Below are 144,179 nucleotides of genomic sequence, written 5' to 3'. Positions count from 1 at the left end.
TTGCCAGCTGAACCCGATGTCCTCATATCATACTTCACAAACACACAATGAAGCGCTGCATTCAAGTAGACTTGAGGGGTCTGAATCCGGCATTTCATGACTCACATCCACCTCTAATTTTATCGACGGCATCTTGGATTGGAGACTTTCTTTTCTCTGAAGGTTCTGTAGGAAAGGTCAGAGCATGCTATCAATTAACTTACGGAAAGCAACACAACCAGGCTGTAAAATTGAATTTGCTGGCCTAGTGAAAAGAAGCAAAAACAGGAAGATTGGCTCTTTGAAAGGGAGCAGGAAAGGGATAAGGGAGGGTTTCGGGTCCCCAAACCGTCACTTGAAAAATTAGTGGTTAGACAGGAACGACAAAGACAACTAAAGGCAGAATCTTTTGAGCTGGTGTATTCAATCATTGGTTCATTTAATTTGTATGTCGCTCTCTCACTCACTCACACACTCACTCACACACACACACACACACACACACAAACACACACACGCAATCCTGCTCAAAGCAGCTTACAACAAAGAAACGAGAATGCATTTCAAACAAACATTCCCAAAACTGTTAAGTTGTGGGTGAACATATCAGACGACACAGCGATTCTCCAAATAACTCTTTTTTATTCACAGGTCAGGTCAGAACTGAGCTGAAGGGTTCAGCCAGCCTGCTTATATAGAGCTCCATTAGAGCACAACAGTAACCACTTTCTGTAACTATCCAATCACTGAACGTCACTTTCGATCCCTTATTTGCATATGTGGACCTGAACTATCTACAGTATCCCCCTGCTGGCCCAGGGTGAGAACTTCAGTACATAACAAAAACTATGTCACAATAATATAGCAAAACTATAACACAGCGGCAATAACACAGCAAAATGAAAATATAGCAACGTTCAATAAACCACATTTCAATACTATAAATAGAGCAAGATTACTTGAACCGCATACAGCAACCAACAGCAAAAATAACAAGGGAGATTCAGTGTTTCACCTTAGTCCTGGAAATACCCCTCCCTGGAAATACCCCTCCCATGAGGTAAGTGGGAGTGTCCAATTCAAACTCAAAAGAATCCCTTGCCTGTCACTGCCTTCTTCACCTCTCTGCTCCAATAATAATAATAATCTAAACAATAATAATTTATTATTTATAGCCCGCCCATCTGCCTGGGCTTCCCCAGCCACTCTGGGCGGCTTCCAACAAAATATTAAAATACAATAGTCTATTAAACATTAAAAGCTTCCCTGAACAGGGCTGCCTTCAGATGTCTTCTAAAAGTCTGGTAGTTGTTGTTCGCTTTGACACCTGGTGCGAGGGCGTTCCACAGGGCAAACGCCACTACTGAGAAGGCCCTCTCAGTAGTGCTCCAAGACTTACCTTGGCAGCTTCAGCATGTAAAATGGCAGGCTGCCGTGGACCCAGAGGTCACCAGCAATTGATACTCGCAGGCAGCTCAAAACTGGACTTATATGTACCAGATCTGCAATCTGTCCATAGATTAGGTTGGCTGAAGAAGATGTGATAGCATTCCTCTTTAAGATTCATCCCATTCATGACAGTAATGGGTTTTTGTTTTTATTTTCTGCATTCAAAAGTATTCACAGCTTTTAATTTTTATTGTATCAGCCAGCCTGGTGTGTTGTTGTTGTTAGCCCAATAAATGAATAAAAAAACATGGTGAGCCACAGGTTTCCCATCCCTGGCCGAAGCCTATGGTTTGAAACTGGAGCTAAGGTACCGCTGCTGCCTTTGCCTTGCCCATTAGCAGAGCAGTAAAAATGTGAGAGAGATATTAAATCCTCAGCAATCATAGCTCTTGAGGGATTAGGAATTAATTTAAAATAAATTGGACACTCGATATTTTTCACTAGGGAAAGACATCCGTGAAAAGCAAATGACTTCAAAATATTTGCTTTTGTAGCTTCTAATTGCAGCACTAACCTCAAAAATTTTCTAACAATGGATGCTCCCAAATGAGTATAAGGTATGATACAGCGCTCAAAAGATACAAAATTGATTTCCTTTAACGTAAGAAACCTACACACAACTTCTGAACCTGATTGGATGAGGCATGGATCTTGTTATACAAGAGAAACGAAAGCTGCATTCTCTGATGAAAGAGCAGGAATTGAACTTCTGAGGAATCTGTGTGGTTGTTTTTAAAAGCACCCGATAATTCCTAGTTCTGTCACAAATATGTCAGCAAATCAGGATTCAGCTGATAAGTCAGAACAATTTATCTAATTCCATAACTCACGTAATAACCGCAATTATCCCTTGAACATCTGAATGGATAGGACTGCAGTAATCAGTAATATTCCAGTATGTCACCACAGATCTTCACTACTTGATCACTGGTTACTTACTGAATTTTCTTATGCAACTGACCAACATAGCAGACCCAGTCCAATTTCTCCTTCTCCACCATGCCTACAAAAGGAAAAACAAAATAATAATGAAAATAGATAGAAACTTTATTATATATAGAAAAGGGGGAGAAATGTATGTATGTATAGCAAAGCAGACTACACCAGACATTTAATCACAAGAGCAGGCGCCAGCAAAAATCACGATACAGGAAAAATCTCAAAACTAGCAAAGCTCCATCCTTATTTCAGATATTGCAATATACTGTATAGTAAGGTTCCCAGATTTTTTTCAATGAATCCAGGGACACTTTTCAACTTCAATGGATTTTGTATGGTGACTAATTTGTAAATCCAGGGACTGTCCCCGACAAACGGGGACATCTGGTAACCTTACTGTATAGATATATCGAGATGTTTATCACAGTGTTGAAGACCAGATATTGGCCTGCCCTACAATACACCCGGTATACTTAATTCCCACTTTTGAGGTGGGGAGAGATTGGTGTATAATTGCTGCTTTTTGATTCATGTTGAATTCACTGCAGTTGTGGGTTTCAAACTATCTGGAGTTTGGCTCCGTGTGCTCTCCCACAACCCTTCCTCCCAAACCAAGTTTCCTGAAGGTAGGAAATTTAACAACCACCCCCCTATCAAACAAATAAATATTTAGATGTGGCCTCTCAAAGGGGAGCATTCATAAATAAGCAAACGTTCCTTGGATTATTGACATTCCTTCATGCAAAAACCGCCTGATCTCAAAATTTTCTGTCTTTTTGGTCCGCAAGGTTGGAAAACAAAACAATTGGAAAAGGATCAGAAGGCTGAATCGATGTTCTGAAATCTTAGCATGTCAAAGCCGGGGAACAGCAGGAGAAGAGTCAAAAACCAGGAACCCTGGGACAAGGCAGAAATCAGGCCTAAAGGGCATGTCAGATCTGAAAGGGAAGGCAGGGGAGGAGGCAGAGGCAAGGAGATAGTCGGAAAACAGGGCCAAAGGATAAAAGCAATAACTGGAACATTGGATAATTTAATAGCTAGCCTAGGTGGGTAGAGTCCAGGACCTAAATGTACTTCACTGCAATTCACTGTGCCTCAGCTCATCACAAGGCAAACTGTTCCCAGAGTTGCCCCATGAGTGAAATTGCTCATGACAACGTAATGTGAAGCTTAGTTACTCTTGGGATCCCGGAAGCCAAAACCCAAGTTTGGGGCATGCATTCTTTGGTGAGAGAATCCCAGCAGAGATTTAACATCGCAAAACATGCAACAAGGGAAAGCGTGGACGTTTAGGCTGTAAAAGAATCTTTAAAATGTGCCCTTCCAGGGAACCCCAACATTGCCACCTTTTAAAAGTTCTTTCCAAACTGTCACACTTCCCTTGCACAGAGATGGACCACGCATTTTGTAAGCTGCAAAATGGTTTCAAAGCTATTGGTATACAGTGGTACCTCAGGTTAAGAACTTAATTTGTTCTGGATGTCCATTCTTAACTTGAGGTACCACTTTAGCTAATAGGGCCTCCCGCCGCGGCCACGGCGCAAATTCTGTTCTCATCCTGAAGCAAAGTTCTTAACCTGAGGTACTATTTCTGTAACCTGAAGCGTCTGTAACCTGAAGTGTCTGTAACCCGAGGTACTACTGTAGATAGAAGAATGCTCATTTCAGATACCATTCTGGTCTGAAACAAAAGAGGCTGGTCAAAGCCATGCGGCTGGCTGGAGCGAGTGGCTCAGAGCTCCTTACATACCAATATTCACATGGCGACTGCATTAACAAAAAGGCTTGGTTACCTATTTTCTCCCAAGGTGTGGAGAAGTGACATAGGCTAAGCCTGGCAGGACAGCTTACTCTATGGTTTTAACCCCTTCATGCATTCTGAGACTCAAGCATGCTGGTTATATATAACAGTGGCATGTTTCTTGCCTCTGTTTTGCATAGACAGTCAGCTCTTTACGATTCACACAAGCTGTTTCACAGGCTATAAGGTTAATAAATCATTGCCAACCACAACAGTACAAGCCATTTCTTCCCATCATTAAACTGCTTCAGCCTGTGATGCTACCCTATTTAATAGTCATTAGCGCTGTCTTTTGATAATTGTTACACCATGGAGCTGTAGCAGAATCTTTATTAATTCGCCCATTACAGGATCAACAAAAACGACTCCAGTGTTATTCTGAGTGGCCGAATCCTCCCCCCTTCTCGCTATTGAAATCCAGGCGTTGTTACTTCATGTTAGAATAGTAAGCTACAACAAGAAAGTACAGCATTATTTAATTCTAGATGATGAGGCTGACAAATATCAAAGCCCACGAAGGGGTTGTGTGCCACAACTTGTATCAAAATCCTCCCAGGCTCTGTTGTTAAATACTTAGAGAAAGTTGGGATGCAGGTGGTATTCCTACCATCTAGTTTGTTGAAGACTCTGCTCATTTTCCCAGATGATGCTGTTCTCCGTCTATTCTCTTTCCATCTCCTGCAGTGGCAGCAAATATCCATCACATGCATACGATTTATAAGGGAGCGGGTGGCGCTGTGGTCTAAACCACTGAGCCTCTTGGGCTTGCTGATTAGAAGGTTGGCGCTTCGAATCCCCATGACGGAGTGAGCTCCCGTTACTCAGCCCCAGCTCCTGCCAACCTAGCAGTTTGAAAGCATGCCAGTGCAAGTAGATAAATAGGTATCACTGCAGCAGGAAGGTAAATGGCATTTCCATGCGCTGTGGTTTTCTGTTGCACCAGTAGCGGTTTGGTCATACTGGCCACATGACGTGGAAAGCTGCCTGTGGACAAATTCCGGCTCCCTTGGCCTGAAGCGAGATGAGTACCGTAACCCCCATAGTCTGGATTTAACTGTCCAGGGGTCCTTTACCTTTTTACCTTTTTTAACGATTTATAAATAACATCTCGGATTTACAGACTTTTGTCCCCAAATGAGATTTATGGAGACCCCCACACAGACATTGCATTCATCTGAAAATCTATGGCTCGAAGAAGAACACAGGCGTCTGCTTGGAGCTGTTGCCAGACCTTCTGCTTTGAGCCAAGATGGACAAAACAAAAACAAAAAACCCTTTTTTTATTTGAAGCTAGATTTCCATAGGTTTGATTCTTTCAACTTACATTCCTAACTTACAAGTCTGTCTTCAACTGTAAGCAAGTTGGGCTTGTATTGATTCTACTTTCTGCTTTGTTTTCTTTTTTTTAAAAAAACCCAACAACTTTCAAGTACTTATCTGTTATCTTTCATCAGTATTGGTTCAACAATCAATGTCACAGGGATGACACAAACTATCTCAGGCTAATCATTCTGTACCCCTGCTGGGGCCTTCAGCCTCCCTTAATTCAGTTATCTCTGGGATGGCATGGTATTTTTCACTTTTAGGTAACAAATTGATTGGGCTGTCAAGTTCTGTAAAATAATTTGTGAAGCCTTCTCTGGGCTTCCCATCACTGTTTTGCTGAATTAAAAAAATATATGGAGAAATGCTCTAAGACTCTTTAAAGCTCTTATGATTGTCAGGGAACAGTTTCACTCCAGATATCTTATCCATGAGTCACCCATCAGATCATAATCTCCAGATTAGATCAGTAATACCTCTGCTGTGTGGTATTCCCTCTAGTCTTTAAAATATGGTAGGAAGATGAATGATGCAAAAAAAGGAGTTTCATTAAAAAGGAAACATACATTAACATGACCTCTTGGTAAACTACATAAATGACTGCAGCATTCTTCAATGTTGGGTCTCCAGGTGTTCCTGGACTACAACTCCCATCATCCCCCAATGGTCAGGGATGGTGGGAGTTGTAGTCCAGGAACATGTGGGGGCAGAAGGTTGAAGAACACGGGGTTATTGTATAAAATAATAGCCAGTGGTCCTGGCTAAGCACATCCCAATTCAATTCACAAGTAGCTCCATATCGATCAGCTTGCTTGGAGAACTTTGCTGGGGCACAATGATAGCATGTGTGTGGTGCTGATTCACAGGTACGCCTTATTGCATTGCCCACCTGAGAATTGCAATATTCATCCGCTTTGTCAAGAGGAAAGAGCTTGCAATTCAGAACTTTTGCCCACAAAGTGGCTGAATGTAGGGCATGAGACTCTTGATCTCAGGGTCATGAATTCAAGCCCCCCACGACAGACAAAAAGATTCCTGCATTGCAGGGGGTTGGACTAGATGACCCCGAGGACCCTTCTGTCTCTACAGTTCTATGGTTCTAAGAGGCCCCAGGCCCATCTGATCCAGCACCCTCTACTCAAAGTGGACAACCGTGATGTGCTAGTTTTGCACATACAATGATTGTGCACATTCATTTGTGCTCACTGTCAGGAGCTCAGCCTACTCTCAAGTAGGACCCTGGCAGAGACACATGCCCGACTGGCATGTTCTCTCCCTCCTGGTCATTTGTTCAGGAGCTTCAAAAGCTTTCTTCTGCCCGAACGTCACAGCGAGTGATGCCAACAGACATCGGCACACTTAGGGATCCGCAGAGTCTTCGCAGCTTGCATGACAGACCTCAGCAACTCAGCATTTTGGCTAATCTACTTTATTTACATATAAACACACATGGAGCACTGCAACATGGCTCCCTCTCTCTCTCTAGCATGAGACAGCAAAGAGAAAAGGACAATAGTCCCACTTCAGGGAACACAGTAACACAAACATCCTTCTCCGTCACTTCCCACTCTGTGGAGTCACAACATACACCGTCGTGTGAAAGACAACAATCCCATAACTGCAGACATGGAGCAGGAAAGCGATTTGAGCATACACACCCAAGCATGCAATGCCTCGCCTTTCTATTGAAAGCGATGCCATCCAGAAATATTTGTACAGAGGGATGTGCTCTTTCTGCAGTCTGGAAACGTCAGGCGATGTGAGCTCCCTGCTGCAACCCCATTTTTATACTGCCGCCGCCAGTCAATGGACAGGATTTTAAAAAGCGAAAAACTATTTCCTCGAGCTCAGGTGAGCTTTAACTTCCAAACAGCTCAAGTGGGCTTCGGCCACTGCTGCTGCAAGGCAAAGGGCTTTTGAAACAGAGGTAACTTGTAAAAAACGTTTGCAATGAGGCACAAAGAACAGTTCTTCAAAGAAAGGAAGTCAGAAACCTCAGTGGGCAGGAGCAAGCCTTTTGCACAAGCTGAAATAGCTCTCTGGATCGGAGTCAGTGCTGTAAATACTGAGTTGGGTCCTTGGAAAAATTAACCAACAGTGTTTGCATGAGACTCTTAATCTCAGGCTTGTGGGTTCAAGTCCCACGTTAGGCATAAAGATTCCTGCATTGCAGGGGGGTTGGACTAAATGACCCTCATGCTCCCTTCCAACTCTATAGTTTTTTGACTCTATGAATAGTTTCCTGTCCTTTCCATCAGCCTGCAGCCCCTGTGATTCCAAAGAGCCTTTCCCAAAGGCTGGGAGCCCTGCTGAACAATGCCTCTGTGGTTCAGCTGGTCTTTAACAGAGACAGACCTTTAGCTTGGGAAGCCCTCCCCTGTGGAACTCCTTGCCACTAGAGATTGGGCAGGAGCCACCCATGCTCATTTTGAAACACCTTCTAAAAACTGTGCCTTTCAGACTTGATATTCGTTGCCAACCAGCTCTTAAAGATACGTTTGGCATTTGTATTGTTTTCATTGTAATGCTGTGTTTTTAGTCTGCATACTGCATTTTCATATATTATACGTGTGTGTGTGTGTGTGTGTGTGAGAGAGAGAGAGAGAGAGAGAGAGAGAGAGAGAGAGAGAGAGATATTATGATGATGTGGGATGGGGTGCAAGGGGATCGCCAAAGGGAGGAAGAGATGGGTAACTTTCCTTATTTCCCAAAGTTAACTTTTCTTAGGGTCCAAGCCACTGTCTGTATCCTCCAACAACAGCCAGCCAGTTCTTAAAGATTGCTCTGGTCCTTTCAAAGAAAACTGTGAGAATTTTAGGATAACAGAGATCCGTCAGTCAATTCAAATCCTATTACTGGTAACAGGAACAGAAGACAAACAAGCTCAGAACGTAGCCAGTTTGGTATTCAGGTGGCACCAGATAGGAATGGGCAAATCTGTCAATTTTGGTCTTCCAATGTTTCTCATTTCTGCCATTTTAATTTCAATTCTCCATATTTCCACATCAGTCTGCAATTTTTTTTTAAGTCCTCATGCAAGCCCATCAGCATTTTAGTAAGATTTCTCCTAATTTACACGTTTGCGTGCAATTTTGCCCAATATTTTTGCAAAGCAACTCTCCCAAATGTAATGCATTTAATATTATTTTCACTAACGTATGCACACTTTTGACGCATGCTTTCTTGCAGCACGTGCATTTTTGACTACACTGCTTGACCGAAGAGCTGCATTGCACCGCACTGCAAATTTTAGAAAAAGTGCAAAATTCTGAAGGGCGGCTGGGTTTCAAGTTCATGCATTGCTTCGGAAGATGTGGACCAGTTAGGTTCACATTTAAATGCAAACGGAATCAAATTCCTCTCCCTTCCCTAGCGCCAATATTATTTCGAAGACAATGTAGGTCAGGGAGAGTATGTAGGAGGGCGAATTGTCATGGATGTGGGGGCACCAAAATGTAGGCGGGAAAGGGTTTTGAGAGCACACTGTGCTGCCAGCGAAAACTGATTCCTTTTATATATATATATATCAATTATTTATCATTAACCTCAGCTTATGCTGAATGGAATAATCACTTGTTAATCAGGACAAGAGGCCAATGGCTGAGTCCATCTGTCTCTTTAGGTTAGCATAGAATACAGGAGTGCCAATTCAACCCAAAGAAAGTCACTTGCCCCAAACAAGCAGCCAGCAAGACTGGTTGGCATCCCTGGACACTTGCCAAGGCTGCTGCTATTCCTCCCTCCCTCCCTCCCTCCCTCCCTCCCTCCCTTCCTTCCTTCCTCTTCTTCGGCAATCACTCATAGCTGAGTAAGATTGTCTTCCATAAACACAGTTTTAACAATGAGTCCCTAAGTGACTGTGGAGGCCAATCTGGATCCACACATCCTTCCACAGTGGGGACATTGGTTTCCAGGCAGGAGTTGATCATGGTGTGGATTTGCCAGGCGTGCCTTCCTCTTAGCACGTTTCTCCCTTGCGTCCTGAGTTCGAGTGTCTTCAAAGCCCATGACACCTTTGGCAAAGGCTGTTCTCCAATTGGAGCACTCGCAGGCAAGTGTTTCCCAATTGATGATGTTTATACTACATTTTTTTAAAAAAATTGCGGCAAGACAAGTCTTTAAACCTCTTTTGTTGACCACCAGCATTACACTTTCCATTTTTAAGTTCAGAACAGAGCAGTTGCTTCGGATGACGATCATCAGGCATCTGAACAACATGACCAGTCCAACAAAGTTGATGTTGGCTAAGACAAAGACTAAGAGGTGATATGATAGTCACCTTCAAATATCTGAAGGGCTGTCACACGGATAATGGAGAAAGCTTGTTTCCTGCTTCTTTTGTGTTGTGCAAAACAGCACAAAAAAGATGGAAATGATCAGGTAAGGAAACATCAGGGAGATGGGATGAAGCGCTGTCTGAATGCGGCCAAAGACCCTCCTTGCCTGAAGCATAAGTCTCTCGCCAGCCTGCTTCCTGCCCATCTGCCCCTCAGCTCATTAACCTGCCTTCACAGCCCAGCTGCCTTCTTTGGCATGAGGGCCTGACTCTTCAGCAAAGTATAAAAGCACTGGGAAACAAAGAGCCACTGGAAGGGCTCTCTCTGAGGATGATGCTGAATTTTCCTCTTGTAAAAAGATAACAGGAGAGTCAAAGTTGATTTCTTAAAAAAATCAGGGACGGTTCTCCTGCTGTGAGGGCCTGCAGTTTCACAACGCTTTTCTTGATGTCATAAATGGGCTGCCGCTGCCGCTGCTCGACAGAGTGGACTCCTTTTATAATATTGTTTTTCTTTTTTATCTATGTCATTTTAAATTGTTATTGATATTAATGTTGTATTTTTAGTTTTAGATTGTACAATTTATGTGGAAATTGTTTTCCCTTTGGAAGTGTACCTTTTGATGTGCTTTATTTATTGTTTGGGACTTCTGTTATGTTGGTAATTATGTAAATCTTGTCATGTTGTAGACCTTCTTGAGTATTAACTGTGGAAAGGAGACATACGAATAAAAGGATGATGATAATGATGCCGCCTTTGGTTTCTCCTCATCCCCATAAGCTTAGTTTATCCTTTCCAAAGCCTTTGCAAAGGAGGAGCCAAGAAGACCATGACAGAATAACCTCTTAGAGGCCAGGAGCTGCCTCACAAAGCACACCCTGTTCTGCTCCATAATGAAACACAGGAGCCTAGGAAGCTGCCTTCTTTGCCAAAGACTATTGATCCATTGAGTTTGGTATTTCCCACACCAGCTGTGGCTATCCAGGATTTCAGACGGGGTCTCTGCCCATCCCAGCCCTACCTAGGGATGGCAAGGATTGAACCAGGGGCAATCTTCATGCAGAACAGATGCCCAAGAACTGAACTATGGGGAGCTAGCAGCAAGCTGTCTTTGGAAGGAATTTTAGAGGGGGAATTTTAGAGGGGAAGGAATTTTAGAGGGGAAAAGAGCACACGTCATCCCCCCCTCAAAGATTTCTGGGTACTGTAGGCTTGCTGGAAGTTGTAACTCTATACAGCCTAGGACCCTCGTACCTACGGGACCGCCTCTCCTGGTATGTCCCATGGAGGACCTTACGGTCTTCAAACAAAAACATCTTGGAGGTCCCGGGCCACAGGGAGGTTAGGCTGGCCTCAGCCAGAGCCAGGGCTTTTTCGGCTGTGGCCCCGATCTGGTGGAACACTCTGCCACAAGAGACTACGGCCCTGTGGAACTTGACATCTTTCCTCAGGGCCTGCAAGACAGAGCTGTTCCACCAGGCCTTTGGCCAGGGCACAGCCTGACACCCTCCTTTGGTAATCCTCACAGAACTCTAGCCCAATGGTTGCCATTAATTTGGTTTTGAATTGATTTTAGAATTAATTGATTTTAGAATGCTGTGTTACTTTTGTTGTTGTTAGCCACTCGGAGCCCGGCTTCGGCTGGGGAGGGCAGGATATAAATACAAATTATTATTGTTATTATTATTAGTGAACTACAGGGCCTAGAATTCTTCTAGGGAATGAATATGTTTTGAATGTGTTTTTTAGCAATGGGTACACAGTCAGGATCCAGGTTAAGCGCTGAAACGGTTCCACGCTGTCTGCCTAAGGGCATCAATGGTTTTGTTAGTTTAAATCCCTTGGAAATCAAGAGTTGCTCCTCTAACCTTACCCACACACACATATATACACACCACTTCATATAGAGTCATGGTGTTGACTTTTGGGAATAAAACTCTACCATAAAGGCTGCTGTGAATTGCCCTCTGCTTACAGAAGGGAGACTGTAACGGCATATTAAGCATGCAGTGTGGTGCCCTGAATTTTGTTTCGGCAGGCATAGCTGCAAGAGCCAAAGAAGGGAGTCTCCAGAGACGGTTCTACTTCATCATCTTTAAAGCCCTAATGTTCTAATTACTGTACTGGAGAGAAAGAAAGGCAGCCTGTTTGCCAATTCAGGGAGAGGCACAAGACTGGAGGAAGGGCAGGGAGGAAAGCTATGATGGATCACTATCGTTAAGAGAAAGAGTATTGCTTTGCCATAAATCCCTGGCAAATCCGCCTTTGTGTTGCAAATAACGAGCCACCATATATCTGCTGAAGCAAAGTAACACCTGTATACCGCATAACTGAGAACGTGGCCATGGTTATTTGAGAACAGACAGGGCCAGCCCAGGAAAATTTGCTGCCTGGGGCAAAGGACAATATTCTCTCTCTCTCACACACACACACCCAACGCACAATAACCAGCTGCACAAATATAAGATGGGGGACACCTGGCTTGCCAGTAATGCATGTGAAAAGGATCTCAGGGGTCCTAGTAGACCACAAGCTTAACGTGAGTCAACAGAGTGATGCAGCAGCAAAAGAAGAAGAAAAAGCTAATGCAATTCTAAGCTGCATCAACAGAAGTCTAGTGTCTAGATCATGGGAAGCAATAAAGGTAAAGGTAAAGGGACCCCTGACCATTAGGTCCAGTCGTGGCCGACTCTGGGGTTGCGGCACTCATCTCACTCTATTGGCCAAAGGAGCCGGCGTATAGCTTCCGGGTCATGTGGCGACCATGACTAAGCCACTTCTAGCAAACCAGAGCAGCACACGGAAACACCGTTTACCTTCCCGCTGGAGCGGTACCTATTGATCTACTTGCACTTTGACGTGCTTTTGAACTGCTAGGTTGGCAGGAGCAGGGACCGAGCAACGGGAGCTCACCCTTTTGCGGGGATTCGAACCTCCGACCTTCTGATCGGCAAGTCCTAGGCTCTGTGGTTTAACCCACAGCGCCACCCGTGTCCCATGGGAAGTAATAGTACCACTCTATTCTGCCTCGGTCAGACCACACCAGGAATACTATGTCCAGTTCTGGGGGCCACAGTTTAAGAAGGATGTTGACAAGCTGGAACATGTGCAGAGGAGGGCGACCAAGGTGATCAAGAGTCTGGAAACCAAGCCTTATAAGGAATGGTTCAGGGTGTTGGGTATGTTTCCCCTGGAAAAGAGGAGACTGAGAGGAGATATGAAAGCCATCTTCAAATATCTAAAGGGCTGTGCCGAGGAGGCTGGAGCAAGCTTGTTTTTCTCTTGCTCCAGAGGGTAGGACCCAGACCAATGGATTCACGTTACAAGAAAGGAAAGGACAACAAAACATCTAGAAAAACTTTCTGACCGTGAGAGCTGTTGACTGTGGAATGGTCTCCCTTGGGAGCTTGTGGACTCTCCTTCCTTGGAGGTTTTTAAGCAGAGATTGGATGGCCATCTGTCATGGATGCTTTGGCTGAGATTCCTGCATTGCAGGGGGGTTGGACATTATATCCCACAATGTCCTTAGTGCATGTAAAAAGGATCTAGGAGTCCTTTGTGGCTTAGGGCCCTCATATTTACGGGACCGCATCTCCTGGTATGCTCCACAGAGGACCTTAAGGTCCATGAATAACCATAGTTTAGAGGTCCCAGGCCCTAAGGAAGTCAGACGATCCTCCACCGGGGCCAGGGCCCTTTCAGTGATGGCTCCGACCTGGTGGAATGCTCTGTCCCATGAGACTAGGGCCCTGCAGGATTTAACCTCCTTCCATCGGGCCTGTAAGACAGAGCTATTCTGCCTGGCCTTTAATTTGAACTCAGCCTGATCATTTATTTCCCTTCTCTTCCCTCCCCTTTTATGAAGATCACCCGCTCTGAGACCCCACAGCTAATTCTCCCCTGGCCTCCTCACTGGCCCAAGTAGGACCAATTCAGCCAGCTAGCCCTGGGGGTTATCTAATGCTTATTTCCCCTAAATTGATTTTTGAATTTTATTGTTATTCATGTTTTTATACTGTATTTTATGCTGCTTTTACAATTGTTTTAAATTTGTTGTTAGCCGCCCTGAGCCCGGTTTTTGAACCAGGAAGGGCGGGCTATAAATAAAAATTTATCATTATTATTAATAGTACACCCCAAGCTGAACAGCGTGATGCAACAGCAAAAACAGCTAACGCTCTTGCAGGCGACATCAACAGAAGTATAGCATCCAGGCAAGGGAACTAATAATACCACCCTGTTCTATTTTATACTGAGTCAGGACATTGGTCCTGCACAATATAATCCACAGTGGCTGGCAGTAGCTCTCTGGGGTTTCTTGCATCTTGCATCTCTCAGCCCCACCTGGCGATATTTGGGATTGAACCTGGGACCCTCCACTTGAAAAACAGGTTCTCTGTCTTTGGGCTGCAGCCCTACCCCTCTCAAGAGGAGTGCCAGGGGGGAAATTGCACGTTAAACTGCTCCAAATGGATCCAAGACCCAGTTAATACGCTACAGCTGTGGGTTCTTATCAGTTGATCACAATTCGTTTATCTAGTCCAGAAAAGGCTCAGTTTGTGTGCTCTTGGAGGTCAGTTCATCATTACATGGATGGGGAAGGGGATATGTAGCCAGATGCACAGCTGCGTCGGCTACACAAACAGAAAACTGGTCCAGGACACAGATATCCCTTGCTGGCTTGGAACAAATATTAGCTATTTTATTTTGCCCGTTTAGTTTCAAGTGCTGGAAAAGGGCAAGTAGCTCGATAAAGCTGCCTGAAACCTCACAACAAGAATGGGGGGAAAACAACACCCTCTTTTGGTACACAGGTATCAACAAGGGCTTGAAAATGCCTAATGCTGGGTCCATTCTGTTGTAAACAAAAATCTGCCCTTTTTTTCCCTTATGGGGTATTCAAGAGCCCATATAGAGTCCTTATGCAGGTTCCCTATTCGTAGGAGAAGATAACAGAGGCCAACCAGAGAATATTGAGAAGCAAAGCAGCTAGTAAGCCTGATCTTTATTGATCTGTTGCAACAGGGTGCTCCCCTCACACGCAGGAAAGGAGGAGGAGGAGGAGGAACCCAGAACTAAGGTGTGCCTGCTCTTATATAGACATTTTAAATTCCCTTCCCTGGAGCTCAAGAGCATCCCTCCATACATCATACATACATCACAGAAGGGGTGTAACCTAAGACCACCCCCTAGATACATCATACCTACATCACAGAAAAGGCGGTCTATAGCAGAAATCTGAGTGCGTTGTTCATCTCGTCTGACAAGTTACCTGTTAATGCTCACTTGACTGGATATCCTGGGGAGCCTGGCCAGTCTTTTGTAATGATAAATACTTAGTTCCTGAGCCAGGTCACAGGCTCACCCTGTTCAAACACAGACATGCCCTTAAGACAGGATTTGTGAAGGAAAAGACGACGGGGAAGCTTTTCCATTTTCCTTTGACCTTGCAGAGAAAACATTTGGTCAGTTTGGGAATCAAAAATGGTTTCAGGTCGGTCTTCCTGTGCTGATCTATGTACGTGCTTGGTTGGTACATTTATGAACATTTAATATATATCCAGGGCAGCTGTCTACCAATTCCACCTGGTACGCAGGCTGAGACCCTACCTGCCCGCGGACTGTCTCACCAGAGTGGTGCATGCTCTAGTTATCTCCCACTTGGACTACTGCAATGCGCTTTATGTGGGGCTACCTTTGAAGGTGACCCGGAAACTACAACTAATTCAGAATGCGGCAGCTAGACTGGTGAATGGGAGTGGCCGCCGGGACCATATAACACTGGTCTTGAAAGACCTACATTGGTTCCCAGTATGTTTCCAAGCACAATTCAAAGTGTTGGTGTTGACCTTTAAAGCCCTAAACGGCCTCGGTCCCCTATACCTGAAGGAGAGTCTCCACCCCCATTGTTCTGCCCGGACGCTGAGGTCCTGCGCCGAGGGCCTTCTGGTGGTTCCCTCATTGCAAGAAGCAAAGCTACAGGGAACCAAGCAGAGAGCCTTCTTGGTAGTGGTGCCCGCCCTGTGGAACGCCCTCCCATCAGATGTCAAAGAGATACACAACTACCTGACATTCAGAAGACATCCTAAGGCAGCCCTGTCCAGGGAACCTTTTAATGTGTGAAACCCAGCCAGATGGGCGGGGTACAAATAATAAATTATTATTATTATTATTATTATTATTATTATTATTATTATTATTATTAATGTAAGACCTTAAAATTCCACAAACCCGGCAGACAGCCTCACTGAACTCAGTGGGACTTACTGCCAAGTAGGCATACACAGGGTTGCCCTGTAAACCACTTGACCTTAACTCCCATTGAAATTAATGGGATAACCCAATCATGCCTTGGTTTCAATGGGCACTCAATTCAAGCAACTTATTCTGAAGCCCAAGCTGAAGGCTGTGCCATGGAGGATGGAGCAAGCTTGTTTTCTCCTGCTCTGGAGGGTAGGACTCGAACCAATGGATTCAAGTTACAAGAAGGAGATTCTGAATGAATATCAGGAAGATCTTTCTGACAGCGAGAGCTGTTTGACAGTGGTACGGTCTCCCTCTGGAGCCCTGTACTCTCCTTCCTTGGAGGTTTTTAAGCAGAGGTTGGATGGCCATCTGTCATGGATGCTTTCGCTGAGATTCTTGCATTGCAATGACCTTTGGGGTGTCCTTCCAACTCTACAATTCTAAGCCAACAAATCATATAGTAGAACCTACTGTAGGCATTCTCAGTGCAGACTTCTTTTTTTGCCGATGGAGTATACACAGCACTACAGGAATGTTATTTAACTGTCTATTACCTCCTTGTGGAAAAGTAGCATAAAGTGGTACCTCAGCTTACGAATATATATATATATATATATATATATGCAGGTTTTGGTGTCCTCGGGTGTCTTCCCGTGTAAAAGTTGGGGTGTCTAGGCGACGTTTCGACGAGGTCTCACTCGTCATCTTCAGGCTGGTGCTTTCGGCTTCTTGTTACTGGAACAGAGCAGGATCTCAGTGTTTGAGTTCCTATAAATACTGTTGAGGGGGTGTGGTGTATAGCCTCCAATGTTCTGGGCAGAGAGGAAGTTCCCAGGCTAGTGTGCCTTTTCTTCTTTTGTTCCTTAATTACTTGAGGGATATCTTGAGTGATTTCTTGAGTGATATCCTGAGTACCACTTAGGTGGGTCATTAGGTGTGGATTAGTTGCTAAAGTCTTTGTGTCTTGACCTCTTGAACTTTGTGAAGAGTTTTTCTGAGAAGATGGCTCAGAACCATGGTGGCACCTCCGGATGCTGCACCCCCCTGCAATCCCTACACAGATCTGGCTGACACAGGCCACAAAACCACAGCTCGCCCCTATACACGAAGCCAAGCCAGAGCACAACTAAGTGCAGTACAGCCATCTTCTCAGAAAAACTCTTCACAAAGTTCAAGAGGTCAAGACACAAAGACTTTAGCAACTAATCCACACCTAATGACCCACCTAAGTGGTACTCAGGATATCACTCAAGAAATCACTCAAGATATCCCTCAAGTAATTAAGGAACAAAAGAAGAAAAGGCACACTAGCCTGGGAACTTCCTCTCTGCCCAGAACATTGGAGGCTATACACCACACCCCCTCAACAGTATTTATAGGAACTCAAACACTGAGATCCTGCTCTGTTCCAGTAACAAGAAGCCGAAAGCACCAGCCTGAAGATGACGAGTGAGACCTCGTCGAAACGTCGCCTAGACACCCCAACTTTTACACGGGAAGACACCCGAGGACACCAAAACCTGCATTCCTGTACCCGTGAAAATCTACGAAAGCAAATATATATATATATATGTGTGTGTGTGTGTGTGTGTGTGTGTGTGTGTGTTTTTTAACATATCATTTTCAACAGTAATTAAACATACCTTTCCATCTTATTCAATTTTTTTGACTTCCATCAGTCCTGCCTGAAAATTTTCCAATCTAATCTCTTAGTATGCATTTCTTATATTTTCCCTATTACATTTCAAACTCATAACCAATATCTCTATCTTTTTCTACTTTGTAACACTTTGTATATTTCTCCTTACAAAATTTCTTGTAGTCCTACTAGCGTAATTTGTTGATTACAGCCGCTTTTCAAATAATTCATATACTTCTTCCAATCTTCTGTAAATCTCTGGTTTACGAACTTAATCTGTTCTGGATGTCCATTCTTAAACCAAAACCGTTCCTAAACCAAGGTGTGCTTTCCCTAATGAGGACTCCCGCCGTCGGTGCCCTTCCACTGTTCGACTTCCATTCTTAGAGGGACGTAAAGTTCGCAAACTGGGACACTATTTCCAGTTTTGCGGAATTCATAAACCGAATAGTTCATAAACAGGGCTGTTCTTAAACCGAGGTACCACTGTATAAGTAAACACAACCAATCAATCAATCAATCAATCATCAGGCTGAGGTGGGGGTTTTTCTCCCGTGACTTTTATATTAGGGATGGAGAAACTACGGCCCTTCAAATGTTGCTGAGCATGGCCATTCCTAACTACTGGTCATGCTGACTGGGGATGATGGGAGCTGGGAGTCCGACAACAACTGGAGGTTGTTGTTTAGTCGTTTAGTCATGTCCAACTCTTCGTGACCCCATGGACCAGAGCACGCCAGGCACTCCTGTCTTCCACTGCCTCCCGCAGTTTGGCCAAACTCATGCTGGTAGCTTCGCAAACACTATCCAACCATCTCGTCCTCTGTCGTCCCCTTCTCCTTGTGCCCTCCATCTTGCCCAACATCAGGGTCTTTTCCAGGGAGTCTTCTCTTCTCATGAGGTGGCCAAAGTATTGGAGCCTCAGCTTCAGGATCTGTCCTTCCAGTGAGCAACTGGAGGTTATTGGTCCTTCAATCTTGTTTCGAGCTGTGTGCCGATTAGTTGGGTGCCCTGCCGCAAGTTCCTTATTCAGCTTCTTCTTGCAGCTCACTTCTCTTCCCCCACAGCTCCTTGAGGATGAAAACCATCTTGAAAAAACACAGGCGATTTAAAATGCCTTGAAGCAACCCAGAGGAGAAACTTCAAGAAAAACAGACACCCTCTGGATATGTGGGTTTCTAAATGCCTTTTCTCATTTGCAGCAAATATCAATTCCTCCAGGAAGGCCCTTCAGATAAGTATTTGCATAAGTAGCTTGATAAAACATTTTCAGTCAATACTAATTTGCCTGGAGGGGAGGGGAAGGGGGGGAGGGGAGAACCAGCTACTCAGTCCCTTCAATCCTTCTCGAAGAACTTTTCAGAGCTGCTAGTAAGAGAAACACTAAAAGCAACAACGGCAAAACCTACCCACCCCCAATGCTTTTGTGAATCACATCACTCCAAGAACAATGATAATGTATCGCTACATCTGGCTTGCGTTTGTATAAAAATTTAATAATAGTGTCATTAGCTTCACTTACAGGGAAAACCAATCTCATTTAGCATCAAACCACAGCACTGCAAAAATATTTTGCGTTTCCAATAGTTCATAGCGCCTTTGAGGAGTAACCTGGGCCTCGAAAATTAAATCAATCATGGGCTGCTCTCAGAACACACTGTCTGGAACCTTCCCAACACCACATCCCAAAAAGAGACTTTCTTTTTTGTGACAAACAAGCCAATGCGGGGGGGGGGGGGGCAGACATTCCACTTTCTGGATTGCTGTAATTTGTTTCCCCCCCTTTTTTTGCCTCGTCTCACTAAAAGAATATTGAAAGTCGATCATCACCAACAACATCGGTGAAATTGAGCAGAAGAGGACAGAAGTCTTTGCACTGCAATCTGAAACACTCCCATCTCAGAAACTGGTTTGGATTTATAGATAGTTTTTGTACTCAAGGTCTGTTTTGAAAGCAAGATCGAAAGGACAAAAGCAGGGCATGGTGTCCAGTTAGTATCCTTACCGCCCCTCAAGGTATTTCCAAACACAGATCCCTTTGGGAAAGCCTGGGAGCGCTCCAACTGGAGAACAGCCTTTACCAAAGGTGTCATGGACTGTGAAGCATAGGCGCCGACTCCATGGGGCTTGAGGGGGCCCGAGCCCCCTCAAAAATTCGTTTGGGGGGCTCTGCCCCCCCAATAATCTCCGGCGCCCCTCCAGCAGAGCGCCATCGCCGCCCCTCCCCCAGCCCAAAATGCACAGGGAGGGGCGGGCTGCATGCCTCCTGCCCTCCCTCCCGAGCAAAAGCTCCACCCAATTTCCTTTGGAGCTGATTAATAGCCGCAGCACGCTCTCCCCTATTCGCTCACGAGGAGGCGGCGCCACTTTATTTGCATATTCATGAGCTTATTTATTATTCATGAGCTTTCCCGGGCCCCCCCAATATTTTTTATAAGTCCGCGTCCCTGCTGTGAAGACGCTCAAAGTCAGGATGCAAGGGAGAAACGTGCTAAGAGGAAGGTACGTTTGGCAAACCCTCACCATGATCAACTCCCGCTCGGAAACCTATGCCCCCACTGTGGAAGGACGTGTGGATCCAGAATTGGCCTCCATAGTCACTTACGGACTCCCTGTTAAGAACACGGAAGACAATTTTACTCAGCTACGAGTGATTGCCAAAGAAGAAGCAGCAGCAGCGCTGGAGTCAAAGGCATCTCTCCCAGCCAGCCTTCAGCCAGCCAGCCCAAGATGGATCTGTCCTTGTTCTCCTATTCCAAGCCTCCCGCAAAAAAGGCCCTAAACTCTTCCTGTGATGACACACCTTTTACCCTGGCAACCTTTCACATGTCCACCTCAGAACAGCAAGAAAGGACAGTCCTCTTGCATTGCCAATGGCCCTCACTGGCCCTGTATTGTTTCTTAAGGTCCCTAGCTTATCCAGGTCCTTTAGCATAGGCTAGCTCAGGAATTCCTCTGCAGCTTGGATTTTCCCTTCCTATCCCAAAATAATCAAAATCCCACCCATTTATTAATTTATAGGGTTTAGCAGGGTTCCACCCCGCAAAACCTATAGCAATGACTCCTGCCTCCCCACCAGTTTACCCCATAATCTGATATACAGTGTTACATACGCTCAGGTTACATACGCTTCAGGTTACAGGCTCTGCTAACCCAGAAATAGTGCTTCAGGATGAGAACAGAAATTGTGCTCCGGCGGCGCAACAGCAGCAGGAGACCCCATTAGCTAAAGTGGTGCTTCAGGTTAAGAACAGTTTCAGGTTAAGAATGGACCTCTGGAACGAATTAAGTATGTAACCAGAGGTACCACTGTAGTTTCCTGATCAAGGCTAGCTGTCATGAAACTCTGGTCCTCCTCTTCACCTTAAAATATATATATATCTGTAGCCATGGCCCCCAGGCGGGAGGGTAATAAGCAATAACAAGGCAACTCTGATCAATGTTGTAGGTAACTTTTCCAATTCAGATAACGCAAAGAGGAATGGGATTATATTCCCATAGTACAATGTCACTGTGGGGTTCTGACATGGGCTGTTCCTTTCTTTCCCCTGTTCAGTCATGTCGCGTATCTTTTACCGATCTAAAATTTCATTTGAAACTTTTGGATTAATTCAGCCCAGAATTAATCATTACAGACTGCTGGGAGAAAACACACACAAAAAATATTCAGTAACCAAGACTGCAGCTTTCCTTGCCAGCATGGTGTCATCTAAGAAGCTTCGCGACAAGAGAAAATTGTGGGATGTTGGAGAGAATACCTGCTTTGGAATAGATTTAGGACAATGCCGTGTAATTCAGAATATATTCCGAGGCTTAGCTGTTTGCAGATCACCCCTCCGGGAGCTCAAAAAAGCACCAGAAGGAAATGCTGAGCTGAAGCAGGATTAAGAATCCCTTTTTAAAATTATTTATCACGAGGCACTATTGCAACTCTTTGGGCAGAAATGGATTTTTAAAAAAATAAATAAAACATGGAATGCTCGCAGGTGAACAAAAGCCAGGTGGGAACTTTCCATTTCTTCAAAACTTGGTGAGGGAACAAAACAGATCTAGCAGCAGTTTTAATGTGTGTATAGGGGAGGGAGGCAGCTTAAAGTGTTTACAGGCCAATATTTTTTGCGGCTGCAAAAGATTTATTCACGGTTCCTTTCCCAACCATGACTTGGATGCTGCCATAGTCAAAACAAAAAAAATTCCTTCCAGTAGCACCTTAAAGACCAACTAAGTTAGTTCTTGGTATGAGCTTTCGTGTGCATGCACACTTCTTCAGATACACTGAAACAGAAGTTTCCAGACCCTTCTATATAGTATATAGTATATTACTATATAGAAGGGTCTGGAAACTTCTAAAGAAGTGTATCAGAAGAAGAAGAAGAAGAAGAAGAAGAAGAAGAAGAAGAAGAAGAAGAAGAAGAAGAAGAGTAGTAGTAGTAGTAGTAGTAGTAGTAGTTTGGATTTGATATCCCGCCTTTCACTCCCTTTAAGGAGTCTCAAAGCGGCTAACATTCTCCTTTCCCTTTCTCCCCCACAACAAACACTCTGTGAGGTGAGTGGGGCTGAGAGACTTCATAGAAGTGTGACTGGCCCAAGGTCACCCAGCAGCTGCATGTGGAGGAGCGGAGACTCGAACCCGGTTCCCCAGATTACGAGACTACCGCTCTTAACCACTACACCACACTGGCTCTCCTAAGAAGTGTGCATGCACACGAAAGCTCATACCAAGAACTAACTTAGTTGGTCTTTAAGGTGCTACTGGAAGGAATTTTTTTTGTTTTGACTATGGCAGACCAACACGGCTACCTATCTGTAATTGGATGCTGCCAGACATGGCTGAGATTGTGTCATTTGCCAGCAGAGAAAATTGCCCCTCCTGCTTCCCCTTCTCCTTTGGTTTCATGGGCCAAATCACGCCTTCTGAGATAGGAGCAATAATACAAACAATGATGGGGAAGGGATGTAGCTTGGAGGGCAGAGCATGTGGTTCAGGTGCAGAAGGTCACAGGTTCAGTCCCCAACATCTCCAGGTGGGGCTGGAAAAGACTCCTAGCCCCATAGCCTGGAAAGCTGCTACAGGTGGGCAGGAAGCTGATGCACCTCAGGTCCAGCTGGCAGGCCCTCCGCAGGCATCTGATGGGCCACTGTGAGAACAGGGTGTTGGGCTAGATCGGCCAGTGGCTTAATCCCAGCAGGATGTAACAGTGCCACTTATTCTCCATATTAAGCCAAGACCTATTCGGTTGCAGGAGATAAGGCTATTGATCAGAAACTGCTAGTCACAATGGTGATTAAGTGCTTCGAGGATAAGAGGCAGCATGGTTCTGAATGCCAGTTCCTTGGGAACAGCAGCAAGGCAAGGCTATTCCCTTCGTGCCCCGCTTGCTGTGGTCTAAACCACTGAGCCTCTTGAGTTTGCCAATCAGAAGGCTCGCGGTTCAAATCCCCACGGCGGGGTGAGCTCCCGTTGCTCTGTCCCAGCCAACCCAGCAGTTTGAAAGCACACCAGCACAAGTAGATAAATAGGTACTGCTATGGCGGGAAGATAAATGGCGTTTCCGTGCAGCTCTGGCTTCCGTCACTGTGTTCTGTTGGACCGGAAGTGGTTTAGTCATGGCCACGTGACCCAGAAAGCTGTCTGTGGACAAACACGGGCTCCCTTGGTCTGAAAGCGAGACCCCAGTCACCTTTGACTGGACTTAACCATCCAGGGGTCCTTACCATACCACTCTCAGCACTGTTCCCCTATGAGCTGTGAGGCTGGGACTGGTGAAGCCACAACTCTGATTGCAGTGTAATTGGAGTGGGGAGGAGTTAGACTGGGCCCGGTGGAAGATACCTGGAATGGACAGATAAGGGTGATCTCAAGGTCTGTGCTTGCCGCCATCATCACCATCACCTCCCTGACCATGAAGGGCAAAGCAGATAGAATCTGTGTTGGGAAATAACTGGGGTTGATCCCGAAGTCTCATGTGTTTGAGGCATAGCTGTCAACCTTCCCTTTTTTTGCAGGAAATTCCCTTATTCCAGTGCCGTTTCCTGCTGGTATCCCAGATTGTTAGATATCCCATAGACTGTCCGTGGGACAGGTGAGGCTGCTGATCCCTTATTTTCGAGGCTGCTGATCCCTTATTTTCAAATCTGAAAGTTGACAACTATGGTTTGACGAACTACAGAAGAAAAAAATGGCTGACTGCCTGAATTCAAAAAGCATACCGGGCTTGGCTCACTCTTTAGCCAAAACAGCCCTCAGCAGAATTTAAACACAAATCTATGCAGCATTTGCAAAGCGTGGGAAATATAGGTTGCTAGACCTTTAAATGTCCCAGTATTAAGCGCTTACAGTTCTCTACCCCTCTCAGAGTGAACAGACCACAAACCTAAGTGAGTTTAAATGCTTTGCTTACAGTAATCACAGGTCTCACTCATGCATCGTTCAACACTTCAGCAGAAACAGCACAGGTAAAAGCTTCTTTAGTATAAAGTACAAAAGTATCTTCAAGCATGGAGTATGGACATAGGAGCTCCAGCCACATGAGTGGTCAGTTGCATGGTTCAAAACAGGGAGGGAGAGGAACGGTAAACAAACAATACTTCCTCCCCAGCTGTGCCTTCTCTAGGAATTTACAGCTCTGTAGTCCTTAACCCTTTCATTTGCTAACTAGCATAGATATGCATTGTTAGGTTTGACTGCAAAAGCTCCCACGGTCTGGAAGACTGTTGCCCCACTAACACAGCCTCCTGCAGGCAGGGCCTGTTGCTGACTTCTGCTGGGTTTTTGCTGCTTCTGCTGGAGCAGGGCAAGTTCCCGGCCACTGGCCAGTATCCAACAGTTGGGGGAAAGGATAAGTGAGTGGTAAAACACAACCAGGTTCTTCCTTGCCAGTGTGGTGTAGTGGTTAAGAGCGGTAGTCTCATAATCTGGGGAACCGGGTTCTTGTCCCTGCTCCTCCACATGCAGCTGCTGGGTGACCTTGGGCTAGTCACACTTCTCTGAAGTCTCTCAGCCCCACTCACCTCACAGAGTGTTTGTTGTGGGGGAGGAAGGGAAAGGAGATTGTTAGCCACTTTGAGACTCCTTAAAAGGGAGTGAAAGGCGGGATATCAAATCCAAACTCTTCTTCTCTTCTTCTTCTTCTCTTGCTGAGGTTCACAGGGGGAATGGGAGAGATGGGAAGCGGGGCTCCCTCCATCAGCTCTGCTGTAACAGACCAGCTCTATCAGGCTTCCTCTTCCTCAGCTGTCACCCGGGGCAGCTGTTCCCTAAGGCTGCCTTAGTAGGAGAGATGGGAAGCAGAGCTCGCATTGTACTTCATTATGAAGCTCCCTCCCAATGGGAGCCCATCTGACACCAACATTGTGAACAAGCAAGAGACCACCACTTGTGTCCTGAGAGCCAAAGGTCAGATTCAGGAAGGCCTTTCCTTACATCTAGCAAAAAAAAAATCCCTGACTATGTGCCAGAAGTCTCCTGCTGAGCTCATACAAAACAAAAAACAAATGCCGCCCTCAGGAACATAATGAATGCATTTCCACAGCTTAAAACTGCAAAATAAATCAAAATTTGAAAAATCCCATCTCCAGGTAATAAGTGTACCCTTTGCAAAACGATTAGTTTAAGCTCCTAATAATTTAAATATTTATGCCTGCAAGGGGAGGTGGAAGATGAAGATAGGGTAATTTATGGCACAATGTTTATTCTTCACTAATATAAAAACCAGGAAGGAAAAAGCCAAACCACTTACAACTAACAGGCAATAGACTTACTTGTTTTTATCCACTAATTCCTTGTTGCCCTGAAGCTCTTGAGATCCATTTTGCATTTAGCCGATAATGCACTGTGATGGTTCAGAATTTATCTGGTTAAATTCCCCTGGTGTGTGTCACCTGCTAACGTCAGCTTACAGAAGCTGGGCGGAGACAGAAGCTTTTAGAAGCTAAGAAGGAGGAGTTTTTCCCTGTACTTTCACTTCTTCCCTCTGTGTATCTGTGAGGGAGACATGGCTGAAAGAAGCCCTGGACTTTGTTTGCTGTAATGTTTTAATAAAGAGCTGTAAATAGACGGAGCTGTCTATGTGTGCTTACAAGAAGCAAGACTGCTTTACACGCTGTGTTCAACTCTGCTAAAAAGCCGTGACTGAAAGGAGAGACAGCAGGAGTTATTGCGCAGCCAGAGAGGAAGCCTGCCGGACCGCTGTAGGTGATTGATGCGGATCGTAAAGCTGTCTGACGTCGCGGCTCTATCGATAAGGCAAGATCGATAGATATCTCCAGAGGTTATGGAGTGTCAGAAAACGCTCGTAAAGCAGTCGGTGTGAGCTCCAGGAACGCTTTGAAGTCAGCGTGGGTGCCGGAGAGCAGATGATTCATTGCCTGCTTCCGTGAGACAGTGAGAGCTTCTGATACACAAAGAGCTGAAAAAGCAGCTAAAAGCTGGGAGCTGAGACGCAGCTGAAATATCGTTTCTCCACGGAAGGGAAGGCCGGAGGAAGCTGGTACGGAGTAAGTACAGCTTGGGGCACCTTGGGAGAACGGGAGAAGATGGCTGAAAGCCAGGATATACCGCTGGAGACTCTAACTCTAAAGAGTTGGGCAACGTGGTCCAGACAAATAAGGGGATGGTTCTTGGTTGAAGGCGTCTGGGAAGCAAACCAGTGGGAGCCTAAGACACCACCCCTTAGCCGGCCAGCAGCTGGAGCAGGTGAAGCAAGCTGTGGGGCTGTGTTGGCTGAAGATAGCCAGAGGCTGCAAGAGCTAGAGATGCTCAGAGCATGCGTTGATGCGTCACTGAGGCCTCATTTGGAGGGCGTAACGACAGCGTGGGCTGCCTGGAATTTGCTGAAGGGCTTGTGTGAGGCATCAGCGAAAGGCCAGAGCCCAGGAGAGGCTGAAGGGTGCCCAGAAAGCCCAATGGGGGCTGAGACAGTGTTGGGGAGCTGTTGTAATGCTTCTACACGTCTGTGTGATGGACTGAGTCCTGGAGAGGCTGGACTGGCAGGCCCTGTTCCCGATGTCTTAGCCTCTAGGAGTGCTAGTGAGCAGATCGGGGGGGCGAAGAGTTCCAAAGGCGAGTTTAAAGAGCTTTCGCTTTGTGCTGAAGCAGAGAGGAGCTTCAGGGGGGGCCAAGCTGGTGGAAGGCACCGTTCCAGAAGGAGGAAGGCCAGGCCAGCTGGGAGGAGCCCCGGGCAGTGTTTTTCCACTGGAGTTCAACGTCGGCGTGGCAGTTGCCCCCACCGGAGCAGAGAGCCGAGGCAGGATGTTTGCAAAGATTTTTCCCATGGGAATCAGGGAGGTTTCCATGGCAACAGGCCTGGGAAGACAGGCAGGCGTGGAGCTGAGCCAGGTGGTCGTGGTAAACAACAGGAAGAGTCTTATCAGGTTTCTGCGAATATGGCAGTGTTTGAAGACGGCCGAGTGGAAAATTTCCAGCTCAGCCTTGTAATTGACTCTGCAGCTAACCACAACATGGTTCCAGAGATCCCTGCAGTCGAGAGGTGGAATTGCACAGCAGTTCCGAAGGGACAAAATATTAAGTTCGCGAATGGACAGAAAACTAGAGTTCGCAAATGCACTAATGTCTATCTTTCTGTTTTACAGGAGACGGTGGATTTTTGTATTGTTCCAGAGATTCATCACTGTTTGCTATCTGTGCCTTATTTGTTAAATAAGGGGTTCAAAGTTTGTTTTGAAAATGATGTCTGCACAATCTCCAGAGAGGGGAGGTTACTAGCCAAAGTGCGGAAGGGACAGAATGACCTTTTCATTCTTAAAACGTCTCTTGGGGGTGAGGGGAAGGTTGAGAAAGCACAAGCGTTGCGTGCTACAGTTCCCAACCAACGTGCTACAATTCCCGCTCATAATGTTACATGTGCATGCGTATGGCATCAGAGAACAATTCATGGGTCGGTAGAGGACTTGCAGACTCTGCCCGAGGTTGCCACGGGGTGTAGGATTCAAAATTGTGGAAGTGCCATTGATTGTGACACTTGCAAGCAAGCAAAGGTGAGAAGGTGCAGTTACCCAAAGGTGGAACGTGTGGCCACTAAACCTTTTGAGTTGGTACACATAGATTTGGCTGGTCCTGTCAAGGAACCAAGTCTAGGGGGGGCCAGGTTTCTCCTAACTTTTTTGGATAATTTTTCGCAGAGTTCCTGGGCTCACGGTCTCAAATCCAGGGAGGATGCAGCACAGCTGATCAAGAGCTGGATTGAGGGGGTGGAACAGAGGTTCTCCACCAGGGTTCAAGAGATCATCAGTGACAGAAATGCTAAGTACACTGGTTCTGCGTTGCAGAAGTTCTTGCAGAAGAGAGGGATACGTCACACAGTTACTTCACCCCAGCTAGGGGGGGTGGCAGAGCTGAGGAGTGAGGCTCTGGTTAAGGCTGCACAGGTGATGCTGAAAGAAGCCAGGTTGCCTCCTGAGTTTTGGGTGGAGGCTACTAGGGCTGTGTCATTCACCTGGAATCGGGTCTACAACTCACTGGTAGGTGACACACCGTTCTCTTTGTTAAATGGCCGCAAACCCCAGGTTCACTTTCTGCGGACTTTTGGGACTCCTGCGCTTGTCGCTTTGCCTAAGGCTTTGCAAGGGCCAGATGGAGCCAAAGTCCAGAAAATGATCTTCTGTGGGTATGAGCCAGATGCCCGTGCATGGCGATTTGCTTACCCGTCAGGTGATCAGAGTAAGGTGCTGATCAGTAAACACGCTGAGTTCTTAGAGGAGGAGGTAAAGTCAAAGACTCCTGTCAGGCGTGATGTTCTCTCAGATTGTCTCTCTGACCCAGAAGACAGTTCTGATGAGGCAGAGAAAGAAGGGGCTGAGGCTGCTGATGACGACCAGGTCACTGACCAGGGTCAAGAGCAGGATGTGGCATCTCCACAAGCTGTTATGAGACTGCCCAAAAGTGAACCTAGTTCTCCTGTGAGTGTAATGGAGAGGATTCGAAGACGCTTTAAGTCAGAGGGTGAGTTCCATGATGCAGAGGATACACCTGCTGATCAAAGTGAGTCAGAGGAAACACCTGAGTTTGTGCCTAGGAGGTCCAGTCGCACAACGAAAGGTATCCCACCAGAGAGGTATCAGGCCACAGGTGCGTGGGTAAGTTTCGCACAGTGCGATTCTGAGAGTTGTGAGGTGGTTCCACAAATGCCAAACAGGTTTGCCAAGGGAGGGCACAAGGCATTGGGGAAGGGATCGATCTCACAAGGTGTTACTGAAGATGTTACACAGGTATCACGCAGGGACACAAGGGGGGGGTGTGATGGTTCAGAATTTATCTGGTTAAATTCCCCTGGTGTGTGTCACCTGCTAACGTCAGCTTACAGAAGCTGGGCGGAGACAGAAGCTTTTAGAAGCTAAGAAGGAGGAGTTTTTCCCTGTACTTTCACTTCTTCCCTCTGTGTATCTGTGAGGGAGACATGGCTGAAAGAAGCCCTGGACTTTGTTTGCTGTAATGTTTTAATAAAGAGCTGTAAATAGACGGAGCTGTCTATGTGTGCTTACAAGAAGCAAGACTGCTTTACACGCTGTGTTCAACTCTGCTAAAAAGCCGTGACTGAAAGGAGAGACAGCAGGAGTTATTGCGCAGCCAGAGAGGAAGCCTGCCGGACCGCTGTAGGTGATTGATGCGGATCGTAAAGCTGTCTGACGTCGCGGCTCTATCGATAAGGCAAGATCGATAGATATCTCCAGATGAACGCCTTACATAAATGGGCAACAAGCAACATGAGCTAATCTTGTGTGGAAACCTGCCCCCCCCCCCCCCGTTTCTCAAATGTTTTCTTCCCCATGAAAGAGGCTCCTGTTTTTCTGCCTCCTTAGCAAGGTGCCTTATAATGTCTTTATAACATGGATGGGAAGCTTCAGGTCCAGGGGCCAATTGCATCTCTGTCTGGCCCTTGGGACGCTTGAGAGGCTACATCTCCTTCCTCTCTCCTCAGTGTTATTTACTGAGTTGAATAGGATCCAAAATGCAGCAGTCTGATTGGTCCTAGAGCAATGCAGCAGTATGATTGGTCTGCAGGAGCCACCCAATCCAGCTCCAGATGGAAGTGAATCCACAACCTGATTGGCTTACAGGAGAATTCCAGAATTAGCCAATCATGTGCAGCCCATTGTGTAAATAATGTATATAAAGCGGATACTGTGGGGAAACATTCATTCCTCCTCACCACTATGAGCTGAATAAAGAGCATGAAATCCACTCTAGACTCTGAGTATATTTCACTCAGGCTCCACTCCTCACCAGTCGTCCTGCTTCTCTCTGTGTCCTGTTGCCTGGCTGGAGTGAGTCTCAAACTCACATGATGACTCCTTCTCGCCTGGATGGAGGGTGGAGAGGGGTGTGTGAGCGTGGGTGGAAACTTCTCTTCTGTGCTGCAGAGAACGACAGCAGAATGTTCCGGAAACAATCCATTTGCAACCCAGTTAACTCAGGAGCAAAGAGACAAAAATTGGGGGAGGCATACCAGCATTCAGTTCTTTCCTGCTCTTTTCACAGGGGAATTGTGAGGTAATAGAAAGTTTGGAAAGGTTTGGGGAGCAGCAGTGTTGTTTGGCGACGTCCGATGTTGTGCCACACCGCACAACACTGGTGTGGACAAAATGTGGCACGGCATGGCAGCGCATTGGTCAAAAAGCCAGTGTTTTCTAATACGACAAGTTATTGCAGTGGAAAAGAAATGTTAGGAAATGGGACAGAAGCTAACAAAATACTCCGCATGTCTGAAGTAAATCTCTTCTACAGGAAGCGAGGAGAGGGTTGCCATGGACCGAGTGAGGGAAAGGGGCTATGTACCAGTCGCCCCGTTTATAGTTTGATAACCTAAAACAAGTTTGTTTCTCTCCCCACTCCAACACAAAATATGAAAAAAAAAAAGAGGAACATAATAGTGTGGTTTGAGGAGGCTGGCATCAAAACATCTCTCTTGCAAAAAGGGAACAAAGAACCTTTGGAAGGGAAAAGACAAGACCATGTCGCTGGGGAAACCAAGAGGCTCCAGAGGCTTTAGCGATAGCAGCAGCTTGTTCTATCTGCATGTTTCTGCTGTGTTCACACAGTGTTACTTCCCCAGAGCAGCAAATAACCACCGGGGAGTATCAGCAGCCAGCCAGCACTATGTCCTGAGGATTCCTTCCCTCCTGTGTGCACAATTTCCAGAGCAAGGCAGCTTCTTGGCAGTTGTTATTTGCCATGTTGTTTCAGTGTCAGAAGCTGCTCGTCTCTACCTCAGAACAGTGAGGAGTGTTGCCTTAAGGTGAAAAAACAGGGATGCTATTTGTGTAGCTGTAGCACCTTTAGTGGGCCTGAGCCACCTCCCTCTGACAGTTTCCTCCACCCAGGTGACCTCCTTTAGCTCAAGACAACAAGCAGATACACACCACACATTGAAAGCGCACTAAACAGGCATTTAAAGGACATGGCCTCAAAGAATTCTGGGAGTTGTAGTCCCCCTCCTCACAGAGCTGCAATTTCCAGCTTCTTTCACAAACCACAGTTCCACAGTTGGGGAAGGCTGGTCTGACATAAGCTGCACCTGTTGCATTTAATTCTTCTAGAGCCCCTCAGGTATTATCTTAAGAGCAAAGGAACGGCCATTGTGTGTATTTTAAAGGCATTTTATAATAGAGTTTTGACATCGCACTGGATGTGGTTGAGATTACAGAACGTTTGCTGCTCGCTTTCCAGCAATATTTACCATCTGGCAAGGCGATTATGGACAGGATGGAAGAGAAATTGCGCAAGGGCTATAGACAGAACACACCACTATTTGAAGGCTCTGAATGGATTCAAGTTACCAGAAAGGACATTCCGACTAAACATCAGGAAGAACTTTCTGGTGGCAAAAGCTGTTCTGACAGTGGAGCAGATTCTCTCGGAAGGTGAGAGGCTTTTAAGCAGAAGCTGGGTGTCCATCTGTCGTGGATGCTTTAGTTGAGATTCCTGCATTGCAGGGGGTTGGACAAGATGACCCAACTCTACTATTCTATGGTTCTAAGGCAAATGACAAGTTTTTTTGCCTCAAAATATCGATCGTCAAATGACGGGCCAGTCCTACGGCTGAAAAGCTACCCTAAAATATACTTGTTGCTTACTTTGAAGGTCTATCCTGTCTTCCAATCAAATGACTCCAAAGGCAGCTTACAACCAACAGGTAATCTCACTCACTCACAAATAGTCCTTAGTCCTCTGGATGACAGAGGAGCCCAGAACATGTCACCCTTTGGGTCTGGAGCTGAGTGTCCTTTCAGGCAGGGAAGAGGGAAGCCAACTCCCGTGGGCTGCTTCTCTTCTTCGGCCAATGGATGTCGCCAGGCTGATCTCTTCCCTTACCACAATATTCTTCCTGGGGGGACAGGGGTGCAACCTTACAGGAAGCTAACTTCACACAGTGAGTCAGACCACTGGCCGTTCTACATCAAAATGATGTCCACTCTTGATGGCCAACAGTTCTCCCAAGATTTCAGAAAAGGGATTTCCCAGTCCTGTAGTTGGGAGATGGTGGGGATTGAGCCTACGCCCATCAACCCAAGCCTCTGCCATCAGCCAGACTGCCTCTCCCAGTAGACCTTTGGTGGAGGCCAGAGCATGCATCCCTTCCCCATTGCACCCTGAAGGTCCATCATGAAAGCAAAGGAAAGCAGGGAGTTGTGTTTCCATTTTTATTTGATACAGGCAAAGTAGGGCTACCGAACACATAAACTCACAGCCCTCTGGCCCAGCATCTATGAATAAGCTACATTAAAACTGATCAGAATACAGCCCACTTAAATATAAATTCCCATACAGCATATAAACATAATTCAATTGTATTCAATGCTTTGCGAACATAAAAAAACAACACACACCATTTATCTTACTTGCGGGTGATTATTTCTGTTCCCATCTTTAAATACATGTCAGAGTCAAGTTCTACAGTCATTCATTAGTGCCATCTGCCTTCATCAAAGCATCTCATCTCATTTGTAACATCTTTTTTTAAAAAATTACTACGTCACTATCTTATTTTAAAAAGAAGATTTTTGCTACATTTAAAGATCTTTGGCAAGTATTCCCCGGAACTTTTATTTTGTACATGCCAGCTGCTCTGGTTTCAATGTCTTTAGACCAGCTGAAGCCCAACACACAACGCTAGAATACAAGAGTAGTGCCATTGACACAAGAGGCAATACACCTGTGCAAAATCTGCTGTGAATCAGCAAACCCAGAAGTAGCCAGGTCCTACACAGTAGGAAATACACTGAAAAATACACAGTGCGAACGCTTTAAATATTCACACCTACAGAACGAATTCCCAGGCGCCACACAGTTTCCAGTTAAGCCACATCTGTCGGCATTTTCAAATATGCTAGGCGGAAATTAAGGAGTCCTTCACACTCAGGTGGTGCCCAGGAAAGCAAGCCTGACTAGCTGGTCAAGTGAGGGGAACAACCAGAGGAGAAAGCATTTAAGCTTTGCTGGTAGGGCGGAGAGTCTGCCACATGCTTTTGCCAAGGTTGTCTGCATGGAATCCTTGCAAGATACAGGAACTAAACGCTCCCGATGCCCTGTATTTTGGAAGAGGGGGTCTATTTTACAGCGGCAGGTGCTGGGGATGCTCAGAGCTTGAGAATTCTGCCCCCAGCCTTGTTTACAAAAGGCACTTGTGGACTTACCAAACATGACTTTGGACGGCACGGCCTCTCAGCCTCGCAATCCAGGTTGTGTGGGCCAAAGACTTCTGCCAGCCAAGCATTAAGGGCTCAGTTCTTTCAGTGCGTTTGGAGCAGGCTTTGCACAGTCGTCTCCAAGTGGGATTTATGGGGCAGGGAACAGATAAGCCAAGTGGATCTGGCAGCTTTATATCCCCTGAAGGCACACAGAGGATTGCCAGAACCATGAGGGCAGGGGGGGAGAGAGAGAAATTAAACTCACACTGCCTTTGCTAGAGTTCTCGGTCTGTTTTAAAGTCTTTGCACAGCAGGGGTAGCCAGCAGGGTGCGCTTCAGATGTTACATCCCACCCCACATCTCCCCTGGCCATTGGCCACTCAGGCTGGGCCTGATGGGAGTTATAGTCCGACAATATCAAGAATGCACCATGTGAACAGATACAGAGTAGTCAAGCCGAGGGCTGAAGTGAAGGAAATAGCAGCCAACTTGAGGTTCTGAACATTACTCTGCTGTGTTCGGGGTGGAAAAGAGAAAAGGTCGGATTTCGGGATCAAAGCAGGGGGAGCGTGGATCTCTCCCCATATGCCGCTTAGCTGCCAGCAGCAGCCCAAGATGCAGAGCATCTGGGGCGCAAAGTGTCGCTTTTGCTCATGGCGGGCGTTCTACCAGCTCTGTAGGCTTTTTTCCGGGACTGCAGGGTTAAAGAAGCACACAGATCTAGTGGGGAAAGAGCCATCGCAGCAACATGCGTTTTCACCAACTCAGTACAAAGCGGCTGCTTTGCAAAGCAGGGTTTTTGAACCATCATGCGTGGTGATGTGTAGCCTCCAGGTATCTTTTGCAAACAGCGCGGGGGGGATGCTTTATGTTTTTATCTTGCAGTGCAGGGTTTCCCAAGCTTGGGTCTCCAGCTGCTTTCAGACTACAGTTCCCATCATCCCTGACCACTGGTCCCTGCTAGCTAGGGATGATGGGAGCTGTAGTCGAAGAAGAGCTAGAGACCCAAGTTTGGGAAACTCTGGTGTAGTGGTACGCATGGAATGAACAACATTAGTGCTGCTGTTAACTGTTGCATAGGCTTTTTTCATTTAAAAAGTGCAGGACATGACTACAGTTTTAAATGCAATTCAACACACACACACCCAGGCAGGGATCCTGGACAGGAGTTAAAGCAGGATGACTCCAAAAGCCCCACTCTGTGGCATGTAGTGTTAGCATTCAATTCATACACACAGAATTCACACTCCCCCCCCCCCCAGTTTTAGGAGGGGGAAGGATCACATGAATCAGGCCTACATTCAGGTGGGGGAAGGTGGTACAGACCCTGGGGGCCAGGATAAGACCCCTAGCTGGGTTTAGGTGTGATCTGGCTTTTTATGAAGTAAGGGGTTCCATCTCAGCTGCTGATGGAGAGAAGTTAAAGGGGCCTGTAATACAGAACACCCCCACCCACAACATCATTTGAACAGGGCAAAAATCTAGCCTGTGTCCTCCTGGGCAAGCTTCACTGAAATTAGAAGGGATCTGCACCCCGTCATTTCCATGGGAGCTTACACAAAAGGAGCTTCCAAAAGCATGGAGAAGAACACCATACAGGCTGCACTCTTTAACAAGGTTACAACAAAGGAGAGATCTTAGGAAGAACGAGTGCAGCCCCAAGTTAAGAGCCCTTTAACATCTGAAGTCCAAGTAGTTTGAACACGGTTCAAAACTCTACATACAATCAAAATTTGTTTCCTCAAAGGAGAAGTGGGTGGAGCATGCAGCATGTTATGTTACTGTTATTTTTTTGCTTAAAGTAGAATACTGGAGAAATATCTCCTTCGCAATGTACACCGCTCAAGTACAAAACAGAGGAATTGTTCCATAGTGTTAGGAATAAAATAGAAAAATATACAGGAGCTTGCAAGTTTGTAGAGTCAAAATCAAGTTACGACGGAGAGAGAGAAAAAAACCCATTTAAAACAAGCTTGCATGGGTACTCATAATCGTGGTCCTGCGCCACAAAAAATAACTAAGCAGACATTGCACGTGCAAAATCTCATCGCGGCAGAGGTTATTTTTGTTGTTTTGCATAAACAGGTTTTAATATCCTCATCGCTGCAATCGAAGACACAATTTTGACACATTTGGTCTCTCTTTACCCCGTGCTATGGAACCTGTTCATTTAGTTACACTTCATTTCCTGGGCAGTGAACTGCAAGGGGAAGGAAAGTGCAGCGGAGGAGCTAGCTCAAAACCTGGTCCCAGCTGGAGCAGAATCTACTGGGTGGTGCCTGTCGCTAAGCCCCATAACCAACCTAACACAATTCACATTTTAAAAGCACATCTGTATTCTCTCAACTGCTGTGGGGCTTGCGACGGAGGAGATCTTAGACAGGCAGATTGTGGCCAAACAAGACATGAACAGGAAAGTCGTTGGTTTGTATCGGCCAAACACGGTGTCAGAATAGTGTTTTGCTCTCTGGTCCCATTTGCAAATAAATATGTGGAAAGCCATAATGCTTTGAAACCGTGCTCTTCACGAGGTCATATGGGAAAGGAAGGAATGCAAAGACCTTGGCCCGAACAACTTGAATGTTGAAACAGGAGTGGCTTTAGGTCCTCAGAAATGCACTTGACAGGCTCCCATCTCTAAACCTTCCCATTCAGAATTTTTGGTTCTCAAAGAAGTCTGGAACGAGGAGTTCCGGAAAGTTCATACTTTTCCAAGGTTAACCGGCGTTCCGGCCAAGTGCGAAACATTGAAAGAGCCCGGAGACGGCTCTGTAGTGTTGAGAGAAAAGAAAGAAGCCGGACAAACTATCTCTTTCATGGCCACGTACGTTCCGGTTACGAAGCCAATCACGCCCATGGAGGCGATGCAGACGTCTTTCAGAAGCATCCACAGGCTTTGCTTCTCCTTGTAAAATGTGAGGATTTCGACCAGCGGCGGCAGGATCAAGGCTAGTGTGCTGCTGCTGATGGCTCCGACGAGAGAGATGACGATGTCCAGGCGAGGGACTGAAACAGCTAGAATGCCTAAGAAGAGAGGAATGGGAGAGAGAGGCATGTTATTTTCAACTTTAAGGTATCTGGCACAAGGATGGAAGGAGGAGGAAATCCCGACGAAAGAGCAATGGCAAGAGAAATTGATGAACTATGCAGAAATGGCTAAATTGACATACAAGTTAAGGACAACTGTGACTTTAAAGAAGAATGGGAACTTTTCACATATTACATAAAAAGACAACAAAATGAATTGGACTCCTTGGCAGGTTTTGAATAAACATACACAAATCTATAAGGAGTTATACAATTTTACGGTGTGCAGAGAACAATATGAGTTGAGAAATCAGAGAGAGGAGCTGAGGGAAGTCTTGGGGGGAGGGTTTGATGGGAAATGGGGGGAAATGATGAATATGAGATGTTTTGATATGTTATTATGTTGAAATTGTTAATTTTTAAAAATAAAATAAAATAAGGTATCTACATGAAGCAGAAGTGAACAAGTTGAAGCTCTCAGAGCTGAAGGATTCTGGGGGGTCTGAGAAAACAGAGCTAATTCACTGCCAATAGCCTTAGGATGGATGAACCTATCAATTTTGCTTTCTTTCTGTTTCTTATTTTCTCATTGTAGGGTTCCATTTACCATATTTCTACATCAGTTTGCAAAATAAAAATAAAAATCCTCACGAGAATTCGCCAACATTTCCCCTAACACAATCACTTCTGCAACAGATTTTACCTGCTTGTATGCATCTTTTCTATTAAATCTTCTCTAGCAAAATGCACATTGTATCTTGGTTACATCAATACATGCATTTTTGTGCATATTCTTGGCTTGCGGAACTGCACCGCAAAATTTGGAGAACCACGAATTCTGAAGAACACCTAAAGTTTTGGTTCTCCTTGCATTGTTTCCAGCAGTATGAATTAGGTCGACTTGCATTAAAATGCCAACTAAATTTAATTACTTCATCATCCCTACCACCGGACAGCCAGCAGACAGCTGCTTTTCACAGAAGGATACAGGTCAAATGGGACCATTCCACAGTACTGTGCAAGACTTGATGTTAGAAGGAAAAGTCTCCTGACTCAGATGTTGTGGGGAAACAGATCTGGGCATTATCGGCGTATTGTAAGTGCCTCCGCTATGGAGGTGAGAGATCACAGAAATGTTTATTTCTCTCTGCTTTGTGGAAGAGACAGACAGACTAAATGGCCTTTGGGTGGTTCGATGGAGGGGTGGAATTCTGTTGCCTCAGTTCAAAAGAACTACCAGACCAAGTGTGTTAAGCCTGAAGCCGTATTTAAGTCTACAAATTATGCCCCACAGGAATGTGGTAAACACGCCAATATATTATGTACTTAAATTTTAGATAAATCCCACTTTATCCCAGATGTTTGATGTGTGGAGTGTACAGATGCAAAACCAAGACAGAATCCCACCAAAAATAGCAAATCCAGGGCACACCATGTATCCCAGCTGCACAACATTTAAAATCCTAGCTATATCATCCCCACCTCTGGGTAACAAATTTGACAAGCAGTATTTGATAAACCGTTCCCAAATCTCTTACCCTTCTCTGCTGGGGGGGGGGGGAGTTTATCAACATCAGCATTTTTTGTACTCTCATAATTCAGATGTCTGTATAGCATGAAAATTATACAAATTGCCCCAGCAGGTGAACATCAGTTATAAAGTAATCTCAGCCTCTTTTAATTGGGCATGAAATCCAGGTTGTTCTATAAAATGAGAAAATTCATCACAAAGTGCACTTTGCTAGCACATTTTTAATTCCGTTCTCCCTCCATGGAGTTTAGGGGAAATGTGCAAGGATCTCTCCGGCAACTCATTTCTCATGACAATCCTGTGCAGTATAGCAGCAACTGGAGCAAGGTCACCTAGCAAGCTTAAATGGGGGGTGGGGGTTGAAACTGAACCCAGACCTTCCCTGTTCCAGACCTTCAGATACACCAGTTCACACCTTTCGGTGCACTGTAACTTCCAAAGGAAACTGATTTTTGTGCAGCAATCAGTGCAGCTGGTTTGTAATCTGCAGCAACGGGTGCAAGCTCTGCATCTGTCAGAATCTCTGTTCGACCGAGCTGATAAAGCTCATCTTCCGGAATCGCCTTCTGATGTGATTGACGACCTGAGCCTCTGATAAGGTTCCAGGCACATCCCCCATTCAGCAGAGTTTCCAGCACAGGGAAGAGACGAGAAGGTATGAGCTGCATGCTAGGTTTTATTACTAAGCTACGCAGACAGAAAGAAATACATCCTCTCTCTGTGAGAGCAGAGAGCAACTGAAACAAAGAAAAAGGAAACCAGTACGTCACATCCGTCTCCCATCTCCCGTGAGACTTCCAACAGCTTGGAATGTCTCTGGAATGTAAACAGAGTCTTGTGACTCCAAAACACTGCACAGTGGCAAACAGAAACTAACACCATCTGCAGCCGATATTACTATGCAGAAGCCTTGAGACTCAATACATATATTTGGAGAGGGAGAAGGGAAAGAATGGACACCAGTCAAACAGAGGGCATGCACTAGGAATTTATGAATTTATTAGTGAAACCGTTAGACACAGCATCTTCCAAGCCCAATAGCCCCTCCAAGGCAACTTAACCGTTGCAATAAATTCAATTAAATCTGAGAGCACCAAACAATTTTTACAAACTAAGGAGTTGTCCTTTTCACCACAACCGACTAACAGTGCTACAATCCCCTCTAAAAATTTATCAAGAGAACGCACTGCAGTTTTCCTAAATACACCATCAGAATCAGAAGGCTGTTGCCAAATAATTTCCTGGGTTCATCTGAATAAATGTGGCCTCCCTGCTCAGGACCTGCTCAATCTCACAGGTCCCTTAGCTTTATCAGGAGCAAAGGCAGCAATGATGGGAAAAATCTGGTGGCCTTTGGACTTCTAAGCCCTTCTTAAGGAGATGCCTCAGGTTCTAGGCCTGGCAATGCTATGTTCTAGATCTGTGTATCTCAACTTTGGGTCCCCAGCTGTTGTTGGACTACAACTCCCATCATCCCTAGCTAGCAGGACCAGTGGTCGGAGATGATGGGAGTTGTAGTCCAACAGTATATGGGGACCCAAGGTTGGGAAACGCTGCTCTAGATAGCTTTCCCTCAGACATCTCTCTCTCCCTGACCTCAGACTCAAGTCACACTTGAAAACACAGGGGGTTTAGAAACACAGGGGCAGTACGACTTCACTTCTGTGGGGAAAAACAGGAGCAGCCATCAAGCAAATGCTGAACCAGCATTATTACAAGCCACTTTTAAAAAGGAAGGACTTAATTAACTGCAGAAGTAATTACATAAACAAGTTTAATATAATTAATTAGAGTAGGGACCTGCTAATCCCAGTAGGACTGCAGAATGAGGCCAGAGATGACTCTCCTCTGCCGTTACACTGCTAACTGGAAATGGCGCGTTCCTGTTTCACAATTCGGAGATGCCATGTTTGCGAGTGACAGGACCAGAAATCTGCAACAGTGAGCCCTCCCATCTGCCATAGATATTTTCTTCTATGGTCTCTGCCCAGCTGGAAAGAGGTGCACCATTAACTGCCCTCAGACCCTCTGGACTAAGAGCTTGACTTCCCAAACTGGCTGCCTTTTCAGAGTGCTGGCAGCAGCTGTGAGAAACTTATTTCTCTCGTCTCTCTCATGCCCTGACCTCAACAGGGACCTGGGCCAAGCCCAGTGGATCTCCCACAGCCCCTCTCTACCTAAGTCTAATGGTGAGACAGGAAGATATGGGGAGGGAGACAGAACAACTTTACCCACCCTAGATCTCTCCAGGCATTGGACTACAACTCCCAGAAGCCCCAGTCAGAACAGTCAACAGTCAAGGACGATGGGAGCTGGAGTCCAACAATGTTGGGAGGGTACCACTGGGGAAGACTGAAATCAAGCCTTCCTGTCCCCATTAACTGCCCCTCCCCTCCTCAGCAGTAGCATTTCCCAGCCTTCTCTGCTTGGTCAGAGACAATATCGCTGCTCTCCTCAGTCAGGCCTGTAACTGCTGCATGAGGTGGTGCAGTTTCAGTCCATTGTTCCCCACTGCTGGGTGAAGGCGAGAGTGTGAAACTTGGGCAACGAGTGCCACCTTTGGATCTGGCCTGGCGCCACCTTGAGACCAGACTTCTCTGCTGCCAAGAGCTGGCAGACACACGATTCAGGACAGTCACACAGGAAAGATCAAGCAAAGAATAGAAGCAGTAAGACGATAGTGTTAGGAGGGCAGCCATGGCACACCCTTAATAAGATTTGCATTAAGGCTCTCTTGCTGGCAATGCCACTTTAAAGGGCCTCTGTGACAGTCTGTTTCTGCACAACAGATATCACCCAAGACTAAAATTCTGTTAAGATGTCATCTGTATGAATAGGTGTTCTGCGGCTAGGGCACAGAGCATCTGTGAAGAGAGCTGAAGGACGGGACAAAATTATGTTGACTCTTCTCACCCACCCCTGCCTCCTGCCAACCTCAGATGCTGCTCCAATGCAGAGTGCAATTTCTTTGCCTCACTAATATTGACAAAATGAAGGCCAGAATGCAACGCCTCCAGCAAACACGAAAGACACGTCCGAGAGCTCGCCGTCCCCTTTCTTCCATCATATCCCAAGACCAAACCAGCATACGCATTTTAAGTAAGTTCCCATTCTTTAGAGACTCCTGCTTTGACCCATGGCAAATGTTAAGACCTCATCTCTTAACCATGGTTAAGAGATTGGGGGTTGGGCATGGGATAGAGTGGACCATGACTCCCATCCTCAGCCCCTTCCATTTTATCTGCACATTCCTCCCTCACTTTCCGCGATGGTTTCAACCAGGGTTCAGCATTACACCTGCCATGATCACTACAAATGGTGACATCAGTCACAAAATTAAAAGACGTCTGCTTCTTGGGAGAAAGGTGATGACAAACCTAGACAGCATCTTAAGCAGCAGAGACATCACCTTGCCAACAAAGGTCCGTATAGTTAAAGCCATGGTTTTCCCAGTAGTGTTGTATGGAAGTGAGAGCTGGACCATAAAGGTGGCTGATCGCCGAAGAATTGATGCTTTTCAAATATGGTGCTGGAGGAGACTCTTGAGAGTCCCATGGACTGCAAGAAGATCAAACCTCTCCATTCTGAAGGAAATCAGCCCTGAGTGCGCACTGGAAGGACAGATCCTGAAGCTGAGGCTCCAGTAATTTGGCCATCTCATGGACCAGAGCACGCCAGGCACTCCTGTCTTCCACTGCCTCCCGCAGTTTCGTCAAACTCATGTTAGTAGCTTCAAGAACACTGTCCGTCCATCTCGTCCTCTGTCGTCCCCTTCTCCTTGTGCCCTCCATCTTTCCCAACATCAAGGTCTTTTCCAGGGAGTCTTCTCTTCTCATGAGGTGGCCAAAGTATTGGAGCCTTATCAGTTTTCCACACCCAAACCTGAGCTACCAATTTGGCTCTCCAACATAACACACTGGGTATAAATGAAATAAACACCACACTTTGGAGGAGAAATGCCGCTAGGTACTGCTTGGTTTACAAACACTTCAGAATCCCCACTTGAAAGAAAGCAAGACTTTAAAAATGAACCAGGGACTTGTTAGCCTGAAGGATGCAGTAAGAACGTGGCTAGGTTTGCTAATCGCTCCCATCTTCTGAACACCCCTGTTCTGTGCTTTTGTGCCTTCGCTTGCAGAGATCCCTTCAGTGAAGAGGAGTGTCCCCCCCACACACACACTTTTTGAAATGCCCAGATGTTATTCAAGCAGCCGAAGGCAGAGGCAATCTGTGGCCTGCAGTTCCACTTGCTCATAAAGCATGATTGCAAATGAACAAAGCAAGAAGAAACTTCTGCAATTCGGGTTTTAACAAGTTCACGATCTGGTGGTTTGATAAAGAAACACAGCTGCAATATGGAGCAGTAGCAACTTAAACAAAGATTTTCTGCAAATGCATTGAACCAATATAGAATTTAGGATAGTGTGGGGATTTTGTTTTGGGTTTTCATTTTGTTTTTGTTTTTTTTAACTGACAATACACATGGAGAGGGGATGCGGGTGGCGCTGTGGGTTAAACCACAGAGCCTAGGACTTGCTGATCAGAAGGTTGGCGGTTTGAATCCCCGCCACGGGGTGAGGTCCCTGCTCCTGCCAACCTAGCAGTTCAAAAGCACGTCAAAGTGCAAGTAGATAAATAGGTACCGCTCCGGCGGGAAGGTAAACAGCGTTTCCGTGTGCTGCTCTGGTTCACCAGAAGCGGCTTAGTCATGCTGGCCACATGACCCGGAAGCTGTACGCCGGCTCCCTCGGCCAATAAAGCGAGATGAGCACCCCAACCCCAGAGTCAGCCACGACTGGACCTAATGGTCAGGGGTCCCTCTACCTTTACTTTACACAGGGAGAGAGATACAGACATCTTAAACCGGTTAATTCGTTATTTATAATAAAATTTAACTCTCATTTTTCCTGCAACAAGGTCAAGGTGGCCTGCATTGCTCTCCCCATCTCCATATCATCCTCACAGCAAACTCAAGAGGTAGGTCAGGCTGAAAGTTGGTGACTGGCTTAGGGTCACCCAGTGAGCTTAGCTTCATGGCTGAATGGAGATGAGTGGAGATTTGAACCCTGTTCTTCCAGGTCCTGATCCAACACTATTACACCGCATGGGGGTGGGGCATTTTTTTTTAAAAAGCGAGCAATCTGGCACAGAGGGGAACAGATGGTCTGACGGGCACCTTGGCATACCTAGAGAGTTTATCCCCGCAGCTTGACTGTACAGTCTTAATTCATGTACTGTTCAGAATCTTCAGAGTTTATTTTTGTCTTCATACTCATGGCTCAAATAAAAACAGGGGATGGGGCACCATTCATGTACCGTGTTCATACAGACAATCTGAGTGAGAAACGACTCATTCTGGCTTGGAAATAGCTGTTTGCCTGCTCAGCAAGAAATAATTGCATCCAGGTAACATATAGCATCTTAAAAAGCAGAGACACCACCTTGCGGCAGTGGCACATCAGCAGCGGGAGGCCCCATTAGCTAAAGTGGTACCTCAGGTTAAGAACAGTTTCAGCTTAAGAAAGGACCTCCAGAACGAATTAAGTTCTTAACCCAAGGTACCACTGTATTTGAAGATGGCTATGATATTTTCCTCTCCTCTTATCCAGGCCAAACATACCCAACTCCCTCAACTGTTCCTCATCAGGCTTGGTTTCCAGACCCATGATCAACTTGGCTGCCCTCCTCTGCACACGTTCCAGCTTGTCAACATCCTTCTTAAATTGTGGTGCCCAGAACTGGACATAGTATTCCAGGTGGGGTCTGAGCAAGGTGTCAGGTATAGAGCAGGTGTGTGTGGCTTGGTCAAAATGGCCTCAGAGGCCAAGTTCTTGGGAAGCTAGTTGAGCATTATTAGGCCTGTGGGGCCAGAGCATGTTGTTGTTGTTGTTTAGTCGTTTAGTCATGTCCGACACTTCGTGAACCCAAGGACCAGAGCACGCCAGGCACTCCTGTCTTCCACTGCCTCCCGCAGTTTGGTCAAACTCATGCTGGTAGCTTCGAGAACACTGTCCAACCATCTCGTCCTCTGTCGTCCCCTTCTCCTTGTGCCCTCCATCTTTCCCAACATCAGGGTCTTTTCCAGGGAGTCTTCTCTTCTCATGAGGTGGCCAAAGTATTGGAGCCTCAGATTCAGAATCTGTCCTTCCAGTGAGCACTCAGGGCTGATTTCCTTCAGAATGGATAAGTTTGATCTTCTTGCAGTCCATGGGACTCTCAAGAGTCTCCTCCAGCACCATAATTAAAAAGCATCAATTCTTCGGCGATCAGTCTTCTTTCTGGTCCAGCTCTCACTTCCATACATCACTACTGGGAAAACCATAGCTTTAACTATACGGACCTTTGTCGGCAAGGTGATGTCTCTGCTTTTTAAGATGCTGTCTAGCATAGCTAGATAGAGCATAGAGAATAGCTGTCAACGTTTCCCTTTTCTTGCGAGGAATCCTATTCGGAATAAGGGAATTTCCCTTAAAAAGGGGGAAACTTAGACAGCTGTGGGCCAGAGGCTCCCCCACCAAGGAAGCTGAGTTTCATAACTTGTCTTCAGGACAACATGAAGCATCCAAGCCCAGGATGAAAAAAGGAGGAGGAGGAGGAGCCACCCACATAATCTATATTCTCTTTCAAGATTACAGCATCTTTGTTAGATGTCCTTCAAAGGGAGTAAATTAATTCAATCTGCTCAACTTTTAAATATTCAGTACTATACATTTATTCCATAAGTACTGTTCGTGTGGGGGCAGAGTGACGGTGAAAAACACCTCCAGCAGGAGTTATAATTACCATCATTTATCCCTTAGGCTTCTTACATTATCATTTCATAACCAAAAATTTTACATCTCTTCCTATTAGGGGTAATTAAAAAGAAGCCAATAACAGAACAGGAGATTAGTTTTTTTAAAAAAGTCTTCTACCCCGTTCTCTCACTAGCAGAAGATTATTATAAGAGTAGCCAGGAAAGTGATGTTGATAGTTGTGGATAATTTATTTTCTCTAATTGCCACCTTAGGAGTAATGTGTATTTAATAAGATAAGGAGATTTTTTTTAAGTGTTCTGAAACATGAAGGACTTCTCTGGGAGCCTCTGGCAAGAAACGCCCCCCCCCAACTCATTAATACTCAATTAACCTTCAACTCTCTTCGCTGTCACTCGGAGGAGTCCATTAAAAAGTGGGGAACACAACTATGCCAGCATGCAGCCTCTTGGGGCATTCTGTCGGAAAACCGGCACGCCGTGACTTACGATGGATTAAAGCACAGCTTCCTTACACCTGAGTGAAAACAAACAGGCAAATTGATATGTATTTGTTCTTAAGGGTCTGTGCCAGGTTCCATGTGTGCCCCAAATTATGACGCAAATGGGTGAACTGGAGAAGGTTCTATATCCAATTATGGAATCCCACTTGCACAACAAACTCCAGAGGGTTGATGGATCCCTACAGAGCTGCAGGGCGTTATGGCAGGAGGAGTGGAAAAGGAAAATCCACTGGCCCAACACTGGATCTTGCCCACACAGTTCAAACCTAGGCATGTTTACTCAGAAAGAAGATCCTTGGCATTCAAATGGACTTATTCTCAGTTAAGCGTCCCTGTGATTGCAGCAGATTTCTGCAGATCAGTTGAATAACACCTTAGTTCAGAAAATACCAAATGGTGGCCCACAGGTTGGAACTAGCCTCCAAAGGACACCCACCCTGCGTCGTCCCCCCACTTTAAATGAAGCTGTGGTACAAAGTTTGTCTGAACTTTGGTCCCCTCACAGAGCTACGATTGCCACAATTTGCCAGGAAGGGGGATTTGACTGTTGAACCACACAGAGAATTATAGCTCTGTGATGGAAAAAGGGGTCTCCTCACGACACTCAACTTCCTAACAAGCTACAGTTCACAGGATATTTTTTGGGGGGGAGCCATCATTGTTTAAAGTGATGTGATACTGTTTCAATGTAGTGGCCTAATTCCTACAATTTCCTTTCCCCACAAGCGCCTTTTTGCAGATGCAATCAATTACCATATTTTTCGCCCCACAGGACGCACTTTTTCCCCTCCAAAAATGAAGGGGAAATGTGTGTGCATCCTATGGGGCGAATGCAGGCTTTCGCTGAAGCCTGGAGAGCGAGAGGCGTCGGTGCGCACCGACCCCTCTCGCTCTCCAGGCTTCCCGCAGATCTCCGCAAGCCGTGGGGGCCCGCGCCGGGCTCCCGCGGCTTGCGGAGAGTTGCCTGTTCTGGGGGCTGGGGTCGGGGGAAGCTCGGGCTTCCCCCACCCCAGCCTCGCACTGGGGGGGGAATAATATTTTCCCCCTTTATTTCCCCCCAAAAAAACTAGGTGCGCCTTATGGGACGGTGCGTCCTATAGGGCGAAAAATATGGTAACTGATGAACTGGCAGTCTCCTATGATGTGTAAACTAAGATTCCTTTAATTGGACAGCAGCCCCAATATATTTATCTCATTATATACAGATCCTGCCTTTCTCCAGTAGCCCTCAAATTCTCATCCACATACTGACCAGACCCAGTCTAGAAACTGGGTTTCAGAGGCCTCATTTTCATCAACGCAATGCGAGAATTTATCATTCATGGAAACTACCAACAAAAGCAGAAGTTTATGGTTCCAAGGAGAGACATAAATTCAATACCAGTGTGCCCCATTTTCAGTCTCTGGATACAAACTTTGTGAAGCCAAAAGAGGAATCTCACGTGTACAAAAACAAGAGAGTGGTACACCCACTCAAAGAGCAAACCTTTAAAAGAATTTCTAACAGTTACCTTGCAGTTAAAAACATTTAAGCTTCAAATCCTTTCTTTAAAAGGAATTTCTTTTTTCTTTTTAAGAAGCACCACACAACATCAGAAGGCCCCGAAGAGGCAGGTTTTCAGATAAAATCTTTAATTAAAGTTTAATTTAAATCTAGTATTATATATTTACTTTTCCTGAATAATTAATCAATGAACAGACAGTTAAAGGTAATAGGATTTTGCTCGCTCTCTCACTTTTTTTGCTGATATAAACGACTCTGAAGTTCAATGTCAACATAAAAGGACATGTTAAAAGGAGACAATTACGCCAGTGTTTGGTTTCAGGATGGGCGTTTGAATACTGGGGGAGTATCGGCTAAAAAAAAAGGTCTCAAGAGTTGCTGGAGATTATCAGCTTTGGAAACCCTGCTATTACCAAAAAGAAAAAAGAGTGGGGATGACTCAGCAAGACAAAGAGTACCAGTCCTTCAATATGGCCTCACAGGTACTCAACGCATAGGGGAAAAGCAACAACAAGAAATCCATCCAGCTCCTGGGGAGTCACACCCAGAACCAGTAGGTTACATTCACCTTGGTGAGTCATAAAATTGTGCAGGGCTATGATAACTCAGGATCCAGATAGATGTAGAGTGCTCTGTTGTTGTCAGCAGCCGTCTGTCTCAGGAGACAACGGAGGAGTGCGCCTTTGGGGTGAAGTCAAACTGCCGGAAGGTTACAGCGCCTGCTGTGGCTGTAGAGACGGATATGGGAGAGACATGTAGGGTTGAAAGGATAATAAAATAAGACAGGGTTGGGGAACCTGTGACCCTCTAGGTCAGCAGTTCTCAACCTGTGGGTCCCCAGATGTTGTTGGACTACAACTCCCATCATTCCTAGCCAGCACGACCAGTGGTCAGGGGTGATGGGAGTTGTAGTCCAACAACATCTGGGGACCCATAGGTTGAGAACCGCTGCTCTAGGTGTTGTGGGACTCCAACTATCGTAAGCCCAGCTAATTCACTAAAAAGAATAAGGCCACTGGGGAGAGCTTGTGGGAAAGATAGCCTCTTGAAAAATAGCCTTTTCTAACTTTTTTTAAAGGGAAAAAATGAATTATCTAAGAGGATTCAGATTTCAGATACTTTTGTAAGGATCTTAAGGACACATGCAATATTATTTCTAGCGCCCTCATAAATGGCTTGGGGATGTTGTGGTACAGAGGGAGACAACAGAAGATGAGAAGAATAGCAAATGTGACTTCAGGCATGTTAGGAGAAAGCAAAAGCAATAAAGCAAGTTGTTTCCACCGCACCCCATTAAAAATAAAACAAATGAACAGAGGTTTTGAAAATCAGTCTTAGCAGCCTGGTAACCAAAATTCTCACAAGGCTTATATGCAAGTACTGAACAATTATCAGAGATATGCCTAGAGACAAATGTTTGTTAAAATATTTCATGTTTCCACACCTAACTGAATCTTCTTAAAAATGCAGAAAGAATGAACCGTTTTCATTTAAGATGCAGCTGGTCAAAAGTGTGCAAAAAACAACAACTACTACTCTTCAGAATATGAATTCTCCTTCCAGTGACTGAGTCAATAGCAGGGCTGAGTTGTACACAGATGCAGAATCAGCGCCTCCCTTCATCTTATGTAGAGGGTAGTACTAAAAGGGCAGAAAGATTTAATTCTATATATTTAACCATCGAAGTGGGGAAGGGGAAGGAGAGAATATCAAGTGGGGAAGGGGAAGGAGGGGAACATCAACATGTGGAGGGGATCAATATATCTATCTCTGTATACAGTGGTACCTCGGGTTAAGTACTTAATTCGTTCCGGAGGTCCGTTCTTAACCTGAAACTGTTCTTAAGCTGAAGCACCACTTTAGCTAATGGGGCCTCCTGCTGCTGCCGCACCGCTGGAGCACAATTTCTGTTCTCATCCTGAAGCAAAGTTCTTAACCCGAGGTACTATTTCTGGGTTAGCGGAGTTTGTAACCTGAAGCGTATGTAACCTGAGGTACCACTGTGTGTGTGTGTGTGTGTGTGTGTGTGTGTGTGTGTGTGTATTACTTACCCTTATTACAATCCTGGGAAATTCTCTTGCATGCTTGTTATTTATGATCTGCAGCCTTGACTTTTACAAAGTTAATTAGGACATTTAAAACACACACACACACACACACACAACGCATCGTGTGGTCGGAAAAATCTGTGGACAGGATTCACCTAATGAGAACCTGTGCAAGGACTTCCGCTCACACAAAGGGGCTTTCCCTTCCTTTCCTTACCCCCTGTAACGCCCTCTGAAATTGGAAGTGGGGGGCAGTCAGGAGAACCCCTGGAATAGTTCACAGGGAGAGGAGAGAGGTGGGATCAGGCTGTGATGCTTGCCCAGATGGAATGTTATATCAATGTATTCTATCCCATTAGATTTTGTCTAAACCCCCAGACTGAGTCACGTAGCACTTGCAACACCCCAAGACAGTGAATCTATAACAGGATCAAAATGTCTTCATCCAGCCACAGCCTAGTTTATCCTTGCCAGCTTTGATCAACTCATTAAGAATCAGAACACTACAAAACTGAACAGCCTCCTATGTGTATCATAGAAAATGAAACTGTGGCATCACGTTCAAGGGATGGTCTTAATATTTAGGGTTTTGCTGTTGTGCACTAGCTGACTGTACACTTTGTTAGGATATTTCCGTTCCACCTTAAAAAGGGAGCAGGCTGTTGTGTGTCACAAGCCTGCATACTTCCTGCACACAGGAAGTTTCTCTTTTGAATATAGCTTTTGTTTTCAGTCTGTTGCCTCGACACGAAGGCAGGCAGTCATGCTTTTCCTTTGTTCTGACCAACGTTGAATAAATCTGCAAAATATGCTCTCCTGGCTGAATCTTTCGTTGTGGAAACTCTGCAAAAAGGGCGTGCATGAGTCCTGGAATGTGGACAGCTATTTCTGAGGCTCGTGTTGCTAATCGACTGTTTCCACGGGAGACGGCGTGGAGGCATGATGGCCTTTGTCTCCCTGGCAGTATCCGAACACTCTTCCCATGTAGCCTTTTGCAAACCCACCAACTCACGCCAATAAATTTGGACTACAGTTCTGACAAAACTTTACTGAAACTTCACAGCTAAGCAACATGCCCCTCAGTGGCATGTACCATGTTGAGCACCGATCAATAAGCTTCACCATCACTTCATCATTTCTAAGCCCACCCTTGAACGGATTTCAACAAACAAATAACGATTTCAAGCTTACCCGTGCAACAACTTTAGCTTTGCAAAAGTAAGAGTGTCTTATGGAATCGCTTTGTGCTTATAATTCATTTCCACCAGTACTCAAGCACGTAGTTTAACTACCACAGAGTTGCTTCAGTGTTAACGCAGCACAGCACTGGGAAATACAGTCAAATTAAAGCTAGCTGATAACCATAGAAATACAACATTGTGAACACTTTAAATGGAAGAACAGTTAATCTTATGGCTCTAAAAAGGAACTCGGTGTGTTTCTAGTACCATCAATTTACAGAGTTTCTAAGAACCCAATAACAAAAGAGGCAATAGCATTACTTTAGGTTGGGATAGCCAATGTGGAGTTCCTATGAGTGGTACCGGGCCACAAATTCCATTATCCCAACTACTGACCAGACTGGCTGGGGCTAGAGAGTCCATCAGCATTGGGGGCACATCATGTTGGCTGCCACTGTCCCACTGGATTGGGTAATTAGACCTCTGTTCAAATGCCTACTCAGCCTTGCATCTCATTGGAAAACCTTTGACACATCACCCTCTTCCAACCTGGCTAGGCCACAGCAAAAATGGTCTATGACAGGCCACTTAAGCGAGAAACTGTTTCTTGATTTGCTCATGGCAAGGTATGTCTTACATTTATTGCCTTTCATGCCATCTTCTTCACCACCTGAAGCATATCACCAACAAAATACAAAAGCAGGGGAAATGTTTTTTTAAGCTTCTGTACTACAAGACACAACATATTGGTCTTGAACTTCACTTGGGAATTAACCCTAAAACCCTGCTAGCGATCCAGAGCAGCATGGAGCTATAACAAGAACTTGATTCTTCCAGATTACAGGATAGCAATCCATTTTTAATGGCTTGCTATCATTTATGCCCTGACTCAGAAAATTGCTATGGCATGCAACGGGTATGATACTGTCAACATTGCACAGTAACGACTATGAATTAATCTGGCTTATGCCTTTCATTCACACATTCGAACAAAAGGCATGTTGCTGTCTTTATAGAAATTCAGACAAGTGTATTACATGAATGGCCTTGGGCTGGCCACCCAGGGAACTACGGGGCATCAGGCTGTAGTTACGCATGGATCAGGACTGAGTAGCAACTAATGGACTGCTAAAACCAGGTTCCTAGAAGCGAGTCCTGATAGGAAGCACAGGTTCAGGACCATGGAAAGCTCCCAGGCAAGAAAGAGGCTTCCATGGTGATCTGAGCACCCAAAACATCTCCTGAGACTCCCAGTCTTCTGCTAGCAAGTGTTTTAAAAAACGACCACGGACTTGGGGGAGCTTTGCACAATGTAGAGCAAGGGCCCTTGCAGCTGCAAATTGTTGCATCATAATAACAACAACAACAACAACAAAATTATTTATACCCCACCCTCCCCAGCCAAGTCCAGGCTCAGGGTGGCTAACAAGCAATAATAAAAACAAGTTGAATGAATACAACTTAAAAACAAGATTAAAATATAACATTAAAACATTAAAACATTAAAATGCAGCCTCATCACAGGAGGAGAAAGGAAAAAGAAAGAGGGGGAGGGAATCAAATTGACTCCAAGCCAAAGCCAGGCGGAACAACTCTGTCTTACAGACCTCAGCTCCTGAAAAGCAGGAAAGCCTCTGGAATGGAATGGCGAACAAATGCTCTTCTAGAACCACCTAACTTGGCAGGAGAGCTCCCTTACTAGAGCATCATAGAACTGCAGAGTTAGAAGGGGCCACAAGGGTCATCTAGCCCAACCCCCTGCAAGGCAGGAATATTTCACCCAACATGGGCCTTGAATCTACAACCCTGAGATTAAGGGGTCTCATGCTCTAACCAATTGAGTTATCTGTATGAATTCTTTTGCATCGGCAAAAGAAAAACAGCCTAGGAAACTGCCTCATATTATGGAAGACAAATTTTCCATTTAGCCTGGTATTTTCCTAGCCCAACTGGAGATGCCAAGGATTGAACCACCGAAAGCAGGTTCTCTACCACTGAGCCTAACGTACACCAATCTTCTGGCCCCCTCACTATGGAAAGCAAGCACAACCCAACACTGCATGAGATTATTTTCAGTATGGAAAAAAAAACATCTTCCATGAGAAACTGGAGAGTAAAGCACTCTCCCCCTGCGTGGAAGAGGACGAAAAGCTTCCAACGCGAGCCAGTTCATATTTTTGGCTTCCCACTGTATTAGCTTACAACGGTTGTTGTATAAATAGCTTACTACAAAAATAGATTATCTGAAGCAGTAAATGTAACAAAATCCATAAAGTCTCTGCAGCTTTCTTGGATAACCTTGTTTGTTGAAGCTAGATTTCAATAAGCTGTTGTGGTTATTTTCGAACACCCCGCCTGTCCTCTGTGTAACCTCACATCTCTTTGGATTCCCTTGCCTGTCCACTCAGCTGTGTACACACTCATGTTGGACAAGGGGAAAGCTACACGTCCCTCCTGCCCTCCACAAAGAGGAGTTGGGAGTATTTAAAGAACTGAACTGCTGACTCCCAGTTCCTCAATTATTTAAAGGCAAGATTAACTTTGTACCCACACTTAGGTGAAGTGTGTAGCTCTGCAATCATGGGCACACGACACTCGTAAACCCTCTGGCATACCGACTGCATAGCATTCCAGATAACACAACACTACCATCTCAGCAAAGGGATGTTGGTGGCGCTGTGGGTTAAACCACAGAGCCTAGGACTTGCCAATCAGAAGGTCGGTGGTTTGAATCCCCGCAACGGGGTGAGTTCCCATTGCTCGGTCCCTGCTCCTGCCAACCTAGCAGTTCGAAAGCGCGTCAAAGTGCAAGTAGATAAATAGGTACTGCTCTGGCAGGAAGGTAAACGGCATTTCCATGTGCTGCTCTGGTTCGCCAGAAGTGGCTTAGTCATGCTGGCCACATGACCCAGAAGCTGTACTCTGGCTCCCTCGACCAATAAAGCGAGATGAGCGCCGCAACCCCAGAGTCGGTCATGACTGGACCTAATGGTCAGGGGTCCCTTTACCTTTACCTTACCATCTCAGCAGATACATCAAATAATAATCAACATGCTACCAGACAGTCAGTACCTTTATAACGGTCATCAGAACAAGCTAATGTTAAAACACAGAGCACAAATTATTATCAGCTGTTGCTATTAATCATTAGATTTGTATACCGCCCTTCATCTGAAGGCTCACGTCATAAAAATGCAAAATGAGAACGCAAACTACATAATGAAGCAAAAACAAACCATTAACACCTGTCAGGGTTTCTGGGAGAGAGGAGGAGATGACAGAGGAGACGGAGAGCGAGTGGGAGGAGGGGCAGAAGGATGAGGAAGAAGATGACGGAATTCTGAGGGAATCCACGAGTCTGAGCAGCGAGTCAGAGGATTCTCAAAAGGGGGTTACCTTAATCAAGCAAAAGGGAGGAGAAGGGAGAAGCGGAGAGGAGCCCAGTGGAAGACAGACGCAGCAAGAGGCGTCTCAGCCGGAACGGAGTAAAGGGGGTGGAGTCGTCAGCCTCTCGGAGGGAGCAGGATTAGGAGAGAACAGAGAAAGGGGGTTGGAGCAAGGTGTTCAGCCGGAAAGGGTGGAGAGCAGAACAAGGGGTGGTGTAGCGGTCGAAAGAAAGGTCAGCAGCAACGTACGCGCGCCAAGTTCAAACGTAGAGGCGCGCGGAAGTGGAGAGAGCTCAGGGGAGGAGCCCGGCCCTAAAGCCAGAAGGAGGGGGGAAGAGGCGGCAGAGGATTCAGCCTCAGGCGAGTCACGGAGAGAGGGAACCCAGGGGGGCAGGAAGACCCTGCGGAAAAGAAAGGAGAGGAAGAGGTGGTCTAGAGCCAGGCTATTAAGTTGGTGTGGAAGAGGGGAGGAGTCAGAGGGGACTTCAGCGGTCTAACGTGACAGACGTACGGCCACGATGCTGAACTGTACGAGAAGCAGAAATCTTCAATAAACTTTTCCTGTAAATAAACTGCAACGGAGTGAGGTCTCTTGTGAGCTGGGACCCGTCCTGGGTGGCCGTGACAGTAAGTCCCCTCTCAGAAAGCAAAAAATTTTTTTTGCGAAGCTCACGAACGGGAGCAGCCATGAGCGCTGAGGAGCAGCTGGTTGCACTGCGGGATCAGGTTACCGCTCTCACATCGGCAGTCATTGCTTCGCAGAAGAAGAATGACGACTTGGAGAAGACGTGCCAGGATTTGCAGGCAAGGTGGGAACACGCGGACAGGGCGGGGGCCCCAGGTTCCAGAGCGGAGGGCATTGCGCTTGGACGGAGGGGGGGTGCCCTGGTTCCGCATTTTAATGGCAACTTGCAAGACTATCCCAATTTCAGAGCGGACGTCGTATATGCACTGCATTTACTCCGTCACGATTTTAAAGATGAGGAGGAGAAAGTGGGGTTCATTGTTTCGCACCTGCATGGGGAGGCCAGGGCTTGGCTACGCAATCTGTGGCGCGAAGATGGACCGGCCCGTCGCAATTCAACTGCGTTCATCAAAGCGATGGATTCTTGTTTTCAATCCTCTGTGGATGTGGACATTGCGCGCCGTCAAATGCACGGGCTGAGGCAGGGGAAAGCGACTGTGCGCCAATACCACTCTAAATTTTTTGCATTGCTCACCGCCTTAGATTGGCCAAAGGACAGTAAGCCGGTCAGAGATCTTTTTTGGGAGGGATTGAGCCCCCCCATCAAGGATGAGATCGCTAGGGGGGACAGACCCCAGACCCTAGAAGACGTGGTGCAACGGGCTTTAGCTATTGGAATTCGACATGAGGGACGTCCGTGGCACGAGGAGGACGGGCCCCAAGCGCGTGCGCAAGCGAGGACTCTCCCTTTTGTGCACAGGGATTTCAGCCGTGCGCACCCCTCGCCAATGGGGAAGGACAGCGAGGAGCCGATGGAGATTGGTGGTGCTAGGGCTCAGAAGCCATCCCAGAGCCCTGTCCCTGGTGCAGCCAAAGCGAAGCCTCCTAGAGGAACCAGGAAGTGTTACATCTGTGACAGTGCGCACCATATGGCGAAAGAGTGCCCCCAGAGGCTCCAGAAGCACACTGCAGCACTGGCAACTGTAACAGCAGAGGTGCAACCAGGGGAGCAGCTTCAGGGAAACGACAGTGCCTGGCTGGAAGCAGAGCTACTGGGGCTCAGCCAGGCGGATCTGTAGACAAGCCCCCAGCATCACTGCAGAGCGTGGACCCTTTGCCTCCCAGACCGGCAGTTCTGCTCACAGCAACACTCCAGTTGCCTGATGGGAGACTCCTCGAGGTTCCAATAACGATCGATTCGGGAAGCAACGCCGACTTCGTGGGACTGCAGTTCGTTAAGCAGCACAACATGGCGCTCCTGCCTGCAACGACGCCTCTAAACGTGGTCACGGTAGACGGCAGGAAGTTGCTGGGGGGGCAAGTGGTGCAGCAAACCCCTCCCATGATGATGCAGATTGGCAACCATCGAGAACTTATTAGTTTCAATGTCACCCACTTATCGGACACACCCATCGTGTTAGGCATGAGTTGGCTGGAGAGGCACAGTCCCGCGGTTGCGTGGTACCAGCGGCAGATCACCTTTTGTTCATCGTATTGTGCTCAGCATTGCTTTCAGACCGATCAGGGAGGAGAAGCCGAGCAGCAGTTGCATCTGGGTATGGTGCAAACAGTGCCTCACAAGTACCAGGACTTCTTGGAGGTTTTCTGTGAGAAGGAAGCTGACAAGTTGCCGCCTCACAGACCTTACGACTGCGCGATTGATTTAGTGCCAGGGGCGCAACTGCCTGCTGCCAAGCTGTACTCCATGTCGGAAGACGAGATGCAAGAGCTTCGGGAGTTCATAGACCATAACCTCAAGCGAGGTTTCATCCAGGAATCTAAAGCAGCGGGTGGCAGCCCTGTGTTCTTTGTGAAGAAGAAAAACACGCCCCAAAAAAGGCTTATAGTGGATTACAGGTTCATAAACAGCTTGACTAAGCCCAAAGCTTTCCCCATGCCCAAGATTGACGACCTTTTAGCGACCGTCAGGAGGGGCAAGATTTTCACCAAGCTGGACCTACGTGGAGCTTACAATCTCATCCGCATCCGGAAAGGAGATGAGTGGAAGACCGCCATGTTCACCCCTCTGGGCACATACGAATACAGAGTCATGCCTTTCGGTCTCCAAAATGGCAGCCACGTTTTTCAAGCATTTATGCACCACGTGCTAGCAGGTCTCCTCTACAAGAAGTGTGTCTGCTTTCTCGACGATATCCTGATTTTCTCGGAATCGCCGGAGGATCACGATAAGGACGTGAGGGAGGTCCTGCAGAGGCTGAAGGACCACAGGCTGTACGCCAAGTTGGAAAAATGCCAGTTTGATGTCAGAGAGGTTGATTTCCTTGGCTACAAGTTGTCCGACGAGGGACTGGCCATGGACAGGGCTAAGGTTCAAGCGCTGTTGGACTGGAAAAGCCCTCGAAATCGGAAAGAGGTCCAGAGGTTCATCGGCTTTGCCAATTTTTACCGCAAGTTTATTAAAGGTTTTGCGAACGCGACGGCGGCTATCACTGACACCCTCAGTTCCAAGAAGAAGAAGTTCGTCTGGACCGAACAAGCGGAGCGGTCCTTCCGGACGCTTAAAGGTCTTTTCGCCTCCGAAGAGCAGCTGCTCCACGTGAATCCCGGCAGACCCATGCGGGTAGAGACCGATGCGTCAGACAGAGCGGTTGGGGCCGTTCTTTTGCAAGAGGATTCACAAGGCAACTGGAGACCGGGTGCGTTCTACTCCCGGAAGCTCAGCAAGACGGAGCGCAATTATACCATATGGGACAGGGAGTTGTTGGCCATTCATGCAGCTTTCAAAGCGTGGCGACACTTCTTAATAGGAGCCAAGCACACGGTGCAAGTCCGCACGGATCACAAGAACTTAGAGTATTGGCGGACGGCTAAGTTACAGACCCAGCGACACATGCGCTGGGCGGAGTTCTTTGCGGATTTCGACTTCAAAATAGAATACATCCCAGGAGACTCCAATGTTATTGCAGACGCGCTGTCCCGAAAGCCGCAATACTTGGAGGAAGCAGCTCCAATCGCAGCGAAGCACATTTTCGCACCGCAGGCGTGGACGTGCGCTACCATCGCAGTCGACCTGGACGCGGTGCGACGCGCGTTGCAAAGGGATCAGTTTGCACAGTCCAAGATGGAGGAGCTACGCGGAGGGTCGCGAGACAACGATGAGTTCCAATTGCAAGATGGACTTTTGACTCGTAAGGGTGCCCTTTACGTGCCCACCGACGATCTTCGAGCCAAGGTTCTGCAACAATTGCATGACGCCCCTAGTGCAGGCCATTTCGGCAAAGAGAAGACGATGGAGTTGGTGGCTAGAGACTTTTGGTGGCCCCAGATGAGAGGAGAGGTGGCGGACTACGTCGCCAGGTGTGATATCTGCCAGAGGTCCAAACCAGTGCACCAGAAGCAGGCGGGATTGCTAGAACCGCTGGAGACAACGCAGCAACCGTGGGAGAGGGTAGCGTTGGACTTTGTTACGGACCTGCCCAGCTCCAGAGGTAAGACGGCGGTGTTAGTGGTGGTGGACTTGTTCACCAAGATGGCGCATTTCATCCCTTGTGCCAAGGTGGCGACGGCAGAACAGACCGCAAAGCTCTTCATCGATCACGTCTTCAGAGTGCATGGACTTCCGCAGTCCGTCTTGTCCGACAGGGGGCGCCAGTTTGTTTCCACTTTCTGGCGAAAGCTTCTGGGCATCTTGCACGTCAAAATCAACCTGACATCGGCGAGACATCCACAAACCAACGGTCAAGCGGAGAGGGTCAACGCGATCATGCAGCAGTACCTGCGGTGCTACGCCAACCAGCGACCTGCGGCGTGGGTGGACTATCTGCCGATGGCTGAATTCGCCTACAACAACACGAAACACGCATCCACCGGGGTGACGCCTTTCTTCGCGAACAATGGCCGTCATCCCAGAACCTTCCCGAGATTTGCGGCACCAGGAGGGGGGGGCCTCAAGATGCCGACCAGTTTGCAGCGGAGTTGCAAGAGGTGCACGAGGAGCTGCGGAGACATTTGGAGCTGGCAAAACAGGCGTATAAGGTGCAGGCCGATAAGCACAGGAGGGCGGGAGAGGACATCCAGATTGGGGACTGGGTGTGGTTAGCAGCCCACGCGATGCCGGCCAGGTCATTGGCCAAGAAGAAGTTAGGACACAGGCAGCTAGGGCCATATCAAGTTGAGGCTAAGATCAATCCGGTGGCTTTTCGTCTAGCCCTTCCGGAGGGTTCCAGGGTGCACCCGGTCTTTCATAGGTCGGTGCTCACTCCCTACAAAACCCCACACAGGTTTCAAGAGTCAGGAGCACTCCCAGAGCCACGTAGGAGGGCGCCTGAGGGGGGGGAATCGCCAAGACCAGAACCTCTTAACGAGGTCACAGAGATACTGGACTCGAGATGGGGGGAGGAGGGAGTTGAATATTTTCTAGCCAGGGAAGGCACTCCGGCCTCTGCCAATAGCTGGGTGCCGGGTTACGCGTTGGACGAACCCCTGTTGAAGGAGGAGTTCCATGCACTTTTTCCGCACAAGCCCATGCCCGAGGAGTATTTTGATGATTGGCTTTTCACGCCCACTTTGTCAGACAGCACGTTCGAGGGTTTCTCCTCACCCGAGGGCCATACGCCCGAAACAAGGCCGACCAGGGATCCGAGACTGGGGGGGGAGGAGACAGGCCCTTGTTGGTGGGTGGATCAGCCAAGGGAGGCATGGAGTCAGAGATGGATGGTAGGTCCTTGGCAGGCAGCGCCAGGAGAAGCAGTGATGGAGGAAGAGACTGTGAGGTCTGTGGGTGGGGAACCCGAGTTCGAACACACATATACGGAGATGACAGAGGAGAACGTTGAAGTGGACAACTTGTATCCTGAACCGACCCCGGAAGAACCACGTTTTCCTCAACCTGCACCCGGCGAGCGGGAGGGGGGAAGGGGGGGCTTCGAGGGGGGGATGGATGTCAGGGTTTCTGGGAGAGAGGAGGAGATGACAGAGGAGACGGAGAGCGAGTGGGAGGAGGGGCAGAAGGATGAGGAAGAAGATGACGGAATTCTGAGGGAATCCACGAGTCTGAGCAGCGAGTCAGAGGATTCTCAAAAGGGGGTTACCTTAATCAAGCAAAAGGGAGGAGAAGGGAGAAGCGGAGAGGAGCCCAGTGGAAGACAGACGCAGCAAGAGGCGTCTCAGCCGGAACGGAGTAAAGGGGGTGGAGTCGTCAGCCTCTCGGAGGGAGCAGGATTAGGAGAGAACAGAGAAAGGGGGTTGGAGCAAGGTGTTCAGCCGGAAAGGGTGGAGAGCAGAACAAGGGGTGGTGTAGCGGTCGAAAGAAAGGTCAGCAGCAACGTACGCGCGCCAAGTTCAAACGTAGAGGCGCGCGGAAGTGGAGAGAGCTCAGGGGAGGAGCCCGGCCCTAAAGCCAGAAGGAGGGGGGAAGAGGCGGCAGAGGATTCAGCCTCAGGCGAGTCACGGAGAGAGGGAACCCAGGGGGGCAGGAAGACCCTGCGGAAAAGAAAGGAGAGGAAGAGGTGGTCTAGAGCCAGGCTATTAAGTTGGTGTGGAAGAGGGGAGGAGTCAGAGGGGACTTCAGCGGTCTAACGTGACAGACGTACGGCCACGATGCTGAACTGTACGAGAAGCAGAAATCTTCAATAAACTTTTCCTGTAAATAAACTGCAACGGAGTGAGGTCTGTTGTGAGCTGGGACCCGTCCTGGGTGGCCGTGACAACACCGCTCCCACAGACACAATTAAAAGGGCATGGATGGTTTAATCAGCCAAAGGCCTGGGGACTTCCGGGATAGCGCGATCCGGTAATGGCGGATTCCCTCCGAGCTCCGGAGGGAATCGGCTCCGCAGAGGACGGGTCTTGCCGTGCCGGCGACACGGGGACCCTCAAAAACCGCAGGCGCTGAAGCCTGCGGACTTGGTGACTCGGTGGGCACCTTAAACGCCCTCCCCGACCCGCGAAGAGCCTTTTTAAAGGCTGCGGAGTGGACTGGGGTGCGGCGCGGTGCTGAGAGTCCATCGCTACCTCGGCGGAGCGAAGCCGCGAGCCATGGCCGGAGAGCGCTGTCTTCCTTCCTGAAATTTGGACTGAAACAAAGAACCCGTGAGTAAAATGAAAATTTGATACTAAAATTTTACCTTTGATTGGAGTACGACCGGGGGATGTGCTAAAAGGAAGTCCACACTCCCCCCCCCCACAAAAAGATTTAAGCAAGGAGAGGAGCACTAAGGTGGAAAGACTTTTGTGTTTAGAAAAACAACTTGCACGAAATGGACTAAAAGTTACTGTGCTGGAGAGGAGAGAGGAATATTAGAAGCTTTTGTGTAATCCCCCCCCCCATTCTGGACCCGGGAGTGTCCTGCGTGTGAGCCTGAGGAAAAAAAGAAAGAAAGTTTGACAGCTGTCAAAAGAGCTGTTAAACGGACGATTAGAGGCTGGAACTGTGATATTTAGAAATTTCTCTTTGGATTAAAGGCGACATATTGTATCTGAACTGATTGGAAACAAAGTATTTTGAACAACAAAGTAACGAATTGCTGGAAAAGAACTATTGGACTGGCAATCCCCCTGGAGGGAACAAAGGATACTGCAATGGCTGCAGAAGGAAAATTATGGGCAGAGATAGAAAGGATGTTCTTTCTCGTGGGAACTTTGCAAGAGCAGACTGCAGATATGAGCAAACAGCTTGTGACCTTGAATCTGAAATTGAGCAACTCTGCTGACGATACAAAGTTGGAAAAAAACCTGGCAGCCGGAAAAGAAGAGACAGCTTTGGAAATGGGGGGAAAAGAAGAAGAAGAAGAAGGAGAGGATGTTCAGATGGAAAGTACCAACCAAAAGCCTGCAGCTTCAGGAAACAAAGGAACTGAAGAAGAGGACCAGTGGACCGTAAATCTGCAAAAGGAGAGAGGGACAAAGGAAGAAGCCCCTGGAATATCCGGAATACTGGAATACAAAAAAACAAATAAACATGATTGGGACTTCTTCCTCAAGTTCGAATATGGGAGACTGGCAGATCCTTGGCAGCAATTGCTATTGACTGATTTGGTGGAAGGAAAGAACAAGCATGATTGGGACCTTTTTTTGAAGTTTGAGCATGGGAGATTGGCAGATCCTTGGCAGCAACTGCTACTGATTTTGGTGGAAGGAAAGAAGATGGAATTTGGGACACAACTCCTTCGAGAACTGAAGGCCAATAAGCAACAAAACAGACGGAGAAAGACTAACTGGGGCTTGAGAGCCTCGGATGTGAGAAATCCGGGCTGAAACTGTTCTTCTAGACTAGTGATTTGGGAAGGGACAGAAACCGGGCCAGGGAGGGAGGGGGAGAGTAGAATAGTAAAAATTTATGATTCTTGTTTTTTTTTTAATTTTGATATGATTTGTTTAATAAAAAGGGAGGATTTCGTGGGAGAGAGGGAAGGACGACCTTAGAGAAAGGAGCTAATGTGTAAAAATAGGATAAGTAAACTTGAGCCTAACAAGAGATGTTAAATATTAAGAACAGAAGACAAAAATATAATAGAGAGAAGAGGAAATAACTTGCTGAATTAACTATTGAAATTGGAATGTGGGGAGGAGAGATGTGGGGAAGTCAAGGAAAGAGGGTAATGAACATTATATATGTTTTGTTTTGTGTTTTGTGTTTGTGTGTTTATAAAATGTGAAAACTCAATAAAAAATATTTAAAAAAAAAAATCAGCCAAAGGCCTGGTTAAAGAGAAACGTTTCCGTCAGATACCTTAAGATATGTAGTGAAAGCGCCAGGCATGCCACCCCAGGGAGAGCATTCCACAAGCAGGAAGCCACCACAGAAAAGGTCTGTTCTCATGTTGCCATCTAACATGGCGGAGGCCCACAAAGAAAGGCCTCAGATGGTGATCACAGGGACCGGGTCAGTGAATACGGGGGGAGGTGGTCCTTAAAGTATTGGAGTCTGGAGTCATTTAAGGCTTTGTAGGTCAAAACTAGCACTTTTAATTGGGCCCAGAAACTAATCATGCACAAATGATAACATTTCTCCAATTTCGGTAATAATCAAAGTGCTACTACCTAGGACCTCCCCCCACCAATAGCTGTGTGCCAGTGGACGTGGACGATGTAAATTAAAGCTACAAAGGCAACAGAGTGCCTGGGTCAGAGAGAGGGATCGGCCAACAGTGGCCTTTTCACTGAATTTTTTCTCTCCAGCAAAAACAGAAGGTGAGGGTTATCGGCGATTTCTTGCTTGGTCACCTAGGAAAACTGGAAAATACAGCTACAAAGAGAGAAGGGGGGAGAGAACAGTGTTTACAAATTAACTTTTATTCAGAGCAGGCCTACTGAAATTAATGCACCGAAGTTAGCCATGGCAATTAAATTAAACGAGTCTAGTCTGAGTAAACGTTAGCTGAATACAACACCAGGCTTCATGCCACGATGGAATCTGAATTGAGCAATATATGGGCCTTCTGGTCTAAACCTGAAAAAGGGGCCCCCATGTAAAGAACTGCCAGAAGACCCCTATTCAGCCTTATCCTGAACCCCCCAGACAAAGAGACCCGACACTGTCCTGTTTCCTAGGCATCTCTGTCTGTTTATGGCCACCCTTCTCCAGCTGGTGCTCTCCAGATGTTCTGGACGCCCATTTCTGCTGTCTACGACCAGCAGCTGTGCTGGATGGGGATCATGGGACTTTGGGTTCAAAAGATCTGGCACAAAATGGTCTGGGGAAGGCGGGTTGAAGGCATGGTTACCGTATTTTTTGCTCTATAAGACTCACTTTTTCCTTCCTAAAAAGTAAGGGGAAATGTGTGCGCGTCTTATGGGGTGAATGCAGGCTGCGCAGCTATCCCAGAAGCCAGAACAGCAAGAGGGATTGCTGCTTTCACTGCGTAGCGATCCCTATTGCTGTTCTGACTTCTGAGATTCAGAATATTTTTTTTCTTGTTTTCCTCCTCCAAAACCTAGGTGCGTCTTGTGGTCTGGTGCGTCTTATAGAACAAAAAATACGGTAATTCCAAGGTAAGACACAAATGAGGAAGCTTTCTTCTACGTTTAACCCCATTCATTATTATGTAAGTGAAATAGTTTCAAGCTGGCTTGTATATCTTATTACAGAGCACTGCGCTAAGCTTATTTTAATGCTTCGAGGCATTTTTAATGTAATTTTTGGGAATATTGTTAACGTAATATTACACCGTTACTGGTAGTTTTTAAATTAGCAGTTGCAAGCTGACCTGGACCCTTGTATGTGAGCAGGGTAGAAATGATCTGGAATGAAGAAAGATCACTCTGCCTTCATTTTATTACACCTCGAGGACATAGGCAGAGGCATTTTCAATTCTTCTTTGAGAGACTTCTAAACAGTTAATTTCCTAATTTCTAAACCATTTAAATCCCTGTGTTAAATATTTAAATATCCATAAGCACATTTTATCATTCCCCCCCAAGCCCACCCCTAATTGATATTTTCTCTAGGCAATAAACCTATCCCCATAGGATTTCATGCTAACAAATTATTTTTCTAGATCCTTTAGAATCCTCTGAACTTTGTGTCCAGCTTGTTAACATCACTTTTAGGTTGTTGTTGTTGGTCATTTAGTCATGTCTGACTCTTCATGACCCCATGGACCAGAGCATGCCAGGCACTCCTGTCTTCCACTGCCTCCCGCAGTTTGGTCAAACTCATGTTAGGAGCTTTGAGAACACTGTCCAACCATCTTGTCCTCTGTCGTCCCCTTCTCCTTGTGCCCTCCATCTTTCCCAACATCAGGGTCTTTTCCAGGGAGTCTTCTTTTCACATGAGGTGGCCAAAGTATTGGAGCCTCAGCTTCACGATCTGTCCTTCCAGTGAGCACTCAGGGCTGATTTCCTTCAGAATGGAGAGGTTTGATCTTCTTGCAGTCCATGGGACTCTCAAGAGTCTCCTCCAGCATTATAATTTTGGGTAGCAATGTCCAAAAATGAGAGCCAGTGTGGTGTAGTGGTTAGGGTGTTGGCCCAGGATGTGGGAATCCAGGGTTCAAATTCCCACTCTAGAATGAAGCTCACTGAGTGAACTTGGCCCAGTCACTGCTTCTCAGCCTAATCAACCTCCTCTTCCTGTTCCTTCACAAGCAATCTGAGGTCTTGCCTATCTTTGCTCCACCCTCTTCATACCTCTCCTGGTCCTGGGAGACCTGGGTGGTGACGGCAGCGTTTGTTGCAGCAGGAAGGGGAGACAGCCTGGCTTCCTCACCAGCTCAACTCAGCTCTGCCTCTTGCCTCCCTCTCCTGTCAAGCCTCTTCTTTTGCCTCCAGTTCTGGACTGTTCTCTGCCACAGCCTCTTCCTGCTCACTAAGCCCTGTTACCTCTTCAGCAGGAGTAAGCTAGGCTACAGTCCTTTCCTTGGCACCTAGTTTTCCATGGGCAAGGAACAGTTCGATCATGCCACCTCCCCCTTGCCATCAGAAGCGGAACAGTTCAGGAAACATTTTACCGCGTGATCCCTCGCTCACATAGTCCAGGTCTTCGACGCAGGAAGTTCAGCTAACTTTCTTGCTCGAGATTCTTTGCCGCAGTTCAGCTGAGGTTCCCAGCGCAAGTGTATAAGCGAACAGAATCAAGACAAGGTTTAATTTCCTCCTGCGGCAATATGCAATTAAAAAAAAAGGAGCAAGGAGGGAGTGTCTGAGGGGGAGTTGCAGAGGCAGCGATATGAAGCTTCCCGACAGGTTGTCAAAGAGTCCGTGGCTCTAGAAGATTGTATCATCTCCTGTGTTTCTGCTGAGATTTAAGTTTCTCTCTCTCCAGTATTTCCCCATATTCTTTAAAAATTAAAAATAAACCCCCCCATTGCACCAACTTCCCTACACGCCCGCCCCCCCGGCATGGCCATTAAGAGGAGACTGGAAGTTATTGGCTTCCATTTTTGTTTATCCACAGTTTAGTGTTAGGTCCAAACTCCTAAACTGTGGTTCATCTGAACTATGGCTTCCTGAAGCAAGCCAGTTCAGCTATGTAGTTGCACATAGCTTGCTCACATCAACTTGCAGAGAAAGCCAGAAATGTGAAGTTGCATAAATGCAGAGGCTGCAAAAAGGAGAAAGGCACCAATCTGGGTATTTGGCAGCAACACTCCACCCTCACTGGAAGATGTGAAGCACCGACTAAAAGACAAGCAAGTCACAGTACATTTGCAAGAATTCTTCCAGATACATTAGAAAGCCTAAGTTGATTATGTCTCAAGAGCATTGTCCAGAATTGCAGATTATAAGATGTATTCAAAAGCAGTGACGAATACTTAGAGGTGCGTCTTCCCTCTCCCCTGAAACATTTAAGAGCTTCAGCTATGCAACGAAAGCATTTCTTAACTCTCTGGAGAGCAGTATTTATATAGCTCTAAGTGTTTCAAACTGGAACTGAAAATTGAAACAAACAGGAGCTGATCAGTCATTTAGAGTTTCACCTAAGACGCGAACAAAGGCAAAAGCTGACAGGATCTTTTGTTTGGTGCTACAAAAGAGCAAGTAGGTTTTTTTGCTTTTCTTTTTTTTTAAAAAAAAATGGAACCTGTAAGAAAATGCTGCAGTGCAGAGTGTGTTCCTGTTCAGGGTTGCTGCCAGCCAGCCAGACCCTTTTCCTGCAGATGCTGGCAGGCACGGAATTAACTCCTGTCAAAAGTACACTTACAAGTTAGGAAGAGGCATGCCCATTAAGTTCCACATCTCTCAGCTACTCTTGGGTGTGCACCCAATGAGGCTGTTGCTGCAACAGAGAGGCTCCGCCCCTACCCTTAGCTTAAGTACCTCTTCCACCTGAGCTGCACGCAAGCAGCTGAAGACTATGCCTGCCTGTAACCTTCTGCTCCTCTTGCTTTCATCCTCTACTGATCCTGGGAGACAGTGGAGCAGGAGAGGTTAGGGCAGCAGGAGGAGGCATAGAAGCCCTAGGTTCCACACTAACCTGGCCTCTCCCTCCCTCCTCCCTCACCTGTTCTTGACTCCCCAATCCTGCAGCTTCTCCTGCCTGTGGCTCTCATCTCCTGGTTGTTACAAGTTCTCCCATTTCGCTGATCCCTTCTTCCAAGTCAGCCTCCAACCCCCATTTCTCCTGGTGCCCAGAATCCAGCCACCCCTCCCCAGCGTCCGGCCAGTCCCTGAAAATGCCCCATTCTGTTCTTCATCTCTCCCCTCTCTGCTGATGATGCCATGCTGCTCCCTGGCCTTTCCTAAGGATGCCACAGTAGGGAAAATCAGTGGCATGATTAGAAATAAAACTCTCCGGATGTCATAATGCCATTAACACAAATCTATGGTGAGACTGCACTGGGAATGACTGTGTAGAGAGTTCCGGTCACCTCACCTCTAGAAGAATACTGCAGAGTTGGGAAAGGTTCAAGAAAGGGAAACCAAAACAATCAAAGGAATGGAGCAACTTCCCTATGGGGAACAGTTGCAGCGTTGGGGACGTTTTACTTTAGAGCAGTGTCTCCCAAACTTAGGCCTTCAGCTGTTTTCGGACTACCATCACCCCCGAATTGCTAGCTAGGGATGATGGGAATTGTAGTCCAACAACAGCTGGAAACAAAAGTTTGGGAAACAAAGGCTTAGAGGGAAGGCAAGGTGGCGTGTTAGAAGTTCATGACCCTCAGGGTCCCTTTCAACTCAACTCTATTAACAGTGAACTAACGGTACCAAGGGACGCGGATGGCGCTGTGCGTTAAACCACAGAGCCTGGACTTGCTGATCAGAAGGTCGGTGGTTCGAATCCCCGCGACGGGGTGAGCTCCCGTTGCTCGGTCCCTGCTCCTGCCAACCTAGCAGTTAGAAAGCATGAAGTGCAAATAGATAAATAAATAGGTACCGCTCTGGCGGGAAGGTAAACGGCGTTTCTGTGCGCTGCTCTGGTTCACCAGAAGCAGCTTAGTCATGCTGGCCACATGACCCGGAAGCTGTATGCTGGCTCCCTCAGCCAATAAAGCGAGATGAGCGCCGCAACCCCAGAGTCAGCCACGACTGGACCTAATGGTCAGGGGTCCCTTTACCTTTTAACTGTACCAAACTAGTTAGTATATGGTGCGCATACACACACACACACACACACACACAGCCTTTACTTCCATTTTTGGACCACCACATGCATCTGAAATCAGTTTCAATATTGCTGTTACAATGCTGAGAGAGGTGGGGAGTTTATTCCACTTTTCAACTCAACGGTGGTCTATAAATGTACACGGCGGGGACTCTTTTTGGGGGCCGCACTGGAAAAGACCCAAAACGTCACCACTTCACCAACCCGAGAACAATCTCCTGACATAAAAGCCAAGCTTGCGGCTGAATTGAGATGTTACACCTGCAATGGAGAAACCAACAATCCCACTCCCACCCCCACCCCATGAACAGACAACAGAGAAACTACAGCCTACTCGCCTCCCGAGCTTAATTGATGCTACTGGGCATCTCTATATCTGGAAACCGCTCCGTATATTTTAGTTAAGTATAGAGGACCAGCCTCAATTGCTCAACAAGCCATAATCAGCATGTTGAGGAGTTTCCAGTTGTGCCTGGGCTTTTCTCCCTCTTTTTTGGAATCCTGCATTTCCATGCAACAGCTGCATGGTAGAAACAATATAGAGAATGCTGTGAATAAACAAGGGGGTTTTTTTTGAAAAAGAAAAGAAGCTGTTTCAAGGGTTGGCAGAGCATCTCTGCATTAAATGATAAATGTAGCTTTTTGGAAACCCAAGGTGCTGCACAAACAGAACGTCTCGTTACGGCACCAGCCGAGCTGCTAAGTTACTGCTCAGAAAACACCAAGGCCTCTTAGCAAGAGAGGCAGAAGGACCACAGCTCAGTGGCACAGCAGGTGCTTTTGTAGGCACAAAGTCCCAGGCCAAATGCCTGGTATTTCCAGTTAAAACCTTCCAAGCAGCAGGCGATGGGAAAGACTCTCTGCCTACACCCTGGGGACACACACACAACATTCAGTTGCATCGCTCAGTGCAGAGGACATGCTCCACATGCAGAAGAGTCCCAGATCGGATCCAGCGCACATCATCATAGGTGAGAGATGGTGAGAAAGGTATTCCTCTGCTGCAGACTAATCAGTGTTAGAAACTCATATAGATAAGCTAGGTGCCAAATGGCTCCTAAAACCAAGGTTAAAGTTAAGGTAAGGTAAAGGATCCCTGACCATTAGGTCCAGTTGTGACCGACTCTGGGGTTGCGCACTCATCTCGCTCTATAGGCCGAGGGAGCCGGTGTTTGTCCGCAGACAGCTTCCGGGTCATGTGGCCAGAATGACTAAGCCACTTCTGGCAAACCAGAGCAGCACATAGAAACGCCGTTTACCTTCCCGCCAGAGTGGTACCTATTTATCTACTTGCCCTTTGATGTGCTTTCGAACTGCTAGGTTGGCAGGAGGAGGGACAGAGCAATGGGAGCTCACACCGTCGCGGGGATTCGAACCGCCGACCTTCTGATTGGTAAGTCCTAGGCTCTGTGGTTTAAACCACAGTGGCCAAAATAGAATGTCTACTTGCAAGACAGCTCTAAAGTCTTATTTTTCAAATGATGGTCTGAGTGTGATTGATCCAGCGATGACAACCTTCAGCTAGGATAAGAACTTTGAGAACTTAAGAAGAGTCACTTGATCCCGAGACAATCCACATACAGATTAGCCTGTTCCTATCTTTTTCTCTTAATGGTGACTGTTCCTGCTCAGACTGCGCAGAAAAAGCGTTTTGGCTGCAGAAATTCATTCCAATTGTGAAGACAAAATATAACTGATAGAATTCTACAGGATGGGGTATTAGTGTGTGAAAACAGTCCAGATCCAATGATCCCCAGATGGTGTAATGCCAGGAGCCATCCTAGCACCCAGGCATCTTCACTTGGTTGCAAGTGATCGAAAGGCAGAAGCAAAATGCGCCTAGCACCTGGCTAATTTCAAACACCAGCTGCAGACCTTGGACAGTTTCTGCCAGTCAGAGAAGATGATACCAGGCAAGACTCGGTACAAGGCAGCTTTATATGCTTTATATGCAGCTACCAAGCCCTAGCTCACCTGCATTCACCATTGAGAGCCAGTGTGGTGTAGTGGTTAAGAGCGATAGACTCGTAATCTGGTGAACTGGGTTCGCTTCCCTGCTCCTCCATATGCAGCTGCTGGGTGACCTTGGGCCAGTCACACTTCTTTGAAGTCTCTCAGCCCCACTCACCTCACAGAGTGTTTGTTGTGGGGGAGGAAGGGAAAGGAGAATGTTAGCCGCTTTGAGACTCCTTCGGGTAGTGATAAAGCGGGATATCAAATCCAAACTCTTCTTCTTGCTGCCGCTACCCTTGCCCTCTCTCGAGGGAATTACATATTTTTCCTGCATTTGGCTAAGGAACTCCCCATTCTTATTACTGCTCCTAGAGAGGATGACAGACGTAGGATCTAAATCTGCTTAGAATACTCCATGGCCCCATACCAAGCAAAACTGAACTATCAACACCTGGCAATAAAACACTCTGAACGCCTGGGTTTTTGGTGAAATAACTGATGGTGTTTAAAGCCACTGAAATGCTGCAACGAGATCAAACTCACACCAAATTAGAACTGATTCTTACCCATACTGATGAGTCCTCTAGAGCTTTAAACGTGACGCATTCGAAGAGCTGGTTTGCAGTCCTCCTTTGAGGACTTTTCCTGAAGTTTTGATTTGTATGCCGCCAGCCGTGCCAAATAATAAATTAGCTTGGAGAGTTTCTATACAGTGAGGTTGCTACATCCCTTTTCCTCCCCATCGCCTGTTGACAACATAAAAATTTTAACTAAGAGAGTAATTATACAGTCTGGGCCCCTCAAGGAAAAGCCAATCCAACCATAACTGGTAAGGCACAAACAAGTCATTTTAATGTGCATCCAACGAAAATTCAGCTTCTGGGCATTAATAATAAAAGGCCCCCCATACATGATGTTTCACTGTAAGCTTTTTCTCACATGCAGAAAATTAAGCATGAAAATGCTTAACTCCTTCGCAAGGGGAGTTTGCAAACTAATGCATATTTTTAAAAACTGAAAAGCAGATAGCCAAGCACATGATGCACAGGTGGTCCTTTTGAAATCCGGGTAAGAGTCATGGCCTGGTTCACATGGCATGCTAAGCCAAATTCACACTAAGTTTTGTGTGAATGTGCAAGCAGACAGGCAGGCTCCAGGGCAGGAGAACATGGCTGCTTGTGGCTCCTCTCTGCTTATTTTGGGCTCCTGATTCACTGGTTCAGCTTACCCCAAACCTTGGACATACCTTGGTTACAGTTTGTGGTTAGTCTGGAGAATGCTAAACCATGGCCCCATACTAAGCCAAACCATAGAGTAATACAGTACAGCAGTTATGTACACTCCATCTGCTCTGCTGAGATACACCAGCTTTGTTTGTCTCCAGTGTGGTGTAGTGGTTAAGAGCGGTAGACTTGTAATCTGGTGAACCGGGTTCGCTTCCCCGCTCCTCCACATGCAGCTGCTGGGTGACCTTGGGCCAGTCACCCTTCTCTGAAGTCTCTCAGCCCCACTCACCTCACAGAGTGTTTGTTGTGGGGGAGGAAGGGAAAGGCGATTGTTAGCCGCTTTGAGACTCCTTAGGGTAGTGATAAAGCGGGATATCAAATCCAAACTCTTCTTCTCCTCCTCTCCCTACCCAATTTCCATTCTAGCTGGCCATTATGTTTAACTTTGAAGAAATGGTGTCTGAGCTGAACTCATTTTCTTCTTTCCTCCTCATCCCCTTTTTCCTTCTGTATTGTGGCTTTTAGCCTATGGGCAGGGACTGTCATGTTTTGTGCTGATCTTCACCCATGTCTTCAGCTGAAGAACGCTTTAAAACCAAGAAGATGTCTCGCCGGTTCTTGAGACTCTGCGAGGTTTCGTACAAGCTTCAAGCAATACCTCGTGGTTCCTCTCGCACGTCTGGAACTGAGAATCTTGGTAGTAAGGGCCAGTGGTCAACTGACAAGTGCATTTGCAGGCCCCTTGCTAAGACTTCAGTGAATTTAACTGAACTGTTGGTCACTCAGCTTTCCAAATACACTTCACACCCTGCTGAAAACTTCTTTTTTAAGTGTTAAAAGTTCCACTGCAACTTTTCCGCATCAGCTATTAAGCGCACCCCTATCAGAAATGCCCAAACCACAACCAGCCAAATCGCAAGTTGAATACATTTTTAAAATGAATGAAAATATGGAGGCCGTCGAAAGCATTCTGAGAGAAGTGCAGGGAGAAGGAGGAGGGAACAGCTGAAAGAACTGCCAAGAGAATAGGTACAACCCTTAAGGTATCTTCAAGCTTTGGCCTAATACATTATCTTCTTTAAACAGCTTCTCCGCAGGCTGACTTCTCTCTCCTGCAAGGCTAATATAAACATGGGAGGCGGGATCCAAATCCAAATTAAGTCCTGGGATAAGCCGCCCGAAGCAGTGTGCTCGCAATCGCTAACGCTCCCAAAAGACAAAAGCATTATTCCTACCCATGCATCTGTTGCAGGAAATGTTAAAGGGAGCATATTGTAAAGTCGAGCTAGCTAACTTTCCTGCGGCAGCCGGCATTCCATGAGAAAGGCACTTAATAAATCAAAGAGAAAAACCAAGTTGGGCGTGGAGGCATCTCAGCTCTGTGCATTTAATTGACAACTTTTTAAAAACACTCCTGGCACCTTAGGCTGCCATGCTAACCACTGGCCTGCAGCAGGAGGTCTAGGGGGAGTGGCATTGTCACTGTAGTATCCACCACCCTGCCAATTGTGCTGGCCAGAGACCGCCTCTCCTGGTATGCCCCGCAGAGGACCTTAAGGTCCATGAATAATCATAGTTTAGAGGTCCCGGGCCCTAAGGAAGTCAGATTATCCGCCACCAGGGCCAGGGCCTTTTCAGTGATGGCTCTGACCTGGTGGAATGCTGTGTCCCATGAGACCAGGGCCCTGCAGGATTTAACCTCCTTCCGCAGGGCCTGTAAGACAGAGCTGTTCTGCCTGGCTTTCAATTTGAACTTAGCCTGATCTTTTATTCCCCTTCCTTCCCTCCCTCTCCCCTTTTTATGAAGATTACCCACTCTGGGATCCCACAGTTAATTCTCCCTTGGTCTCCTTGTTGGCCCAAATAGGACTAATTTAGCCAACTAGCCCTAATGTTTATTGTATGGATTTTCTCCCTAAATTGAATCTGAATCATAAATTGCTCTGCCCATTAATTACTAAAGGCTGTAGACCAGTAACTCAAAAGTCACAGTTTGGTTCTCTGCACAGTACCTATAAGCCACCCCAGGTTTAAACTCAAGAGACTAGAGTTTTATAGGAGGTGCAATAGCTGAGACAACTAGATTTGTTGGCAGATCCTTATAGGGTACAGAAGACCCTTCTCCGTAGAATCTTGCATAGATTCCAATTGAGGTTTGAATCAAGACACCAACCACCCTTTTTCCAAGGATAACCAGCCAAAAGAAGCAGAAAGAAAGTGTACAATAGGGGAAAATGAGTGTGGAGTTCGGCATCGCTGAACTGCCATTAAAGGATAGGAATTTGCGCTGGAGAAAACAAAACCATGCAATTACGTTGTAAATTTCTGCTATTTCACACAGCAGAATGTCTGGCGAGAGTCGGCATTAAAAAGCAGGCTCAAGAGATAAATACTGTGTAATCAAATGGTGGTTAAGTTGAATGTCGAATAATTAAAACTGCCCTTAATACAGCTGAGAGTCACAATGACTTCTTCGTCCTCAGCGGTGCGGAACACAATCTACAATTCTGAGAGATTTATAGCACCAAGCAAGAAAAGTAAACCAGGAAACTAGAAGTCCAAAGGGCTTTGGAGCCATGGATTTTCAAACTGAGTATTGGGGGACTCTGGTGGTCTTCAGGCACTTAGCCTCCTACTCTTGCAATTGTGGAATTTTATGGCTTAGTGGCAGATAAGATTATCCTGGATTTGGTCCAATATGACCTTTCACCAGCCAGCTAAAAGAGCCGAGAAACTCCTGGTTCTATGCATGGCACATTCTTGTGCAAAAGGACACTTTTTCAGACCACAAATCGATCACCCTTGAAATATTCAGGGCAGAGGAAAGATAGAATGAATTCTTTCTTGTAGATACACGGCTGCTGGATTTGCCATAGATCAACAACAGTTTGACTTAAAAGAAGGGGTCATCTGCCATCTGAGGCCTTGTGCTAATTATTAATTCCTCTCTCGCCTCACTTTCATGCTTGATCCGATTTGATTTAATATCTGCATGCTGCTTTCCCAACAACCAACGTGAGACCGAATCATGCTCCAGGGCAATTACTGCAGGAGTATGCCACCAGACCAGTCAATATGGAAGTCTTATTTGATACTGGAAAGATCAAGAACCCCTGCTTAGGTTAGGGGGTTTGTTCTGGGTTCATAGAATCTTGGAGTCGGACGGGACCATTAGGGTCATCTAGTCCAACGCCCCGCCCCACCCCACCCCAAAAAACAGGAATCTTTTGCCCCATGTGGGACTCAAACCCATGACGCTGAGATTAAGAGCCTCATGCTCTACCGACTGAGCTATCCCAGCGCCAGTTGAGTTCCTGGTGAAGAGCACAATTCAAAGTGTTGGTGTTGACCTTTAAAGCTCTAAACGGCCTCGGCCTAGTATACCTGAAGGAGCGTCTCCACCCCCATTGTTCAGTCCAGACACTGAGATCCAGCACCGAGGGCCTTCTGGCAGTTTCCTCATTGCGAGAAGTGAGGTTACAGGGAACCAGGCAGAGGGCCTTCTCGGTAGTGGCGCCCGCCCTGTGGAACGCCCTCCCATCAGATGTCAAGGAAATAAACAACTACCTGACTTTTAGAAGACATCTGAAGGCAGCCCTGTTTAGGGAAGTTTTTAATGTTTGTGTTTTATCATGTTTTTAATATTCTGTTGGGAGCCACCCAGAGTGGCTGAGGAAACCCAGCCAGAGCCGCCCAGAGTGGCTGGGGAAACCCAGCCAAATGGGCGGGGTACAAATAATAAATTATATTATTATTATTATTATTATTATTATTATTATTATTATTTGTCACATTACACATGCCATTTCCACAAACCATTCTCCAGTAAAGTAGTTTGCTTTCTTCTGTGTGCAGAAGGATGAGAGAGTTATGCTAAAACACTATACCAGAGATGGGGAAGCCCATCGCAAATGTGCCCTCCAGGCAATCTATCAGGCTCTCGGGACTCTATGCAGGCCAAACCCCTCACAGTGCTTACTCTAGTTCCCCCCTGAGTGCTTTTGCCTGGGTTGAATGGCCCTTGCACTATTATAATGCTTCATGCTTATATGTGTGCATTGGCTGGGAGGTGGCCTACAATACAAAGGTAAGAGTCATCCACTTATGGCTCTGGACCCAGTGTGCAAGTCTTGTGTGGCATTGCGCATATTTTCTGTCTCTCCTGAGCCTTCTGTCAATCCCACTGGACCACGAGGTTCCAGCACAAATGGAAGAAGGAAACTCTTCAGCCAAAACAACCCTAATTTCACATGCCTTTTATAAAATCCAGTGTGCTGCCACGTGACAAAAGCAGTGCTATGAAACTAGGAGATCCACAGGCAGTTTAAGGTCCAGAGCAGGCGGGGGGAAACTGTTTGGGGGCTGTGTGTGTCGTGTGTGAATAAAAGCTGGCTTTTACCACCCTCTGAAGACTCACGTGGACAACTCTCTTCAGCTGCAAGCCTTGGTTATTCTGCATATGCAAAGTGTAAGAGCAAGCAATACTCAAGTTGACGAGGTTTTTATCTGCATAAGCACGGAGGACTAATCCACAGTCTTCTCGCATGCTAACCTAAGATAACCACCAATCCGAAGAAGAATTTGGCAGGGAGTCAGAAGAAACTAGAGTGGGGGAAGAGAGGGAATAGAAGTATCTAAAGCAGGAAGAGATTAGAAAAATCAGATGGGGAAAGAGGGACACTGTCCAAGCCTCACAGGTGCTTTTCTAATCCAGCCAACTTCCAGAAGATTCTAGCTGGCTCAATACATTAAATCCATGAGACCGGACAAAAGACTGCCTGATATCAAAATTGAAGGCCCTCGTTGCCAACCATGGATGTTTTTCAGAACTCAACACCACTTATTCAGTGAGAGATTCACTAACAACATGGGAAGCTGCCTCATTCCAAGTCAAACCACTGATCTATCTACCTCAAGTATTGTTTTCTGCAAGCAGCTCCCTTAGGGTTTCAAGTCAAGTCCACTCAACTCAGTCTTACCTGGAGAGGCCAGGGATTGAACCTGGGACCTTCTGAATGCAAGTGCCACCACTGAGCTATGACCTAAGGGTAAAGGTAAAGGGACCCCTGACCATTAGGTCCAGTCGTGGCTGACTCTGGAGTTGTGGCGCTCATCTCGCTTTATTGGCCGAGGGAGCCGGCGTACAGCTTCTGGGTCATGTGGCCAGCATGACTAAGCCACTTCTGGCAAACCAGAGCAGTGCATGGAAACGCTGTTTACCTTCCCATCGGAGCGGTACCTATTTATCTACTTGCACTTTGACGTGCTTTCGAACTGCTAGGTTGGCAGGAGCAAGAACCGAGCAACGGGAGCTCACCCCGTCACGGGGATTCGAACCACCAACCTTTTGATTGGCAAGTCCTAGGCTCTGTGGTTTAACCCACAGCGCCACCCGCATCTGAGCTATGACCTGTCAAGCTGTAAATAAGTGCACTTGTCTGAAGTTATGCTTGAAATTGCTCCTCTCTCTATCGCCACATCAATCCAGGGGTGTTTGCTCAGACTCAAGTTTGGCCAAGTTCCACAGCAATTATTCCCAAGCAAGGCTGCATGGAACTGTAGCTTTTTTTGGATTTTTGTTCTGCAGTATCCCTTACGTGAGGTATTATAATGCAAAGCCATCTCACCTAAAAACCTCTAGAAGCTTTCCTCTAGTTGCAAACAGGTAAGGGAGGCTCCAATTCTGAACGGTAGCATAGCAGGAGTAGAGAGTTAAAACCTTCGTTCCCCATCTCACAGATTAGATTTGTCTGGGGCTGGGGCTCAGTATACTATAATAAATAACAATAACAATAATAATTTATATATTACTATGCATATAATATTTATCCATGTTTATTATTTTTAGTAATTTATTATTATGTTATTTATTATTTATTATTATTATTCAAAGTATTGGTCCGACCTTTAAAGCCCTAAACGGCCTTGGGCCGGTATACCTGAAGGAGCATCTCCACCCCCATCATGCTGTCCAGACACTGAGGTCCAGCTCCGAGGGTCATGTGGCAAGAAGTGAGGTTACAGGGAACCAGACAGAGGGCCCTCTCAGTAGTGGCACCCGCCCTTTGGAACGCCCTCCCATCAGATGTCAAGGAAATAAACAACTACCTGACTTTTAGAAGACATCTGAAGGCAGCCCTGTTTAGGGAAGCTTTTAATGTTTGTGTTTTATCATGTTTTTAATATTCTGTTGGGAGCCACCCAGAGTGGCTGAGGAAACCCAGCCAGATGGACGGTGTATAAATTAACAACAACAACAACACATAGATTCCACCAAACTCTTTGAGAAAGTCTATATCTAGTTTGGTCTCAAGTTCTGACACAAAACAAATCTTTCACAAATTATCTACTCGCACTGTAATTATTTAAGTTCTGAAAGGTCTTTACACCTTTTCTGCTCAACGTTCTTTTCTTTAGGTCATTCATCTGTAAACGAAATGAATTCTATTTCTACTACAGATGCCAGCATAAAATGAGCCGTCAAAAATGAGCAGTTCCATTGACAGTTCCTAGTTGCCTCCCACTGTTGCACAGATGAATTAAGTTCTCTCAAGGACTTCAAACTGAAGCCTCAATGCATACCGGTTCCTATTTCATTCATATCCCAAGCCTTTTAATAAATGAAACCTCAAGTTCGCCACTCCAGCAGTAAAAACAAAATAAAAATCCCGCCATAGCTCATAGTAAGATTTATAGGTTTAAGTACAGTGGTACCTCGGGTTAAGAACTTAATTTGTTCTGGTGGTCCATTCTTAACCTGAAACTGTTCTTAACCTGAGGTACCACTTTAGCTAATGGGGCCTCCCATTGCCGCTGCTGCATGATTTCTGTTCTCATCCTGAAGTAAAGTTCTTAACCCGAGGTACTACTTCCAGGTTAGCGGAGTCTGTAACCTGAAGTGTCTGTAACCTGAAGCGTCTGTAACCTGAGGTACCACTGTACAAGGGATGCCCAGACACCCATTTATATATGAAAAAGCTTACTGATTAAAAGCAAATAAAATATCTGGTGCCTTCCAGATATTGCATTACAACTCTGTGTTGCATGGGGCTGATGTGAGTTCTTGTCCAAAATAAGCTGGAGGGCACCATGTTGGGGAATGAAGTCCTAATTTCCCATATTTTCTACCCTTCCACAAATGACAGGCACAAAGTGATTTCCGCATCAGTGTACATTCCCTGCCTTTAGTTTGCCTGAGACCATATTATACAGGATTTTAATAACCTCCCCTCCTCACATCCCTAACCAGCATTAACTGCTGGTTGCGCAGTTTGCTAATTAAAATACATGAACAGAACAAATAAAAATTCATGATAAAGATTCTGCCAAGGCAAAAGTAGCACTGAACAGCTTTCAAAACTTGATAAACCTGCACATTCGTGCTGCTTCCAAGGGATGCAAACTACTTTAGAATTCCCCTTTCCTCAGGCAACAATTCTTAAATAAAATTTCCTTATACGGGCTCATTTCAATTAAAAAAAAATCCCACGCCAATTTCTTTTAAATATGATTAGCAAAGTTTACATTTATGGAGAGAAAGTTACTGCCCCCTCCCAACTTCCCAATAAGCAAAGCATGCATTTTATTTTTTTAAATTGCCCGCATCTTGAAGTTTCAAGTTCTGAGCTGTGTTGAAAGTATTTAGATTTTTAAAGAGAAAGAGAATTAAAGAACTTGGGCTGCACATTTAATATCAATTAAGGAAATAAAGGAGGTGGAGGGGGGAGAAGAGAGAGCAAGAATGCATGTGTAGCGGAGTTGATTTGATGTAAACAAATGTAAAAGGATGCCAATTTGGGGCACAAGAATTCATAATTTCACATATTCGCTCAGGGGTCTGAACCGGGAGCATCTGACCGGGAAAGAGAGACCGGGGGGGGGGGCAGGTCATAGTGCACAGTTTAATGAAAATGTTGACCCAGTGTGCAATGGCTATGCAAAAGGCAAAACCCATGCTATGGATCATTAGGAAATGGAATAAACAGAAAACTGCCCGTATTGTATTAAAAGTAAAGGGACCCCTGACCCTGCAGATAAGATGGGAAACTACTGATATACTCTAGAATCACAGGAGAGATGTACCCTCACCATTCATAGTTTCATAAACTATGTCTACCCACAGTAATTTTTTTATATACCGTATTTTTCGCCCTATAGGATGCACCTTTTCCCCTCCAAAAATGAAGGGGAAATGTGTGTGCGTCCTATGGGGCGAATGCAGGCTTTCGCTGAAGCTTGGAGAGCGAGAGGGGTCGGTGCGCACCGACCCCTCTCACTCTCCAGGTTTCGGGCAGATATCCACAAGCCTGGGGAACCCAGCGGGAGTTCCCGCCGGGCTCCTGAGGCTTGTGGATAGCAGCCTGTTCTGGGGGCTGGGGTCGGGGAAAAGCTTGGGCTTCCCCCGCCTCAGCCCGGTGCCTGGGGGGGAAATAATTTTTTCCCTTTTATTTCCCCCCCCCCAAAAAAAACCTAGGTGCGCCCTATAGGGCGGAAAATACGGTATATTAGATACTCTGGAATTGCATGGTGAAGGTTAAAAATTAATACACTGATAAATACAACCTTAAAAGCCCCAAATGCTCTAGCCTTTACCTTGGAAAAAGGAGGGTATTCCAAGATTCCAAGACTTCTGGAGTTTGTAGTTCTCTCATGTACACACAAACACACTGCTGCCGCTTATTTGTGGTTCTATGACAGCACCAGAGACCTACATAGTAGTCATCTTCTGAATCAGACATAGATGTCTGTCGACAAGCAATTGGTCCATCAAGCTTTATCTGTCAAGTAATTTCCAAGCCCTCGGTTCATTGTCTGCTATCATCATCATGCTTACGAATCCATTATTTCCTTGAACTTTCTTCCCTTCCCTTTTTTTTTAAATTAAAAATAAGGCCTATTTCAAACAATGGAAAATAATTCCTGAGCTCGCTGCAATCATCGCACATTTTCTCAGCTCAGAAAGAGCACAGCTTACCAAAGATGCAAAGACGATCAACGTGTAGATTCAATATTCATTTTCATTCAGACACAAAATCTAAATTACGTTTATTAGAGCCTTGCCAATTATTTTATCATTAGCATTCTGCCAGAGATCGGTTGGGAGGAATGATTTGATGAATTTGAAAACGCCATTGTTACATTTCCACGACTCCACTAACAAATAATGGCACTTCCAGTTTCCAAATGGCTTTTAATCACTGTCACTCCCCCCCCCCCAAGTTTTGCAGCAAAGTTCCTCAAAGTAAACATCCTTACATCTAGGAATGTGTGTCATGTGACATACAAAGAAGGGCAAAAAAAAGCGATATGATCTCCCTGAGCTAAGGAAACAGACACATTCCTTATTCTGATTAAATTCATGGGTGGAAAAAACTTGAAAAGTCCATGTGGTCAGTAAGGATGCAAAACCCACCGTTAGAAATCTTCAACGGAACCCTGGAGAGCTGGACCATAAAGAAGGCTGATCGCCGAAGAACTGATGCTTCTGAATTCTGGTGCTGGAGGAGACTCTTGAGAGTCCATGGACTGCAAGAAAATCAAATGTATCCATTCTTAAGGAAATCAGCCCTGAATGCTCCCTGAAAGGACAGATCCTGAAGCTGAGGCTCCAATACTTTAGCCACCACATGAGAAGAGAAGACTCCTTGGAAAAGACCCTGATGTTGGGAAAGATGGAGGGCACAAGGAGAAGGGGACGACAGAGGATGAGATGGTTGGACAGTGTTCTGGAAGCTACCAGCATGAGTTTGCCCAAACTGCGGGAGGCAGTGGAAGACAGGAGTGTCTGGCGTGCTCTGGTCCATGGGGTCACGAAGAGTCGGACACGACTAAACGACTAAACAACAACAAAGTTTGTTACAATAAATATATACTTTAATGATCAACTGGTTGGACAAAAGCAATTAGTTTCCTTGATGTGGTTTGCATAATCATTCTTGGCTTCATAAACCATGGATTGTGAAGCCAAGATCAGGAACAAAACACTCCTCCCTCTCTCTCTCCTTCCCTGACTTTAGTACAAAGATCCTGCCTTGCATTAACATGGAATTTCCAGCTATGCTTGTTGAACCAGAGAACCCTGGCTTAATACTGGCCAACGAACCAGAAAAACGAATCAGGATGTGATCGTAGATGATAGAAGAGGGGTGAAAGAAAAGTGCTGAGCCCCAGAACTCATGCTCAGCTTTGTAAACCATGTGCATAAGTGTTCAGAAATACAGTTCCCTAAGAGGCACGTTAAGAAACACCCTCAGTAGCTCCAGAACTGTGTGCCACCAAGCCCGATTCGAGATATTAGCAGTGGTTTGCAACACCCTAAAATGGCTCAGGATCCCAATATCCTCCATTACCAAATAGGTAGGAAACAGTGGGTTTCTAATAGAAAGCAGTTCATAAGTGAACTGACTTTTTCTTTTGCAAATTTTCCTCTAATCAAATCGTTACCTAATTTACAAGCTGCACAGGGTTTTTTTTTTCCTTCTTCTTCGTCATCCACAGATTTCAGTTTCAAGACTGATATTCTGTCAGCAAACAGAGAGAAAGGGAGAGTGATTAAACCATCAGCACTCACCCCAGTGAAGATCAAACCTCTCCATTCTGAAGGAAATCAGCCCTGAGTGCTCACTGGAAGGACAGATCGTGAAGCTGACGCTCCAATACTTTGGCCACCTCATGAGAAGAGAAGACTCCCTGGAAAAGACCCTGATGTTGGGAAAGATGGAGGGCACAAGGAGAAGGGGACGACAGAGGACGAGATGGTTGGACAGTGTTCTCGAAGCTACAAACATGAGTCTGACCAAACTGCGGGAGGCAGTGGGAGACAGGAGTGCCTGGTGTGCTCTGGTCCATGGGGTCACGAAGAGTCCGACACGACTAAACAACTAAACAACAAAAACAACTCACCCCAGTACACTGACTTGGACCCTTTTTTTGCTGCTGGTGAACTTATTGCCTTCTACAGAGGGTAAAAATTGCTATGATGTCTGCAGAGGGAGCAGAATGTTCTGTTTCTCTCTTAGCTGGCTGGAAAATAAAAGTATTGTAAGCAGGGGGGAAACAGATAGCAGCCTTATTAGTCTATGGTCTAAGCATCTAAAAATGGGGTGGTTGTCCCCATTTGGGGTGAACAAATGCAGTCACCTATTGTTGTTGCTTTTGATAGCCTATGACCCTAATAAAATTATCAGCCTCTCTGGTCATCGGTAAGGAAAAGGTTTTCACTGAAAAAGCACCTTAATTATGGAAGAAATAGCCAAAAAGTGCAATATCCAGTTTGGGGCTATAGGTTTCACACCTTTTGCCCAAGAGGGCTCCAAACTGACAGAAAACAACCATAATGTATTGAAATAATTTTTGGGAGCATTACTGGGGGGGAACAGAGGACCTGGCAAAACCTGTAATTAATGCAAGTAAAAAAAGCTCTGTCTTTTTCTTTTTTTTTAAGAGTTCACTTACGCATAAAATTGTTCAGAGAAACTGAATGGTGCTCTAAGAAACTAAAATGTTCCAAATTTAGCCTGCCAATCTGCACTAACCTGTGATCTATCATTTCTCTACTGCCGTGATATTCCTGGTGCAAAATAATAGTCTCCTCTCGTCATCTGTCAAGCCAGTTCCACAACTTGAGACCTACTGTGTGCAGGACACATGTGGCCTCTTCTCCAATAATTGGAGTTTTCTTTACCCTTTAAACAACCCAAGTGGTTGTTTAAAGGAAGAGACTGGCAAGCAACAGAATGCATAATCGGGATGCACCCTCCATAGAGTTACCGTATTTTTCGCTCTACAGGACGCACTTCTTCCCCTCCAAAAATGAAGGGGAAATGTGTGTGCGTCCAATGGAGCGAATGCAAGCTCCTTGGCTTCAGTGATAGCAACGCAAAGCCTCCGAAGTCTTCGCGTTGCTTTCACTGAAGCCTGGGGAGCTAGAGGGGTTGGTGCACACCAACCTCTCTCACTCTCCAGGCTTCAGGGATAGCTACCTGAAAGCAGCGCTTCCCCCCACCGCCAGCCCCACAAGCTTGGGGGGCAGCGGGAAGGCAGCACACCGCCTTTGAGCTGCTCCCCGACCTGGTCTTTGAGGCTTTTCCCCGAGGAGGGAGAAGGGACTGACTGGCCACGTCAGTCCCTTCTCCCTGCTCGTAGAAAAGCCCGCAGGAGCTTCTACGAGGTGGGGGAATTCCCACCTCCTGCAAAAGCACAGAGAAGGTCTGGGAGAAGCGCACAGGCTGCGCGCAGCCTATCCGCTGCTCCCAGAGCTGGGGGGGGGGGATCATATTTTTTTCCTTGATTTCCCCCTCTGAAAACTAGGTGTGCCCTATGGTCAGGTGCGCCCTATGGAGCGAAAAATACGGTAAATCCTGGTACAGTGTAGAAGATTGAGCTTTGGTCAACCAACATGTTAACTGAACACTGAAACATTATCAACAAGCCTGTGAATTAAGGGCAAAGTTATTTAGTTGAGAGGAAAAGCTATTTTGATTCTACACAGTGTGAACGTTAATACGGAATGAAGGAGAGTATTCACGACGGTGATGAACAACATCCTTTGTGGTTAACCTGAAAATCAGCACACTTCTTTCAGTATCATAAAGAGGGATTGGTAATCCAGAAATGCATATCAAACCAATTGACTAATTAGTTGGGGGAGCTAAGGCTTCTCCTTGACAGCTCAGGCGTTTCCCAATGGCGTTGGAAAAGCATATGAAGGAAGCCGTAAGAGTATCAAAAGAAATCCAACTGGAGAGAGACCTGTTGGAAATGTAATGTAAAAGTGCTGTCTAAAATGTATAAAATATTATTGGAATGGGAGACAAAGGATGAGGAAGTAAAATCCTCAGGGATACACTGGGCAATAGATATTGGTCATAAAGTAGACATGGTCGCATGGGAACGATTGTGGAATATGGATATAAAAATTACAGCATGTTATGGTCGAAGAGAGAATTATATAAAAATGATATATTGATGGTATCTAACACGGAGTAAATTGGCAAAAGTGTATAAATCTAAATCAAATAAGTGTTGGAAATGTAAGGGGAAAGAAGATTATTTTTATCATATGCGGTGGTCTTGTAAACTGCAGGTCACATCAAACCCTAGTTTATGGTTTACCTTGAGCGGGTCAAACAAATGACAACTGGTAAGCCAAGAATCAAAGTTTGCTGCTGCTCACACTTAGGGAATGACTTCTGCGTTCAAAGTAAAGAATTAACTACGGTTTACTGTGATGTGCAAAACTGAGCCATCGCTTTTATCTACAACCAGACAGACTCAGCGAGCGGTATGAAGAAACCGGTCACAGTGCCTGCCCTTTATTAGAGGAAAACCAGGATTGTTCTAGCAGTATCACACACACAACCACAGCACTATGTTATCTAATAAGACATATTGCAAAAGGTGAATAATTCATAAGCAAGGAGCAGCTAACTATAAAACAGAGAAAAAGAGTATGTTTATCTTAAGAACAGGGCCTTGTATTACTCAGAGTTCTTTTAAGTTATAATTCGATTGATGACTTTGATTTTTCCTCTGCCCCTTAAAGTCCTTTTTTGGGGGAAGGGAGTACATTGCAGCTCAATCATTCAACGTTCTAGCCAAGGCAACAAATGAATAAAGAAAACTACTGTATATATGTTTTCCAGGAATATCCCAACTATTTTCAGATGAAACTGAAGGAGTGCAGTTTCCCTAAATTATTTTGCATCAGACAACAGGTAAAGATGTACCTCTCCATCCAGAGTTTTGGCGAGGGGTGAAGTGTATGGCAATACTTTAATTCCTCTTCTGTTGCATGATTTATTTGTGATTGTTACTATATTGATTTGCCCAAATGTGCATGGAGTTTGGCCTTACCATTAGCTGGAAAAACACCAACAACATGGGTCAGGAGATGTTTCCAGCGCTCCGCACATCAGCATTGGTAACCACAAGCTACCATGCTTTATGGTGCATGTTCTAGTTATCTCCCGCTTGGACTACTGCAACACGCTCTACGTGGGGCTACCTTTGAAGGTGACCCGGAAACTGCAATTAATCCAGAATGTGGAAGCTAGACTGGTGACTGGGAGTGGCCGCCGGGACCACATAACACTGGTTCTGAGAGATCTGCATTGGCTTCCAGTACGTTTCCAAGCACAATTCAAAGTGTTGGTGCTGACCTTTAAAGCCCTAAAACGGCCTCGGTCCTGTATACCTGAAGGAGCATCTCCACCCCCATCGTTCAGCCCGGACACTGAGATCCAGCGCCGAGGGCCTTCTGGCGGTTCCCTCATTGCGAGAAGTAAGGTTACAGGGAATGAGACAGAGGGCCTTCTCAGTAGTGGCGCCCACCCTGTGGAACACCCTCCCAGCAGATGTCAAGGAAATAAGTAGCTATCCTATCTTTAAAAGACATCTGAAGGCAGCCCTGTTCAGGGAAGTTTTTAATATTTAACGCTGTATTGTTTTTAATACTTGATTGGGAGCCACCCAGAGTGGCTGGGGAAACTCAGCCAGATGGGCGGGGTATAAATAATAAATAATTGTTGTTGTTGTTGTTGTTGTTGTTGTTACTGTAGTAAGATATGGGCAACTTACTCCCATCAGAAGCGTCAACTCAACACATTCCACATGTGCTGTGTCAGGAAGATTTTGAGCATCACATGGCAAGACATGAGTCCGCAACAAAGAGGTGCTCTCCCCCAAGCCCACATTCCCTGCGCGTTCACACTCCTGTCTCAGCAACCTCTACACTGGCTTGGTCATGTCCACAGAATGGAAGATGGCAGGATCCCCAAAGACATGCTCTACAGGGAGCTGGCTTCAGGCACCAGGCCCATTAGTAGATGTCAGGAGCTTACTGGCTGCCGGCTTGAGAAAACAGCACACAAGAATTCATTAACAGAAGATTTATTGCATACAAGCAATTAGCCTCCAACCACTATCTGTGAGCATCCATCACAATCAAGTTGACCCCTCTGAAGAACCCTTCCGGCTACTGCAGAATATCCTGAACCTCCTACCCTTACGTTTCGGGGGTCGTCTTCTGTCTTGGACTTTTCCCATTTGTCTAGTCCTAGGACTGATGGGTTCAGCTACCTCCTCTTCAGGTGAGGAAATGCTCTCCCTCCCTGGTGTCGTGAGTGACTGTGATTCCTCAAAGAGCTGGCTCTCATCCAGCCCGCCTTTCCTGAGCTGCTAAGCCTCATTCCTGCCAGCTTCAGAGGGAGGACGAGGCATCAGCCCACTGGTTCCAGCCGTCTGAGAAATCTGCAAGTCTCTCTGTTCTCCTTCTGCCTGCCTGCCTTCTATCTCAGGCTGCCCTTCTTGGTTTTGGGCTGCTATGTCCATGACAGTAGACCAACTCTGTGTTACAAGGATTTCTGCAAACGTGTCATGAAGACTATTAACATCAACCCTGCCGTGTGGGAATCCCTTGCAGATGACTGGGAATCCCTGGAGCCATGCGGTCAGGTCAGCAGTGACCAGGGGAGAAATGCCCATTGGGAGAAGCGCCCTGGTGCATCTGCAGCAGTACAAGTGGATACCTTCATCTTCCCCAGCTGCAACAAAACATGTCTCTCCCACATCGGTCTCTACAGCAACAGCAGGAGCTGTAACTATCCAACGGTTTGACTTTACCCCAAAGACACATTCTTCCATTGTCCCGCAAGACAGATAGATGCCATCACGTTACTAAAGGGATGTTGTTTAATTTTTTCTTGTTAATTGTCATCGTAAGGTTTCTTTTGTGCCACCCTCATAACCTTGGGTGAAGCGTGCATCACAACTACCTCCAAATAAATAAATCGCAAGATTGTAAAGTTGGAAGGGACCCTGAGAGTCATCTAGTCCACCCCCTGCAGTGCAGGAATCCCAACTCAAGCATCCCTGACAGACGGCCACCCGGCCTCTGCTTAGAAACCTCCAAGGAAGGAGAGTCCACAACAAAAGAGAGTCCACTCCAGTTCAAATAAAAACCGGAATATAGAACAATCCACAATTCAACAGATAAGATCAAAATATTAGTATAAAAACCCAGAACAATTACAAAAATAATTTTACACCTGCTTCCTGAACATGCACAAATTCTATCAGAATACTTTTCAGATAAGTTCCCCGCCCCTCCCCTCCGGCTCAGAGCATATTTGCAACATTCATAAGAACCGCACAGAGAATTACCAAACTCAGTACTTTCAAGTAGCATTAAATAAAGAGATGGTGGGAGTACAATTGAAGTTAAGTTTTGCATACTTTATGTGAATGATTCATGGTGGTGGTGAGGATTTTTTATGGGGGGGGCAGTCTCCAACATTTTCCCACATCTCGCTTTCTGAAACAATAAATCTCTCGGTTTACTTATCACATTTGCATCCTGCCTGTCTTCTACAACGTCAAGACAAAGTAGCAGACAGCGTTCCTATCCAAACACTGATGCGATTAAGGCTGCATTCACATAGATGTTTATTCAGTTTCCCCAACATTTCTCTAACTCTTAATTTCCGCATAATATTTGCAGTTTCACACGACATGAGAATCACTTCCAGAAATCCAGCAGAATATTGGGGAAGTGTAGTGTGGATTTCTGTGTTAATTGCTTCTGGGGGGTGGGACACATCTGCAGCCCCCTTAACCCAGAAAATGAGAAGAGTAAAGTGACAGAATTTGGGGTGGTATCCCAGCATACAGTTCTTTCCTGCTGTTTTCGTGAGCGACTCATGAAGGAATATTACATGTGCAGAAAGGGGGGACGACGACAGCAATGTTGTTCAATGACGTTTGCGGTTCTGCTACACTATGCCCATTGGTGTGAATGAAATTTAGTGCGACATATCAGTCAAAAAGTCACAGTTTCATAACACAACAGGCACTGCTTTGTGAAAAGAACATTGGAAAACAGGACATACATGTACCCTGGACTTTTTGCATGCACATCAGATAGATGCTCTACCACTTTCCGTGTGAACTGATCATAAACAAAACTTACGCCGATTGCATCAGCAAGCAATATGAAATGGTGGAGTGGGCGAGCAAGGTCTGTAAGCATTATAGTGATGGGAAAGAAGAACATAATACTGAGAAATAATGGCTGGAGGAGGAAATAAATAAGGTGCTTCCAGGCATCTGCTTACTTGCACAAATATGTTAGGCCTCACTTTCTAAATACCGTACTTTTCCCTGTAAAAACTAGGCTTTTTTCTTTAATAATTATGCTAAAAAGTGGAGGGTGTCTTAAACATGGATAGTGCATAGGATGGATTTTTGATTGGTTGCTGACTTGGCTGTCAGTGGCTATTGGGCGTGTTATTGGTATGTCTGATTTAGGTTTTACAGACTACCCTTAATTCCTCTCCTTCTGCTACTAAAATGATGGTTACCAGAAGCTGTGCCACCATCGTGAAAAACCAACTTTCAGAAGAGACTGCCCAACCGCCTCTGCAGTTTAGGATCTTTATGGCAAGAAATCTCTGAAGCTCTTGCCTGGAAGTCAGTCAAACCTGCTACACAGATAAAGGCTTCAGTGTTCAAATGCAGGGTTCAAATCAAATCACCGAGAAATGCGTCTGGAGCAAACTGTTAAGATATTTGGGGGGGACAGGCACAAAGAGAGCGAGCGACGGAGGCAGACAGAAGAGGAGAGGATAGAAAATAAATTCTTGGCACCCTCTGGTGTTCTACTCATGCAAAATGCGTGCAGCACACATGTTCACTGACAGCCATGTAGATATTTCAACAGGGAGCTTATCCCAGCAAATGCATTGAAGATTAGGCGGATAATTTCTCCGGGTTTGCCTTGTTGCTTCCGCCCACCTCCCTTGTTCCTTTGTGGAATATTAATAATAATAAATTGCTCGGTGCAACTTATTATTGAAATGTGCTACACATGCTTTTGGCAGCATCCAACTCACTCATTCCATCAGCGCAAGGATTACTGTTTCCGAGCACAATTCAAAGTGTTGGTGCTGACCTTTAAAGCCCTAAACGGCCTCGGTCCTGTATACCTGAAGGAGCGTCTCCACCCCCATCATTCTGCCCGGACGCTGAGGTCCAGCGCCGAGGGCCTTCTGGCGGTTCCCTCATTGCGAGAAGCAAAGCTACAGGGAACCAGGCAGAGGGCCTTCTCGGTAGTGGCGCCCGCCCTGTGGAACGCCCTCCCACCAGATGTCAAAGCGATAAACAACTACCTGACATTCAGAAGACATCTTAAGGCAGCCCTGTTCAGGGAAGTTTTTAACGTGTGATATTTTACTGTATTTTTGGTTTCTATGGAAGCCGCCCAGAGTGGCTGGGGAGGCCCAGCCAGGTGGGCGGGGTATAAATAATAAATTATTATTATTATTATTATTATTATTATTATTATTATTATTATTATTATTATTATTACTGCCAGCACAGCAAATCCCACCCCCCTCCACATTCCACATAATCTATTCTAAGGGATACCCCAATGCTCTGGAACAGATCTGAGAAGGGTGGGGCACAAACAGGGAGCGAGGGAGGAGAGTTCTACTGCACAAGAAGTAATCCTTTTGCTGATGGAACGAGTTAGCTGGATACTGCTCAGTTACTTTGGCCATAAGTTCCGCAGTTCACAATTCAGTTTAGACTGCTCAGTGTCACCTCTGCCCTTTCCTATGCTGTAAGATCACTGCCTGAGTCCCTATTCCAAGTACCAAATGAGGAATGGTGGCTGGCTAAGAGTTTGGGCCTTTTCGGTGGTAGCCCCTCAGTTATGGAATGTCTTCTCCAGAGAAGACCACCTGGCTCTTGACTGGTGTATTACTGGCACCAGACACAGAGCTTTTTACTGTGCTATGGGTCCAACGTTATTTTAGCTTTGCAATGGGTTTAGCTTCTGTGCTGGCCCTTGGTGTTTTTTTAATTTTCTCTTGCTCTAACGAACCCAGTTTGTTTGATCTTTTAGCTGTGGGGTTTCCTGTGTTTCAGCTGCTTTTTATGCACTTACGGTTTATAACGTTGCTGTTCACCCTCACCCACGACCCGGAGAACTGCCAGCAATGGGCAGCTGATAAATTAAATGAGTAATAAATAAAATTTGGCTCCCTTCCCATTTACACCAGTGTGAAGGCCTTGGGCAGAATGTATGGATTATGCATTAACTGCCCTTGATCTTCCTTCATTCCTTTCGGAAGGAAAAAAAAAGGGGCAGCGTAAGGCAAGGCTCGTACGTCACGCCTGAACTTTGGTTGCATCACTGATGGTTTGGAGAGGCTGTTGACGCATCTGGGTGTATCTGACGGCCTACGCAGCAGGTAAAAGCTTCCCTCCTCCCATGCCAAATCCAATCACGTCTCCTTAGAAAATCATCTTGACACAAATGCACACAGCATAATCGAGTTAAGCTGCGCAGAAACCAGAACAGTTTGAATGCAAAGTGGAAAGATACTTGACCGGCACCTCTTCTTCAAAGGGCTTCACGAATGTGCCAATTGCCCAGCTGCAAGAACAGAAGTCACAATCGAGCCTTTATCTTATTTAACACGGCACCATCAGATGAGCAACAAGGGGAACAGCAGAAGAGGCGTTGTAGAATTCCTACGAATTATCACATCTCTCTCTCTTGTTTGAGCTGAACATCTTAGTTTTATCAATCCTGATGGGCCTTCATGGACGGGGAAAGCTTAGCCACAGCAGATCCACACACTGGAATCTTCCAGGCTGGACCAGTGAAATGAACTCTACACAAGGCTCACCTTGAAGAGCCCCACATGAGCTGGTGATCTGTTTTAATTTATTTTTTTAATGTGGTTTTTATTGGGCATCTATCTATATATAATTATTGCGAACTATGGGGTACTGGTGTTTCGTTATACGTAAATAAAAAATGAAAACTGAATCCAGATCACATGGATATAGTACACACATCCACAAAGCTGCAAGGTTGGTTTAAAACTGAATTAGCTTTAAGCTCAGAGCAGGACTACATTATAACGGCACGCTGCAAACATTGCATGCAATGGAAACATCTCAACGGCCAAAAGGTAACATCAAATCACATGAATCCAGATACATTCCTTGATGTGTCTGTGTTCATAGGATATATGTGGCCATTTGGCTAAAGTTGAGTCAAATATCAGTAAATGCAATTTACCGTAAATCCTAAATTCACCAGGCTCCAGTGAACCTTTCCTCACTGCCCAAGATACTGCTTGTCAAGGGAAACCCAAAAAGTTAGTTTCACAGCTGCTTTCTGCAACCTAGGACCCTCCAGATGTTCTGGATTGCAATTCCGACCAGCATCAACCAAGGCTGATGGGAACTGAGGTCCAACACATCTGGAAGACACAAAGTTGGGGAGGTCTGCCTTGCACACAGCCTCGTACTTACAGGTTGAGCAGACCAAGAGCACCCTGACCGCCATCTCGCAGAACAGCTTCAGCTTCTGCTGCACTCGGGAAGCAATGGCCGGAATGAGGATCTCAGCTGGAACGTAGAACTGAATCGAATAGGTAATGAAAATCCCAAAAGAGTAGAGAATCTTGACCATATGGTACAACCTGTTGGAGGAAGAGAGAAAGCCACACGTTTGGACAAAACTCACACTGGTCAGAAGGATACGATGAACAAGTCTGCTTCAAGGAAAAGGCGTAATTTCACAAAGCATAGTCTAAGCACCTGCCCAAGCATTTACAAATCTGCCCATTTGACCGCTAAGAACTGTGCAACTGGCACTTTTACAAATAACACATAATACTCATTTGCACACACAAGAAATCAATCTTTCAGTGTTTTAATGTGTTGGAAGACGCCGAGAGTGGGTGGGGCAACCCAGTCAGATGGGCGACATATAAATTATTTTTATTTTTACACTTTGGAACTCCCTGTCCATTGGTATTAGGAAGGTTCCTGCCTTCAAGGTATTGTTTTCACCGGCTGCTAAGAACTTTTTTGGTCTAGCAAGCATATCCAGGCATATACAGTGGTACCTCAGGTTACAGACGCTTCAGGTTACAGCCTCCACTAACCCAGAAATAGTACCTCGGGTTAAGAACTTTGCTTCAGGATGAGAACAGAAATCACACGGTGGCGGCGTGGTGGCAGCGGGAGGCCTCATTAGCAGGGGGTGGGTGCTTCAGGTTAATAACAGTTTCAGGTTAAGAATGGACCTCCAGAACGAATTAAGAGAGCATGCTCTGGTCCATGGGGTTACGAAGAGTCAGACACGACTAAACAACTAAACAACAACAGGCTCCTATGATGTAAGTCATGGGCCCCACCTGCTAGCCTGCTCCCTAAAATATCACTGGTTTGCTTATTTCTATATACAGGGTGCCTACATTCTGCATGGACTGGTTGCATGGCAACATGTGCAAATGGCTTTAGATACCTATCAGGTCCATAAATTACCATATAGCATATATTCAACACAAAAACAGCGCCAATTTGTTGTTGACAAAGGACAGCTGGACATATAAAGGGCCCCTTTACCTTTAGTAGATTAGGGCCTCATCAAACCTAAATCTGGCCGTGGGTACAGCACAGAACTAGGCAGATTGTTGCAACAGGTCAAACAAAAATCAGATGGACTAGACAACCATGGTACATGTATAGATAGCCCTAGGCAAAACCAGCCCATCCATGAGGTGCGATGAAGCAGCTGCCTCAGGCGGCAGAAATTCAAGGGGCAGCACCCATCCGCCACAGAAGCAACCAAGGTAAGGAATGTGGTAGTGGAAGAGAAGCACAGTATTTCATTGGCCAGCTTTGCCACCCCTCACGGCAGTGTGGGACAGGTGGCAAAGCTCTGGGGAACACGTCGCCTCTCGCTGAGCCTTCGCAAAGCCTCACGGCCAGGAGGTGAGGCTTTGCGAGGGCTTTTCCTCGAGGAGAGCGTCATGCGGCAGCAGGCCATTTCGCCACAGGTGGCAAAACGTCTTGGGCCACCCCTGCCATAGGGTAAAGGTAGATCCAAGGTCGTTTGCAGTAGATATTGTAAGGGGACAGAGAAGAGCATGGAGAAGGAGAAGAAAGCTCATTAGGATTCTTAACCTGAAAAAGAAATAACTTCACAAAGACTTCAAAGCTGATGACGGTACAAGCTGACTTCGAGCAAAACTCTCCATTCTAACAGAGTAAGCATATTTCCGGCACTAAAAAGCACTCAGGAAAAAAATGTCTCCATTTCTGGAAACTATTCTAAGAAGTATTAAATTAAAATTAAGTGCTGATTTATTAGCTGCTTCCAAGCAAGCTTTTTTTTTAAAAAAAAGGGGGGGACACAGTCAAAGGAGATTTTGTTTGCGACTGTAAGGAACTAAAAGCATTGTTTGTTAATCCCTTCATTCCAGCCAGATTCGGTTCCAATATGTGTGTGTTTGTGTGTCTGTGTGTGAATTTCACATTTGAAACAGCTAATAGTAACAGTAATGTTAAAATTCTGCATCTTAACTAACATAAGGAAGCAATGAATCTCTGAATGATGTACATAAGTAAACTAAAAACAAGAATACATTGATAGAATACAATAGCAGTGGTATTCAACTGAGTTATAACTCAAAGTAGAGCCAATGAAATTAATGAATGTGAATCATACAAAAAAAAGGATCCTGACATGCAGATAACACAAATCAGGAACTCAATAATCTTACTGTCATACCCACTCATTCAACGACCATATTCTCCTTGCAACCAGCCACTCAATTCTCACTTCAACAGAACACTTAGCAACCAATAACCACGTACAGAACCGAAACATAAATAGTGCGAGACCCAATCATTTCTTCCCCAACTCTCACCTGGAGCAATGCAAACACGCTGGGTGGCATTCAGCTAACTCAGAGCAGTCCCGCTGAAATTAATCTAATGCTAGGCCCATTAACTCCTGGCTAAATTTACAGCTGTTATATCAGCATCGAATACTGGAGAATATGGGACACAACAACAGAGTTAGGTTTGCAGAGAACAGCCTTCCAACAAAAAGAAAACTACTCTGTGAAAAGGCATATTATCAGCCACTGATGCACAAAGAAGAATTATTTGGACATATCCCACCCCACTCCCAAAAATGTTTCTTCAGAATACATTCCTGAGGACTTGAGACCGATTAGGACATATTTGAAAAAGACTTAGCAGTCAAAATAGAGCTATAGCCAGTTGTTCAGAAGTATTATTGTCCTCCATTCATGTGTGTTCTCTGAAGTACATTACAAGTAGATTTTCATATTTGTAGGTCTCACTGCTAATCCGTTTTTTATACGTAGGGACCCTCTCTGTATTCTGCCTTAGGACCAACTGTAGCCTGCTTGAGTGTTTCCAAGCTTAGCTTCCTGGAGTGAAACATGCCTCCAACCTTGGTTCAGAAAATGAAATAAACGTGTGTTGACTATCTGAATTTCCATTATTTGTGGAGGCAGATGGAGCATACAGGTCGCCCTCAGCCCTGACACAACTTATGCAGCTATGCTAGACTCAAAGCCACAGCCAGAAATTACCAATTCAAGTAGCCCTGTGGATTAAGCAACCTGACAGGACCTAGTACTTTCATATCCTGCCTTTCTTCCATCATGGAACTCAAGGTGCATGCAGAAAACATTCTTGTTCAGGCAATCCTTTCCAGACACATAGAACGCTGGCACGTGTTTTAAATCAGGTTTGCATCTTTTCAATGATTTTAATTATTCTTCTGGATCATTTGTTTATTTATTTATTTATTTATTTTTAAATGACAAAAACTTTATTGAGTGATGAAAAACTAGGTGTAGCATTAGGACAAACAAGGTTTGAGCATCACTGTAACATTAGTTTCCAGCTTCTCTTCTTTATACTAGAAGCGCAATAGACTGAATATTCAGAACATTAGTCAATTAAACTTCACTCCCAAACCCAGAAAACTGCATAGTTAAGCAGTAGTACAAATACATTTCTGCAAAACCCCTGGAGATCAAATTTATTTTTTGCTGTGATTTTGGTACATATGTGATCATCAGCACTGATCTTCTGGATCTTTTAAATACTGTAGTTGTTTTTCACTAGCAATTTTATTCTTTTTGGAAAACCGCTTTGAGTTTTCGTTACAACCGTACAAATTTTGCAGAATGAGTAAAAATAATTAAGTACGTAGGGTTCCTAGCTGGTCACCCATCCAGGCGCCAACCAGGCCTTGACCTGCTTAGCTTCACGACGTTGGGCTGCCTCATATGCCTTCGGACTATGGCCTGGGATGGCAGCAAAGCAAAAGCGACTCTCTGCACATTGCTGGCAAAGAGAGAACAATACTTGCCTCTGCACCTTCCTTCCTTTCCTTTCATTCTACAGCAGGACTGGGTAGAAGGTAGATTGGGATCAAATGGCAGATCCCTGAGCCATATGGGCAAGGGTTTCCAACTCCCAGCAGCTTCAATGTTTCCCAACAAGCTGACTTTCCCCACCTGGATTAGGACACTGAAATAGAGAAAGCTAACCAGGAGAGGACTTCTGCATGAAAGAACTGTGAGCTCAGTTCAGTTGCAGCACTGAACACCTTCTGTTTTGTCATTCTAAGGGCAGCTGGCTCTGATGGGTAAAGGGACCCCTGAACATTAGGTCCAGTCATGGCCCACTCTGGGGTTGCAGCGCCCATCTCGCTTTATTGGCCGAGGGAGCCGGCGTACAGCTTCTGGGTCATGTGGCCAGCATGACTAAGCCACTTCTGGCAAACCAGAGCAGCACACGGAAATGCTGTTTACATTCCCGCTATTTATCTACTTGCACTTTCAAACTGCTAGGTTGGCAGGAGCAGGGACTGAGCAACAGGAGCTCACCCCGTCACGGGGATTCGAACCGCCGACCTTCTGATCAGCGAGTCCTAGGCTCTGTGGTTTAACCCACAGCGCCACCCGTGTACCCAGGCTCTGATGGGTAGACGCTAGGATTCTAGCAGGGAGGAGAAACAAGTTGTTTCTGGTAAGACCGCAATCTGTTCCCCTGCCCTACAAAACTAATCTCTTTTTACAGAGCCACATCCACTTCCTGAATCACATAAAAACCATGATTCAGCAGGCAGACCCTTTAATACGCTCTTCCCTCCGGTAATTACAGGTCCTAGTTATGCCATAACACAGTTGTCTACACTGATCAAGTCCCGTGGTTGAAAACTTGACCTTGTCCTTATATTCCCCTGCCACCGCTCACCTTCCTACTCATCATCTTCCCAATGCACTTTTTACACAGTGATGGGTAGCATTCAGATTAGCATTCAGGAGCAGGAGGCGAATTAAGATCCCCGAAGGACACTGGAGTTCTGCAAAGTTATGCCTCCGCTTACCATGCATGCGGCAGGTTCAGAGTGATGCTGCCTTTGATTTCGTCCCCAAAGCACATATACCCCAGGGTGGCCAACGAGATGTACAAGGTCATCACAATCGCCATGCCAATGTTGAGGGCCAAGGGGAAGCGGTCGACTTCTTTCATCCTATTCTGGAGGGGAAGGACCTAAGAAAGAGAAAGGGGGAGGAATGCAAGCTCTTTTTATATGCAATAACAGCAGCAAGAATATTACTGGCCCCAAAATGGAAGCAAGAAGAATTACCGACAATTGAAGAATGGAGAATGAAGTTAATGGGCTATGCGAAACCGGCGGGACCAGAAATTCACAGAAGACTGGAGTAAATTTACGGACTACTTTAAAAGTATTTGTGAAGATCAGACGACGTTTGTAGGTTTGCAAGAAGTTTTCTGAGGAGTATTATTGGAAGTATTGCAAAATTGGAGAAGGGGAAGGATGATTTGTTAAGAAATGTAAAGGCAATATGAAGTTAAGAAATGCATAAGAAGTGGTTAAAACGGTGGATCAGAGGTGCTGATGGAAGTCTAAAAAGATTGTATAAGTGATAAGTTTTGTGGTACATTTTATAATTTATATGTTAAAATCAATAAAAAATTAAAAAAGAAAGAGAAAGGGGGAGAGAGGAAAGGTAGGCGAGAATGAATGATCAAAGAGGAACTTTTTTGTTTAATGTTTCTTGCTACACATTTTGAGAACCGGGCTCCCGTGCTTTGCGGAGAGCTGCGCGAAGTCTGGGCTTGCGGAGAGTTGCCTGTTCTTGGGGCTGGGGTCGGGGGAAGCTCGGGCTTCCCCCACCCCAGCCCCGCGCCTGGGGGGGGAAATAATTTTTCCCCTTTATTTCCCCCCAAAAAACTAGGTGCACCTTATGGGACGCTGCGTCCTATAGGGCAAAAAATACGGTACTTTATCTCTTTTCATATTTACAGTTATTTATACATGTTCAGGGAAGGTTTTGATGTGTGATATTTTAGTGTATTTTTGGTCTCTGTGGAAACAAATAATAAATTATTATTATTATTATTATTATTATTATTATTATTATTATTATCCAACAAACCATCGTTTCAGTCTGTTGAAAGTGAAGAAACCATAGTTAAGCTGCCAGGCAGATGGGACACATAATATAAACTAGTTCAGTGAACTATGGTTTAGCGTTATGTGTGAACTAGGCCACTTGGGAAATCTCACCACCATCCCTCTATCTGTCTGTCTGTCTGTCTGTCTGTCTGTCTGTCTGTCTCTCTCTCTCTCTCTCTCTCTCTCTCTCTCTCTCTCTCTCGGCTCATCAGATAATATACCACCAGACTCAAAAGACCAAGAACATATTGGTGGATATCAGGTAACATGAGATTAGTTGTCAGTGGAAAGCCTCCTACCCTGATCTTAGGGCACCAATAAAAGACGATTGTAGAGAAAAGAGAGTCGTTTGCAGGGATAAAATATAAAGCTGTCCAAAAAGGGGAGGGAACTCTGACAAGTGGCCACTTGCTTTTAACTCTAAGCATTAATAGGACTGTTTGCATCATCTGTCAAGATCCAAGTCAGTGGCATTTTGAAGATGATAATCCTGTTCTTTAAAAGACAGGGAAGGAAGAAGAAAAAAATAATTTAGCAGCCATTCAACAAATCCAGAGCTTGTTTGCTTTCTACAAAATAACATGTTCTCCCTGAAAAGCAGAGATATCCCCAATTTTTTTAAAAAAATGAAACTTTGAGAGGCATCCGATTCAAAGAAGGTTCACATCTAAAAGAAATTAAACATTTTCCTTTTGCTTAGCTCATCATTATCTAGAACACCGCACAGGGAGCAGGGGCAGGGAACTGCAAACATTCACTTTTAAACAGAATGCAAAGATCAACCGAGTTCCTTTCAGCAGGAAGGAGCTGCCTTTAGGAATGTTAAAAGCATATCTCAGCACAAGTTCAGAAAATAGGAACAAGTATTCCTACGTAGTACTTTACAAAGATAATCTGCCAGACTTCACCTGTGCAGAACGAACACCGTGCAAATTTCGCAGGCAGGCTAGCGCTTTCTGGAAACCTAACCCATATGAATATCTAGGAATAGCTCTTTGCTGGGAACCATTTACGGTGAAAGTTAGCTATTAACATGCTTTGGGGAGGGGTTGTCTTCATAAGGCAACCTGAACTTATTTAATCCAGATCAAAGATGTGGAGTTAGAAAACAGCAAAAAAATTGAAGATCAATCCTCACTTGCTACTTTTCTACTTACAGAGGGCAATAAAAATATACCACTTGCCACGACCTACCGGTTGAGATAGTATTCTTCAAAGGCAGCAGTATCACTTGACTGTTGATCAGGCAATGATCTGACTTTTAGAAGACATCTGAAGGCAGCCCCGTTTAGGGAAGTTTTTAATGTTTGATGTTTTATCGTGTTTTTAATATTCCGTTGGGAGCCGCCCAGAGTGGCTGGGGAAACCCAGCCAGATGGGTCAGGTATAAATAATTTGTTGTTGTTGGTTGTTGTTGTTGTTAATTACTATTCTTATTAGCTGTCAAAAATATTAAGCAAGATACTGTCAGGTGTCTGGAACAGTCCCAAATAAAAGGGTGCAACTATAAAAATTATTTCCAAGTATGGCTGGAATATATTGCACTAAAATATTTTATTTCCCTAGTTTCCCGTCCCACCCTTCCTCCTTCCCCTCTTATAATTTGCATGCAAAAAAATTAAAGAAGGCTGACAAGACTGCAACACTGCTGTCAGCTCCTATTGTCAATACTCCCTCAAGTCATTGTCATGACATTTACAAGGTTAAGGTCAGCAGGTAACCTCTGCCCGTCACTCTGCGGTGACAGCACACCCCCCCAGAGCCCCCCTATATATAATTCAAAATACGGAGATTTAAGAAAGCCAATTTAAGCCTGAAGCCACGTCCTAAGGCTGTGCCAAGTCCTGTAAACAGAAGCAGTCAGTTTTTTTGCACTTGGGCAAAAAAAATGAGAGGCACAAATACAAGATGGGTGACACCTGGCTTGAGAGCAGTACATGTGAAAAGGATCTAGGAGTCTTGGTTGACCACAAACTTGACATGAGCCAACAGCGTGGCGCGGCAGCTAAAAAAGCCAATGCAATTCTGGGCTGCATCAATAGGAGTATAGCATCTAGATCAAGGGGAGTAATGGAGTAATAGTGCCACTGTATTCTGCTCTGGTCAGACCTCACCTGGAGTACTGTGTCCAGTTCTGGGCACCACAGTTCAAGAAGGACACTGACAAACTGGAACGTGTCCAGAGGAGGGCAACCAAAATGGTCAAAGGCCTGATAATGATGCCTTATGAGGAACGGCTAAGGGAGCTGGGCATGTTTAGCCTGGAGAAGAGGAGGTTAAGGGGTGATATGATAGCCATGTTCAAATATATAAAAGGATGTCACATAGAGGAGGGAGAAAGGTTGTTTTCTGCTGCTCCAGAGAAGCGGACACGGAGCAATGGATCCAAACTACAAGAAAGAAGATTCCACCTAAATATTAGGAAGAACTTCCTGACAGTAAGAGCTGTTTGACAGTGGAATTTGCTGCCAAGGAGTGTGGTGGAGTCTCCTTCTTTGGAGGTCTTTAAGCAGAGGCTTGACAACCATATGTCAGGAGTGCTCTGATGGTGTTTCCTGCTTGGCAGGGGGTTGGACTCGATGGCCCTTGTGGTCTCTTCCAACTCTATGATTCTATGATTCTATGAAAGGCACAGATCCAGCATTTAAGCTCTGGCACCTCTTATTCCAACAGTGAAGTTTTGCTAAGCAATGTGGCCTGGCAGAAACAAGAGAGGGGAGAGAACAGGTGAGTCAGCTTCCAAGACCTACAGAGATGGAAGAGGTCCAAGCAAGCAGTTCCCTCAATGCTTTCACAACCAACCACCCTTTCCAGGCTCCTCGAGGGTAATAGGAGTCTCATAGGAGTCTTAGCAAACTACAGTCCACAGGATTATTTCAGGGAAGCCATGAGAGTTAAAGTGGTAAAATACTGCTTTACATGTGTAGTGCAGATGGGGACCAAGCAAAGAGCATCAATTTAAAGTCCTGCTCTATCACTGGGCTCCAAAACAGATCTCGCAAGCTTCTGAATGGTCTCAAGGTGTTCTGCATAAGCAGCCCTCTCTGTATTTTGCATCTGAAGTGGGCAGAGGATTGCACCCTGGCTAAACAAAAACATCTTGGAGGTCCTGGGCCACAGGGAGGCTAGGCTGGCCTCAACCTGAGCCAGGGCTTTTTCGGCTGTGGCCCCAATCTGGTGGAATGCTCTGTCACAAGAGACTAGGGCCCTGCGGGACTTGACATCTTTCCGCAGGGCCTGCAAGATGGAGCTGTTCCACCATGCCTTTGGCCAGGGCACAGCCTGACCCGCTCCTTTGGTAATCCTCACAGAACTCTAGCCCAATGGTTGCCATTAATTTGATTTTGAATTGATTTTAAAATGAATTGATTTTAGAATGCTGTGTTACTTTTATTGCTGTTAGCCGCTCTGAGCCCAGCTTCGGCAGGGGAGGGCAGGATATAAATGAAATATTATTATTATTATTATTATTATTATTATTATTATTATTATTATTATTCAAATTCTGCTCCCCAAGTAAGTTATGCAAAGTGAACACGTCTAAGCAATTTCTCTTATTCACTATGGAGCACTTTCTGCTATTTCGCTTCATTTATTTTGATAGACTTTTTCCTTCCAATCTGGGCTGCTTGCCTTGCCATATAGGATCGTCTATCATTTTCTGCCAACTTTTCAGTTCAGAAAGATCAACTAGTAAAAAGAATGATACAAACAAGAAGTGCAACTCAGAGAGGATGATCGTTATAAATAGCATAAATTTTGTCCTCTTGGGACATGTTTAATTTTGTTCCACCTTTCCGAGACTGACTTTACTCCCTGAGCCAAGGTCTCATGATTTACTTTGCCAACCCTCTTAGTTTCAGATGCTAAGTTTATGCATCTAAAGACCTAAGTGAACTGGTATAGGCATTCTATCCTGTGAAGCAGCGAAGGGGAAGCTGTGTCACTCCAAAAACTGCTGGACTACAACTCCCATCAGCCCCTGCCCGCGCAGCCAAGGATGATGGGAACTGAAGTCCCAACGTATCTGGAAGGTCATAAATTCCCCACCTTTGCTGTCAATAAATATTAACTGTGATGGCAACACATTCTGAGATAACTCCATATATTTCCATAATCTGGAATACATAACGGTAGCAATAACCAAACTCATGAAAGAAACCAGAGAAACAGGAGCGGTAATCCGGGAGAAAGCTTTTAAATGAGGAAGAGCCTGAATAAACTCAGCAATTGAAGCAGCATCAGCAAATTTTGAGACATAACACAGAGGCTCAGTAAAATGGAAGAAACTGAATGGGATGAAGCCACCACTTCCACTTTATTTACCTCATTAAAAGCAGTTATTTGTAACAAGAACCCAAAAAAAATCCCATAAGCCTAACTGAATACAATATTGAAAGTACAGGCAGCCCAAACTTCATCAGACACTGGAAGACAGACACTAGAATTTTAACAATACTCTGTCTGGTACGAGGTAAGAAAATAGAGGCAGTGCTTTTTTTCTGGGGGGACGCAGACCCCTAAACATTTGGTGAATCTAATGGAAGAAGAAACTAAAAAAATTAAAAATTTTAATTTATTCTCTAGCATGGTGAATCGTCAGTTCTGTTGTTACTCCTGATGGCAACCTCATTTCCTGTCTTGGTGTTTCTTGAGTCTCAGACGAAAGCGAGGGTTTAATGAGTACCCCTAAATATATATTTTTTTTGGGGGGGAAGCACTGGATAGAGGTAATTTCAGACAGATAATGTCTAACATAACTGCTTTGGAAACATATAGGAGACTTTTCGGTCTTGTCGTCCAAAATCTAACCTGCACGTGGATTATCAAATGATCAACGAATCTCTTACAGTGAGGCTATTATTCTATTTGCCTGGTTTACTGGTCAATTTCTAGCTTTCAAGTCTATTACAGGAAGACAGGTATCTCATGTGGAAGAGCCTGGGTTTTTTCTTTCCTCCTTAACTTCTCGCCCCAAAAATTTGCATTCATCTCTAGTCTTTGGCCCAAAGTCCTTCCAATGTTTTGACTTAAGGTTTCACCTTCCTGCCTCACTCCCAGAAGAGCAGCATGCCAGAGTCTGCACCCACCTGAGCTCAGCTGCTCTGGAGACTTTATAGTAGCACCAAGCAGGGAGTCCTAGGGGAGAAACAGCAAAGCGCTCTCCCTCATTCCAGGAGAGATCTGCAGCCTGCTGTGGAAGCTACAGTAGAGCATCTGCTTCCACCGAGAGAAGGGGAGGCTGGCACAATCTGTTTCCCGCCAGCTTCTTCTACTCTCTGCCCACGCATTTTGAAGCATGCTATTCTCAGCCCTAAACACTAAAAAAACACGTCGTTTTTAGGTTCTTAGGAACCTGGATTCTGAACTCGGTGCCACACTCAGAGCTTCTAAGTCATCGCAGCATGCACACAGCACGTGATCTGGACTTGAGGGGTAAAAGACGAGTTAATAACTTTTAACAAAGTTGGTAAGTTCACAAAGGTAAGAAATGGAGGAGACTAGGCAAGGAAGGTTGGCGTCCATCTTGCACCCTTAGCATGGCAAGTTGTTGTATACCAGCTCAGGCCATTGGTGCATCTTGTTCATAATTATCTATCTGATTTGATTGAGAGTTGTTCTGCCTGGCCTTTGGCTTGGAATCAATTTGATTCCCTCCCCCTCTTTCTTCTTTCCTTTCTCCTTCTGTGTTGGAACTCCTATTTGGGGACTTCCCTGGCTTTCTTCTGGCCCACGTAGGACCAGTCTGGATAGTTAGCCTTGGTGAAGACTTGTCGTTTTTATCCCCAAAAAAGTTTTTGAGTTTCCACTGAAATGAGGCTGCATTTTAATGTTGTATTTTAATCTTGTTTTAAATCTGTATTTCAATCTTTAATCTTGTTGTTTAAGCTGTATTTCAATCAATTGTTTTTATATTTGGTGTTAGCCTGGTGTTAGCCCAGTTTTGGCTGGGGAGGGCAGGGTACACCGTATTTTTCGCTCTATAGGACACACTTTTCCCCCTCCAAAAATGAAGGAGAAATGTGTGTGCGTCCTATGGAGCGAATGCAGGCTTTCGCTGAAGCCTGGATGGATCCCGCTCGCTGTCTTGGCTTCTTTGCTCTTTGGGGCTGGGGGGGGGGGGGAGAATTTAAAAAAAAATTCAGCTGCCATCAGTTCTCCAGGGTTTCATGCAAGGTTTTCCTCCAGCCCTACCCAGAGATCCCAGGGATTGAACCAGGAAACTTTTTGCAGACAGGAGTGTATGCTCTACAACTCAGCTGAAGCCTTTCTCTTATAATAAAAGCCTCTTGTGCCTTCATGGAAAAGCACTAGCAACAATTCTAGGTCCAGGCTGTCAGTGTTTTGCAGGAGTGATTCAAGCGCATACTGGAAATTTTGGTTTGCACAATCAATACAGATTAAAGCACCCTGCTGACCTGGCACAACACAACCACTGAAAAGAATCAGATTTTTTTGCAATGGGGAAATGCACTGAAAATTGTGGGGCGAATCTTCCCTATCAAAGGCACACACAAATTTGGGGGTCTCGTTTACCCTGAAGGTCTAGTTCTGGCCACTGGAGTAAAACAGAGGCCAATTCTATTTTTCCCGAGTTGGTGAAGAGATGCGCTTCAACTGCCGTTGCCTTTAGGTAATAATCTTAAATTCTAAAACGGCACTTACCACTCCTATTCCTTCAAAAGCGAAGACAGCCGTGCCAAAGAAAAGCGGGTACCTCTTCCAGTCTGCCACTAGAGGCAGTTTTCGAGGAATGGATAAACCCTGGCAAGAGACATCATAACGAAAACAATATTGACTTTCTGTAGTCCGTTACGCCAACCCAATACAAGCCTGTCCTGAGCATTCTGGACCATTGAAGTTTCTGGACAGACTTCAAGGATAGCCCCATATACAGATCATTACAGCCTTCTAACCTGGAAACGACTACAGTTGCAGCCCTAAGCATGTCTTCTCAGAAGTAAAATCCCGCTGGATTCAATTGGGCTTACTCCCCAGGAAGCGCAGCTAGGATTGCAGCCTAAGGCATGAATAATTGAAGTTAGGCCCGATTTCTCCAGGAAACCAGATACAACTAGGTAAAAGGCAAATCCGGACATCTTCTAGGTGTGTTAGTAGGTGGGAAACTATTATTTGTGGAAGAGCTGGGCCATTTGAGTGCACTAGCACAGCCCAACAGCAAAAAATCTCCACTGCTGGAGGAAGGAAGCCTCTGAGTACCAGCTGCAAGGAACCGCGACTGGGGCAAGTGCTGTTATGCTCAGGTTCTGCTCGCATGTTTCCCATAGGTATCTCATTGGTGAGAACAAGAGGCATGGGTCGCTGGTCGTATCCAGCAGCCAGGTTTTTCTTATGTGGAGTCATTTTTGAATTTTATTGATACTGATGCTGCAATTTATGTTGTATTTTATGCTGTTTTTAAGTCACATTTTAATCAATGTTTTATATTTGTTGTTAGCCACCCTGAGCCCAGTTTTTAAGCCAGGAAGGGTGGAGTATAAATAAATTATTATTATTAATTATTATTATTATTATTATGTATATCAGAATTATACTCTACCTAGGGCTGGGTGATTCTTGGTTTTCAACATCATGATATATCACCAGCTAAACATCGCGATAGGACACAGGTGGCGCTGTGGGTTAAACCACAGAGCCTAGGACTTGCTGATCAGAAGGTCGGCAGTTCGAATCCCCCGTGACGGGGTGAGCTCCCATTGCTCGGTCCCTGCTCCTGCCAGCCTAGCAGTTCGAACGCACGTCAAAGTGCAAGTGGATAAATAGGTACCGCTCTGGCGGGAAGGTAAACGGCGTTTCCGTGCGCTGCTCTGGTTCACCAGAAGTGGCTTAGTCATGCTGGCCACATGACCCGGAAGCTGTACCCTTGGCCAGTAAAGTGAGATGAGCGCTGCAACCCCAGAGTCGGCCACTACTGGACCTAACAGTCAGGGGTCCCCTTTACCTTTATCAATAGATTGCCCAGCCCTACTCTACCTAGACTGGTAGCATCCATACCAAATGCTTGGGTTTGGAGCACGCCAGGTTTGTATTTTACCTGTTAAAAACGCCCAACTATAATTGGGGAGTGGGGCAGGAGGATTCCCATGCAAGACAAGAAGGTTGAAATCTTGGGCCCCTTAAGGCTCACTAATGGACAAGTCAGTGTTGCCCCTTAAATATGCACAAAGGAAAAGGTAATTGCCCTGTATTTCCTAAGTAATGGAGATGCGGTGGTGAATCACAATGACCTTTAAACAGATGAGTGAATCTGAACAAGTTGACTAAAAGGTCGTTGTCATTCAGCGGTGTTGGTTCTGGCTATCCACCGGATGCATCACTCAGAACTGTCAGCTTCTGCTGTTGTTTTCACTAATCTCCATCCACCCCCAAACCTACACAAAACATGTGGCTGAAAGTTTCATTACACGTATGCAATGAAGGTGGGCTGGGAATTAAGCCGAGACCTTTTCGGTTGCAGGAGATAAGGCTATTGATCAGAAGCTGATAGTCACAATGGCTACTGAGTGCTTTCAGGATAAGAGGCAGCATGGTTCTGAATACCAGTTCTTTGGGAACAGCAGAAAGGAAGGCTATCACCTTTATGCCCTGCTTGCTGTGGTCTAAACCACTGAGCCTCTTGGGCTTGCCGATCAGAAGGTCGGCAGTTTGAATCCCCGCGACAGGGTGAGCTCCCTCTGCTCTGTCCCAGCTCCTGCCAATTTAGCAGTTTGAAAGCACACCAGTGCAAGTAGATAAATAGGTACCACTGCGGAGGGAAGGTAAATGGCATTTCCGTGCGCTCTGGCACTCGTCACGGTGTCCTGTTGTGCCAGAAGCGGTTTAGTCATGGCTGGCCGCATGACCCAGAAAGCTGTCTGTGGACAAATGCCGGCTCCCTTGGCCTGAAACTGAGATGAGCGTTGCAACCCCATAGTCGCCTTTGACTGCACTTAACCGTCCAGGGGTCCTTTAACTTTTACCTTTTTACCTGCCATCTGGTTGGCCAGACGTGGGGAAAGGAATGGTGGACTGGATCAGCCTTTGCTTGCATCTTGCAGGGCTCTTCACACCTGGCTCTGTGTACGCTTCCAGCTAAAGCAGTGCTAAAATGGATTATCACCCGTGAGCCAAAGCGCAGCCCCCCAAGTGTGACGCCGGGAGGAAAGAAAGAAAAATGAGCACAGAAGCAGGTCCTTACTCACCTGGATAACATATTGATAAATGATTACAAGACTGATGGCCATGGCTATGTTTGCGAGGAGTGAGAGCACAGACAGACTCCGAAGATCGCGGATGAAGACCAAGAGGACAGTAAAAGGGAGGAAACACAGCATATATATTCGCAGATCAGTAGTCATTTTGTCTGAGGGGCCACTGACTCCTGTGGTGTTCATGCCAGATTTATTTCCAACAATCCCTTCGTGAACCTGCAAGAAACAATACAGGTTATTTTTAAATGACTGAAATTAGTCAATTAGTACAGTTTCAAATTGAGGGAAATGCCTTGTCTTCCCAGGATAGGGCACCTTTATGTTCAGCTCTTAGACCAGGGGTCGGCAACCGAAGGCCCATGGGCCACAAGCGGCCCATGGAGGTCGTTTAACCGGCCCATGGACCCCCGCCACCCGCTCAGTTGGCCCCCATGCACCGCACTAAATTGGTGCAGAGCACAGCAGGGACCGCCTTCCATGATGCTGCCCGGCTTCCCATTGGCTGCAGGAAGTTCCTACATCCAATGGGAAGCTGCGCCTGCCTCCTCCGTGCCGGAAGGAGAGACTGAAATAGCGTTTCCACATTCGAGTGTGCGCGCACACTCCGGCCCACCGCAGCTTCTGCAGGACCGTGAACCAGCCCAAGCCACAAAAACTTTGCCAACCCCTGTCTTAGACCTCCTTTATGCCAATTAGCTATCAGGGTAAGCTAAAGGTGCTGGTTTTGGTGTATAAAGCCCTGCAGTTTGGGGCAAGGATACCTGAAATATCGTCTCACCTCTTAAATACCCGATCAATCACTGACTGTGCAGCCTTTGCGTTTTCTGCACAGTTGCCATACAACCCAAGAAATCTTGGTCAACCAAAGCAAGTTTTTGCCCGTGAAACCTGCACACATTTGATTCTGGACAATAAAAACAAGTTTTGAAGGAGGAAAGCGTGCAGTGTTTTGACACATGCATCCCAGACCAGACGGGACCTTAGAAGAGGCACTAGCTCCCATGGATGAGTGCCCCTGAGATAGCCTTCCCCATCTTGGTGTGCTACATTTGTTTGGAACGAAACAGCAAGCATTGGCTGGTTCGGCTGATGAGAGCCGCCATCCAAAATATCAAAGAGAGCACCGGGATGAGAGAATGCTCTTCTAAGACATTAAAACTTTCCGGTAGCAGACACCAGGCATGTGTGTGTTAATAACGATTCACTGAAATGATGATTATCAGGGTGCAGAAACAGGAATAGGTTTTTGAAATATCAACCGTGTAAAAATAACATGCTGCCCGAAGAATGGGTGATGCCTTTCATTCATTAAAAAGCTTTTTATGATCAACCAATGTCAGCTAACAGTCAGCTTTAAAAGGTTCAAGCCCCAAATTGGGTGAAAGATACCTGCATTGCACAGGGTTGGAACGAATAGCTTTGAATGCTTTTAATGTTTGATGTTTTATTATGCATTTTTATATTTGTTGGAAGCTGCCCAGAGTGGCTGGGGCAACCCAGTCAGATGGGCAGGGTACAAATAATAAAAATGTAGTTGTTGCTGCTGCTGTTAAACAAAATGGCTGCACTTCACTAACTTCAAGGATGCCATGTTACATGACGGGCAAAATATCCGATTTGCCAGTTGCAGCACAGCCAGGACTGAAAAGCCGACAGCCTGAACAGAGACCCGCATGCAGGAAGTTAACAAAACAACCCTAAAAGAGCAACCGGCCTCCTCCTCCTTCTCCCACATTTCGTCTGGGGCCGAGCAGCAGTTTACTGCTGATTGCGATAAGATGATTGGTAGACGTGTGACTCATCTTCTGCCTAACCTAGTCTCCTTCGCAATGTCAGACTCAATATCATCAGCATCTCCAACCACTCGGTCACCATCACTTTGAAGCAATGGCAATTTCCTCCAGTGCGTCACATTAGAGTTAGTCATCTTGGGCCAGGCCATGGTAAACATTATCCCGCTCTCCCCACACACACACACGAAGAAGAAGAAGAAGAAGAAGAAGAAGAAGAAGAAGAAGAAGAAGAAGAAGAAGAAGAAACATAGTCAGAAGTAACTTGGCAAAACAATACTTCCAACTTTGTGATTTCCTCCATGCAAGATTTCCAACCCTGCAATGGTCATGCTGGCCCCAACACCATAAAACAGAGGGTTTCCTTTTTTTTCAAATGACTTACTCCAAACGTTATACAGTGGTACCTCTGGTTACGTTCTTAATTCGTTCTGGAGGTCCGTTCTTAACCTGAAACTGTTCTTAACCTGAAGCACCACTTTAGCTAATGGGGCCTCCCACTGCTGCCGCACAATTTCTGTTCTCATCCTGAAGCAAAGTTCTTAATTCGAGGTACTATTTCTGGGTTAGCGGAGTCTGTAACCTGAAGCGTATGTAACCTGAAGTGTATGTAACCCAAGGTAACACTGTACTTAAAAGCTTATATGCCGTCTGTGCAGTTGTACCGCCTAAGATAGCCAATGGCGGTAAGAGCAAAAGCAGCATGCAAATACCTCGGGTTACAGACGCTTCAGGTTACAGACGCTTCAAGTTACAGACTCCGCTAACGAAGAAATAGTACCTTGGGTTAAGAACTTTGCTTCAGGATGAGAAATCACGTGGCAGCGGGAGGCCCCATTAGCTAAAGTGGTGCTTCAGGTTAAGAACAGACCTCCGGAGTGAATTAAGTTCATATCCCGAGGTACCACTGTAGCGCAAGCAACCCAACAGGCAGGCAGCCCTAAGACTGGCTCTCAGTGTTTCCCAATGTTGGGTCTTCAGCTGCTTTCGGACTACAACTCCCATCATCCCTAGCTAGCTAGACCAGTGGTCAGGGATGATGGGAATTGCAGTCTGAAAACAGCTGGAGACCCAAGGTTGGGAAACACTGATCTAGGCATAAGCTGGGAGCAAAGAAGGGGGGAATTGATTTGGGAGCAGAACCTATTGGGAAATAAATAGAGGAGGAAATGAAGAGGAAGTGACTTGGGACGATCTGGGTCTTAGTACCCATCTCCAACTTCTGCAATGAAGCAGACTGTATGCTGTCAGAGAATATTTATCTCTGGTATGTGTTTCTCTGGCCATCTACTGAAGGCAAATGAGCATAATGGTCACAAATTGAATACAGGGATGGGGAGTCAGCTGAACAACTTGCTTGGGGGCGATTTGCAGAGGTAGCTGTTTAGTTTGCCTTTGGCGACAGTTGTTATTTCAAATTTCCACCTATACAGTGGTGCCCCGCAAGACGAATGCCTCGCAAGACGGAAAACATGCTAGACGAAAGGGTTTTCCGTTTTTTGAGCTGCTTCGCAAAACGAATTTCCCTATGGGCTTGCTTCGCAAGACGAAAACGTCTTGCAAGTTTGTTTCCTTTTTCTTAACACCATTAATACAGTTGCGACTTGACTTTGAGGAGCAACTCATAGAACGCAGTGTACATAGTAGCCTTTTTTGAGGTTTTTAAAGACTTTGGTGATTTTTGAAGCTTTTCCAAAACTTCTTTTGCAGCCATTTGGTAAGTTAAGCTTTTAAAACTTTTGGGGGGGGGTTGGATTTTGGGTTGGGGTGTTTGGAATTCAAGGACTTGGTGTTGGGGAGGGGTTTGCAAGAATCTGGAAGCTTGTGTGTTTTTTTCTGCATTTTTATGATTTTCTGTGACCATTGGGCCACTTTGCTGTTTTTTTAAAAAAAATCTGGATTTGAATATCTGTGTGCTGGGTGGCTGGGGGAACAGTTGGGGAGGGGTTTGCAAGAATCTGGAAGCTTGTGGGTTTTTTCCTGCATTTTTATGATTTTCTGTGACCATTGGGCCATTCTGCTGTTTTTTTAAAAAAAATCTGGATTTGAATTTCTGTGTGCTGGGTGGCTGGGGGAACAGTTGGGGAGGGGTTAGCAAGAATCTGGAAGCTTGTGTTTCCCCCCCTGCATTTTTATGATTTTCTGTGACCATTGGGCCACTCTGCTGTTTTTTAAAAAAAATTCTGGGTTTGAATTTTGAAATGCTCTTTACAGTATGTGTGACTTTAAAGAGCACTTAATAAACTCTTGTTGTACCAAATTTGGCTTTGTTTGGACTTTTTTTGACCATAGGAACACATTAATTGATTTTCAATGCATTCCTATGGGATTTCGTGCTTCGCAAGATGAAAAATTCGCTAGACGAAAAAATTCGTGGAACGAATTAATTTCGTCTTGCGAGGCACCACTGTACATACAAATCAACATTCATATTTTATGAAAATGAAGTCTTTAGGCCTGTGCCCAAAATACTGTAAGGACCTAGCAACACTCTTCACTGCTTGGGTGGGAACAGCTGGTGAAAGGGCCCACTCTGTTCCCTCTTATTCTTTGCAAGTAATCAGCAAGTGCTGCCGCTTACCTTCTCAACACAAAAGGAAAATGGAAAAGGAACAGCCAACACTTAAGCCAAGCTGAAGACGCTGTTCAGAAGAACAACACAGACAGTTTTCACCGGTGTTACATGTGGGCGTACGCAACAGCTCTTTTGAACAGCAGGTGTACGAAGCAGCCAGAGCTAAACTGTACCCACAAATTTCAGCGCAGTTGCCACAGCAAGAAACAAAGGAGGCAAAATTGCAGGGCATTTTTATGAAGACAAGGGGCTGCATTCAGGCCTCACCTTCGCCAGCCTCCTGGCGTGGTTTGATGATCAGGAACAAGCCATGCGCTCAAGCGCTCTCCCCTCCCCTTCAAGTTCCCAGCAGGGCTGGGCGATATATCGCCCAAAACTGGTTTGTACTCCATATTGTGAATCGGTTGCATGATTTCTGACCTGGCAATAGATCACGAACCATGACATGTGTGTGTTTATGTGTGCTATGCTAAAAAAGCAAAGGGGGAAAAACCGTGAAGCCACCCAGTGCCTCTACACACTGTAGCTCCATCCTTATTTCAGACATTGTAGTATATCGGTATATCGCCATGTTTAGCTGGTGATATATTGCAATGTTGAAAACCAGGTATCACCCAGCCCTTGTTCTCCATTTAGTATAACTGTTCCATCTATTTATACCGGTCCACTCCTTTTGTGTTGCATTTCAGACTATAAGCTCCTCGGGACAGGGACCTATCCTCTACTACTTTGCAAAGGTCCATGTCCAATAATTGTTTAATTATTATTCGCTGGGGTTTAGTTTTACTGTTTACTATTACTATAGATTCTGATGGATTGTTTAATGTTGGATTGTTTGATATAATTTGTTTACTGTAAAGTTATTGTGACTTTTTGCTATTCCTATTAATGTTGGATGTTTTATTATGTGTTTGTATGTTTGGAAGCTGCCCAGAGTGGCCTGGGGAAACCCAGTCAGATGGGCGGGGTATAAACATTAATTGTTGTTGTTGTTGTTGTTGTTAATAAGGTAAAGGGACCCCTGACCATTAGGTCCAGTCGTGACCGACTTTGGGGTTGCGGCGCTCATCTCGCTTTATTGGCCGAGGGAGCCGGCGTACAGCTTCCAGGTCATGTGGCCAGCATGACTAAGTCGCTTCTGGCAAACCAGAGCAGGGCACGGAAACGCCGTTTACCTTCCCTCCGGAGCGGTACCTATTTATCTACTTGCACTTTGACGTGCTTTCGAACTGCTAGGTTGTCAGGAGCAGGGACCGAGCAACGGGAGCTCACCCCATCGCAGGAATTCGAACCGCCAGCCTTCTGATTGGCAAGTCCTACGCTCTGTGGTTTAACCCACAGTGCCACCCACGTCCCTATTATTATTATTATTAATGGCACTCTATTATTAATGGCTACTGCTCCTCCTCTTCCATTATTATTATTAATGGCACTGTATAAAGGAAGAGGAGCAGCAACCTGGTTACTCAATCTAGTTCAGTATCCTGTGGCCAAGAAGGACTTGAGCACAGTTTTGATTCCCAGAAACAGGTATTCAGAAGCAACACCCCTTCCATTACTCCCTAGGTTCCTCCTTCCGGTACCTCAGAGAAAGCAGAAGGAAGAGAGTGATGCCTCAGACATTACAGGTTCACCATGCAGTACACAGTACACAGTACACTACCAGTACACAGTACACAGTACACAGAAGTACACAGTACACAGAAGTTCACTGCAGAGAAAGAAGGTGTGCATGGTTTCGAATAGAGATACTGTGACACAAGGGATATGGAACAGCAATTTATATTTTTTTTGCTACGGGTAGTTTACTGTGGTTGACAAGTGCACACTGCAAAAAAAAAGTTTTCCCTTTAAGAAATAGAATTACATTGAATAGCCATTCTGATAGCTAGCCCTTTGGCTCCCCCTACAGAGTGAATATTCCATAACAGCATATCTTCTGACATGAATACGAACTGGCCAATCTTATCCATGATGACTGGCAGTGGCACTCCAGAGTCACACACAGGAATCAGAACTGAACTTGGGATGTTTGGCTTGCAAAGAACATCCCCTTTCACTAAGCTATGACTTTTTCCCACTGAGATGTGGTCTGGTCAGCAACCGAATAGCAGACAACATACAACCAACGACAAACAGCACTGGCCTGCGATTGCTCCAGTTGGAGAACAGCCTTTACCAAAGGTGTCACGGGCTTTGAAGACACTCGAACTCAGGACGCAAGGGAGAAAGGTGCTAGGAGGAAGGTACACTTGGCAAATCCACACCGTGATCAACACCCACCCGGAAACCAATGTCCCCACTGTGGAAGGACGTGTGGTTCCAGAATTGGCCTCCACAGTCACTTACAGACTCATTGTTAAAAACGTGTTTATGGAAGACAATCTTACTTGGCTACGAGTGATCGCCAAAGAAGAGAAGAAGAGACCGCCAAACATCCCGTGCACGTTCCCTCTGACTCAATTCAGTGGAACGTAAAACATGAACTGGATTGAACTGGCGGTGACCTTTCTCAGGTGGGCCTTTTCAGCAGTGGCTCCTTGTTTGTGGGATGCCTTCCTAGCATGCTGTACCTTTATCAGGAGGAATCTGAAAACATTCCTGTCTACCCAGGGATTGGATGGCTGAAGAATACTTTTCCTAGCAACCCCAAGATCACTGGAGGGAATAACGTTTTCAGCTGTAACAGCTTTCAGAATGTGTTTTGTTTTGTTTTTCAAATTCTGCATCCTTTTTTTAACCCTGGGCTCCTTCAGGTAGACGGGTGCAATATCAATTCCACGGATAAATTTATTGGCTTACTTGTTTCACGTTTTCTGCCAAGAACACGATATAAACGCTGCAGAACCCCAGCTGCGTAATCACAAGGAAGAAGTCCACAACGTATCTGCAGTGGCACAATGAGAGAGAGAAAACTCAAGTTAACTAGTGTTTATCTGCAGGGAGGAAAAGATTTGGAGGTCACATCCAATGCACTGAGGAGTCGTATGCAATCAAATGAAGCTTTCCCTGCAAAACAGCAATTTGCTACCTTCCTTCTAGAGTGCCTACACTGACTAGGCAACGTACATACAATCAAAATATAGTGGTGGGCAAATCTTCCCTTTTTTTCTTTCTCTTTTTAAGGAAGGGAAATGGAAACAGACCAGTTAGTCAGTGCAAGGACCGAGATATGTTTCTCTTAAAACAGGCATGAAATCCAGGTTGACGTCGAGCTTTCCTAAACCTGTTAGTACTCCTTGAACCACAAGGATCAAAGTGTTCCATGAAGTCTCCAGGCAGATTTCACACCCGCGCAAGAGAGTCTGTTGACGGGCTGGTGTTGTGCACAGACAGAGCATTTGGTTTACAGCATTTGGTTTACAGGGCAAATCAGACAGGGACGACTCAGCAGAAGGCCTGGGAGCAAATACTGGTGCAGCAGTGCTAAAGCAAAGCCAGCGAAAGGAACCCGAAGCCTTTGGAGCGCAGCGCGAGTTCCCGCTGTGCTCCAAAGGCTTCAGGCGGCTATCCCTGAAGCCTTTGGAGCGCAGCAGGAACTCGCTATGTGCTCCAAAGGCTTCGGGTTCCTTTTGCTGAAGCCGGGAGAGCAAGACTCTCCTGGCTTCAGCAGAGAGGGAGAGCTGTGCAGCGCCCATTCAGCCAAGCGGGAGGAGAAATGGAAGGGGCTCCGTTTCTCCTGCCGCTTCACTGAAGGGGCGCTGAGCAGAGAGGGGGAGAATTTTTTTTTCTTGTTCTCCACCTCTAAAACAAGGTGCATCCTATGGTTGGGTGTGTTCTATAGAGCGAAAAATACCGCAATTCGTTCCAGAGGTCCGTTCTTAACCTGAAACTGTTCTTAACCTGAAGCACCACTTTAGCTAATGGGGCCTCCTGCTGCTGCCATGCTACCGGAGCACGATTTCTGTTCTCATCCTGAAGCAAAGTTCTTAACCCGAGGTACTATTTCTGGGTTAGCGGAGTCTGTAATCTGAAGCGTATGTAACCCGAGGTACCACTGTACCGCATTTTGTTGGCAATACAGTTCTAACCTTTCAAGGACCCCACCTCAGGACAGAGCAGTCAGAAGATTCAGAATACGTCCATTCTCTGCTTGCCCCTGCTTTCCATTCCCAGAGCCATACCATTTAGTAATTGGGACACGCTAGATGCTGGATAGCTCAGTCGGTAGAGCATGAGACTCTTAATCTCGGGGGTTGTGGGTTTGAGCCCCACCTTGGGCAAAAAGATTCCTGAATTCCAGGGGCCGGACTAGATGACCCATGCCGTCCCTTTCAACCGTACAGTTCTATGATTCTAGGTCACAGCGCCACAGTGCCTCCAATGGCAATATCACTTTTGCCGCCGTTTGCATCAGTAGGCTGTGAATGCCAACTCTATTAACTAAAATGTGTCTGCATTTGATTAAAGGTAAAGTGACTAGGTTATTGTGATCCATGGAGATCTTTATGGATGCCTTTTTTGGGGACAAAAGAGCCTGGGGATTTTGCCTGCAGTAAACTTACACCTTCCCCGCAATACTTATTTTTTATGAAACCAGCAACACAACAACACCTATATGAGATGCAAAATTCCCTTCCAACACGTAAGGGCACCTTCATTACATAACTTTAGCAAACTACGAAACACGTCTCTACCCTGGACTTCAACGCCTGAGATACAGTATTTTTTCATGACCCACCCTAGCCTTCTGATTGTAAAAGGTTTTTCTCTGATCGGAACATTATATTTTTGCACTGTTCACCCCTCCTTATGGTGAAAGGTGGGCAAGAAACCAAATAATAGCAATGAATGAATAGCAACGATATAGATTCTGTGTATTGTTATTTATCTACTGTATTCTTATCCTATGGGATAGCTCACTTGGTAGAGCATGGGACTCTTAATCCTAGGGTCGTGGGTTCGAGTTCCGTATCAGATTCCTGCATTGCAGGGGGTTGGACTAGATGACCCTCAGGGGTCCCTTTCAACTCCACAATTCTATGATTCTATAATACTTCTCAGGAAAGGACTGCCTCCCAAAGCAGCTCATATTGGTATTGAGGGGCTCTACAATCAGACTTACGAACTGAAAAGGAAGAGGCAAGGAGAGTGGAGGGTGATAGAGGAGGGAGATCCGTTTCAAATTCTTGTAGAAGCTTACCTTCCCCAAGAAGCTCGTTTCTGCAACACGTTAAAGGGACCCACTTCCATCGCATAGCTAACTGTGTCGCTATACCCTAAGGTAGTTTTTTTCAACCTGGCACGAACGAGAAAAGAAAATACTGATTATTTCCCAACTACGGTTATTGAACAAGATGCAACTTTGCAGAAATGAGTTTTGCCTCACTTAAAAAAAGGGGGGGAGCACTCAGCCAGCAAACAAAGTCCAAATTGGCTAACATGCATTTCAAATTAAGCAGGCTAATTGAAGTGGGGCCATCGAGAGCGGATAACGCCAAGAAATGCAGATAAAGCCAGCCCCAGCCGTATGGCCACTGCGGCACACTCTGAAGTTAAATATAAGCTTCCAAGAAACCGAGAAGTAAACTAAGGAAGGCTATCTTGCAAAGTGGAGGGGAGGCAGGTTTTGACTTCCCTTCAGCCGTCGACAAGCGCTTACCTTTGGGATAGGTAATGGCTGCATCGCACCAAAATGTGCATGCAGTGGATGGATACAATCCCAATGAACAAAAGGCTGAATGGCCCGAGCTGTGTGGAAGAGAGAAACACAGGCACAGTAAGAAGAACCGCTTCCCAGGCCACACCCCTTCCAGCCACACCCTCTGCCCAGGCCACACCCTCTCCCCAAGCCACACCCCTTCCAGCCACGCCCTCTCCCCAGGCCACACACCCCTTCTGGCCACACCCTCTCCCCAAGCCACACCCTCTCCTCAGGCCATCACCCCCAGGTCCCACCCTCACTGCCCCTGTTTTGTGCTTTTCACCTGGCTGAAATGTGTCTAATAATGCTTCTTGCTTTTCTGAATGGAGGATAGAGGGTGGGTGAGAGAGAGAGAGAGAGAGAGAGAGAGAGAGAGAGAGAGAGAGAGAGAGAGAGAGACTAGACTGCTGTACTAAGGTAAAACTTGCATTCATTGCTCCACCCATTTTTACTCAGGCCGACCACCATCATGCGGCCCCTGAAAGCTTGCACAGAAGGGAAAGTGGCCCTCGGACTTAAGAACGATTCCCCACCACTGTCCGAAATTGTTTAACGGGAGGGCACCTTTGCTTGCAAGTCCATAACCCTGTACGCTAACAGCAAACTCAATTCCTCCTGGTGCTGATCCGGACGTTGCCAAAACAGCACCATCCACACATGGCCAGCAGGCTTGGGATTGACCCAAAGGTTTGCAGAAGAAGAAGTAGTAGCAATATTTCAGGGGGAAACCCAAGGGGACAAAAAAAAAGACAATGGCCACCAAACGCAGCTCAAGAAAGACTGAGTATACTCTGTAGCCGTGGAATGCTCCCTGGCTATTGGGAAGGGAACGGAATACGCTGGAAAAGTGCCTTGAACCCTGATCAGAGTGAGTACAGATTGCAGTGCTTTGGGCTGCGTGGCTCCTAATCCGAGTAGACCCAAGGGAACCGTGCATGTCAATTTCAATGGGTGTGTTCCAAGTAGGACTAACATGAGATGCATGCAACCCTTTTTTTGCAGGACGCATTTGGAGACTGCCAACACACAGCTGTCAACAGCAAAATCTAAACAGGACTTTCCCCCCTCACCGGAACTGATGAGCCACTTACCAGAAGGCCTGCATTTTTTATTGCAAGCGGGAGGCCTAGAAGTCCAGTTCCAACGTTTCCTTTGAGGAGATGAGTGAGTGTCTGTACAAACCTAAAAATGAGAGAGAGACACAGACACCAACATCTGTAAACTAGGACAATGTAAAACAACTGGAACACATGTGCCCCAGAGGATAGGTCTTCCCTGCGGCTACAGGGAAGATGGGAGGGCACTAAGGAATTTAATTTAATGATTTCAACAATTAAATTTAAGAGTAATGCAATTGAAAGCCAGTGTGGTATAATGTCAGACGAGGTGCTGGGAGACCAAGGTTCAAATCCCCCCAACTCAACCATAAACCTCACTGGGTGACCTTGGGCCAGTCACACACCCTCATCCCAACCTACCTCACAGGGTTGTTGTGAGGATTAAATGAGGAGGGAGAGAACTACGTACCCCACCCTGAGCTCCTTTGAGAAGAAGGTGGGATATAAATGCAATAAATATATAGTATTTTATATAGGTATATGTGTTTTCTTAAGCAGAAATACATAGAAAGCTATGGTTTCCCCAGTAGTGATGTATGGAAGTGAGAGCTGGACCATAAAGAAGGCTGATCGCCGAAGAATTGATGCTTTTGAATTATGGTGCTGGAGGAGACTCTTGAGAGTCCCATGGACTGCAAGAAGATCAAAACTCTGCATTCTGAAGGAAATCAGCCCTGAGTGCTTACTGGAAGGACAGATCGTGAAGCTGAGGCTCCAGTACTTTGGCCACCTCATGAGAAGAGAAGACTCCCTGGAAAAGACCCTGATGTTGGGAAAGATGGAGGGCACAAGGAGAAGGGAACGACAGAGGACGAGATGGTTGGACAATGTTCTCGAAGCTACCAGCATGAGTTTGACCAAACTGCGGGGGCAGTGGAAGACAGGAGTGCCTGGCATGCTCTGGTCCATGGGGTCACGAAGAGTCGGACACAACTAAACGACTAAACAAGAACAACATGTGTTTTCTTACGTAGAAATATGGTACTTACGAAATGCTGTCCTGGTTATCGAGCTGATACTTCTTCTCTGGCGGTAGCAATTCATTCTCATTCTCGTCTTCGCTGTCTGAATTCTGCTCTGCTATTAAAGGCTTCATTACTTCCAGGTCTATTAAAACAAGAGGGGAAGAGGGAAGGACCCAATATGTTTCCAGGTCGTCAAGGTGTTCATCCTGCCACAAATGTTCTTCAGGCAGCGGAGGAAGCAGCAACGGCCACCAACTTGGGATGGCTTTAAAAAAGGATTATGTACATGTTTGTAGATGAGGTAAAGGTAAAGGACCCCTGGACAGTTAAGTCTAGTCAAAGGTGACTCTGGGGTTGTGGCGCTCATCTCTCTTTCAGGCTGAGGGAGCCGGCGTTTGTCCACAGACAGATTTCTGGGTCATGTGGCCAGCATGACTAAACCGCTTCTGGTGCAAGGACTGAGACAAGTGCCAGAGCGCACAGAAATGCCGTTTACCTTCCCTCCGGAGTGGTACCTATTTATCTACTTGCACTTTGAGGTGCTTTCGAACTGCTAGGTTGGCAGGAGCAGGGACCGAGCAACGGGAGCTCACCCTGTCGCGGGGATTCGAACCGCCGACCTTCCGATCGGCAAGCCCAAGAGGCTCAGTGGTTTAGAGCACAGCGCCACCCGCATCCCAGTTTGGATTATAAGACTGTCAATGGCTATTAGCCACAATGGTTTCAAGGTAGGTGACATTCCCAGGCCTGCCTGGAGATATCTAGGATTGAACTTGGGAACTTCTGCATGCAAAACAGATGCTCTACCACTGAGTTGCAACCATACTCATTATTCTAGGCACCTTCTCACTAAGCAGGGGGAGATCAGCTGACCTGGAACCAACTATGACATCATTTAGAACCAGGCAAAGCTTTCTGTTTACACTGGCTTATCATCATACAGCTAGTTGCATTTTTTTCGTGCTATCCATACCTCTGAATTTTATAGGATATTTTCAACTGGTGTTTTCGCTATTTGACTTGTTGCCATTTCTTTTTATTAGTTTTGTTACAAGCCAAGGTAGACATTTTTTTCTGATGGGAAGCTTAAATAAAATGAGTGGTGCAGACTCTTGGGTTCCAAATGTTCTTCAACTACAACTTGCGTCAGCCCTGACCACTGGTCCTGCTAGGGATTATGGGACTTGTAGTCCAACAACTCCTGGGGACCCAAGGTTGAGGAAGCCTAGTTTAGAAGCAGGTTTCGTACCTCATCTGCTCTTTGAATGAACTAGGCCATCACCCTCATATTACAGGGAAGCCAACGTGGTTCCTTCCAGATTTTGCTGGACTACAAGTCCCATCAACCCTTTCCATTCAACATGACCGTTGGGAGCTTATGGGAGATACAGACCAGGGCTTCCCAAACTTGGGTCTCCAGCTGTTTTTTGGACTACAACTCCCATTATCCCTGACCACTGGTCCTGCTAGCTAGAGATGATGGGAGTTGTAGTCCAACAACAGCTGAAGTGTTTGGGAAACACTGCCCTAAACCAACATCTGGAGAACGCCATGTTGCCTAACCTTGCCATATTAAATTTCACTGTGCAGGTTACATTAATTAGTTGGAAGATTGAAATAATATAGCATACAGACGTTGCGATCGCCCCATACCCTCTTCATGAAAAACACATTAGTTGAAGGTCATATTTCAGTGCCATCTTATCTATGCCTTAATTACAGACAAATTCCTATGCAAAGATAGCTTTAAGTATTTCCTCATCAGTGCGTCACAATGGCACATTCTGCTTCGGCATAACAACAATAAGAATCAAACGCCTTGGAGTCTTACTAAGCTGGAGATGCAAAAGCAGTTCAGTGCTTTTTCCCGCAGCTACTAGATCTTGATTTTAAGGATTCCGGCGCCCTCAGGTGAGAAGGTGGAGACAGGGAACAACCTGGTGGCCCATGGGGTAGAGCTTGGGGAAATTTTAACACCTTTTCATGCCCCAATCCACCTCTACTGGTTAGCAACTCTACTGGAAGTCTAGGCCCAATGTCATATAATGCAAGAAAGGTATCCTCAACCATTGGATAGCAGCAAGAGGCAATATGGTGCTGTGTTATAAAGCCCTAAAATTACTCAGGGGCCTAAATATCTTTGGGACTGCCTCTTCCAATACCAGCTGACTCAAATCTTAAAACTGGCTAAAGGCTCTGATTCTGGTCCCCACTTGGGTTTATAAGCAAGGGGCCTCTTCTCCATAGCGGGGGTCTCAGCTCCAGAATGACCCCCACCCCCTGAAGTGAGGTCCTCTAAGTGGTCATCTCTCATGTATAGTTTAGCTGAAATTCCTACACTGCAGGGGATTGGACTGCATAGACCAAGGGTAGGCGACCTAAGGCCCGGGGGCCGGATGCGGCCCAATCATCTTCTAAATCCGGTCCGCGGATGGTCTGGGAATCAGTGTGTTTTTACATGAGTAGATTGTGTTCTTATATTTAAAATGCATCTCTGGGTTATTTGTGGGTTATAGGAATTCGTTCATTTCTCCCCCCCTCAATATATATATATATATAGTCTGGCCCCCCACATGGTCAGAGGGATGGTGGACCGGCCCACGGCTGAAAAAGGTTGCTGACTCCTGAGATAGATGCTTAGGAAATAAACAACTATCTGACTTTTAGAAGACATCTGAAGGCAGCCCTGTTTAGGGAAGTTTTTAAAGTTTGATGTTTTATCATATCAAAATAAAAAAAAATCCTTCCAGTAACACCTGTTTCAGTGTATCTGAAGAAGTGTGCATGCACACAAAAGCTCATACCAATAACAAACTTAGTTGGTCTCTAAGGTGCTACTGGAAGGAATTTTTTTTATTTTGTTTCGACTACGGCAGACCAACACGGCTCCCTACCTGTAACTATGTTTTATCATGTTTTTAATATTCTGTTGGGAGCTGCCTAGAGTGGCTGGGGAAACCCAGCTAGATGGGTGGGATATAAATTAATATTATTCTTATTCCAACTCTACAATTCCAAGTGAGCTTGCATTATAATGCTCCTGTTTTGTTTCACATATGCTGTATTTTATTGCTTATTGGTGGTTGTGCATTGCTCTGGCCCCCTCTGGAGGAAGGGCAATTCCTAAACAACATTCGCCGCAGGGATCGTTTCGGCGATCAGCTGTAGCCCTGGCATAATCAGCTCAAGCACTCAGAACTCTGATAGGATGGTTTTGCTGGATTACATGGCATTTCTCCCAATCAATCAAAAGTCTTGACTACACACAAACCTGGCCTCTCTACAGCCAGGTAACCCACTTGCCTTGCAGTTATCAGCTGTGAAATCTGCAGCCAGACCCAACTAATCCACCTGACTTTTCTCTCTCTTTCTCCGGAGAAGCCGCTGGGAAATCTACCATTGTTTGGTCCTGTCGCAGCTGGACTGTCAGGAAACAATGCATGTGAGCCACCAGTCAGCTAAACATTAAGCTAAACAACACACTGGTCTTTTCAAGCACCTGCAAAAGGGCTGCTGGAGTTCTAGAAGCTTCCGGAGGTGAACTTAGCCTCCTTCTGCCTCAGGAGACATAGAATAACAGAGTTGGGACCCGAGGGTAATCTAGTCCGACCCCCTTGCAAATGCTGGAATCTCAGCTAATGCATCCACAACATATATAGCCATCCAACCTCTGCTTAAAACCACAAGAAAAATACAAAGCCCCCAGGCATAACATAAAGCTGGCTCATCAGGTTTTCAGCTCATTGACTCTTGCAGCATAATGCTAGACTAGAAAGCAACATAAGGGAGTTTAGAAACGGGGACTAATCGTGGGTAGCGGGGCCATCTCCTGTTTGGGTCAAGGATGCAACTCAGAAGGCGGCTCTGTGTGTTCATGAGTAGACAAGACATCACTATGGCCACAATATTTAAACCAGGCTTATACAATTTTATCAGGAATGGTTGTTAAGGCTGCTGCAGCTGTGGCTTTCTGGGGTCAGCAGCATTGCTAAACTACAGTTCCCAGGATCCTCTGGGGGGAGCCATGACTATCAATAGGGCATATATGTGGGTGTCACCTGTCCTGAATTATTTGTTTTGCTCATGCCACAGAAATATGCTTCTGATCACTTTGGTTAGAAGATGCTGAGACCCTATCTGCCCACGGACTGCCTCACCAGAGTGGTGCATGCTCTGGTTATCTCCCGCTTGGACTACTGCAATGAGCTCTATGTGGGGTTCCCTTTGAAGGTGACTCAGAAACTACAACTAATCCAGAATGCGGCAGCTAGACTGGGAGCAGACGCCGAAACCACATAACACTGGTCTTGAAAGACCTACATTGGCTCCCAATACGTTTCCGAGCACACTTCAAAGTTTTGGTGCTGACCTTTAAAGCCCAAAATGGCCTTGGTCCAGTATACCTGAAGGAGCGTCTCCACCCCCATCGTTCTACCTGGACACTGAGGTCCAGTGCCAAGGGCCTTCTGGTGGTTCCCTCAATTGCGAGAAGCCAAGTTACAGGGAACCAGGCAGAGGCCTTCTTGGTAGTGGCACCCGCCCTGTGGAACGCCCTCCCACCAGATGTCAAAGAGAACAACAACTACCAGACCTTTAGAAGACATCTGAAGGCAGACCTGTTTAGGGAAGTTTTTAATGTTTGATGCATTACTGTATTTTAATATTTTGTTGGAAGCCGCCCAGAGTGGCTGGGGAAGCCCAGCCAGATGGGTGGGGTATAAATAATAAATTATTATAAATTATTATTATTATTACTATGCGACCTTTCTCCCTGTAGAACCGTAACTTAAAATTTCCTTTCCCGTTCTTCCAAAGCCACCTGCGAAATTTGGGGAGATTGTTCTCAGGTCGCCTTTACTTCCAATTCTCCCTCGGCCAAAGTTGACTCTCATTTCCCTCAGCTGATGGGCAAAAAGTTCTTTCCCAGCTGACAAAGATCCATTTCCCTAGCAAATGGCTAGTAATCCTTTCCAATTTCCTTCCCACAAGAGTGCAAAAAGGAGTCACACAATAGTAACGACTCTTTTTAAAGTATCTTCATGTGAAATCAATATAAATGGTATCTCTATAATGCGATCCCAAATTATGGTTGCCCAATATAACTGACTCGCTTTATCCATTAAGATGGGTAAATCTTACAGCAATGACGCCAAACTTGGTACATTTCAGAGGAAATGTTTCAGGCACTGAATTTGATTTCAGAGAGTGGGAGAAAGAGAACAAGTAAAAGTAATCCATTTAGGTCCTTGATGGAAATGCAGGTGTAAAGAGGAGGGGAAAATGTGTTCAGGAACAAAGTCAACACTTCTGCATCATTTAGCCTCCCCTCTATTTTGGTCTTCAACTAATGGATTGAATCAGCGTACAATGGAACCTCGTGTTACGTATCACCCTCTTTGCGAATGCTTCGGGTTACGAGCTCCGCTAACCTGGAAGTAGACGCCCCTTCTTGCGGACGTTGCCCCGGGATGTGAGCGGAAGTCGCGCGCCGGTGGCGCAGCAGCAGCAGGAGGCGCCATTAGTGAAAGCGTACCTCATATTAAGAATGGTTTTGGGTTACAAACGTAATTAAGTTTGTAACTGGAGGTAACCCTGTAGCTTCAAACTACATTTTTGCCCAGCAACAGTTTCCGAAAGTCTTCACTCACTTACTTTTCTTTATGTTGGTCACCATCAGTTCCATGCTGTTTCTGTTCCTAATCTATGGCTTTGGTTCTTGTGTGTGTGTGTGTGTGTGTGTGTGTGTCACTTCATTAAAGGGTTACACCAGCACAAGGAACCAACCAATCCGATTTGGCTATGGCATGAAGCCAAATCAGAATGAAGGCAATAAGTGCCACTATCACTCTGCATAGGCTTCTTGATGAGGCCATATAACATGAGGTTTTGCTGCTTGGCGAGCGTAACTAAGCCAAGTCAGAGCGAGGGCATTACTCCTGCCTTCATTCTGAATGAACAAAAAAAAAGCCTCTTTGGTATAAAACCAAATGGGGTAGGAAAAACACAGGAAGACAGGGAAGAAATCTAAAATGCTGCTGCTGAGCACATATATTAGCATTTTGTGCGGAAGTTTGGGGTAGAATGAACAGGAAAGAGGGAAAACGGAAGTAGAGGGAGGGGACAAAATAAGAGAAGATAGATGAAACCTCCAGTTGGCAAGGGATAGCTCAGGCGGTAGAGCATTGGATTCTTAATCTCAGGGGTTGTAGGTTCAAGCTATAAAAAGATTCCTGCATTCCAGGAGGCTGGACTAGATGACCCTCGTGGTCCCTTCCAACTCTACAGTTCTGTGATTCTAAGTTGAAAGATTTGCTTAAGCATGCAAATTATCACCGGGTCAATGGAGATAGGGACATGCAAGCCCCATCCCATCCCTTGTGCCCCCGATCCCTGCCAGGGGGTCTTCCACCTGTTTGCAAGAACACTGGGGTGGAGTTTAATGCACACCCTTGTCCCCAACCTTACCTGGAGAATCTGCATGTCCAGGTAAATGCCTGAACATGCTTATCCTTGCAGTCCAAGGATCCAGACCCACACCCAGAGATTTGACTTTATGTATCATTTACCCAAGTGGCCCAACTGGCTCAACAAGTGAGGCAGGGCTAGAAGCAGACTCCTTTGCTGAATCAGGCATTTGCTCAAAAGCCAATACCAGAATGGCGCTTTCCAAGATTTGCAAACAGTTGTAAAAGTGCATGCCTAGAGGAAATTGGACGGTGCTCTTGCAAACAGATTCTGAATGAAGCGCCTACCAGTGCAGAGATCAACACTAAGCATCGCGAAGATCCAGCTATTAACGAATAGTACAATGTTGTGTTATAGTTCAGAACTTAACTGGTTAAATTCCCTGGTGTGTGTCACCTGCTGACGTCAGCTTACAGCTGGGCGGAGACAGAAGCTTTTAGAAGCTAAGGAGGAGGAGTTTTTCCCTGTACTTTCACTTCTCTCTGTGTATCTGTGAGAGAGACATGGCTGAAAGAAGCCCTGGTCTTTGTTAGCTGAAATGTTTTAATAAAGAGCTGTAAATAGACAAATCTGTCTATGTGTGCTTACAAGGAGCAAGTCTGCTTTACACGCTGTGTTCTACTCTGCTAAAAGCCGTGACCTGAAGAGACAGCAGGAGTTATTGCGCAGCTTGGGAGGAAGCGTGCCGGACCGCTGTAAGTGATTGATTGGGATCGTAAAGCTGTCTGAAGTTGCGGCTCTATCGATCAAGGGCCAGATCGATATCTATCCGAACATGTTGTATGTTAGCTAATTTATAAAATGATGTATAAAATTATTGTATTTTCCTTTGCAGACCAGACTGAGCTCAAGTCAGCCTATCTGCAGTACCTGTGTGTCCCATTTCCTTTGATTTCAAACCATGTGTGCAAAGTTACAGGTAGGTAGCCGTGTTGTTCTGCCGTAGTCGAAACAAAATAAAAAAAATTCCTTAGAGACCAACTACAGGTGTAACTCGGAAAATTAGAATATTGTGGGAAAGTTCATTTATTTCAGTAATTCAACTTAAAAGGTGAAACTAATATATGAGATAGACTCATGACATGCAAAGGTTATTGGTATGAGCTTTCATGTGCATGCACACAATTTTTTTTATTTTGTTTCATGTGTGCAAAGGTAGCATTTTGCTGCAAGGCTTATGAGCACCAGTCAGCTGGTTGGCGCTTTGAGCAAGCCCAATTTGGACAGCGACCAGATGTCAGCGACCAATATCAGCTGCTATTAAGTGTCAATCAACTGCTTGGCACCCACAGCAAGCCTCATTTGTCAATGAACAATTGAGAGCAATCGAGAGTACACTTTTAAGGCTTCCAGATCCATCCTTTGAGGAAGTGTCTTTACCTGCCCTGCACCTGGTGTCACATATGATGCCAGCTATGGGACAGGTTTGAGGGGAAACAGCCTCCCAGTATGAGGCGTAATTTGGCCCATGAGCCAGGGGTTCTCCCCACCACTGATTAAAATGATTACCGTATTTTTCGCTCTATAGGACGCACTTTTTCCCCTTCAAAAATGAAGGGAAAATGTGTGTGCGTCCTATGGAGCGAAGACACCATAGCCCCGCGACCCTCTCCCGGGGGGAGAGGTGACGCGCAGCTATGGCAGGAGCCTCCATAGCCGCGCGTCACCTCAGCAGCCGGGAGAGCGTGCGGGGGGCTAAAGAAGCCATAGCCCCGCGATCCTCTCCCAGCTGGAGAAGCGACGCGTGACTATGGCAGCAGCCTCTCCGCTGCGCCTTTCCGCTGCTCCCTGACCTGCTCTTTGGGGCTGGTGGTGGGCTTCCCCCCGCCAGCCCCAAAGAGCAGGTCAAAAGGAACCTGAAGCCTGGAGAGCCAGAGGGGTCGGTGCACACCGACCCCTCTCGCTCTCCAGGCTTCCAAGGTAGCCACCTGAACGCACCTTAAACGGCACCTTGTTTTAGAGCGGGAAAACAAGAGGGGGGAAATTCTCCCACTCTCTGCGCAGCGCTTCCTGCCGCTTTGCTGAAGGGGCGCTGGTCAGAGAGCGGAAGAATTTTTTTCCTTTGTTCTCCCCCCTCTAAAACAAGGTGCGTCCTATTGTCCGGTGCGTCCTATGGTGCGAAAAATATGGTAAGTCCATCATATAATATGTCCAGAAGATAATTCTTAGTACAAAGGTGGAAAGCAATCTGTGCAAGAAAAATGATTATCAAGCAAGCACAGTCTCTTCCCGTACTTACAGATGGGTGAAGAGAACCAAATTAAAACTTCATGCTAACTCTTCAGCCAGTGTTCTATAAACAGGTAAGACTAGATACCATGCCAAGTATACCAGTAATAAAATAAGCAGTCCTGGAAAAGATTCTTAATATTAATGTACTAGCTCTGTACGGTCTGTATTAAAGAAAGACCCACATATTACTGTAACAGAATGCACTTTTTATGGCCTAAACCCAACCCACTGAATGACAAGGCAGGCATCCTTTGCTATCTCAGCGATACACAATGAAGTATTTGTCTCTCAGTTTTGTAATCACATGCTCGTTGCAGTATCTAGCAGGGTGGATTTGATTTAAATCATCCATTTAAATCACTAGTCAGTAAGTCTTGATTTAAATCATTTTTTTACAGAAAGACTCGTTCTTGCTGGTATAATCTTAATATTTACATCCAGATGAAGGTTTCATTTTTGGAACAATAAATTTTCAGAGTAGCTTTTACAGTTATATCAAAAAATACTAATTTGGTTATACAATTAGAAATTTGTTTCTAATAGACAGGTAATTATGAAATTATTCTTTATATTTGGACAACTTTTCTGCTGTACTTTATTGGAAGGAGAAAAATAACCATTTCCTTAACAATTTAAACAATTTATTTAAGTAAAACAATAACATAGTATATGTATCCATGTTTGTTAACTGATGTAGTTAAACGATTTAAAAAAACAAAACAACTTAGACTGAGTTTTAGCACACATGAAAAACCTAAAACAAATCTTTATTTCCTGATGAATAGCCTTTGGACTATAATGTAACTTAAACAGAAAACTATCTTTGGAAAGATTTTTCCTCCAAAAGCATTTTATTTTAAAAATCCAATTAATTATTTTTTTAATCCGATTCATTTTTTTTAAAAATCATTGATTTTTATCCACCCTGGTATCTTGGCTAGTCAGAAGATGGATAAATGCTTTGTCTGAAAGAGCAATTCATCATACATGAATTGGGATGGGGACTATGATTATAACAGCAATCCATGTTGCTCAGGTCTACAGAGCACCAGATTAAATAATAAAATGGTATATTGAAAGGTCAAGGAACAAGGCTTGTAGTTAAACGCAGTCATGTGGCTAAGCCAAATATGTAAAGCCTTTCAGAAATGTGGAAGATTCGTATAGAGCTTCTGGATGAACAAGTCAACCGCACCAGTGTTTCAGAAATGGAGAGAAGCAGTGCTCTTTTTCTAGAAAAAGAGGTGCCGGAACTCACCATGAACTTCTCCCTTTTTCTCTTTGAAAGGCAATGGCACCCACCTGAGAGGTGCCAGAGTTGAGCTCCAATGAGCTCCAGCTGGGTGGGGGGGGAGCCCTGGATAGGCGCATGTTCAGTTGTTGAATTAAGTAACCCAAGTGTTCTTTTGGAAGACTGATCATGTACCAGTTATGCTTAGCCCGTTCAGATTGCTCATGTGAACACAAATTAAGCCAGCAAAAGGGGTGGCATAAAACAGACCATATTTAAAATGTTCATTTTCTCTCTGCCAGGATTAGGTTAGCTCTAAGCCAGCAGTAGCCCCACTGCTGAACCCAGTTTGAATCTGAGGTAATTTTAAGCCAGTTTGCTTCACGCCACCTTTCTGTGTATAGGATTGCTCCCTCAGATTGTGTTTTTAATTAATGCTACTTTAATTAAGATCTGTGAAAAGGCTTACAGGGTCAAGGTGGAAAAGGAGGATGCAAATATTTTGAATTCAGAATTCGATCCGGCACATCTCTTAGTTGAAAGCCAGTTGGAACATGCGGTACATAGAATTTCTTGCATGCAAAACAAGCATAGGAGAAGCTTGCGTGATAATAAATCAATAGCAGTTGGGCTTATCTTTGGGGGGGAGAAACCGCTTTGAGGGGTTTTAGGGATAAATATCATGAAATAAATAAATAAATAGTTTATTGCCTCAGCTGCTTGTGTGGCTCAGTGCAGTTTGTTTGATGGTTTTTTTCCTTCCTTGCAGCCACAGTAAAAGCCAAGGGTAGATTTCCATTACCCAACTCCCTCTTGCACAATGCTGAATGATCAGGTCCAAGGAGGAATACAGTAGTCTTAATTGCATCTCAGTACTATTTCCAAAGTAAACCTTGTGGCTATCACAGCCATCATATCCTCCATAGGGCAGAAGTCCTAGCTATGGTGTTCACACACACACACACACACACACACACACCCCTTAACCCATTGGAAAGTCAGAATTCCATTGAAATTTGGGTTGATTAAGGCAAGTTGCTCAGATGGCGAAGCCACACCATGTGAAACAGGAGCAGGGCGTGTGTTAAGAGCTGGTGCAGAGACACCTCATATGAACACATTCACACATGGCAAGATCCATCAACACTCATTGTCTCCTTCCTTGCCCCACATTTAAGGTGATTCTGAGAGTTTACGGCATGCGGAATCAGAGTTGGAATTGCCCTCAAAAGGTTATGTAGTCTAAGCGCTGACAATGCAAAAGAAGTATACACGCAAAGCAGAACCGTCACATCCAAATAAAAACGGGCACATCCCTTTCAGGTGGCCTTGCTTCTCCGCTTCAAATCACCACTTATGTACGACTTTGTCTGAATTCAAAGAAGTCCAAAGAGACCACTTGCACCCCCACCCCCATCCACTCATTGTGCAAAGGGGAAGAAATAAATATTTGCTGCAAATATGAAAAACTCAGCCACACAGTTCTTGGAGAATGGGCCATTTGGAAACCTGCAGTATTAAAAATTAACTAGTTTAAGACAGGATTACTACAATGCACAGTTTGTGGGGCTTCTCTCGCACTTGATCCAGAAGCTGCAGTTAGTGCAGAATGCTGCAGCACAATTGCCAACAGGAGTGATGCCTTGTCAACCTACATGCGCCTACTCGACCGCTTCAATCGGCGGAACCAGCACCACTACAGGTGCCACATCACACCTGTTATTGCATTTGCAATAAGTCCAATCACTTACAGGTAGGTAGCCGTGTTGGTCTGCCGTAGTCAAAACAAAATTTATAAAAAATTCCTTCCAGTTTGGGGGGGGGGGTTGGATTTGATATCCCGTTTTATCACTACCCTAAGGAGTCTCAAGGGACGCGGGCGGCGCTGTGGGTTAAACCACAGAGCCTAGGACTTGCTGATCAGAAAGTCGGCGGTTTGAATCCCCGCGACAGGGTGAGCTCCTGTTGCTCGGTCCCTGCTTCTGCCAACCTAGCAGTTCGAAAGCATGTTGAAGTGCAAGTAGATAAATAGGTACCGCTCCAGCGGGAAGGTAAACAGCATTTCCATGCACTGCTCTGGTTTGCCAGAAGCGGCTTAGTCATGCTGGCCACTTGACCCAGAAGCTGTACGCCGGCTCCCTCAGCCAATAAAGCGAGATGAGCTCCGTAACCCCAGAGTCATCCACAACTGGACCTAATGGTCAGTTTACCCTTTACCTTTAAGGAGTCTCACAGCGGCTACCATTCTCGTTTCCCTTCCTCCCCCACAACAAACACTCTGTGAGGTGAGTGGGGCTGAGAGACTTCAGAGAAGTGTGACTAGCCCAAGGTCACCCAGCAGCTGCATGTGGAGGAGCGGAGACGCGAACCCGGTTCACCAGATTACGAGTCCACCGCTCTTAACCACTACACCACACCGGCTGTGTATTTGAAGAAGTGTGAATGCACACAAAAGCTCATACCAATAACAAATTTAGCTGGTCTCTAAGGTGCTACTGGAAGGAATCCAATCACTTAGTGCAGCAGCGCCTGCACTTCGGAACTCCCTGCCTATTGAGATCCAACAAGCATCTTCACCGCTCTGTTTTTTGGCGCTCGCTAGAAACATTCTTGTTCAGGCAAAGCTACCCAGGTGCTTGGAAAGCTCAGGTCCCATTAATCTGATTTCAACCTTTTGCACGTTTAAAAGGAGCTGCCTTTACAGTTTTGTCTTTTGTAAACCGCCCTTGAGGGTTTTGCAAACCGCCTTGAGGGTTTTGTTTTGTTTTTCACAATCAAGAGGAGTATAAATCTTATTAAATGAAATAAAAACAATAAAAATACGGTTCCCCATCCCCCCTTTTTTTAAACACACTGCAATCCCCCTGCAAGAGTTAAAAGCAAAGGCGGATTTTGCTAACTCCAACGCACCGGCCTCTCCTCACCCTCCCGAGGCTGCAGCGCCAGCCCAGGCTAAGCTGGGGAAGGGGCTCGGTTCAAACCTGTGTCCCCCACACCCCTCCAAACAGGATGGTCTCTCCCGACTCCTCGGATACAGAAAACGCGAACGGGGCAAACCATGACGGGCGGAGAGGGGTGATATGGAAACAAAAAAAGGGGAGATTAAAACACTTCGCTTCCCCCCACCCCGTACTCCCAACACTTCTCCCCATTAACGATCAGAGTTACTCCCCCAACCACCCATTCAATCCCCTCCGCCACCCGGCAAACATAAAGGTAAGTACCTAATTCTTCTCTTGCCGCCGTCTCCATCTCTGCCCTCTCTATGGTTCGCTCCACGACTCCTTCCGCCAATGTGGAGCCCCAGCGCCGCAGCAGCTGCTGCGCATGCGTCTACAAAGCCGGTTCAGGTTCCCCCCTCCCGCTGGGCTCGCGGGCAGCGGCTTACCATAGAGACGCATGGGGGCTAGAGAGGGCACAGGAGATACGGCCATCTCTCTGTGTAGTGGAGGGAGGAAAATTCCACAGCCAGCGAGGCTCTTTGAAGTAATCCCTAGAAGGGCCTTTTCTTTTTATTGGCTGTTGTGGCCCAAGACAGCTGTTTTGTCTCTCACATACAACACCAAATCTCAGGGATATTATGTGCTACTTCCCTAGTGTCTGTTTCTCACATACATTTTATACATATATACACACAAATACATTTGTATTGTGTAAGTGTGTGTGTGTAGGAAAATAAATCTCCCATTCTTCACAAGCAGCCAGAACGACTTGGCAACTGAAACATATTTTCTAAAAAATTAAAAAGACAAGCAATGGTTTATTAAATTTCTATGACGCCCTTCATCCGGGGATCACAGGGCAGTTTGCAATGTAAACACACACAAACACACGACATAGTAACAAGCAAAACAATGACCCCTTTAATTAGTGTTAAATTTGTGAATGAGCCCAGGGGCTTGTTTGAGAATACACAAAGAACCAAAATGTAAAATACTAGCAACAGTAACAGGCCCAAACCTTTTAAAATAAATAACCCACTTAATTTGCGGGATTACCTTCAGAGAGAATTGCAGAAGAAGCCATATCAGTTGAAGAAAGCACAACAAAATGAAAACTATCAGCGCTGGGAAAAGCATCTCTACAAAAGAGCTGCTACTTACACTCACTCCTCTTTTAAAAAGAGTATGAAGACTGTCACCTTACTTATAGCTCAAAGTACTATGGGAAATCTCAACCCCACAAACAGGTAGACATCTTTCTCAGGGAAGGAGACTCACCCCACAAGTAATGAAACATGAAGGTGGCCAGGATGTCTTATAAGAGGGAAATGAGAGAATAAGCCGCAGTCTTAAAAAGGGCTAGCATAGGTCCATCCAGATTTTAAACTATATGCATTTTAGAACAAACTCTTCTGAAACCTTGTATCTTACCAGGGGGCGGGGCAGGGGAACTGGTGATTATTTTATACATATTTAGTACAGTGTTTGTCTAAGTTTGCTTAGGCTTATTGAAGTATATGTATGTTGTTTAATTGTTTAATGCTAGCTATTATATATGATTTGGCAATTGCTTTGTAAACACAAAGTCCAGTTAATTTTCAGTGCTTATCAGGCTGTGGGGTAACATTATTGCACTTATAGTATGGTCTCATGCTTATTCGGAAATAAGTCCTCCATGCTAACTGAGGCTTACTCCCAGGTAAGTGCATAGGATTTGTACAACAGCCTGGCTTTTTTAAAACCTAAAAGAGGGGAAAGAGGGGTACATGCACCATGCGCTTATTCAACCATGCAAACAAGCCCCATTAAGTTCACTGCATAAACTGTGCTGCACAGATGTTCAATGGGTGTTTTTCCTAAACAAGTGTACTAAAAATTGTGAGCTTGCAACCCAATCATTCAGAAATAAGCCATGCTGAATCCAAAGGGATTTTGCTCAAGTCCTGTGCACAATAATTTTTGGGTGCAAGTATAATAAGCTACTCTTAAAGGAACAGGAGTATACTGAGCCATGGGTGTAGCCGGGGGGGGGCATGGAGGGGCAGCTGCCCCCCAATCAATAAAAATACATAGCAAACTGAGGTGCCAGATTCCATATGGTAGCAACTTTGGAAATATATATATATGTAACAACCTCATCAGCATTTTAGTTCAAATTTCTAAACGTTAACAATTCCAATTCCAGATGTACTTATCTAATGTATAGGTATTATAATTACCCCAATAGATTTGTGTTTATTTTTAAGCTACTACATTATGTATAAACGCTTTCCAAATGTCATTATACTTGTCCACGCAAATGCTACGTCTATAAGAAATCCATTCGTAAATCGCAAGTGTAGTCCTATCTTCAATGCTTGATTAAATGGAGTTGTACACTTAGCTTTCCTGTGCATCAGTATCACTCTTTTGGCCATAGTAAGGGCACGAATAATACATTTACGTTGTCCAGGTGTCAGGTTCCATATGGTAGCAACTTTGGATATCCCATTGTCTCCACATTCCTTAATGTGGAGAGCCAGCGTGGTGTAGTGGTTAAGAGCAGTAGACTCGTAATCTGGTGAACCGGGTTCACATCTCTGCTCCTCCACATGTACCTTGGGCTAGTCACACTTCTCTGAAGTCTCTCAGCCCCACTCACCTCACAGAGTGGGGGAGGAAGGGAAAGGAGAATGTTAGCCGCTTTGAGACTCCTTCGGGTAGTGATAAAGCAGGATATAAAATCCAAACTCTTCTTCTTCTTCTTAAGGTTAGGGTGGCCACTTACAAATCCGCCCCCCCAGGAAGTGCAGAACCAAAAGAGATGAGATATGAGAGCACAGATTTGCAAAAATTATGTATCTGCCGATTTATATGTCTTGAAGCAAATGTAGAAACAATGACTGAAAGAGCTGCTGTCAGTTAGAGGCTGGCTGCTGACTCACAGCCTTTCTCCCAAGCCAGGAAAGTAGAAACTATTTGAACTGGCTTTGTTCCACATTCTAAAGATAACCTATGATTGCTTCCAAACTGACCCTCAGGTCTTTTATCTTTTAAGTCATTGGAATGAATGTACTGTTGCTGCTGCTGCTTATTTTATACTTTTCATTGTTGCTTAATCTTTTGTAGGTTTTTGTACTGTAACTTTCATGTTTTCTCCTGTTTCCTCATCGAAATGGAAATTTACACTCTATTTGTTTTCTTTTTTGATTTGTGGACTGGTGTAATGATGAAAGGGGACAAATAAATGAACGGGAATTGATTTTGGAGCAGGATTTGAGTGGAAAATTATTTGGTGACAAATTAATTGGAAGCAATGTGGGGTGGGTTGCAAACTAACTTGAAGAGTTTATTTGGAGGTAAAATGAATTGGCTTCTGTGAAAATTAAATTCTAGTAATTGTTTCTAAATGGACATTTATACTGTTAGGGCTGGAAGGTGAGTCTGGATGTCATCTTTGGGTTCTTAGTCAAGCGTGTGGTTTTATATCTGTAAGATGGAATTCTGTAGGAAGACAGGCTTCTAAAGTGGTCAAATCAGTGTCTTTGGTAAGTTGAAGGCTCTAGCCCAGTCTGTTAAGTATCTCTTTGCATGACCAAAGAGTAGTGGCTGGTTGCCACGGAAACTAACTGGAGATTTTTCCAGAAGGGGGTGATATCACTGGTGAGTACAAGAGAACAAGAGGCTTAGACCAGTATCCGCTGAAGCTGAGAAATCACATAGTAGTAATATCCAAAGGCAACACAATGACCAAGTACAACAATGCAATGTCAATATAAACTCTTTATATAATCGATACAGAACATTGAACAATATGAAATATATGAAATATGCACTCTCTGCAAAACCAAATAAACAGAAATCTTCTAAATCTCTGAAAGTCCCAAAATATGCACTCTTGATGGATTCTCTTGAAAACATAGAACCAAATAAACATGTCTTATAGGGTTTGAAAGTCTTTGTAGGCTATGCAAGTCTCTGAAAGAAGCAATGGGTCAGATTTTTTATGACGTCCAACGCTGCCGAAGTGGTCCGCAAGCAGACGTGGTGACCAGCGATTCCGGATATACCCACTGTTTCGTGGAATTCTTCAGCACAGCAGAAGGATACAGAAATGCTTCATAAACCCATCTATATGGTGAATGGAATTGTATAACAACAATTGCTATGGAGCAGTGGTCATAAAGTTCTGTAAGGGAAGTCACAGAGACCTGACTTGGAATCATAGAGTTGGAACAGACCACGAGAGTCATGCAGGAATCTTTTGCCCAACCTGAGACTCAAACCCACAACCCTGAGATTAAGAGTCTCATGCTCCACCAACTGAGCTATCCCAGAGTACTTGCTCCAGTTCTCACAGCGACTAACCAGATACCCCTGGGAAGCCTGAAAGAACTGGTGCCTACATTTGATTTTTCTCTCCCCCCCCCCTTCCTTTCCCTCTCCATCCATTTCCCCTTTTGCGTCATGTCTTATTATTGTAAGGTTGTGGGCAGGAACCGTCTGGTTTTAAGCAAGCCTCTCTGGGAGTCTTTTCAGCTGAAGAAAGGAGTAAAACAAAATGCTTGAATTAAATAAGTTGTCTCCCTTTTTTAAATATATTTGTAGAAGTTGCCTCCGTCCCCCTTGTAGAGCTCCAGCTCTTTGTGAAATGGGTTTGTTGACTCCATGCCCCATCTTCAGAACAGTTCTAGCAGTTTCTGATATTTTAGAGGGTTCACGGTTTCTGCATTCAAAGTCACCGTATGCGAGAGTTTCTTCACCCACCATCATTCTTGGAGAACAGCATTACCCTGTAATTAGAATGCTACAGCAAAGGCTATTAAAACCTGACACACTAACGAATCAGTTCACCCCACAGCTTTAATTCTCCCTGGTCTGTGGTCTTTGCTCACAAATGCCAGTTACATAAAGGGGTGTGTTGGCAACCCACGTAGGCAGAGTACAAGATGCACTGACATCTATTGTCTTGCTGGTGGAATATTAATTGGCTTCCGATGCATGCAGTGAACCACCTCTTCTGCTTCTGCCTCCTTTCTGAAAAACAACAACAACGAATTCTCTTATTTTCATAAAAGCCTCTGGCGTTAATGATGGGGATAATCCATATATTGTCATGAATTTTGCCTTGTATTTTGCAGAATCGTAAACAGTAATTAGGGTATGTCTAACACTTAAAACTAGACTCAACTCCGGACTATTAAAAAGAACTGCGTGGGGAAAGATGAATCATGCTTCTTTATTATTGGTGTTATGGAGCAGGGATGAGGACCCCCATGACCGGGGGCTGAATGTGGATATTCCTATCTGGGAACTCTTTCCTCTCCCAACCCTACTTCATGCCCTCCTTGAATGTCTTTGCCCAGCTGGCATAGGTGCTTGAACTCAATGCCTCTTGCTTGCTAGTAGAAAGCTACTTCAACAAAGGTGAAGCTTCCATCTGTTGCTCCTCCCACTTCTGCCTTTGGCTCCACCCACCTCAGGTCTGTGGCCCTAGGAAGTTGACTCAGAAGGGTACATGGCCCCTAGGCTGGAAGAAGGTTGTCACCATCCCTGTTACATAGAAGCAGAACGTGCTTGCGTCAATAGTCATCAAGCCTCGGTAGAACTCTATACATAAAAGAGACAGATCACATATCACTTTTAACAGCTAGGGCTTCCTCGAAAGAATCCTGGGAATTGTAGTTTATTGAGGGTACTGAGAGACATCACCTTGCCAACAAAGGTATGTAGTGATGTACAGAAGTGAGAGCTGGACCATAAAGAAGGCTGATCGCTGAAGAATTGATGCTTTTGAATTATGGTGCTGGAGGAGACTCTTGAGAGTCCCATGGACTGCAAGAAGATCAAACCTCTCCATTCTGAAGGAAATCAGCCCTGAGGGACAGATCGTGAAGCTGAGGCTCCAATACTTTGGCCACCTTGTGAGAAGAGAAGACTCCCTGGAAAAGACCCTGATGTTGGGAAAGATGGAGGGCACAAGGAGAAGGGGACGACAGAGGACGAGATGGTTGGACAGTGTTCTTGAAGCTACCAGCACGAGTTTGACCAAACTGCGGGAGGCAGTGGAAGACTGGAGTGCCTGGCGTGCTCTGGTCCATGGGCTCACGAAGAGTTGGACATGACTAAACAACTAAACAACAAAGAGGGCCTTTTCTGTAGTGGCTCCCCAAGTGCACAATGCTCTCCCCAGAGACGTTCGCCTGGTGTCATCACTTACATGCCTTTCGGTGCCAGCCAAAAACATTCCTCTGTACCCAAGCCTATGGCTATTAAATAATCTATGGCTTGTGAAAGTAGGCATGAGTGGACTGTTATGATGACTATATTATTATTAGGCTGTCCATCAGTATGTTTTTTATTATGTTTTTATCACTGATGTTCTGCAATGTGCTTTTAATGTTGCACACCGCCCTGGGATCTTCTGATAAAGGGTGGTATGTAAATTGCAATTATTGCAGTTCTCTCAGTGGTTTAATTGCCAGCCCCTCTTCTCAAGGAACTCTGGGAACAGACCTCAATATTATACGATATCTACATATGACTCATTCCCATTTTTTCTGTCTGGCCTGGTATCTTCTTTCCTTCTCCATCCTCTCACATGTCTACAAAAAGGATCTGCAGAACTGCAGGTCCATTGACTCTAGTCCAAAAGTTTGCATTGAGCACTGTTTGATCTTTGCAAATATGGCACTCCCCCAAGAGTCAAGACTGTTAAAGTAATTTACCTCCCACTGATCCAAATTGTTTGCCACTCAACCAGGATGCGGAAATCTCCTGGCACAGCCGGAGTCCATTGTCTTCCTTAGCCTGACCTGCTTAAGAGATCACTGTGTTCTTACTCCCCTCCATCTTCCCTAAAAGGAACGTGTATAGAGTTTTGATCTGGTTCAGCTAAATCCAGGTCACATCCCCGGGTGATTTCAATAGACGTATTGCAGGGGTCGGCAAAGTTTACCTTGCCTGGGCTGGTTCACTCCAGCGCAGATCCCTCTGTGGGCCGGATTGCACACAAGTGCCCGCGATTTCCAGTGTCGACGTCTGCACAGATGCGATTTCGGCGCCACGGAAGCAAGGTCCCGTGCCACACAACGCCGGTTTAGCGCAGTTGGCGGGGACTCACCGAGCGGGCGGTTCAGTTTGGGGGAGGCTCGTGGGCCAATTAAATGACCCCTGTGGTCTGCTTGTGGCCCATGGGCCTTAGGTTGCCTACCCCTGACGTATTATTACCAATTTATAGGTGCTAGAAGTTAATCAAGGCTTGGGGTGTCAACACTAATTTCCTTGGAGGTGATAGCTACTCATGTGTGTATTAAGCCAAACCCATTGTGTATTCTTTAACATCAACTTTGTTACACTGGTCATGTTGTGCGGATACCTGATTATTATCTTCCAAAGCAACTACTCTATTCCGAACTTCAAAATGGAAAGCATAATGCTGGTGGTCAACAAAAGAGGTTTAAAGACTCTCTCAAGCCAAATCTTAAAAAATGTAGTATAAACACAGACAACTGGGAAACACTGGCCTGCAAGTGCTCCAGTTGGAGAACAGCCTTTACCCAAGGTGCCATGGGCTTTGAAGACACTCAAACTCAGGACGCAAGGGAGAAACATGCTAAGAGGAAGGCACATTGGCAAATTCACACCGTGATCAACTCCCACCCAGAAACCAATGTCCCCAATGTGGAAGGATGTGTGGATCCAGAATTGGCCTCCACAGTCACTTACGGAGGAGGTGGAGGAGGAGGAGGTGTTTGGATTTGATATCCCGCCTTTCACTCCCTTTAAGGAGTCTCAAAGCGGTTAACATTCTCCTTTCCCTTCCTCCCCCACAACAAACACTCTGTGAGGTGAGTGGGGCTGAGAGACTTCAGAGAAGTGTGATTAGCCCAAGGTCACCCAGCAGCTGCAGGTGGAGGAGTGGGGAAGCGAACCCGGTTCACCAGATTACGAGACTACCGCTCTTAACCACTACACCACACGGACTCATTGTTAAAACCGTGTTTATGGAAGACAATCTTACTTGGCTACAAGTGATGGCCAGAGAAGAAGATTTAAGCTGTGTGCTAGGCCTTGTTAATCCTTTAATTAAGCCAAGTGTTAAAGCTAACAAACTCAGGTAATTTCCTTTTGAGGTTGTTATGTACTGAAGTTCTCACCCTGGGCCAGCAGGGGGATACTGTAGATAGTTATGCAAATAAGGGATCGAAAGTGACGTTCAGTGATTGGATAGTTTTAGAAACTTGTTACAGTTACATTGTACTGGAGCTCTATATAAGCAGGCTGACTGAACCCTTCAGTTCGATTCTGTCCTGGCCTGTGAATAAACAAGAGCTGTTTGAAGAATCGCTGTGTCGTCTGATATGTTCACCCACAACTTAACAGAGGTGATTTGCAAATGTGTCAGTTTCCCGCCCCGCCCCCCTCAACTGAGGGTTTGGTTTAAAAGAAAATGTCAGTGTTTTAGGGGAAGTTAGGGTTTAGAACAGGCCTCCTCAACCTCGGCCCTCCAGATGTTTTGAGACTACAATTCCCATCATCCCTGACCACTGGTCCTGCTAGCTAGGGATCATGGGAGTTGTAGGCCAAAAACATCTGGAGGGCCAAGGTTGAGGAAGCCTGGTTTAGAATAACATTCAGGAGTTAAGGAACAAAGTTACTCAGCAGTGGGGTCAAGACAGAGAGAGTAAAAAAAGCAGAACACTGATGTCTGTTTTGAATCCAATGCTTTGGCTATGGGAGAAGCCAGTATTTCTTGGAATATAGCGGTGGAAATCTCTCCATTGTAGACTTATGTGTAAATAAACCAAATACATCACAGTCTTCGCTGCCCCTCACTATCCAAAAGGAAACACAGACCCTGGGTTCAAGTGCTCTTGGTACTCCCGGTATCTCACACCACTTGGAGATTTGGGGTTGCATGTAATAGTATGAAATAGCCAGGGTCACTTGCTGTATTACAAAACATCTGCAGGGAAGGTATTTTCCATGGGGAGGGGAGAAAACTTTGAATCTTTACATAAATACCATACTTTCCCATGTATAAGACTATGTTTTTTTTCATTAAAAATCATGCTAAAAAGTGGGGGTCGTCTTATACATGGGTAGTGCATAGAGTGGACATTTGATTGGTTGCTGCTGAGGCTGCCAGCGGCTATTGTGCATGTTATTGGTTGCTGCATCAATGGGTGGTGTTGATTGGCTGATGCTTCGTCAGTTGTGCAGGCAATTGGCAGCCTCTAATGGCGATTGCACAGATGGGAAGCGGATTTAGCGACACATGCAGATGAGCGATTTTGGCAATCCCCCCCTAAAAAAAGCTCCCCTCATTTTCTTAAATTTGAGTCCCCCAAAATAAGGGGCATCTTATACATGGGGGTGTCTTATAGGCAGAAAAGTACGGTACAGTCACATCATGTGTAGCAAGCATGTGGTGGTCAATGTATGAAACAGGATGCAAGATTTAATTTTATTTTTTTGTAGGTTATGCTTTTTTTAACTCTTTTAAAGAAGAAAAGAATAAAACCCACTAAAACAGTATGATGCAAACAGATACCAATTTAGTAATAACAGGTTACAATCTTATGGGTCAAGGAAAACCCGGTATAAAAGATCTTTAGCTGCCTTTAGCTGCGTAGCGGGGACACAAAGAGAAAAGTGATCATTTTCCATTTGTAGAGCTCATTCACACAAAAATCATCTTTCATTCACAAAAAGGCTGCACTATCTCTCTCCCGCCCCTCTCCCCTTGTGCTTTCTGCATGATAAGACAGAAATTTAAGCAGCAATTCTTTGGAAAAGCATTCCTTTTCAAAAATCAAAAGTTTCTAAACAAAATATCCGAAGGCATTCATTGAGCGACTAACCCATCACTAATGAGCTCCCACCGGAACAGACATCACAACAGCTTAGCCATGTTGTCCAAGCAATTAATGCAAGCCGGCATATGCACCAAATAAAAACAATCAACCATTATTTATCTATTTAATGAAGCAAGACCTGACGAGTCCCCCATCTAGTTTCCTTCACGGTTGCCAATCTGCTATTGTGGCCGACAGCATTTTGAGATACTTTTCAGCTGGCACCTGGTGTAGTAGCAGCCAGGACCAATATTGAACTCTCTCGCTGGTTTAATTTAAGCTCACTTTGACTTCCTGCAAACAATCTAGGTGCTCCAAATAAGGCACATGGCATTCTCCAGCAACTGCCCAATGATTTCTTCACTCTGCACTCCTCCGCCATTTTAAGGATTCTTAGAAATATTTGGCTTCCTGTAACAAGGATTCATTTTTGTTTGCTCAGAAAACTTATACCCCAACCTTCCAATGCAGTTGGAACTCTTTGCAGCAGTTAAAAACAGAGTCATCCCAAAGAGATAAACTGCCCGTATAAAAACTGTTAAGTTGTGGGTGAACATATCAGATGACACAGCGATTCTTCAAACAGCTCTTGTTTATTCACAGAACAGAACTGAACTGAACTGAAGGGTTCAGCCAGCCTGCTTATATAGAGCTCCACTACAATGCAACAGTAACAACTTTCTATAGCTATCCAATCACTGAACGTCACTTTCAATTCCTTATTTGCATATGTGGACCTGAGTGAAAACTATCTACAGTATCCCCCTGCTGGCCCACGGTGGGAACTTCAGTACATAACAAAAACAGAACTAGATTTGGCAGAGGTTAATGTTCTAAAATGAGAGTCTGAAACATTTTTTTAAAAATCTTCTATCCAAAAAGTTTCAACCACTTGTTAAAAAAAACAATGCAGCAAGAGTCAATAGCACAATGTTGTAAAGGAATTTTAAGCAAAATCTGAGGTGTGGTAGTTAATTGTTTTTTAAAAATGTGATGATCTGTCATGGAACAACCCCATTGAAGAAGATAAGAGTGGTTACTCCAACCTCATTTTTGGTTGCAGAGTTCAAGCTTCAGGGTCCCCAAAATGTTGGTCCACCACTGACCCCTCCTCTCCATCCTCTGAATCTGGACTGCTCTCTGCTCCAGCCTCTTCCTGCTCACTAAACCCTGTTGCCTCTTCAGCTTCTGATACCTCCTCCTCCCTGTCGTCTCCCTCTTCTCCTTCTGACCACACATCATCGTCCCACCACCAATCCCTCGGCTTTGAGCTTTCTTCCCCTGCGGGTTCCCCTACTGCATCCAGCCCGTCTGTGACATCTGGCGGCAGTAGGTGCACCCATCTGACCTAGCGTTTCTTCTGCTCTCAACAGTGCAATCTCTCACCTCTGCAGCTGGGAGAGCATTGCAGCAGCAGTGTTCTACACCTTACATGACAGGACTGCTTGAAATTAAGTTCCCCACCTCCTGTACATGTAGATGTTGCAGGATGAAGGAAAGGGAAGAGAGAGAGAGAGAGAGAGAAAGAGAGAGAGAGAGCAGTTCCTACAGCACAGGAAAAACTGGACATGATATTTAGAAGTTTGAAAGGGTTGCCATGATTCCTGCGCCAAAAACCTGAACTTACTCAGTAGGTAGAGCATGGGTAGGCAAACTAAAGCCCGGGGTCCGGATCCGGCCCAATCGCCTTCTAAATCCGGCCTGTACACAGGTGGAGGGAGATACTGGGCTATGGGGGAAGGAGGTGAAGGGATTAATTGAAATTGTTAAAGCTCGGTATAGGATTTAAGAGATTTAAATTTTCATAAGGATTCTATAAGGAAAGCAGAAAGCAGCAAGAAATATCAAGTAAAGGTATCAGAGAGGAGATCAGTGTAAATGAAAACATAAGACTGGTGGTTTTGTTACATATGGTTTTATTTTGGAGTTGTCTGTTTATTTTGGAGTTGTTTGTTGTAAAGAATGTATATTGTGTGAATAAAATAATAAAGGATGAATCCTTTTTAAAATAAATAAATAAATAAATCCAGACAGTCCGGGAATCAGCGTGTTTTTACATGAATAGAATGAGTCCTTTTATTTAAAATGCATCTCTGGGTTATTTGTGGGGCCTGGCTGGTGTTTTTGCATGAGTAGAATGTGTGCTTTTATTTAAAATGCATCTCTGGGTTATTTGTGGGGCATAAGAATCCGTTCTCTTTTTCCTCTCTCTTCCAAAATATAGTCCGGCCCCCCACAAGGTCTGAGGGACAGTGGACCGGCCCCCTGCTGAAAAAGTTTGCTGAGAGCATGAGACTCTTAATCCCAGGATCGTAGGTTTGAGCCCTGCGTTGGGTGAAAGATTCTCATTTTGCAGGTGGTTGGATTAGATGGCTCTTGTAGCCCCTGCCAGTTCTACAGTTCTATGATTCTACTTCCCATCACCCTGTTCTGAAAAGTACAGCTACTTTGAGTGGACCTCTCTACAAAAGATCTCTTGGAAAAAACATTCAGCTGTGCCGCTTGCATGCTAACACCAACCTTCAAAGTGAAAAACGGTGACTCAGAAGTGGACCGGCCATTTTCTTCTCAAAGCAGCTGTAATTCAAGGTGGATAAAGAATCAATTCCAATTTTCTCCCAATTACAAGTTAGGCACAAACAATTTTGGAGTAATTGTGTTAGAAGTGTCAAGTGGGGAGGATGTGAAGTCCTAGGGGCGGTGTTCCTTTTCAGCACGGTCAATTCACTTGCGCTCCATACCAGCCCTTGGAACCTGTATTTAACATTCAGTTTTGTGCATGACTCAAAAGTTATTAGGGATTATTCATGCAAATGTACAGCTTATTGGCATTCTGAGTCATTCCAGGCTACTCAATGTAACTGGAAATATGAATAGAAAATGTTTGTGCAACCAACGGGGTTCTAGCACTGGGGTTGTTTTTGTTGCTTATGGCTGGAACTTAGGCAAATAGTGTGTGTTTTTTCCTATTCACTAGCTCAGCATCCAACATCCTGGTTGACCCCACCATGATTACTTCCTCTTCCAAACCCTAAACCATACATGGGTCAGCTTCTTTGTCCTGATCAGTCTCTGTGGGCTTGTCCACACCACAGTGTACTCTGTGTTTGCCGCTGTTTGTGTTCCTATTTAATTTGCATCAGTGCTTTTTTTTTAAGGAAAAAATGTGCTGGTACTCACCATGAAGTTGTTACAGGAAGTGCCACACTTGTAACATTTTTTGGGGGGGGGGGAGGAAGGTGCTGATACTGTACCACCCAGAAAAAATGCAGTGATTTGCATGGTCCATGTAGTGTTACTGAAATATACTTGGAATCGAGAGTGAATTTCATGCTCTTTATTCAGCTCATAGTAGCAATGAATGAAACTTTCCCCAAAACATCTAGTTATATATACATTATTTACACAATGGGCCCCGTGTGATTGGCTAATTCCGGGCTGCTCCTGTAGGCCAATCAGGTTGTGGATTCACCTCCTCCAGAAGCCTGATTGGCTGATTCACTTCATCCAGGAGCCTGATTGGCTGCTCCTGCAAGCCTATCAGGTCGCTGATTCACTTCCACCTGGAGCTGGATTGGGTGGGTCCTGCGGACCAATCAGACTGCTGCATTCTGGATCCTATTGTTCTAGGATTCAGCTCAGTACATAACAGTTACCCTCAAACAACACGCCTCTGTACACTTCCCTTTTAAAATTCAGGTTTACCAAATACAGTCATAACTTGAA

At 45.6% G+C, this 144,179-nt stretch overlaps 1 protein-coding gene across 4 annotated transcripts; it reads right to left on the bottom strand.

Annotated features, from left to right (window-relative positions):
• Positions 1–35,610: 35,610 nt before the first annotated feature.
• On the bottom strand, positions 35,611–130,988 carry SLC36A4 (solute carrier family 36 member 4). Of its 4 annotated transcripts, none has more exons than XM_081909938.1 (11): positions 130,897–130,988; positions 117,769–117,886; positions 116,753–116,843; positions 115,620–115,708; positions 115,161–115,256; positions 112,820–112,904; positions 105,644–105,868; positions 103,107–103,205; positions 95,343–95,509; positions 90,428–90,597; positions 35,611–36,322 (listed from the first exon to the last, which is right to left on the bottom strand). In XM_081909938.1, the coding sequence occupies exons 1-11, from the start codon at positions 130,922–130,924 to the stop codon at positions 36,000–36,002; spliced, it is 1,491 nt and encodes a 496-aa protein (XP_081766064.1). In that variant the 5' UTR covers positions 130,925–130,988; the 3' UTR covers positions 35,611–35,999. The 4 variants fall into 4 exon arrangements, with proteins under 4 accessions (XP_081766064.1, XP_081766063.1, XP_081766065.1 ...); XM_081909937.1 differs by lacking the exon at positions 130,897–130,988 and adding an exon at positions 119,376–119,421; XM_081909939.1 differs by lacking the exon at positions 130,897–130,988 and adding an exon at positions 119,398–119,418.
• Positions 130,989–144,179: the final 13,191 nt, after the last annotated feature.

This window comes from Podarcis melisellensis (assembly GCF_964234715.1).
Source record: "Podarcis melisellensis genome assembly, chromosome: 4".
NCBI classification, from domain to species: Eukaryota; Metazoa; Chordata; class Lepidosauria; order Squamata; family Lacertidae; genus Podarcis; species Podarcis melisellensis.
This window is presented reverse-complemented; position numbering and strand designations above follow the sequence as displayed.

What these genes read in the sequence shown, in the direction of transcription:
- SLC36A4 (XM_081909937.1), bottom strand. Translation starts at nt 119,406, where the DNA reads ATGAAGAGGGTATGGGGCGATCGCAACGTCT. An exon ending in TGGCAGAAAACGTGAAACAA is followed by an intron (nt 105,869 to 112,819) that starts GTAAGCCAATAA and finishes TGTTTCTTGCAG; the next exon opens with GTTCACGAAGGGATTGTTGG. An exon ending in CTTTTGAAGGAATAGGAGTG is followed by an intron (nt 95,510 to 103,106) that starts GTAAGTGCCGTT and finishes TCTCTTTCTTAG; the next exon opens with GTCCTTCCCCTCCAGAATAG.